General features: G+C 46.7%; 20 non-coding genes and 103 pseudogenes across 20 annotated transcripts; 119 read left to right on the forward strand and 4 right to left on the reverse strand.

Annotated features, from left to right (window-relative positions):
- Window positions 1-72906: 72906 nt before the first annotated feature.
- Window positions 72907-73025, reverse strand: LOC134893917 (5S ribosomal RNA; annotated as a pseudogene).
- Window positions 73026-73132: 107 nt separating this feature from the next.
- On the reverse strand, window positions 73133-73251 carry LOC134897718 (5S ribosomal RNA; annotated as a pseudogene).
- Window positions 73252-73358: 107 nt separating this feature from the next.
- Window positions 73359-73477, reverse strand: LOC134890672 (5S ribosomal RNA; annotated as a pseudogene).
- Window positions 73478-73584: 107 nt separating this feature from the next.
- LOC134894981 (5S ribosomal RNA) lies at window positions 73585-73703 on the reverse strand (annotated as a pseudogene).
- Window positions 73704-74374: 671 nt separating this feature from the next.
- Window positions 74375-74492, forward strand: LOC134894055 (5S ribosomal RNA; annotated as a pseudogene).
- A 107-nt stretch (window positions 74493-74599) lies between these two features.
- On the forward strand, window positions 74600-74718 carry LOC134890201 (5S ribosomal RNA; annotated as a pseudogene).
- A 107-nt stretch (window positions 74719-74825) lies between these two features.
- Window positions 74826-74944, forward strand: LOC134896601 (5S ribosomal RNA; annotated as a pseudogene).
- A 107-nt stretch (window positions 74945-75051) lies between these two features.
- Window positions 75052-75170, forward strand: LOC135067946 (5S ribosomal RNA). Its single transcript, XR_010254154.1, has one exon. It is a non-coding gene; the product is annotated as a 5S ribosomal RNA (ribosomal RNA).
- A 107-nt stretch (window positions 75171-75277) lies between these two features.
- On the forward strand, window positions 75278-75396 carry LOC134885784 (5S ribosomal RNA). The gene has a single exon (XR_010169889.1). It is a non-coding gene; the product is annotated as a 5S ribosomal RNA (ribosomal RNA).
- A 107-nt stretch (window positions 75397-75503) lies between these two features.
- On the forward strand, window positions 75504-75622 carry LOC134891428 (5S ribosomal RNA; annotated as a pseudogene).
- Window positions 75623-75729: 107 nt separating this feature from the next.
- On the forward strand, window positions 75730-75848 carry LOC134896413 (5S ribosomal RNA; annotated as a pseudogene).
- A 107-nt stretch (window positions 75849-75955) lies between these two features.
- LOC134897065 (5S ribosomal RNA) lies at window positions 75956-76074 on the forward strand (annotated as a pseudogene).
- Window positions 76075-76181: 107 nt separating this feature from the next.
- On the forward strand, window positions 76182-76300 carry LOC135067672 (5S ribosomal RNA). Its single transcript, XR_010253883.1, has one exon. It is a non-coding gene; the product is annotated as a 5S ribosomal RNA (ribosomal RNA).
- A 107-nt stretch (window positions 76301-76407) lies between these two features.
- LOC134894431 (5S ribosomal RNA) lies at window positions 76408-76526 on the forward strand (annotated as a pseudogene).
- A 107-nt stretch (window positions 76527-76633) lies between these two features.
- Window positions 76634-76752, forward strand: LOC134893611 (5S ribosomal RNA; annotated as a pseudogene).
- Window positions 76753-76859: 107 nt separating this feature from the next.
- LOC134892853 (5S ribosomal RNA) lies at window positions 76860-76978 on the forward strand (annotated as a pseudogene).
- A 107-nt stretch (window positions 76979-77085) lies between these two features.
- LOC134890088 (5S ribosomal RNA) lies at window positions 77086-77204 on the forward strand (annotated as a pseudogene).
- Window positions 77205-77311: 107 nt separating this feature from the next.
- LOC134893250 (5S ribosomal RNA) lies at window positions 77312-77430 on the forward strand (annotated as a pseudogene).
- Window positions 77431-77537: 107 nt separating this feature from the next.
- On the forward strand, window positions 77538-77656 carry LOC135065297 (5S ribosomal RNA). The gene has a single exon (XR_010251579.1). It is a non-coding gene; the product is annotated as a 5S ribosomal RNA (ribosomal RNA).
- A 107-nt stretch (window positions 77657-77763) lies between these two features.
- LOC134894489 (5S ribosomal RNA) lies at window positions 77764-77882 on the forward strand (annotated as a pseudogene).
- Window positions 77883-77989: 107 nt separating this feature from the next.
- On the forward strand, window positions 77990-78108 carry LOC134892804 (5S ribosomal RNA; annotated as a pseudogene).
- A 107-nt stretch (window positions 78109-78215) lies between these two features.
- On the forward strand, window positions 78216-78334 carry LOC134894556 (5S ribosomal RNA; annotated as a pseudogene).
- Window positions 78335-78441: 107 nt separating this feature from the next.
- Window positions 78442-78559, forward strand: LOC134898386 (5S ribosomal RNA; annotated as a pseudogene).
- A 107-nt stretch (window positions 78560-78666) lies between these two features.
- On the forward strand, window positions 78667-78785 carry LOC134895950 (5S ribosomal RNA; annotated as a pseudogene).
- A 107-nt stretch (window positions 78786-78892) lies between these two features.
- Window positions 78893-79011, forward strand: LOC135067839 (5S ribosomal RNA). The gene has a single exon (XR_010254048.1). It is a non-coding gene; the product is annotated as a 5S ribosomal RNA (ribosomal RNA).
- A 107-nt stretch (window positions 79012-79118) lies between these two features.
- Window positions 79119-79237, forward strand: LOC134892325 (5S ribosomal RNA; annotated as a pseudogene).
- Window positions 79238-79344: 107 nt separating this feature from the next.
- LOC134896414 (5S ribosomal RNA) lies at window positions 79345-79463 on the forward strand (annotated as a pseudogene).
- Window positions 79464-79570: 107 nt separating this feature from the next.
- LOC134892776 (5S ribosomal RNA) lies at window positions 79571-79689 on the forward strand (annotated as a pseudogene).
- Window positions 79690-79796: 107 nt separating this feature from the next.
- LOC134891625 (5S ribosomal RNA) lies at window positions 79797-79915 on the forward strand (annotated as a pseudogene).
- Window positions 79916-80022: 107 nt separating this feature from the next.
- On the forward strand, window positions 80023-80141 carry LOC134892854 (5S ribosomal RNA; annotated as a pseudogene).
- Window positions 80142-80248: 107 nt separating this feature from the next.
- LOC134890089 (5S ribosomal RNA) lies at window positions 80249-80367 on the forward strand (annotated as a pseudogene).
- Window positions 80368-80474: 107 nt separating this feature from the next.
- On the forward strand, window positions 80475-80593 carry LOC135068779 (5S ribosomal RNA). Its single transcript, XR_010254971.1, has one exon. It is a non-coding gene; the product is annotated as a 5S ribosomal RNA (ribosomal RNA).
- A 107-nt stretch (window positions 80594-80700) lies between these two features.
- On the forward strand, window positions 80701-80819 carry LOC134892374 (5S ribosomal RNA; annotated as a pseudogene).
- A 107-nt stretch (window positions 80820-80926) lies between these two features.
- On the forward strand, window positions 80927-81045 carry LOC134894986 (5S ribosomal RNA; annotated as a pseudogene).
- A 107-nt stretch (window positions 81046-81152) lies between these two features.
- Window positions 81153-81271, forward strand: LOC135068780 (5S ribosomal RNA). Its single transcript, XR_010254972.1, has one exon. It is a non-coding gene; the product is annotated as a 5S ribosomal RNA (ribosomal RNA).
- Window positions 81272-81378: 107 nt separating this feature from the next.
- Window positions 81379-81497, forward strand: LOC134892375 (5S ribosomal RNA; annotated as a pseudogene).
- Window positions 81498-81604: 107 nt separating this feature from the next.
- Window positions 81605-81723, forward strand: LOC134891417 (5S ribosomal RNA; annotated as a pseudogene).
- Window positions 81724-81831: 108 nt separating this feature from the next.
- LOC134894557 (5S ribosomal RNA) lies at window positions 81832-81950 on the forward strand (annotated as a pseudogene).
- A 332-nt stretch (window positions 81951-82282) lies between these two features.
- On the forward strand, window positions 82283-82401 carry LOC134895951 (5S ribosomal RNA; annotated as a pseudogene).
- A 107-nt stretch (window positions 82402-82508) lies between these two features.
- Window positions 82509-82627, forward strand: LOC134886957 (5S ribosomal RNA; annotated as a pseudogene).
- Window positions 82628-82734: 107 nt separating this feature from the next.
- On the forward strand, window positions 82735-82852 carry LOC134897459 (5S ribosomal RNA; annotated as a pseudogene).
- A 107-nt stretch (window positions 82853-82959) lies between these two features.
- Window positions 82960-83078, forward strand: LOC134895961 (5S ribosomal RNA; annotated as a pseudogene).
- Window positions 83079-83185: 107 nt separating this feature from the next.
- Window positions 83186-83304, forward strand: LOC134898107 (5S ribosomal RNA; annotated as a pseudogene).
- A 107-nt stretch (window positions 83305-83411) lies between these two features.
- On the forward strand, window positions 83412-83530 carry LOC134896208 (5S ribosomal RNA; annotated as a pseudogene).
- A 107-nt stretch (window positions 83531-83637) lies between these two features.
- On the forward strand, window positions 83638-83756 carry LOC135070896 (5S ribosomal RNA). Its single transcript, XR_010257046.1, has one exon. It is a non-coding gene; the product is annotated as a 5S ribosomal RNA (ribosomal RNA).
- A 107-nt stretch (window positions 83757-83863) lies between these two features.
- On the forward strand, window positions 83864-83982 carry LOC134889631 (5S ribosomal RNA; annotated as a pseudogene).
- Window positions 83983-84083: 101 nt separating this feature from the next.
- LOC134895024 (5S ribosomal RNA) lies at window positions 84084-84202 on the forward strand (annotated as a pseudogene).
- Window positions 84203-84309: 107 nt separating this feature from the next.
- On the forward strand, window positions 84310-84428 carry LOC135064159 (5S ribosomal RNA). Its single transcript, XR_010250471.1, has one exon. It is a non-coding gene; the product is annotated as a 5S ribosomal RNA (ribosomal RNA).
- Window positions 84429-84546: 118 nt separating this feature from the next.
- LOC134887878 (5S ribosomal RNA) lies at window positions 84547-84665 on the forward strand (annotated as a pseudogene).
- A 107-nt stretch (window positions 84666-84772) lies between these two features.
- LOC134897096 (5S ribosomal RNA) lies at window positions 84773-84891 on the forward strand (annotated as a pseudogene).
- Window positions 84892-84998: 107 nt separating this feature from the next.
- Window positions 84999-85117, forward strand: LOC134889312 (5S ribosomal RNA; annotated as a pseudogene).
- Window positions 85118-85224: 107 nt separating this feature from the next.
- LOC134886396 (5S ribosomal RNA) lies at window positions 85225-85343 on the forward strand. Its single transcript, XR_010170480.1, has one exon. It is a non-coding gene; the product is annotated as a 5S ribosomal RNA (ribosomal RNA).
- Window positions 85344-85450: 107 nt separating this feature from the next.
- On the forward strand, window positions 85451-85569 carry LOC134893554 (5S ribosomal RNA; annotated as a pseudogene).
- Window positions 85570-85676: 107 nt separating this feature from the next.
- LOC134893641 (5S ribosomal RNA) lies at window positions 85677-85795 on the forward strand (annotated as a pseudogene).
- Window positions 85796-85902: 107 nt separating this feature from the next.
- Window positions 85903-86021, forward strand: LOC134890366 (5S ribosomal RNA; annotated as a pseudogene).
- A 107-nt stretch (window positions 86022-86128) lies between these two features.
- Window positions 86129-86247, forward strand: LOC134890598 (5S ribosomal RNA; annotated as a pseudogene).
- A 107-nt stretch (window positions 86248-86354) lies between these two features.
- On the forward strand, window positions 86355-86473 carry LOC134895355 (5S ribosomal RNA; annotated as a pseudogene).
- A 107-nt stretch (window positions 86474-86580) lies between these two features.
- On the forward strand, window positions 86581-86699 carry LOC135068782 (5S ribosomal RNA). Its single transcript, XR_010254974.1, has one exon. It is a non-coding gene; the product is annotated as a 5S ribosomal RNA (ribosomal RNA).
- A 107-nt stretch (window positions 86700-86806) lies between these two features.
- On the forward strand, window positions 86807-86925 carry LOC134892376 (5S ribosomal RNA; annotated as a pseudogene).
- Window positions 86926-87032: 107 nt separating this feature from the next.
- Window positions 87033-87151, forward strand: LOC134894558 (5S ribosomal RNA; annotated as a pseudogene).
- A 107-nt stretch (window positions 87152-87258) lies between these two features.
- LOC134898480 (5S ribosomal RNA) lies at window positions 87259-87376 on the forward strand (annotated as a pseudogene).
- A 107-nt stretch (window positions 87377-87483) lies between these two features.
- Window positions 87484-87602, forward strand: LOC134895953 (5S ribosomal RNA; annotated as a pseudogene).
- A 107-nt stretch (window positions 87603-87709) lies between these two features.
- Window positions 87710-87828, forward strand: LOC134886958 (5S ribosomal RNA; annotated as a pseudogene).
- A 107-nt stretch (window positions 87829-87935) lies between these two features.
- Window positions 87936-88053, forward strand: LOC134897460 (5S ribosomal RNA; annotated as a pseudogene).
- A 107-nt stretch (window positions 88054-88160) lies between these two features.
- Window positions 88161-88279, forward strand: LOC134893114 (5S ribosomal RNA; annotated as a pseudogene).
- A 107-nt stretch (window positions 88280-88386) lies between these two features.
- On the forward strand, window positions 88387-88505 carry LOC134898108 (5S ribosomal RNA; annotated as a pseudogene).
- Window positions 88506-88612: 107 nt separating this feature from the next.
- Window positions 88613-88731, forward strand: LOC134896210 (5S ribosomal RNA; annotated as a pseudogene).
- A 107-nt stretch (window positions 88732-88838) lies between these two features.
- Window positions 88839-88957, forward strand: LOC135070897 (5S ribosomal RNA). The gene has a single exon (XR_010257047.1). It is a non-coding gene; the product is annotated as a 5S ribosomal RNA (ribosomal RNA).
- Window positions 88958-89064: 107 nt separating this feature from the next.
- LOC134889632 (5S ribosomal RNA) lies at window positions 89065-89183 on the forward strand (annotated as a pseudogene).
- Window positions 89184-89290: 107 nt separating this feature from the next.
- LOC134892991 (5S ribosomal RNA) lies at window positions 89291-89409 on the forward strand (annotated as a pseudogene).
- Window positions 89410-89516: 107 nt separating this feature from the next.
- LOC134890367 (5S ribosomal RNA) lies at window positions 89517-89635 on the forward strand (annotated as a pseudogene).
- Window positions 89636-89742: 107 nt separating this feature from the next.
- Window positions 89743-89861, forward strand: LOC134890599 (5S ribosomal RNA; annotated as a pseudogene).
- A 107-nt stretch (window positions 89862-89968) lies between these two features.
- LOC134895356 (5S ribosomal RNA) lies at window positions 89969-90087 on the forward strand (annotated as a pseudogene).
- A 107-nt stretch (window positions 90088-90194) lies between these two features.
- LOC135068783 (5S ribosomal RNA) lies at window positions 90195-90313 on the forward strand. The gene has a single exon (XR_010254975.1). It is a non-coding gene; the product is annotated as a 5S ribosomal RNA (ribosomal RNA).
- A 107-nt stretch (window positions 90314-90420) lies between these two features.
- Window positions 90421-90539, forward strand: LOC134892377 (5S ribosomal RNA; annotated as a pseudogene).
- A 107-nt stretch (window positions 90540-90646) lies between these two features.
- On the forward strand, window positions 90647-90765 carry LOC134894559 (5S ribosomal RNA; annotated as a pseudogene).
- Window positions 90766-90872: 107 nt separating this feature from the next.
- On the forward strand, window positions 90873-90990 carry LOC134898481 (5S ribosomal RNA; annotated as a pseudogene).
- Window positions 90991-91097: 107 nt separating this feature from the next.
- Window positions 91098-91216, forward strand: LOC134895955 (5S ribosomal RNA; annotated as a pseudogene).
- A 107-nt stretch (window positions 91217-91323) lies between these two features.
- Window positions 91324-91442, forward strand: LOC134886960 (5S ribosomal RNA; annotated as a pseudogene).
- A 107-nt stretch (window positions 91443-91549) lies between these two features.
- Window positions 91550-91667, forward strand: LOC134897461 (5S ribosomal RNA; annotated as a pseudogene).
- A 107-nt stretch (window positions 91668-91774) lies between these two features.
- LOC134893115 (5S ribosomal RNA) lies at window positions 91775-91893 on the forward strand (annotated as a pseudogene).
- A 107-nt stretch (window positions 91894-92000) lies between these two features.
- LOC134898109 (5S ribosomal RNA) lies at window positions 92001-92119 on the forward strand (annotated as a pseudogene).
- Window positions 92120-92226: 107 nt separating this feature from the next.
- LOC134896211 (5S ribosomal RNA) lies at window positions 92227-92345 on the forward strand (annotated as a pseudogene).
- A 107-nt stretch (window positions 92346-92452) lies between these two features.
- Window positions 92453-92571, forward strand: LOC135070898 (5S ribosomal RNA). The gene has a single exon (XR_010257048.1). It is a non-coding gene; the product is annotated as a 5S ribosomal RNA (ribosomal RNA).
- A 107-nt stretch (window positions 92572-92678) lies between these two features.
- Window positions 92679-92797, forward strand: LOC134889633 (5S ribosomal RNA; annotated as a pseudogene).
- Window positions 92798-92904: 107 nt separating this feature from the next.
- LOC134892992 (5S ribosomal RNA) lies at window positions 92905-93023 on the forward strand (annotated as a pseudogene).
- A 107-nt stretch (window positions 93024-93130) lies between these two features.
- On the forward strand, window positions 93131-93249 carry LOC135064160 (5S ribosomal RNA). The gene has a single exon (XR_010250472.1). It is a non-coding gene; the product is annotated as a 5S ribosomal RNA (ribosomal RNA).
- Window positions 93250-93367: 118 nt separating this feature from the next.
- Window positions 93368-93486, forward strand: LOC134887879 (5S ribosomal RNA; annotated as a pseudogene).
- Window positions 93487-93593: 107 nt separating this feature from the next.
- LOC134896403 (5S ribosomal RNA) lies at window positions 93594-93712 on the forward strand (annotated as a pseudogene).
- A 107-nt stretch (window positions 93713-93819) lies between these two features.
- Window positions 93820-93938, forward strand: LOC134889314 (5S ribosomal RNA; annotated as a pseudogene).
- Window positions 93939-94045: 107 nt separating this feature from the next.
- LOC134886397 (5S ribosomal RNA) lies at window positions 94046-94164 on the forward strand. The gene has a single exon (XR_010170481.1). It is a non-coding gene; the product is annotated as a 5S ribosomal RNA (ribosomal RNA).
- A 107-nt stretch (window positions 94165-94271) lies between these two features.
- LOC134894047 (5S ribosomal RNA) lies at window positions 94272-94390 on the forward strand (annotated as a pseudogene).
- A 107-nt stretch (window positions 94391-94497) lies between these two features.
- On the forward strand, window positions 94498-94616 carry LOC134893918 (5S ribosomal RNA; annotated as a pseudogene).
- Window positions 94617-94723: 107 nt separating this feature from the next.
- On the forward strand, window positions 94724-94842 carry LOC134889782 (5S ribosomal RNA; annotated as a pseudogene).
- A 107-nt stretch (window positions 94843-94949) lies between these two features.
- Window positions 94950-95068, forward strand: LOC134890600 (5S ribosomal RNA; annotated as a pseudogene).
- Window positions 95069-95175: 107 nt separating this feature from the next.
- LOC134895357 (5S ribosomal RNA) lies at window positions 95176-95294 on the forward strand (annotated as a pseudogene).
- Window positions 95295-95401: 107 nt separating this feature from the next.
- On the forward strand, window positions 95402-95520 carry LOC134892566 (5S ribosomal RNA; annotated as a pseudogene).
- Window positions 95521-95842: 322 nt separating this feature from the next.
- LOC134894789 (5S ribosomal RNA) lies at window positions 95843-95961 on the forward strand (annotated as a pseudogene).
- Window positions 95962-96068: 107 nt separating this feature from the next.
- On the forward strand, window positions 96069-96187 carry LOC134888304 (5S ribosomal RNA; annotated as a pseudogene).
- A 107-nt stretch (window positions 96188-96294) lies between these two features.
- LOC134891249 (5S ribosomal RNA) lies at window positions 96295-96413 on the forward strand (annotated as a pseudogene).
- A 106-nt stretch (window positions 96414-96519) lies between these two features.
- LOC134895422 (5S ribosomal RNA) lies at window positions 96520-96638 on the forward strand (annotated as a pseudogene).
- Window positions 96639-96745: 107 nt separating this feature from the next.
- Window positions 96746-96863, forward strand: LOC134895379 (5S ribosomal RNA; annotated as a pseudogene).
- A 107-nt stretch (window positions 96864-96970) lies between these two features.
- LOC134895781 (5S ribosomal RNA) lies at window positions 96971-97089 on the forward strand (annotated as a pseudogene).
- Window positions 97090-99448: 2359 nt separating this feature from the next.
- On the forward strand, window positions 99449-99567 carry LOC134894253 (5S ribosomal RNA; annotated as a pseudogene).
- A 107-nt stretch (window positions 99568-99674) lies between these two features.
- On the forward strand, window positions 99675-99793 carry LOC134889315 (5S ribosomal RNA; annotated as a pseudogene).
- Window positions 99794-99900: 107 nt separating this feature from the next.
- On the forward strand, window positions 99901-100019 carry LOC134886398 (5S ribosomal RNA). The gene has a single exon (XR_010170482.1). It is a non-coding gene; the product is annotated as a 5S ribosomal RNA (ribosomal RNA).
- Window positions 100020-100126: 107 nt separating this feature from the next.
- LOC134893555 (5S ribosomal RNA) lies at window positions 100127-100245 on the forward strand (annotated as a pseudogene).
- A 107-nt stretch (window positions 100246-100352) lies between these two features.
- Window positions 100353-100471, forward strand: LOC134892382 (5S ribosomal RNA; annotated as a pseudogene).
- A 107-nt stretch (window positions 100472-100578) lies between these two features.
- On the forward strand, window positions 100579-100697 carry LOC134889783 (5S ribosomal RNA; annotated as a pseudogene).
- A 107-nt stretch (window positions 100698-100804) lies between these two features.
- On the forward strand, window positions 100805-100923 carry LOC134890602 (5S ribosomal RNA; annotated as a pseudogene).
- A 107-nt stretch (window positions 100924-101030) lies between these two features.
- On the forward strand, window positions 101031-101149 carry LOC134895358 (5S ribosomal RNA; annotated as a pseudogene).
- Window positions 101150-101256: 107 nt separating this feature from the next.
- Window positions 101257-101375, forward strand: LOC134891836 (5S ribosomal RNA; annotated as a pseudogene).
- A 322-nt stretch (window positions 101376-101697) lies between these two features.
- Window positions 101698-101816, forward strand: LOC134893111 (5S ribosomal RNA; annotated as a pseudogene).
- Window positions 101817-101923: 107 nt separating this feature from the next.
- Window positions 101924-102042, forward strand: LOC134888305 (5S ribosomal RNA; annotated as a pseudogene).
- Window positions 102043-102149: 107 nt separating this feature from the next.
- On the forward strand, window positions 102150-102268 carry LOC134886314 (5S ribosomal RNA). The gene has a single exon (XR_010170401.1). It is a non-coding gene; the product is annotated as a 5S ribosomal RNA (ribosomal RNA).
- Window positions 102269-102374: 106 nt separating this feature from the next.
- LOC134889873 (5S ribosomal RNA) lies at window positions 102375-102493 on the forward strand (annotated as a pseudogene).
- A 107-nt stretch (window positions 102494-102600) lies between these two features.
- On the forward strand, window positions 102601-102718 carry LOC134895380 (5S ribosomal RNA; annotated as a pseudogene).
- A 107-nt stretch (window positions 102719-102825) lies between these two features.
- Window positions 102826-102944, forward strand: LOC134895782 (5S ribosomal RNA; annotated as a pseudogene).
- Window positions 102945-103051: 107 nt separating this feature from the next.
- Window positions 103052-103170, forward strand: LOC135068042 (5S ribosomal RNA). Its single transcript, XR_010254251.1, has one exon. It is a non-coding gene; the product is annotated as a 5S ribosomal RNA (ribosomal RNA).
- Window positions 103171-103277: 107 nt separating this feature from the next.
- LOC134887925 (5S ribosomal RNA) lies at window positions 103278-103396 on the forward strand (annotated as a pseudogene).
- A 931-nt stretch (window positions 103397-104327) lies between these two features.
- LOC134891759 (5S ribosomal RNA) lies at window positions 104328-104446 on the forward strand (annotated as a pseudogene).
- Window positions 104447-107033: 2587 nt separating this feature from the next.
- LOC134889843 (5S ribosomal RNA) lies at window positions 107034-107152 on the forward strand (annotated as a pseudogene).
- Window positions 107153-107259: 107 nt separating this feature from the next.
- On the forward strand, window positions 107260-107378 carry LOC134885337 (5S ribosomal RNA). The gene has a single exon (XR_010169453.1). It is a non-coding gene; the product is annotated as a 5S ribosomal RNA (ribosomal RNA).
- The last annotated feature ends 25690 nt before the right edge of the window (window positions 107379-133068 follow it).

Raw genomic sequence — 133068 nt, forward strand, 5'->3', positions numbered from 1 at the left:
GGTCCCTTTCGACCTCTACGTATAGTGCCCAGTCTAACTAACAACATGCCTGAGTACGAAACTGGTGCCAGGGGGTCACCTGCGTCTCCTATGTCTAGTGCCCAGTCTAACAATCAACAGGCCGGAGCCTGAAACTGGTTCCAAGGGGTCACCTGTTACCCCTGCGTCTAAAGCCCAGTCTAACAAACAACAGGCCATAGACTGAAACTGGTGCCAGGGGGTCCCTTGTGACCCCTACGTCTAGTGCCGAGTCTAAGAAATAATAGGCCGGAGCCCGAAACTGGTGCCAGGGGGTCACCCAGGGCCCCTACAACTAGTGCCCAGTCTAACAAACAACAGGCCGGAGCCTTAAACTGGTGCCAGGAGGTCCCTTGCAACACCTACGTCCAGTGCCCAGTCTAAGAAACACCAGGCCTGAGCAGGAAATTGGTTCCAGGGGGTCACCTGCGACCCTGGTGGCTAGTGCCCAATCTAACAAACAAAAGGCCGGAGCCTGAAACGGGTGCCAGGGGGTACCTTTCGACCTCTACATCTAGTGCCCAGTCTAACTAACAACTGTCCTGAGTACAAAACTGGTGCCAGGAGGTCACCTGCGACTCCCACGTCTAGTGCCCAGTCAAGAAAACAAAAGGCCGGAGCCTGAAACTGGTGCCAGGGGGTCCCTTTTGGCCCATACGTCTAGTGCCCAGTCAAAGAAATAATAGGCCGGAGCCTGGAGCTGGTGCCAGGGGGTCACCTGCAACCCCTATGTCTAGTGCCCAGTCTAAGAAACAACAGGTCGGAGCCCGAAACTGGTGCCAGGGGGTCACCTGCGGCCACTACAACTAGTGCCCAGTCTAATAAACAACAGGCCAGAGCCTAAAACTGGTTCCAAGGGGTCACCTGTTACCCCTGCGTCAAAAGCCCAGTCTAACAAACAACAGGCCGGAGCCTGAAACTGGTGCCAGGGGGTCACATTAGGCCCCTACTTCTAGTGTCCAGTATAACAAACAACAGGCCTGAGCAGGAATTTGGTGCCAGGGGGTCACATGCGACCCTGATCTCTAGTGCCCAATCTAACAAACAAAAGGCCAGAGCCTGAAACTGGTGCCAGGGGGTCCCTTTCGACCTCTACGTATAGTGCCCAGTCTAACTAACAACATGCCTGAGTACGAATCTGGTGCCATGGGGCCACCTGCGACCCCTATGTCTAGTGCCCAGTCTAACAAACAAAAGGCTGGTGCCCGAAACTGGTGCCAGGGGGTCCGTTGTGGCCCCTACGTCTAGTGCCCAGTCTAACAAATAATAGGTCGGAGCCTGAAATTGGTGCAGGGGCTCACCTGTGACCCCTGTGTCTAGTGCCTAGTCTAAGAAACAACAGGCCGGAGCCCGAAACTGGTGCCAGGAGGTCCCTTTCGACCTCTACGTAAAGTGCCCAGTCTAACTAATCACATGCCTGAGTACGAAACTGGTGCCAGGGGGTCACCTGCGACCCCTATGTCTAATGCCCAGTCTAAAAAACAAAAGGCTGGAGACCGAAACTGGTGCCAGGGGGTTACTTGTGGCCCCTACAACTAGTGCCCAGTCTAACAAACAACAGGCCGGAGCCTGAAACTGGTTCCAGGGGGTCCCTTGTGACCCCTACGTCTAGTGCCCAGTCTAACAAATAATAGGCCGGAGTCTGAAAGTGGTGCAAGGGGGTCACCTGTGACCCCTGTGTCTAGTGCCCAGTCTAAGAATCAACAGGTCAGGCCCAAATCTGGTGCCAGGGGGTCACCTGCGACCCTGATGTCTAGTGCCCAATCTAACAAACAAAAGGCCGGAGCCTGAAACTGGTGCCAGGGGGTCCCTTTCGACCTCTACATCTAGTGCCCAGTCTAACTAACAACTGGCCTGAGTACGAAACTGGTGCCAGGGGGTCACCTGAGACCCCTAAGTCTAGTGCCCGGTCTAAAAAACAAAAGGATGGAGACCGAAACTGGTGCCAGGGGGTCCCTTGTGGCCCCTACGTCTAGTGCCCAGTCCAACAAATAATAGGCCGGAGCCTGAAAATGGTGCCAGGGGGTCACCTGCGACCCCTATGTCTAGTGCCCAGTCTAACAAACAACAGGCCGGAGCCTGAAACTGGTTCCAAGGGGTCACCTGTTACCCCTGCGTCTAAAGCTCAGTCTAACAAACAACAGGCCGGAGACTGAAACTGGTGCCAGGGGGTCCTTTGTGGCCCCTACGTCTAGTGCACATTCTAAGAAATAATAGGCCGGAGCCTGAAACTGGTGCAATGGGGTCACCTGCCACCCCTGTGTCTAGTGCCCAGTCTAAGAAACAACAGGCCGGAGTCCGAAACTGGTGCCAGGGGGTCACCTGCGGCCCCTACAAGTAGTGCCCAGTCTAACAAACAACAGGACGGAGCATGAAACTGGTGCCAGGAGGTCCCCTGCGACACCTACGTCCAGTGCCCAGTCTAAGAAACGCAAGGCCGGAGCTCGTAACTGGTGCCAGGGGGTCACCTGTGGCCCTTACATCTAGTGCCTAGTCTAACAAACAACAGGCCTGAGCAGGAAATTGGTTCCAGGGGGTCACCTGCGACCCTAATGTCTAGTGCCCAATCTAACAAACATAAGGCCGGAGCCTGAAACTGGTGCCTGGGGGTCCCTTTCGACCTCCACATCTAGTGCCCAGTCTAACTAACAACATGCCTGAGTACGAAACTGGTGCCAGGGGGTCACCTGCGTCTCCTATGTCTAGTGCCCAGTCTAACAATCAACAGGCCGGAGCCTGAAACTGGTTCCAAGGGGTCACCTGTTACCCCTGCGTCTAAAGCCCAGTCTAACAAACAACAGGCCATAGACTGAAACTGGTGCCAGGGGGTCCCTTGTGACCCCTACGTCTAGTGCCGAGTCTAAGAAATAATAGGCCGGAGCCCGAAACTGGTGCCATGGGGTCACCCAGGGCCCCTACAACTAGTGCCCAGTCTAACAAACAACAGGCCGGAGCCTTAAACTGGTGCCAGGAGGTCCCTTGCAACACCTACGTCCAGTGCCCAGTCTAAGAAACACCAGGCCTGAGCAGGAAATTGGTTCCAGGGGGTCACCTGCGACCCTGGTGGCTAGTGCCCAATCTAACAAACAAAAGGCCGGAGCCTGAAACGGGTGCCAGGGGGTACCTTTCGACCTCTACATCTAGTGCCCAGTCTAACTAACAACTGTCCTGAGTACAAAACTGGTGCCAGGAGGTCACCTGCGACTCCCACGTCTAGTGCCCAGTCAAGAAAACAAAAGGCCGGAGCCTGAAACTGGTGCCAGGGGGTCCCTTTTGGCCCATACGTCTAGTGCCCAGTCAAAGAAATAATAGGCCGGAGCCTGGAGCTGGTGCCAGGGGGTCACCTGCAACCCCTATGTCTAGTGCCCAGTCTAAGAAACAACAGGTCGGAGCCCGAAACTGGTGCCAGGGGGTCACCTGCGGCCACTACAACTAGTGCCCAGTCTAATAAACAACAGGCCAGAGCCTAAAACTGGTTCCAAGGGGTCACCTGTTACCCCTGCGTCAAAAGCCCAGTCTAACAAACAACAGGCCGGAGCCTGAAACTGGTGCCAGGGGGTCACATTAGGCCCCTACTTCTAGTGTCCAGTATAACAAACAACAGGCCTGAGCAGGAATTTGGTGCCAGGGGGTCACATGCGACCCTGATCTCTAGTGCCCAATCTAACAAACAAAAGGCCAGAGCCTGAAACTGGTGCCAGGGGGTCCCTTTCGACCTCTACGTATAGTGCCCAGTCTAACTAACAACATGCCTGAGTACGAATCTGGTGCCATGGGGCCACCTGCGACCCCTATGTCTAGTGCCCAGTCTAACAAACAAAAGGCTGGTGCCCGAAACTGGTGCCAGGGGGTCCGTTGTGGCCCCTACGTCTAGTGCCCAGTCTAACAAATAATAGGTCGGAGCCTGAAATTGGTGCAGGGGCTCACCTGTGACCCCTGTGTCTAGTGCCTAGTCTAAGAAACAACAGGCCGGAGCCCGAAACTGGTGCCAGGAGGTCCCTTTCGACCTCTACGTAAAGTGCCCAGTCTAACTAATCACATGCCTGAGTACGAAACTGGTGCCAGGGGGTCACCTGCGACCCCTATGTCTAATGCCCAGTCTAAAAAACAAAAGGCTGGAGACCGAAACTGGTGCCAGGGGGTTACTTGTGGCCCCTACAACTAGTGCCCAGTCTAACAAACAACAGGCCGGAGCCTGAAACTGGTTCCAGGGGGTCCCTTGTGACCCCTACGTCTAGTGCCCAGTCTAACAAATAATAGGCCGGAGTCTGAAAGTGGTGCAAGGGGGTCACCTGTGACCCCTGTGTCTAGTGCCCAGTCTAAGAATCAACAGGTCAGGCCCAAATCTGGTGCCAGGGGGTCACCTGCGACCCTGATGTCTAGTGCCCAATCTAACAAACAAAAGGCCGGAGCCTGAAACTGGTGCCAGGGGGTCCCTTTCGACCTCTACATCTAGTGCCCAGTCTAACTAACAACTGGCCTGAGTACGAAACTGGTGCCAGGGGGTCACCTGAGACCCCTAAGTCTAGTGCCCGGTCTAAAAAACAAAAGGATGGAGACCGAAACTGGTGCCAGGGGGTCCCTTGTGGCCCCTACGTCTAGTGCCCAGTCCAACAAATAATAGGCCGGAGCCTGAAAATGGTGCCAGGGGGTCACCTGCGACCCCTATGTCTAGTGCCCAGTCTAACAAACAACAGGCCGGAGCCTGAAACTGGTTCCAAGGGGTCACCTGTTACCCCTGCGTCTAAAGCTCAGTCTAACAAACAACAGGCCGGAGACTGAAACTGGTGCCAGGGGGTCCTTTGTGGCCCCTACGTCTAGTGCACATTCTAAGAAATAATAGGCCGGAGCCTGAAACTGGTGCAATGGGGTCACCTGCCACCCCTGTGTCTAGTGCCCAGTCTAAGAAACAACAGGCCGGAGTCCGAAACTGGTGCCAGGGGGTCACCTGCGGCCCCTACAAGTAGTGCCCAGTCTAACAAACAACAGGACGGAGCATGAAACTGGTGCCAGGAGGTCCCCTGCGACACCTACGTCCAGTGCCCAGTCTAAGAAACGCAAGGCCGGAGCTCGTAACTGGTGCCAGGGGGTCACCTGTGGCCCTTACATCTAGTGCCTAGTCTAACAAACAACAGGCCTGAGCAGGAAATTGGTTCCAGGGGGTCACCTGCGACCCTAATGTCTAGTGCCCAATCTAACAAACATAAGGCCGGAGCCTGAAACTGGTGCCTGGGGGTCCCTTTCGACCTCCACATCTAGTGCCCAGTCTAACTAACAACTGGCCTGAGTACGAAACTGGTGCCAGGGGGTCACCTGAGACCCCTATGTCTAGTGCCCAGTCTAAAAAACAAAAGGATGGAGACCGAAACTGGTGCCAGGGGGTCCCTTGTGGCCCCTACGTCTATTGCCCAGTCGAACAAATAATAGGCCGGAGCCTGAAACTGGTGCCATTGGGTCACCCGCGACCCCTATGTCTAGTGCCCAGTCTAAGAAACAACAGATCGGAGCCCGAAACTGGTGCCAGGGGTCAACTTGCGGCCCCTACAACTAGTGCCCAGTCTAACAAACAAAAGGCCGGATCCTAAAACTGGTTCCAAGGGGTCACCTGTTACCCCTGCGTTTAAAGCCCATTCTAACAAACAACAGGCCGGAGCCTGAAACTGGTGCCAGGGGGTCCCTTGTTACCTCTGCGTCTAGTGCCCAGTCTAACAAATAATAGGCCGGAGCCTGAAACTGGTGCAAGGGGGTCACCTGCGACCCCTGTCTCTAGTGCCCAGTCTAAGAAACACCAGGCTGGGGCTCGGAATTGGTGCCCGGGGGCCACCTGTGACCACTACATCTAGTGCCTAGTCCACCAAACAACAGGCTGGACCTAGAAACTGGTGCAAGGAGGTCCCTTGCGACCCCAACATATAGTTCCCAGTCTAACAAACAACAGGCCTGAGCAGGAAATTGGTGCCAGTGGGACACCTCCGACCCTGATGTCTAGTGCCTAATCTAACAAAAAAAGGTGGAGCCTGAAACTGGTGCCAGGGGTTCCCTTTCGACCTCTACGTATAGTGCCCAGTCTAATTAACAACATGCCTAAGTACGAAACTGGTGCCAGGGGGTCCATTTCGACCTTTACGTATAGTGCCCAGTCTAACTAATCACATGCCTGAGTACGAAACTGGTGCCAGGAGGTCACCTGCGACCCCTATGTCTAATGCCCAGTCTAAAAAACAAAAGGTCAGAGTTGATCGTTGCAGGAAATTTTTTAGCAGTTGGGCAAAACCATGTGCACTGCAGGGGAGGCATATATAACATGTGCAGAGAGAGTTAGATTTGGGTGGGTTATTTTGTTTCTCAGCACACCATCACCTCCCCCTGCATCATCTCTCAGCACACCATCACCTCTCCCTGCGCCGTCATTCAGCACACCATCACCTCCCCCTGCATCATCATTCAGCAGACCATCACCTCCCCCTGCATCATCATTCAGCAGACCATCACCTCCCCCTGCATCATCATTCAGCAGACCATCACCTCTCCCTGCGTCATCATTCAGCACACCATTACCTCCTCCAGCGTCGTCATTCAGCACACCATCACCTCCCCCTGCGTCGTCATTCAGCACATGCCATCGCACTCTATGTCTCTGTGTGTGCCCCATGCTCTGGGAGCCCATGCTGCTGCTGTCAGGGAGACTACACTGCACTTGAGCGCCCCATGCTGGCATTCTGACAGAAAGAATGGGACGTATTATAATACATTACCGCCCCTTGCCGCCTACCGCATCGATGCTAATCACATATGTACTAACATCGCAATGCGGTAGACAAGCCCCCCTGCGATGTTGAATAGAGATAAACTGCTGGTGGGGGGTGGGGGCATGGAGACACACTGGTGGTGGGGGATGTGGGGCATAGAGAGACACACTGGAGGTGGAGGGGGGCATGGATTTACACACTGCTGGTGGGGGCATGGAGACACACTGGTGGTGGGGGATGTGGGGCATAGAGACACACACTGGAGGGGGAGGGGGCATGGATTCACACACTGCTGGTGGGGGCATGGAGACACACTGGTGGTGGGGGATGTGGGGCATAAAGACACACACTGGAGGGGGAGGGGGCATGGATTCACACACTGCTGGTGGGGGCATGGAGACACACTGGCAGAGGGAGGTGAACAGGAAGACACACACACACACACACACACACACACACACACACACACACTGCTGGTGGGGGCATGGAGACACACTGGCAGAGGGAGGGGAACATGAAGACACACACACACACACTGCTGATGGGGGGTTGGGGGGCATGTAGACACACTGGTGTGGGGAGAGGGACATGGAGACACACACTGCTGATGAGGGTAGGGGAGCATGGAGACACACTGGGGTGGGGAGGGGGACATGAAGATACACACTGCTGATGTGGAGGAGGGGGACATGGAGACACACACAGTGCCGGATTTCTCACTAGGCATGTGAGGCACGTGCCTACGGGCGGCAGGTCCCTGGGGGCCCAACAATAGGCTACTTGAGCTGACGCCACATGCATGCCGCTCGGTCCCCTCTCCTACACCTTGTACTGTATGTTGTGCTGCGCTGCGTATGGCATGACACAGGAGCCGATAACTTCAAGACTGAAGGCAGTGAGAGAGAGGTGTGCCCAGAAGATTTATATGGTGAGGTGCGGAGGTGCGCACTGCGCGGGTTGCTGTGGTAGCAGCAGCGGCAACGGGTGATGTGCACCAGGGTAGCGGTGAGGGAGGGCCAAGAGGATGACCAAGCTGAAACTTGACCAGGCCGCCGCTCCCTCCCTCCCCTGCTGCTGCTCACCGCGCCGCTGCTGCATGAGGGGAGGAGAGCGCAGCCTGCGCCTCTCCTGCCCTTCGGTGTTTTCCTTCAATTTGGCGCCAGCCTGTGAGCCAATCAGATCTTGTGGACCTTCAGCCAAGGCTCCTGATTGGCTGCCGTACCGCAAGCTTTGAATGTCTCACGGATCGGCACCTTATTCAAGGCAGACACTGAGCAGCAGGAGAAGTGCACGCTGTGCTCTCCTCCCCTCACACACAGGAAGCAGTAATGAGGTAAGCAGCAGGGGAAGGGGGGGAGGGGGTGCATGTGTACCTGGTACTGGAGGCATATCTGGCACTGCAGGGACACATATATCTGGCACTGGGGGCATCTTTGTATCTGGCACTGGGGGGGGGGGCATTTCTGTATCTGGCACTGGGGGCATATCTGGCACTGGAGGCATCTCTGTATCTGGCACTGGGGGGGCATTTCTGTATCTGGCACTGGGGGCATATCTGGCACTGGAGGCATCTCTGTATCTGGCACTGGGGGGGCATTTCTGTATCTGGCACTAGGGGCATCTCTGTATCTGGCACTGGGGGCATATCTGGCACTGGGGGAACATGTGAATCTGGCACTGGGGGCATATCTGGCACTGCAGGGACATGTGTATCTGGCACTGGGGGCATATCTGGCACTGGGGGAACATGTGTATCTGGCACTGGGGGCATATCTGGCACTGCAGGGACATGTGTATCTGGCACTGGGGGCATATCTGGCACTGGGGGAACATGTGTATCTGGCACTGGGGGCATATCTGGCACTGCAGGGACATGTGTATCTGGCACTGGGGGCATATCTGGCATATACATTATACAGCAGTATCACTGGAATTATATGGCAGTACCACTGGACTTATACGTCAGTACCACTGGACTGGATTTATATGGTGGAATCACTGTATTATACGCCAGTACCATTGGAATTATACGCCCTTATCAATGGAATTATACGGCAGTACCACTGGAATTATACGGTAGTACCACTGGACATATATGGCAGTATTACTGTACATATATGGCAGTATCACTGTACTGAATTTATATGCCAGTACCACTGGATTTATACGGCAGTACCACTAAACATATATGGCAGTATCACTGGAATTATATGGCAGTACCACTGGACATATACGGCAGTATCACTGGAATTATATGGCAGTACCACTGGACATATACGGCAGTATCATGGACATATACGGCAGTATCACTGGACATATACAGCAGTACCACTGGACATATACAGCAGCTCAGGGACACCACCACTGGACTGATGCAGGACAACACAGCACCACTGCAATGGACTGGACTTACACAGCAGCACTGGACATATGGCAGCAGAGGACACCACCACTGTGACTGAACTGATGCAGCATAATACAACACCATTGAACTGATGCAGTACAACACAGCACCACTGGACTGATCTTATACAGCAGCACTGGACATATGGCAGCAGAGGACACCACCACTGTGACTGGACTGATGCAGCACAAGACACTACCACTGTACTGATGCAGGACACTGAGGACGGAGACACATCCTCTCGCTACACTCTCCAATGCTGGAGTGAAAATGGCGGCGACGCGTAGCTCCTTATATGGAATCCAAACCCTGCGAAAGTCCGACAGCGAGATGATGATATTTTGCCTCGTTCTGGTTTCCGAGTCAGGCAGGAAAACCCGAGCCGGGCTCGGATCCGGGCTCAGGTAGTGAAGTTCGGTAGGGTTCTGTTCTCTGATTCCAGTCCATATTCCTTCAAGAATGCATGCAACAAGTATGATGACAGTCAGAGCCGGCCCTAACCAATATGATGCCCTAGGCAAGATTTTGGCTGGTGCCCCCTAGCACCACCGCTGGTTCCGCCTCTGACCTTGCACTTCTTTCCCAGCACCATCGCCCCTCATCCATAGCAGTCCTTATTTTGGTGTTTGTACCCCCTATATTTTAAATAGGAACAATTTGCACATTTGGCGCACAGCCCATTAAGGGGTGTGGTTTTGCTGGCAAGGGGCATGGCCACACAATAGTAACCCCAATTCCAATTACACCACACAGTACTGCACTTTATTCACATTTGATTATGCAATAGTTTCCATAATTCATATTACATCCCACAGTAGTATCACTTTACCTTATAAACGTTACTCCTCACAGTAGAGCCCCTTATTCGCATTACATCACACTGAATTGCTCCTTATTCACATTACACCACACCCTATTGCTCTTTATTCACATTAGACGACACAGTAGTGCCCTTTCTATATGCAACGCCACATAGTAGAGCACTTTAAACACATAATGCCACACAGTAATGCCCCTAACACATATGAGACACATTATTAATGTCCTTATAAATATAATGTGCCTTACAAATTATGACAACCTTTATTAATGCCCTTTTACACATAATGTCCCTTACACATATGCCGCACATTATTAATGCCCTTATACACATAATGACACACATAGTGCCCCTTACACATATGTTGCACATTATTAATGCATTTTACATAACACACATAATGATCCTTACACATATTCCGAACACTACTGCACAACCAACCCACTCACATGCACACAGCACTCACTCTGCCACTAACACTGTGACCTCTGCCTCTGCTTGGATATAGATTTGTCCTCATAAATCTTGCCTCAATGCAAACGTCAGGCACATTTTTTTTATAAAAATGCATTTTATTTGCATCGCTATGTGGCTGGGATGCACACGCAGCTTCTGCTGATTAAAATGATATGCAGCATGCCTATATACTGTGCGAGACTGTGGCTGTATCTGCATATGAAATGCTACACACAGAATATAGGCATGCTGCATATCATTTTAATCAGCAGAAGCTGCTGATGCCCCTAGGCATATCAAATGCCCTAGGCAATTGCCTAGTTTGCCTATGCCTATGGCCGGCTCTGATGACAGTCCTTTTGCAACATGTCTGCAAGATTTTTTCACTTGCAACACATTCCACACTGATGGACTTACTTTCCACTAGTTCACGGATTAAGTGATGTCTTATAGCAATTAGAGATGAGCGGGTTCGGTTTCTCTGAATCCGAACCCGCACGAACTTCATGTTTTTTTCACGGGTCCGAGCAGACTCGGATCCTCCCGCCTTGCTCGGTTAACCCGAGCGCGCCCGAACGTCATCATGACGCTGTCGGATTCTCGCGAGACTCGGATTCTATATAAGGAGCCGCGCGTCGCCGCCATTTTCACACGTGCATTGAGATTGATAGGGAGAGGACGTGGCTGGCGTCCTCTCCATTTAGATTAGGGTTGAGAGAGAGAGAGAGAGATTGACCTGAGGCTGTGATACTGTAGAAGAGAGTGCAGAGTTTAGTGACTGACGACCACAGTGACCACCAGACAGTGCAGTTGTTTGTTTTATTTAATATATCCGTTCTCTGCCTGAAAAAAACGATACACACAGTGACTCAGTCACATACCATATCTGTGTGCACTGCTCAGCCCAGTGTGCTGCATCAATGTATATATATATCTGACTGTGCTCAGCTCACACAGCTTATAATTGTGGGGGAGACTGGGGAGCACTGCAGTGCCAGTTATAGGTTATAGCAGGAGCCAGGAGTACATAATATTATATTAAAATTAAACAGTGCACACTTTTGCTGCAGGAGTGCCACTGCCAGTGTGACTAGTGACCAGTGACCTGACCACCAGTATATATAATATTAGTAGTATACTATCTCTTTATCAACCAGTCTATATTAGCAGCAGACACAGTACAGTGCGGTAGTTCACGGCTGTGGCTACCTCTGTGTCGGCACTCGGCAGCCCGTCCATAATTGTATATACCACCTAACCGTGGTTTTTTTTTCTTTCTTTATAGTCATACTAGTTACGAGTATACTATCTCTTTATCAACCAGTCTATATTAGCAGCAGACACAGTACAGTGCGGTAGTTCACGGCTGTGGCTACCTCTGTGTCGGCACTCGGCAGCCCGTCCATAATTGTATATACCACCTAACCGTGGTTTTTTTTTCTTTCTTTATACATACATACTAGTTACGAGTATACTATCTCTTTATCAACCAGTCTATATTAGCAGCAGACACAGTACAGTGCGGTAGTTCACGGCTGTGGCTACCTCTGTGTCGGCACTCGGCAGCCCGTCCATAATTGTATATACCACCTAACCGTGTTTTTTTTTTCTTTCTTTATACATACATACTAGTTACGAGTATACTATCTCTTTATCAACCAGTCTATATATTAGCAGCAGACACAGTACAGTGCGGTAGTTCACGGCTGTGGCTACCTCTGTGTCGGCACTCGGCAGCCCGTCCATAATTGTATATACCACCTAACCGTGGTTTTTGTTTTCTTTCTTTATACATACATACTAGTTACGAGTATACTATCTCTTTATCAACCAGTCTATATATTAGCAGCAGACACAGTACAGTGCGGTAGTTCACGGCTGTGGCTACCTCTGTGTCGGCACTCGGCAGCCCGTCCATAATTGTATATACCACCTAACCGTGGTTTTTTTTCTTTCTTTATACATACATACTAGTTACGAGTATACTATCTCTTTATCAACCAGTCTATATTAGCAGCAGACACAGTACAGTGCGGTAGTTCACGGCTGTGGCTACCTCTGTGTCGGCACTCGGCAGCCCGTCCATAATTGTATATACCACCTAACCGTGGTTTTTTTTTCTTTCTTTATACATACATACTAGTTACGAGTATACTATCTCTTTATCAACCAGTCTATATATTAGCAGCAGACACAGTACAGTGCGGTAGTTCACGGCTGTGGCTACCTCTGTGTCGGCACTCGGCAGCCCGTCCATAATTGTATATACCACCTAACCGTGGTTTTTTTTTCTTTCTTTATACATACATACTAGTTACGAGTATACTATCTCTTTATCAACCAGTCTATATATTAGCAGCAGACACAGTACAGTGCGGTAGTTCACGGCTGTGGCTACCTCTGTGTCGGCACTCGGCAGCCCGTCCATAATTGTATATACCACCTAACCGTGGTTTTTTTTTCTTTCTTTATACATACATACTAGTTACGAGTATACTATCTCTTTATCAACCAGTCTATATTAGCAGCAGACACAGTACAGTGCGGTAGTTCACGGCTGTGGCTACCTCTGTGTCGGCACTCGGCAGCCCGTCCATAATTGTATATACCACCTAACCGTGGTTTTTTTTTCTTTCTTTATACATACATACTAGTTACGAGTATACTATCTCTTTATCAACCAGTCTATATATTAGCAGCAGACACAGTACAGTGCGGTAGTTCACGGCTGTGGCTACCTCTGTGTCGGCACTCGGCAGCCCGTCCATAATTGTATATACCACCTAACCGTGGTTTTTTTTTCTTTCTTTATAGTCATACTAGTTACGAGTATACTATCTCTTTATCAACCAGTCTATATTAGCAGCAGACACAGTACAGTGCGGTAGTTCACGGCTGTGGCTACCTCTGTGTCGGCACTCGGCAGCCCGTCCATAATTGTATATACCACCTAACCGTGGTTTTTTTTTCTTTCTTTATACATACATACTAGTTACGAGTATACTATCTCTTTATCAACCAGTCTATATTAGCAGCAGACACAGTACAGTGCGGTAGTTCACGGCTGTGGCTACCTCTGTGTCGGCACTCGGCAGCCCGTCCATAATTGTATATACCACCTAACCGTGGTTTTTTTTTCTTTCTTTATACATACATACTAGTTACGAGTATACTATCTCTTTATCAACCAGTCTATATATTAGCAGCAGACACAGTACAGTGCGGTAGTTCACGGCTGTGGCTACCTCTGTGTCGGCACTCGGCAGCCCGTCCATAATTGTATATACCACCTAACCGTGGTTTTTTTTTCTTCTTTATACATACATACTACTACGACATCTCTTTATCAACCAGTCTATATTAGCAGCAGACACAGTACAGTACGGTAGTTCACGGCTGTGGCTACCTCTGTGTCTGCACTCGGCAGGCAGTCCGTCCATAATTGTATACCACCTAACCGTGGTTTTTTTTTCTTTCTTCTTTATACATACATAGTTACATAGACATCTCTTTATCAACCAGTCTATATTAGCAGCAGACACAGTACAGTACGGTAGTTCACGGCTGTGGCTACCTCTGTGTCTGCACTCGGCAGGCAGTCCGTCCATAATTGTATACCACCTAACCGTGGTTTTTTTTTCTTTCTTCTTTATACATACATAGTTACATAGACATCTCTTTATCAACCAGTCTATATTAGCAGCAGACACAGTACAGTACGGTAGTTCACGGCTGTGGCTACCTCTGTGTCTGCACTCGGCAGGCAGTCCATAATTGTATACTAGTATCCATCTCCATTGTTTACCTGAGGTGCCTTTTAGTTGTGCCTATTAAAATATGGAGAACAAAAATGTTGAGGTTCCAAAATTAGGGAAAGATCAAGATCCACTTCCACCTCGTGCTGAAGCTGCTGCCACTAGTCATGGCCGAGACGATGAAATGCCAGCAACGTCGTCTGCCAAGGCCGATGCCCAATGTCATAGTACAGAGCATGTCAAATCCAAAACACCAAATATCAGAAAAAAAAGGACTCCAAAACCTAAAATAAAATTGTCGGAGGAGAAGCGTAAACTTGCCAATATGCCATTTACGACACGGAGTGGCAAGGAACGGCTGAGGCCCTGGCCTATGTTCATGGCTAGTGGTTCAGCTTCACATGAGGATGGAAGCACTCAGCCTCTCGCTAGAAAAATGAAAAGACTCAAGCTGGCAAAAGCAGCACAGCAAAGAACTGTGCATTCTTCGAAATCCCAAATCCACAAGGAGAGTCCAATTGTGTCGGTTGCGATGCCTGACCTTCCCAACACTGGACGTGAAGAGCATGCGCCTTCCACCATTTGCACGCCCCCTGCAAGTGCTGGAAGGAGCACCCGCAGTCCAGTTCCTGATAGTCAGATTGAAGATGTCAGTGTTGAAGTACACCAGGATGAGGAGGATATGGGTGTTGCTGGCGCTGGGGAGGAAATTGACCAGGAGGATTCTGATGGTGAGGTGGTTTGTTTAAGTCAGGCACCCGGGGAGACACCTGTTGTCCGTGGGAGGAATATGGCCGTTGACATGCCAGGTGAAAATACCAAAAAAATCAGCTCTTCGGTGTGGAGGTTTTTCACCAGAAATGCGGACAACAGGTGTCAAGCCGTGTGTTCCCTTTGTCAAGCTGTAATAAGTAGGGGTAAGGACGTTAACCACCTCGGAACATCCTCCCTTATACGTCACCTGCAGCGCATTCATAATAAGTCAGTGACAAGTTCAAAAACTTTGGGTGACAGCGGAAGCAGTCCACTGACCAGTAAATCCCTTCCTCTTGTAACCAAGCTCACGCAAACCACCCCACCAACTCCCTCAGTGTCAATTTCCTCCTTCCCCAGGAATGCCAATAGTCCTGCAGGCCATGTCACTGGCAATTCTGACGATTCCTCTCCTGCCTGGGATTCCTCCGATGCATCCTTGCGTGTAACGCCTACTGCTGCTGGCGCTGCTGTTGTTGCTGCTGGGAGTCGATGGTCATCCCAGAGGGGAAGTCGTAAGCCCACTTGTACTACTTCCAGTAAGCAATTGACTGTTCAACAGTCCTTTGCGAGGAAGATGAAATATCACAGCAGTCATCCTGCTGCAAAGCGGATAACTGAGGCCTTGACAACTATGTTGGTGTTAGACGTGCGTCCGGTATTCGCCGTTAGTTCACAGGGAACTAGACAATTTATTGAGGCAGTGTGCCCCCGTTACCAAATACCATCTAGGTTCCACTTCTCTAGGCAGGCGATACCGAGAATGTACACGGACGTCAGAAAAAGACTCACCAGTGTCCTAAAAAATGCAGTTGTACCCAATGTCCACTTAACCACGGACATGTGGACAAGTGGAGCAGGGCAGGGTCAGGACTATATGACTGTGACAGCCCACTGGGTAGATGTATGGACTCCCGCCGCAAGAACAGCAGCGGCGGCACCAGTAGCAGCATCTCGCAAACGCCAACTCTTTCCTAGGCAGGCTACGCTTTGTATCACCGCTTTCCAGAATACGCACACAGCTGAAAACCTCTTACGGCATCTGAGGAAGATCATCGCGGAATGGCTTACCCCAATTGGACTCTCCTGTGGATTTGTGGCATCGGACAACGCCAGCAATATTGTGTGTGCATTAAATATGGGCAAATTCCAGCACGTCCCATGTTTTGCACATACCTTGAATTTGGTGGTGCAGAATTTTTTAAAAAACGACAGGGGCGTGCAAGAGATGCTGTCGGTGGCCAGAAGAATTGCGGGACACTTTCGGCGTACAGGCACCACGTACAGAAGACTGGAGCACCACCAAAAACTACTGAACCTGCCCTGCCATCATCTGAAGCAAGAAGTGGTAACGAGGTGGAATTCAACCCTCTATATGCTTCAGAGGTTGGAGGAGCAGCAAAAGGCCATTCAAGCCTATACAATTGAGCACGATATAGTAGGTGGAATGCACCTGTCTCAGGCGCAGTGGAGAATGATTTCAACGTTGTGCAAGGTTCTGATGCCCTTTGAACTTGCCACACGTGAAGTCAGTTCAGACACTGCCAGCCTGAGTCAGGTCATTCCCCTCATCAGGCTTTTGCAGAAGAAGCTGGAGACATTGAAGGAGGAGCTAACACGGAGCGATTCCGCTAGGCATGTGGGACTTGTGGATGGAGCCCTTCATTCGCTTAACAAGGATTCACGGGTGGTCAATCTGTTGAAATCAGAGCACTACATTTTGGCCACCGTGCTCGATCCTAGATTTAAAGCTTACCTTGGATCTCTCTTTCCGGCAGACACAAGTCTGCTGGGGTTGAAAGACCTGCTGGTGACAAAATTGTCAAGTCAAGCGGAACGCGACCTGTCAACATCTCCTCCTTCACATTCTCCCGCAACTGGGGGTGCGAGGAAAAGGCTCAGAATTCCGAGCCCACCCGCTGGCGGTGATGCAGGGCAGTCTGGAGCGACTGCTGATGCTGACATCTGGTCCGGACTGAAGGACCTGACAACGATTACGGACATGTCGTCTACTGTCACTGCATATGATTCTCTCAACATTGATAGAATGGTGGAGGATTATATGAGTGACCGCATCCAAGTAGGCACGTCACACAGTCCGTACTTATACTGGCAGGAAAAAGAGGCAATTTGGAGGCCCTTGCACAAACTGGCTTTATTCTACCTAAGTTGCCCTCCCACAAGTGTGTACTCCGAAAGAGTGTTTAGTGCCGCCGCTCACCTTGTCAGCAATCGGCGTACGAGGTTACATCCAGAAAATGTGGAGAAGATGATGTTCGTTAAAATGAATTATAATCAATTCCTCCGCGGAGACATTGACCAGCAGCAATTGCCTCCACAAAGTACACAGGGAGCTGAGATGGTGGATTCCAGTGGGGACGAATTGATAATCTGTGAGGAGGGGGATGTACACGGTGATATATCGGAGGGTGATGATGAGGTGGACATCTTGCCTCTGTAGAGCCAGTTTGTGCAAGGAGAGATTAATTGCTTCTTTTTTGGGGGGGGTCCAAACCAACCCGTCATATCAGTCACAGTCGTGTGGCAGACCCTGTCACTGAAATGATGGGTTGGTTAAAGTGTGCATGTCCTGTTTTGTTTATACAACATAAGGGTGGGTGGGAGGGCCCAAGGACAATTCCATCTTGCACCTCTTTTTTCTTTTCTTTTTCTTTGCATCATGTGCTGATTGGAGAGGGTTTTTTGGAAGGGACATCCTGCGTGACACTGCAGTGCCACTCCTAAATGGGCCCGGTGTTTGTGTCGGCCACTAGGGTCGCTAATCTTACTCACACAGTCAGCTACCTCATTGCGCCTCTTTTTTTCTTTGCGTCATGTGCTGTTTGGGGAGGGTTTTTTGGAAGGGACATCCTGCGTGACACTGCAGTGCCACTCATAGATGGGCCCGGTGTTTGTGTCGGCCACTAGGGTCGCTAATCTTACTCACACAGCTACCTCATTGCGCCTCTTTTTTTCTTTGCGTCATGTGCTGTTTGGGGAGGGTTTTTTGGAAGGGACATCCTGCGTGACACTGCAGTGCCACTCCTAGATGGGCCCGGTGTTTGTGTCGGCCACTAGGGTCGCTAATCTTACTCACACAGCTACCTCATTGCGCCTCTTTTTTTCTTTGCGTCATGTGCTGTTTGGGGAGGGTTTTTTGGAAGGGCCATCCTGCGTGACACTGCAGTGCCACTCCTAGATGGGCCCGGTGTTTGTGTCGGCCACTAGGGTCGCTAATCTTACTCACACAGCTACCTCATTGCGCCTCTTTTTTTCTTTGCGTCATGTGCTGTTTGGGGAGGGTTTTTTGGAAGGGACATCCTGCGTGACACTGCAGTGCCACTCCTAGATGGGCCCGGTGTTTGTGTCGGCCACTAGGGTCGCTTATCTTACTCACACAGCGACCTCGGTGCAAATTTTAGGACTAAAAATAATATTGTGAGGTGTGAGGTATTCAGAATAGACTGAAAATGAGTGTAAATTATGGTTTTTGAGGTTAATAATACTTTGGGATCAAAATGACCCCCAAATTCTATGATTTAAGCTGTTTTTTAGTGTTTTTTGAAAAAAACACCCGAATCCAAAACACACCCGAATCCGACAAAAAAAATTCGGTGAGGTTTTGCCAAAACGCGTTCGAACCCAAAACACGGCCGCGGAACCAAACCCAAAACCAAAACACAAAACCCGAAAAATTTCAGGCGCTCATCTCTAATAGCAATGTGCTTAGACCGTCCATGAAGCTTTGTGCTACAAGAAAGATCTAATGCTCCCTTGATATCACATTGTACTGTATGTTGATGATCTCACTGTGATAAAGAAGACCTAACTCACATACAATCTCTTTCATCCAAAGTAGAGATGTGCGGCTGGCACTTTTCGTGTTTTGCTTTTGGTTCTAATTCCACTTTCGTGTTTTGGTTTTGGATCTGGATGATTTAAAAAAAAAGACACAGCTAAAATCACAGAATTTGGGGGTAATTTTGCTCCTACTGTATTATTAACCTCAATAACATTAATTTCCACTCATTTCCAGTCTATTCTGAACACCTCACACCTCTCAATATTGTTTTTAGGCTTAAAAGTTGCACCGAGGTGGCTGTATGACTAGTGATGTGCACCGGACATTTTTCGGGTTTTGTGTTTTGGTTTTGGGTTCGGTTCCGCGGCCGTGTTTTGGATTCGGACGCGTTTTGGCAAAACCTCACCGAAAATTTTTTGTCGGATTCGGGTGTGTTTTGGATTCAGGTGTTTTTTTCAAAAAACCCTTAGAAACAGCTTAAATCATATAATTGGGGGGTCATCTTGATCCCAAAGTATTATTAACCTCAATAACCATAATTTCCACTCATTTTCAGTCTATTCTGAACATTTCACACCTCACAATATTATTTTTAGTCCTAAAATTTGCACCGAGGTAGCTGTGTGACTAAGCTAAGTGACCCAAGTGGCCGACACAAACACCTGGCCCATCTAGGAGTGGCACTGCAGTGTCAGACAGGATGGCACTTGAAAAAAATACTCCCCAAACAGCACATGACGCAAAGAAAAAAAGAGGCGCAATGAGGTAGCTGTGTGACTAAGATAAGCGACCCAAGTGGCCGACACAAACACCTGGCCCATCTAGGAGTGGCACTGCAGTGTCACGCAGGATGGCCCTTCAATAAAATACTCCCCAAACAGCACATGACGCAAAGAAAAAAAGAGGCGCAATGAGGTAGCTGTGTGACTAAGATAAGCGACCCAAGTGGCCGACACAAACACCTGGCCCATCTAGGAGTGGCACTGCAGTGTCACGCAGGATGGCCCTTCAAAAAAATACTCCCCAAACAGCACATGACGCAAAGAAAAAAAGAGGCGCAATGAGGTAGCTGTGTGACTAAGATAAGCGACCCAAGTGGCCGACACAAACACCTGGCCCATCTAGGAGTGGCACTGCAGTGTCACGCAGGATGGCCCTTCAAAAAAATACTCCCCAAACAGCACATGACGCAAAGAAAAAAAGAGGCGCAATGAGGTAGCTGTGTGACTAAGATAAGCGACCCAAGTGGCCGACACAAACACCTGGCCCATCTAGGAGTGGCACTGCAGTGTCACGCAGGATGGCCCTTCAAAAAAATACTCCCCAAACAGCACATGACGCAAAGAAAAAAAGAGGCGCAATGAGGTAGCTGTGTGACTAAGATAAGCGACCCAAGTGGCCGACACAAACACCTGGCCCATCTAGGAGTGGCACTGCAGTGTCACGCAGGATGGCCCTTCAAAAAAATACTCCCCAAACAGCACATGACGCAAAGAAAAAAAGAGGCGCAATGAGGTAGCTGTGTGACTAAGATAAGCGACCCAAGTGGCCGACACAAACACCTGGCCCATCTAGGAGTGGCACTGCAGTGGCACGCAGGATGGCCCTTCAAAAAAATACTCCCCAAACAGCACATGACGCAAAGAAAAAAAGAGGCGCAATGAGGTAGCTGTGTGACTAAGATAAGCGACCCAAGTGGCCGACACAAACACCTGGCCCATCTAGGAGTGGCACTGCAGTGTCACGCAGGATGGCCCTTCAAAAAAATACTCCCCAAACAGCACATGACGCAAAGAAAAAAAGAGGCGCAATGAGGTAGCTGTGTGACTAAGATAAGCGACCCAAGTGGCCGACACAAACACCTGGCCCATCTAGGAGTGGCACTGCAGTGTCACGCAGGATGGCCCTTCAAAAAAATACTCCCCAAACAGCACATGATGCAAAGAAAAAAAGAGGCGCAATGAGGTAGCTGTGTGACTAAGCTAAGCGACCCAAGTGGCCGACACAAACACCTGGCCCATCTAGGAGTGTCACTGCAGTGTCACGCAGGATGGCCCTTCAAAAAAATACTCCCCAAACAGCACATGACGCAAAGAAAAATGAAAGAAAAAAGAGGTGCAAGATGGAATTGTCCTTGGGCCCTCCCTCCCACCCTTATGTTGTATAAACAGGACATGCACACTTTAACGAACCCATCATTTCAGCGACAGGGTCTGCCACACGACTGTGACTGAAATGACTGGTTGGTTTGGACCCCCACCAAAAAAGAAGCAATCAATCTCTCCTTGCACAAACTGGCTCTACAGAGGCAAGATGTCCACCTCATCATCATCGTCCGATTCATCACCCCTTTCACTGTGTACATCCCCCTCCTCACAGATTATTAATTCGTCCCTTCTGGAGGCAATTGCTGCTGGTGAATGTCTCCACGGAGGAATTGATTATAATTCATTTTAATGAACATCATCTTCTCCACATTTTCTGGAAGTAAGCTCGTACGCCGATTGCTGACAAGGTGAGCGGCGGCACTAAACACTCTTTCGGAGTACACACTGGAGTGAGGGCAACTTAGGTAGAATAAAGCCAGTTTCTGCAAGGGCCTCCAAATTGCCTCTTTTTCCTGCCAGTATACGTACGGACTGTCTGACGTGCCTACTTGGATGCGGTCACTCATATAATCCTCCACCATTCTTTCAATGGTGAGAGAATTTTATGCAGTGACAGTAGACGACATGTCAGTAATCGTTGGCAGGTCCTTCCGTCCGGACCAGATGTCAGCACTCGCTCCAGACTGCCCTGCATCACCGCCAGCGGGTGGGCTCGGAATTCGTAGCCTTTTCCTCGCACCCACAGTTGCGGGAGAATGTAAAGGAGGAGATGTTGACGGGTCACGTTCCGCTTGACTTGACAATTTTCTCACCAGCAGGTCTTTGAACCTCTGCAGACTTGTGTCTGCCGGAAAGAGAGATACAACGTAGGTTTTAAATCTAGGATCGAGCACGGTGGCCAAAATGTAGTGCTCTGATTTCAACAGATTGACCACCCGTGAATCCTGGTTAAGCGAATGAAGGGCTCCATCCACAAGTCCCACATGCCTAGCGGAATCGCTCTGTTTTAGCTCCTCCTTTAATGTCTCCAGCTTCTTCTGCAAAAGCCTGATGATGGGAATGACCTGACTCAGGCTGGCAGTGTCTGAACTGACTTCACGTGTGGCAAGTTCAAAAGGTTGCAGAACCTTGCACAACGTTGAAATCATTCTCCACTGCGCTTGAGTCAGGTGCATTCCACCTCCTTTGCCTATATCATTGCCAGATGTATAGGCTTGAATGGCCTTTTGCTGCTCCTCCATCCTCTGAAGCATATAGAGGGTTGAATTCCACCTCGTTACCACCTCTTGCTTCAGATGATGGCAGGGCAGGTTCAGGTGTTTTTGGTGGTGCTTCAGTCTTCTGTACGCGGTGCCTGTACGCCGAAAGTGGCCCGCAATTCTTCTGGCCACCGACAGCATCTCTTGCATGCCCCTGTCGTTTTTTAAATAATTCTGCACCACCAAATTCAAGGTATGTGCAAAACATGGGACGTGCTGGAATTTGCCCAGATGTAATGCACACACAATATTGTGGGCGTTGTCCGATGCCACAAATCCCCAGGAGAGTCCAATTGGGGTAAGCCATTCTGCGATGATCTTCCTCAGTTGCCGTAAGAGGTTTTCAGCTGTGTGCGTATTCTGGAAAGCGGTGATACAAAGCGTAGCCTGCCTAGGAAAGAGTTGGCGTTTGCGAGATGCTGCTACTGGTGCCGCCGCTGCTGTTCTTGCAGCGGGAGGCAATACATCTACCCAGTGGGCTGTCACAGTCATGTAGTCCTGAGTCTGCCCTGCTCCACTTGTCCACATGTCCGTGGTTAAGTGGACATTGGGTACAACTGCATTTTTTAGGACACTGGTGACTCTTTTTCTGAGGTCTGTGTACATTTTCGGTATCGCCTGCCTAGAGAAATGGAACCTAGATGGTATTTGGTACCGGGGACACAGTACCTCAATCAAGTCTATAGTTGGCTCTGAAGTAACGATGGATACCGGAACCACGTTTCTCACCACCCAGGCTGCCAAGGCCTCAGTTATCCGCTTTGCAGCAGGATGACTGCTGTGATATTTCATCTTCCTCGCAAAGGACTGTTGGACAGTCAATTGCTTACTGGAAGTAGTACAAGTGGTCTTCCGACTTCCCCTCTGGGATGCCGATCGACTCCCAGCAGCAACAACAGCAGCGCCAGCAGCAGTAGGCGTTACACTCAAGGATGCATCGGAGGAATCCCAGGCAGGAGAGGACTCGTCAGACTTGCCAGTGACATGGCCTGCAGGACTATTGGCTTTCCTGGGTAAGGAGGAAATTGACACTGAGGGAGTTGGTGGGGTGGTTTGCGGGAGCTTGGTTACAAGAGGAAGGGATTTACTGGTCAGTGGACTGCTTCCGCTGTCGCCCAAAGTTTTTGAACTTGTCACTGACTTATGATGAATGCGCTGCAGGTGACGTATAAGGGAGGATGTTCCGAGGTGGTTAACGTCCTTACCCCTACTTATTACAGCTTGACAAAGGCAACACACGGCTTGACACCTGTTGTCCGCATTTGTGTTGAAATAATTCCACACCAAAGAGCTGGGTTTTTTTGTATTTTGACCAGGCATGTCAATGGCCATATTCCTCCCACGGACAACAGGTGTCTCCCCGGGTGCCTGACTTAAACAAACCACCTCACCATCAGAATCCTCCTTGTCAATTTCCTCCCCAGCGCCAGCAACACCCATATCCTCATCCTGGTGTACTTCAACACTGACATCTTCAATTTGACTATCAGGAACTGGACTGCGGGTGCTCCTTCCAGCACTTGCAGGGGGCGTGCAAATGGTGGAAGGCGCAAGCTCTTCCCGTCCAGTGTTGGGAAGGTCAGGCATCGCAACCGACACAATTGGACTCTCCTTGGGGATTTGTGATTTTGAAGAACGCACAGTTCTTTGCTGTGCTTTTGCCAGCTTAAGTCTTTTCTTTTTTCTAGCGAGAGGATGAGTGCTTCCATCCTCATGTGAAGCTGAACCACTAGCCATGAACATAGGCCAGGGCCTCAGCCGTTCCTTGCCACTCCGTGTCATAAATGGCATATTGGCAAGTTTACGCTTCTCCTCAGACGCTTTTAATTTTGATTTTTGCGTAATTTTACTGATCTTTTGTGTTTTGGATTTTACATGCTCTGTACTATGACATTGGGCATCGGCCTTGGCAGACGACGTTGATGGCATTTCATCGTCTCGGCCATGACTAGTGGCAGCAGCTTCAGCACGAGGTGGAAGTGGATCTTGATCTTTCCCTATTTTTTTAACCTCCACATTTTTGTTCTCCATATTTTAATGCGCACAACTAAAAGGCACCACAGGTATACAATGTAGTTGGATTGATACTATAGTATACTTATGGACGACGAGTGACGACACAGAGGTAGGTACAGGAGTGGCCTACCGTACTGCTATATACAGTATAATGGACCTGGTGGACACTGTTAGCAGACTGCGTTTATAGTATAAAAAAAAAGACACCACAGGTATACAATGTAGATGGATGGATACTATAGTATACTTATAGACGACGAGTGACGACACAGAGGTAGGTACAGCAGTGGCCTACCGTACTGCTATATACAGTATAATGGACCTGGTGGACACTGTCAGCAGACTGCGTTTATAGTATAAAAAAAAAGACACCACAGGTATACAATGTAGTTGGATGGATACTATAGTATACTTATGGACAACGAGTGACGACACAGAGGTAGGTACAGCAGTGGCCTACCGTACTGCTATATACAGTATAATGGACCTGGTGGACACTGTCAGCAGACTGCGTTTATAGTATAAAAAAAAGACACCACAGGTATACAATGTAGATGGATGGATACTATAGTATACTTATGGACGACGAGTGACGACACAGAGGTAGGTACAGCAGTGGCCTACCGTACTGCTATATACAGTATAATGGACCTGGTGGACACTGTCAGCAGACTGCGTTTATAGTATTAAAAAAAAGACACCACAGGTATACAATGTAGATGGATGGATACTATAGTATACTTATGGACGACGAGTGACGACACAGAGGTAGGTACAGCAGTGGCCTACCGTACTGCTATATACAGTATAATAGACCGGGTAGACACTGTCAGCAGACTGCGTTTATAGTTATATAGTATAAAAAAAAAGACACCACAGGTATACAATGTAGATGGATGGATAGTATACTTATGGACGACGAGTGACGACACAGAGGTAGGTACAGCAGTGGCCTACCGTACTGCTATATACAGTACAATGGACCTGGGGGACACTGTCAGCAGACTGCTAAACTAGTATAAAAAAAGCCACCACAGGAGTGTTTTTCAGGCAGACAAACGTATACTGGTGGTCACTGTCAGCAAAACTGTGCACTGTACTCCTGCTATAACTGCTCCCCAGTCCCCACAATTAGGCAGTGTGAGCACTCAGCACAGATATATATCATGCAGCACACTGAGCACAGATATGGTATGGAGCGTTTTTTTTCAGGCAGAGAACGGATAAAAAACTAGCAAAACTCTGCTCTGTACTCCTCCTAACAGCTGCTCCCCAATCCTCCCCACAATAAGCTAAGCAATCAGATCAACTTTGTAGTATTAATAAGTATAAACGGAGAGGACGCCAGCCACGTCCTCTCCCTATCAATCTCAATGCACGTGTGAAAATGGCAGTGACGCGCGGCTGCTTATATAGAATCCGAATCTCGCGAGAATCCGACAGCGGGATGATGACGTTCGGGCGCGCTCGGGTTAACCGAGCCATACGGGAGAATCCGAGTATGGCTCGGACCCGTGTAAAAAGGCTGAAGTTCGGGGGGGTTCGGTTTCTCAGAAACCGAACCCGCTCATCACTATGTATGACTAAGCTAAGCGACACAAGTGTGCGGCACAAACACCTGGCCAATCTAGGAGTGCAGTTGCAGACAAGATGGCACTATTCAAAAACTAGTCCCCAAACAGCACATGATGCAAAGAAAAAAAAAAGGTGCACCGAGGTTGCTGTTTGACTAAGCTAAGCAACACAAACACCTGGCCTATCTAGTAGTGTCACGCAGTGGATGAATGTCGAGAGTGGGACGCAATTGTTTGGTCCACTGACAGCATCTCCAGCACGACATTGTCATCTTTTAAAAATTCTGCATTTGGTGGACTTATACTGCGGTACCCCAGGACTAATACAGCAGTACCCCTGGACTCACACGGCAGTGTCAGACAGGATGGCATTTTTCAAAAACTAGTCCCCAAACAGCACCTCATGCAAAGATGTCCAAGAGGTGCAATGAGGTAGCTGTATGAATAAGCCAAGCAACACAAACAATTCCCACTGGAATAATACGTCCAAATCACTGGAATGAAATGGCAAAATCACTGGAATTATATGTCCAAATCACTGGAATTATATGTCCAAATCACTGGAATTAAATGGCAAAATCACCGGAATTATACGTCCAAATCCCTTGAATTAAATGGCAAAATCACTGGAATTATACATCCAAATCACTGGAATTAAATGGCAGTACCACTGGACATATATGGAAGTGTCAGACAGGATGGCACTTTAAAAAAATAGTCCCCAAACAGCACATGATGATAAGAAGAAAAAGTGGTGCAAGATGGAATTGTCCTTGGGCCCTCCCACCCACCCATATGTTGTATAAACAGGATATGCACACTTTAAACCAATCATTTCAGCGACAGGGTCTGCTACACGACTGTTGCTGAAATGACTGGTTTGTTTGGTTCCCCACCAAAAAAAGAAGCAATCAATCTCTCCTTGCACAAACTGGCTCTACAGAGGCAAGATGTCGACCTCATCCTCATCCTCTGATTCCTCACCACTTTCACTGTGTACATCCTCCTCCTCCTCACAGAGTATTAATTCGTCCCCACTGGAATCCACCAACACAGGTCCCTCTATACTATCTGGAGGCAATTGCTGGTAAAGGTCTTCATGGAGGAATTTATAATTCATTTTGATGAACATCATCTTCTCCACATTTAGTGGAAGCAACCTCCTACGCCAATTTCTGACAAGGTTACCAGCTGCACTAAACACTCTTTCAGAGTAGACACTGGAGGAGGGGCAACTTAGGTAAAATAAAGCCAGTTTGTGCAAGGGCATCCAAATTGCCTCTTTTTCCTGCCAGTATACATACGGACTGTCTGACATGCCTACTTGGATGCTGTCACTCATACAATCCTCCACCATTCTTTCAATGGTGACAGAATCATATGTAGTGACAGTAGACATGTCAGTAATTGTTGGCAGGTCCTTCAGTCTGGACCAGATGCCAGCTTTTGCTCCTGACTGCCCTGCATCACTGCCAGCGGGTAGGCTCGGAAATCTTATCCTTTTCCTCGCAGCCCCAGTGGCAGGAGAAATTGAAGGAGTAGCTGTTGACAGATCACGTTCTGCTTGAGTTGACAATTTACTCACCAGCAGGTCTTTGCACCTCTGCACACTTGTGTCTGCCGGAAAGAGAGATACAACATAGGCTTTAATCCTAGGATCGAGCACGGTGGCCAAAATGTAGTGCTCTGATTTCAACAGATCGACCACCCTTGAATCCTGGCAAAGCGAATGAAGGGCTACATCCACAAGTCCCACATAGTTTATGGAATCGCTCCGTCTTAGCTCCTCCTTCAATTTCTCCAGCTGCTTCTGCAAAAGCCTGATGAGGGGAATGACCTGACTCAAGCTGGCAGTGTCTGAACTGACTTCACGTGTGGCAAGTTCGAAGGGTTTGGAGAACCTTGCACAAGACAGAAATCATTCTCCACTGTGCTTGAGCCAGGTGCATAACCCCTCCTTTGCCTATATCATAGGTGAATGTATAGGCTTTAATGGCCTTTTGCTGCTCCTCCATCCTCTGAAGCATATAGAGTGTTGAATTCCACCTCGTTACCACCTCTTGCTTCAGTTGATGGCAGGGCAGGTTCAGGAGTGTTTGCTGTCGCTCCAGTCTTCGGCACGCGGTGGCAGAAAGTCGAAAGTGGCCCGCAATTTTTCAGGCTACTGACTGTCATTTTTAAAAGCATTCTGCACCACCAAATTAATTGTATGTGCAAAACATGGGACGTACTGGAATTTTCCCAGATGTAATGCACGCACAATATTGGTGGCGTTGTCCAATATCACAAATCCCCAGGAGAGTCCAATTTGGGTAAGCCATTCTGCGATGATGTTCCTCAGTTTCTGTAAGAGGTTGTCAGCTGTGTGCCTCTTACGGAAAGTTGTGATACATAGCGTAGCATCTCTAGGAACGAGTTAGCGTTTGCGAGATGCTGCTTCTGTTGCCGCTGTTGTTGTTGCTGCGGGAGGCCATACATCTAATTAACACAGAAATTTGTTAAAAACCAGCGCTCCTCAAAGGTAAGGAAAACCAAGAGTATAGAGACTTCATCCTGATCAGCAGTCAGGTGTTCTCACACTTATGGAAAAACACTCACTTTAGTATTCAATCTCACTTTCCCATAAAGGTATCTTTAGTGGAAAAACTGCTGGCTGCTCGTCAGGAATGTTAAGCTTACAAAGTGAAATTTACATTAAAGTTCTGTCTCGAGTTCGTTGAGTGGTATCTTTAAGCCTCCCACACTTGCAGATATGTAGAGGACAGACAGGAGTCAGGAGTTTTTTTCACAAAATGAGATGATTTAATATTCCAATAAAAACGATACAAATTCACTTTAAAACGGATTTAGGCCCATATCCTCAGAACGGCAGGTGACACAGCCAAAGTCCTGTATAATCTCCTATTCAGGTAAGATTTAAAGGTGTCGTCACACACGTCCTGTAATGGGTACGGAGTCCATCACTTGGTTAGCTTCAACTTGTTTCGGGGTTCGCTCACCCCTTCTTGATAAAGGGTACTCACTGGGTACGCAGCAGTCACTACAGAAGTGGACTGTGGTACTTTCCAGCGGAGAAGGAGTTGGTGAAAGAACTCGGAGAACTTTCATCGTTTGCTTGCATTGTCCATTTGGTGTTTGTGTTTAAAAAGTCCACAATGGGAGCCAAATGCACAAGTGAGAAACGTTCGGCAGCCAGGGTTCAGGCTGAAAGTCAAGGGCCAAAAGGGTCCGCTGGTTACATAATGTGTGGGAAATATGGTCCATACACAGAGGCTTTTTGAGATGAATGGGTACGAATGATTGCTGAAGATAGGGCATCATTTCCAAAGGTTGGTAGTTTTGAACCAGAGGTGCTGCAGAATGTTAGAAATAGGATATGTCTGATCAAATCCAAGAAACAAAGGATCAGACATAACGACTGTTTAAACATATGGCAACATGAGGGAGAAATGCAAAGGGAACTTGCTCGTATAGCAACGTCCAAACCAGACAGGAATGTGAATGCGAGTGCACCACCACCGCCATATGTCGATGGAGAGAAGGCTGCTACAACCAATAGCATACCAGGAAATGATAGGAATGCACTTAGTAATTGTATTAACCCTAACCCATGCAAACTGTACCCTGTCCAAAGTTCTCCCAAGGATTATGGTTCAGCGGAGGACGACGAGCCCAGCATGATCTCAGCCCTCTCTCAGGCAACCACCATGCAGGAAACTCAGGTGGGCACAGCCCAACCGGTAAGAGCAGTGGCTATGTATTCCACTGGAGGGATGGGTGAGATCATAGCCACCGGTAAGTATGCAGAGACAATAGCTCCCCACACTGAGACAAACAAGAGTAAAGTGGTTGGGTTAAACCCTGTCCGGGTAATAGCAGTTCCCAATGGGAGAACTGATAACCAGGGAGCAACCCCCATCAGGAATATTGCCATGTATTACCTGTGGTCCAGGTCTGAACTGCGGTCAATCATGTCAGAATTCCCCGATCCCAGGAGAGATTTAATCGGATGCCAGAAGTTTTTAAAGACCTAGGAAATGCCCATGAACCCACAAACAAAGATTGGCGGACAGTGTTAAGAGCGTGCCTACCCCCTAATATTGACACCAAAAAATTCATAACAGATTGTAAGATAGAGACAGACAGTCCTCTGACTGATGAATACAATCAGTACAATGTGAGACAGATTAATACACAACTAGTATTGTATTTTCCCACAGTTGCAAAGTGGAATAAGATTTTCACAATTAAAAAGAAAGAAAGTGAACTGGCATCTGAATATTTCCATAGAGCGTTACAAGATATGGCTAAATACACTGGGACAGAGGATATAAAAAATGATGCAAACCACCGGGAGGTGGCTGTCTCTGTTTTAATGGATGGGCTCAAAGAGGCATTGAAAGTCAGAGTACAGACTTCTATGCCTAATTGGAGGGGGATTACGGTAGATTCTCTGAGAGAATCCCTTATTAAACATGGAATATCATCAAACACAAAGAATCGCAAGGGGAAAGGTTGATGGTGGTAAGTATACAGGCACTTGGAGGGATGACCAACCAACCGAAACCCCAGACCTTTGAAGAGAACTGGAGAAGGTCAATAAAATGTTACATTTGCCAGATGGAGGGACATTTTGCTAGAGATTGTAGGAACACAGGGACACATAGTAAGTATTGACCCCCTAGACAAGAACATGAGCCACATTATCAGTCACATAGGCGGGATCAAGGAACATATAGAAGGAATTACGAACCACACAGAGGGGAAACAAGGAGGAACCCACCAAGGAAGGACTGGCAGACCTCCGAAACCTCACACATATCTGCCTCACACATAGTAGCTGCCAATGCTTTGCTGGAAAGCCCAAATCCAAAACAGAGGTCAGGTCACACCTGTATTCTGCAGCCAGTGAAACTGACTGCTGGCCTTGGAGATGAACCTGAGGTCATGGTCAATGTAGCTGGCACACCACAACCTTTTCTTCTAGATACAGGGGTGGCCAGATCTGTATTAAACTCTTCAATAGGTATAATGACCACGGGCAAAACGATTTTGGCAATGGGAGTAACGGGAAAAGTGCAGCAGTATCCTTTGACTAACCCTGCAGAGGTTACGATAAGGTCCTTGCATACCAAACATTCTTTCTTGTTGGCTGCATCGGCTCCGACTAATCTACTTGGCAGAGATTTATTATGTAATATGCGGTGTGTCATATATTGTACCCCTGAGGGTGTGTTTTTAGATATCCCTGAGAACCATGCGCAGGAAGTACAAGATATGTTAGACACCCCTCAAAGGCTAATGTTGCACTCTACCATTCTAGATACATGTCTATAACAGGTAAAGGAAATTATCTCACAAATACCGGGTTCCCTTTGGACCAAAGATGAACAGGACACTGGATTGAGGGCAAATGTAGCCCCAGTAGTAGTGCAAATTAAAAATGGCAGGATAGCTCCAAAAATCCCCCAGTACCCTCTGAAACCAGAGCTGGAATTAGGAGTATACCCTGTCATAGAACGGCTGCTACAGCAGGGCATCCTAGTCAGGATGTCCAGCACAGCCAATAGTCCCATCTTTCCTGTGAAAAAGAGTGGGGGAGGAGTTACAGGCTAGTGCAGGATTTAAGGGGAATAAACAAAACAGTCATCATCCAATTCCCCGTAGTGCCCAATCCAGCTGTCATCCTCATGCAGATTCCCTCCACCTCTAAGTACTTCACTGTGATTGACCCCTGCTCTGCTTTCTTTTCTGTTCCTTTTCACCCTGACAGCCAGTACCTTTTTGCTTTCACCCACAGGGGAGTACAGTACACCTGGACCCGTATCCCCCAAGGTTTCATTGACAGCCCAAGTATTTTCTCCCAGGCTCTACAAGACTGTTTGCAATCCTTTCAACCTGAGAATGTGTCAGTGCTGATACAATATGTGGATGACTTGTTGTTATGCTCTGATTCATTTGAGTCATCCTTGGCAGACACTAAACAACTTCTGTTTCACCTCTCCCAGACAGGACACAAGGATTCTAAGGATAAATACAGTTGTGCCGGACAAGGGTTAAATACGTGGGACACTGCTTGACACAAGAACTAAAACACCTGACCACAGACAGGATATAGGCCATCCGTGACATGACTCTACCGCAGACTCAGCAACAAATTTGCAAATTTCTAGGAATGTGTGGGTATTGTTGGAATTGGATTCCGGGGTTCTCTATTCTGGCACTGCAACTGCAAGAAATGGTCTCTTCAAGCAAACCAGAACGGGTCTCTCATACTGAGGAGTTCGAACTGGCATTTGAGAGACTAAAAGAGTGCTTGTCTCAAGCACCAGCATTGGGGATGCCAGATTATGAGAAACCTTTTGAGTTATATGGTACCGAAAGTGCTGGGTGCATGGCAGGGGTCCTAACACAGAAACATGGTGATGCCATCAGGCTGGTAGCCTACTACAGTGCACAGCTGGACACTGTAGCATGGTCTCTCCCCACTTGCCTACGAAGTTTGTTGGTAAGTAAGAGTGAAGACGTAGTGCTAGGACATGACCTGACAATCCATACACCTCACGCAGTATCAGCCTTGCTAAACTCCGCCCAAACCAGACATGTCTCATCCGCTCGGTTTACAAAATGGGAACTATCACTGATGGCCCTTGTAAACATCACCATAAAAAGGTGTAGCACACTAAGGGGGTAATTCCAAGTTGATCGTAGCAGGAAATTTTTTAGCAGTTGGGCAAAACCATGTGCACTGCAGGGGAGGCAGATATAACATGTGCAGAGAGAGTTAGATTTGGGTGGGTTATTTTGTTTCTGTGCAGGGTACATACTGGCTGCTTTATTTTTACACTGCAATTTAGATTGCAGATTGAACTCACCACACCCAAATCTATCTCTCTCTGCACATGTTATATCTGCCCCCCCTGCAGTGCACATGGTTTTGCCCAACTGCTAAAAAAATTCCTGCTCCGATCAACTTGGAATTACCCCCTAAATCCTGCAATTTATTAGTCAAGTGTGCCTTGTCATGCACAAAGGGTGGAGGATGAGAATAATGGTGAAGGAGGACTTAGTACAGACACTGATATGCATGATTGTATGGAATACTTGAACCAAACCTTCACTGCGAGTCCTGACATCAGTGACAACCCACTAGAAGACGTAGACTTTACCTTCTACACGGATGGTAGTTGTCACAGACAGATGGACCCAGGAGACCTGTGCACTGGATATGCAGATGTAGACGACGAAGGTATCATAGAAGCTGGACCCCTTGGTCCACCTCACTCAGCACAAGTCGCTGAGCTGGTAGCACTGACCAGAGCATGTGAGTTGGCAAAGGGTAAGTCAGCTAATGTATACATGGACTCTAGATATGCTTTTGTAGTGCATCATTTTGGGGCCCTGTGGCGCCTCAGAAATTTCATGACGGCAGCTGGCACACCTGTGGCACATGCGTCACACATCAAAAGACTGCTGATGGCCATACAGGAACCTGACAGAGTGGCTGTTATCAAGTGTAAGACACACACCTACAACCAAGACCCAATTTCACTTGGTAACAGCCGGGCGGACGAAGCTGCTAAATCAGCAGCAAGCACCACCACACAACTGATGACATTCAACACAATAAATACACAACAGTCAATTGAAATGCAAGATTTGTGTTCCCTACAGGAGAAGGCAGTCTGGAAGGCGAAGGGATATTGTCAGGAGTCCTCAGGACTCTGGAGAGATGGACAAGGTGAGCCAGTGGCTCCCAGGGTGTATCTCCCAAGCCTAGCTGAGGCAGCACATGGTCTGACTCATCTGGGCAAGGATGGTATGTGCAAATTGGTAAGAGTTTACTGGAGTGCACCAGGGTTCTCTTCTCATGCCAGCAAGAAAGCAATGACATGTCTTACTTGCTTGAGGAAGAATATTGGTAAGACAATACCGATGGAGCCATCCCATATCCCTCCTACAGACGGACCTTTCCAGGTAATACAAATCAACTTTATACAGCTACCACCCTGTAGGAATTTGAAATATGTACTGGTATGCACTGATGTCTTCTCAAACTGGGTAGAGGCATTCCCTGCCACCACAAATACTGCTGTGTTTACAGCAAATAAAATTGTGCAGGAATTTGTGTGTAGGTATGGTATCCCTAAGATTATTGAGGTGAGGTCTTTCAGGTCATGTGCAAACTTATGGGTATTAATAGTAAGCTACATACTCCCTACCGGCCACAGGCCAGTGCAAAGGTGGAGAGAATGAATAGCACTATTAAGAACAAGCTGAGCAAAGTAATGGCTGAAACTGGACTGTTGTGGCCGGAGGCACTGCCACTAGTATTGTACAGCATCAGAACCACTCCCAGGTCACTGCTTAACCTATCACCCTTTGAAATTCGGTCTTAAACCAAACAGAATGCTGGGTCTGCTCACAAGTACCTCAAGGACAGAGTAAATCGGGATTAGTGCCATACCCATTAACAGTAAATGAGGTACTCGAATTGCATGGGGGGAGACCGGTGGACAGAAAATACAATATATCTAGACCCCCTAGCCTAAAGCTCCACCAGTACCACGTAGATAGATCACTACTGTGTTTCAACATAACCAATTTCCGGAAACCAGGAAATTGCGAAGTGACTTAGAACAATCAGTCAATGTCCTTCTCTCTCTGAACTAGTACGTGGCATAGCTGCAAGTGGGAGGTACTTCCAATGCAAGTATACACGTGGGATTAAAACCATGTGGGCTGGAAAAGTGTCACAGGGATATTGGGGGTCATTCCGAGTTGTTCGCTCGTTATTTTTTTTCGCAACGGAGCGATTAGTCGCTACTGCGCATGCGCAATGTCCGCAGTGCGACTGCGCCAAGTAAATTTGCTATGCCGTTAGGAATTTTACTCACGGCATTACGAGGTTTTTTCTTCGTTCTGGTGTTCGTAATGTGATTGACAGGAAGTGGGTGTTTCTGGGCGGAAACTGGCCGTTTTATGGGTGTGTGCGAAAAAACGCTACCGTTTCTGGGAAAAACGCGGGAGTGGCTGGAGAAACGGAGGAGTGTCTGGGCGAACGCTGGGTGTGTTTGTGACGTCAAACCAGGAACGACAAGCACTGAACTGATCGCACTGGCAGAGTAAGTCTCGAGCTACTCAGAAACTGCACAGAGAAGTATTTTCGCAATATTGCGAATCTTTCGTTCGCAATTTTGATAAGCTAAGATTCACTCCCAGTAGGCGGCGGCTTAGCATGTGCAATGCTGCTAAAAGCAGCTTGCGAGCGAACAACTCGGAATGACCCCCATTGTGCACACATCATCCAGCCAGATACTTGTGTCAAACAGATGGAAAAACTTTGGACAGGTTTCTTTGTAAGGATTATCTGTGATATGATACTGATGCATTTTGTCCCCTATGTTCTCCCAGATGATGCTTATTTCATATATGGAAGGAAGGCGTACAAGTGGCTTACTCCGAACTCTGAAGGGTTGTGTTACATAGGCAGAGTACCACCAGAACTCCAGAAGTCATGACCATTGCACATGACAAAATGAAAGACATTCACCGCAGCGCTCTGCCTCCTTATACTCACACCCACTACGAACACATTTTCAAGAGACACCTCATAGACAGGAGAGAGCTCGCAGCCTCCAATTTGATTCATGAATCCACCGGGATTCAGATTCTTCTTGCATTAGATATCACCCATACTGCCAGAGGAATCATAAATTATAGGTATATCCATGCGCTAGAGAACTTGATAGATAATATCACTGAGATGTATGACGACACCTTCAGGTATACGGAACTACAGGCCAACAAGAAGGAACTGGTCCAACACTGGATGGTCTTAAATTACATCACAGCCATAATAGGTGAATATTGTGTTACCTTAGCAACTCAATATGGTGTGAAGTGCTGCACGTATATTGCGAACAGTACTGAGGACCCAACGGAGATCATTGATCAAAAGATGGACGAGATCTTGCAGTTGAAATGGGAGTTTAGAAGGGGACACAATCTCACTTTAGCGGCTGTGAGTAATGAATTGACTGGATGGGCCTCATGGTTGAACCCACTCAAATGGATCTCTGGGTAAGGAGAGTGGGCACAAGGAATGGTTGCAAATGTGGGGAAGTTTCTCCTCTGTATCCTGGGTGTTGTCATAATTATCGGCCTGATATTTAGATTGTTTGGATTTTGACGCGGCGAAAAAGGCATAATACAAATTTGATGAGTCTAAGGAGCGTTGTAAATGTGATAAAGATACCTTTATAAGTGGAACTTATCTTCATAGATTGTGAGTTTGGTGCGCACTAATGTGTAGATTCCGGACATAGATGAGCATATCCACAATTTTTTATGGGACATATTACACTATGATTTTGTATCTTCTGTTTTTTTCTCATATATAAATGGTGACCCAATTGGGAGGAACAAGATATACATCACTGTTGAGAAAAACAGAAGATTTCATCATTCAAGAATAATATGGACATATGTATCAAATATTGTAATTTTTTTGAGTGAATCCACATTCAGCGCCTGACTTTGGGAATTTGTTGTTTTCGTACTCTATAGGTTGAATGTCATCCCACACCCAACCAGTGGTCCCTTGACCAGTGAGTGCATATAGAGGTTGTCTCATCCTCCTCCCTGTCTTCCCCAACCATAGTCAATGTCTGATTTGTGAAATAAGTACATACGTGTGTCTAGGTTACCAATTATGTGTTTTGAAATATTTTCTTTTGTTAGTAATTTATGACAGTTATTGTTTACTGTCAAAGGGTGGACTGTCGAAGTCGAAAATATTACACACACACTCCACGTGCAAACACCATACAGAGTGGCCTCTGTGCGTGCACGTTCTCACCGTGCGTATGCATACACGCACGCTACGTACATTGGTTCACGAGCCTTGCGTATTGGTGCGTGGTATGAGTATATATGGTAGCATATGCATTCGCACAGAAAAGCTACAAAGACATATTCAATATTCAATTCATATAGTGCACAATTTACACCTAGGGGTATATTTACAAAGATTCGTGTTTTGGCCGTTTTGAAAGGTGTTTGAACTCGAATGGTATCGGGTGCATTTTACTGCAACTTTTTGAATCCTGATATGGTCATTCACTAAGCTGCCGACTTTTCACAATTCGTATTTTCCGATGTCGATGTGATTCGTAATATCAGGCAGTGTTTTACGGGAGTGAGGAGTAAAACACTGCCTGACAAAACACAAGGAATCCCGGCCGGATCTGTGAGATACGTGCAGGGCTTCATTGTGTACCTTAAAAAGGTTTTTAAAGTGTTTAAAAATCTGAAAAAAAATTGCGTGGGGTCCCCCCTCCTAAGCATAACCAGACTCGGGCTCTTTGAGCCGGTCCTGGTTGAAAAAATATGGGGAAAAAATTGACAGGGGTTCCCCCATATTTGATCAACCAGCACCGGGCTCTGCGCCTGGTCCTTGTGCAAAAAATACGGGGGACAAAAAGCGTAGGGGTCCCCCATATTTTTTGAACCAGCACCGGGGTCCACTAGTCAGAGAGATAATGCCACAGCCGGGGGACACTTTTATATAGGTCCCTGCAGCCCTGGCATTAAATCACTAACTAGTCACCCCTGGCCGGGGTACCCTGGAGGAGTGGGAACCCCTTAAATCTAGGGGTCCCCCCCTCCAGACACCCAAGGGCCAGGGGTGAAGCCCGTGGCTGTCCCCCCCATCCATGGGCTGCGGATGGGGGGCTGATAGCCAAGTGTAAAATAAAAGAATATTGTTTTTTGCACAAGAACTACAAGTCCCTGCAAGCCTCCCCCGCAAGCTGGTACTTGGAGAACCACAAGTACCAGCATGCGGGGGATAAATGGACCCGCTGGTACCTATAGTTCTTCTGCAAAAAAAATACCCAAATAAAAACAGGACACACACACCTTGAAAGTACAACTTTATTGCATACATTCTGACACACACATACTTACATTATGTTCAGATGCCGACTCGGCCCACATCTCGACGTCGATTCCAGGGTACCTGAAAATAAAATGATACTCACCTAAATCCAGTGTGTCGTGTCCTTTTTTAATAATCCACGTACTTGGCAAAAAAACAAACCACATACCCGATCCACACACTGAAAGGGGTCCCATGTTTACACATGGGACCCCTTTCCCCAACTGCCAGGACCCCCCCTGACTCCTGTCAAAGAGGGTCCCTTCAGCCAATCAGGGAGCGCCACTTCGTGCCACTCTCCTGATTGGCTGTGTGCTCCTGTAGTGTCTGTGAGGCAGCACACGGCAGAGATACAATGTAGCGCCTATGCGCTCCATTGTAGCCAATGGTGGGAACTTTGCGGTCAGCGGTGAGGTTACTTTCGGTCAACCGCTGGCATCCTAGCATGTGCATCCTAGCCACATATAATAATAAGATACATTTTCACAAAAAATATGCACCTTCCGTTAGCAGAGTTGCCAGCTGACTCACGCCAGGCATCTCCTGCTGCATGGCGCACTGAGGCAAGATTTATGAGGACACATCTGTATCCAAGCAGAGGCAGAGGTCACAGTGTTAGTGGCCATGTGAGTGCTGTGTTTGTGTGAGTGGGTTGGTTGTGTAATAGTGTTCGGCATATGTGTAGGGGCAATAAGTGTGTCATGTGTATAAATGCATTAATAATGTGTGGCATATGTGTAAGGGGCACTATGTGTGTCTTTATGTGTATAAAGGCATTAATAATGTGTGGCATATGTGTAAGGGACATTATATGTATAAGGGCATTAATAAAGGTTGGCATAATGTGTAAGGGGCATTACTGTGTAGTATTATGTGTATAAATGCATTACTAATGTGTGGCATTATGTGTATTTGATGCTCTACTGTGTGGTGTAACATATAGAAATGGCACTACTGTGTGGTCTAATAATTGGAATTGGGGAAACTATTGTGTTGCTATGCCCCTTGCCAGCAAAAACACACCCCTTTTTGGGCTGTGCGCCAAATGTGCGCACTGTTCCTGTTTAAAATATAGGGATTGGGAACTCCAAAATAAGGACTGCTATGGGTGAGGGGTGATGGTGCTGGGAAACGGGTGCAGGGTTAGAGGTGGAACTAGCGGTGATGCTAGGGGGCACCAGCCAAAATCTTGCCTAGGGCATCATATTGGTTAAGGCCAGCTCTGTGTGCTGGCACGTTTCTTATCCAGTGCAGACCTCACTAACAGGCCCATTTATCATTGTATATTTGCGGCTTAATCCCAGAACAAAAAAAAGTATTTCTCTTACGTCCCAGAGGATGCTGGGGATGACATCAAGACCATGGGGTATAGAAGGGATCCGCAGGAGACATGAGCACTCTAAAGACTTTTCACTGGGTGTGAACTGGCTCCTCCCTCTATGCCCCTCCTCCAGACCTCAGTTTTAGAAATGTGCCCAGGTCGACTGGATGCACTCTGAGGAGTGCTACTGAGTTTCTCTGAAAAGACTTGTGTTAGGTTTTTTATTTTCAGGGAGATCTGGCATCAGACTCCCTGCTTCATGGGACTGAGGGGGCAGAAGCAGAACCAACTTCCTCAGAGTTTCATGGCTCTGTTTCTGGCTGACAGGACACAATTAGCTCCTGAAGGTAACTGAATGCTAGCCGTGTCTAGATGCTCACTCCCACAGCACGCCGTCACCCCCCTCACAGAGCCAGAAGTCAGAAGAAAGGTGAGTATGACAAGAATGATCTTCAATCAAGTAAGTGACGGCTGAGGTGCGGCGCGGCTGGCAGGAGCACAGCGCGCCATTGCTGCCCACACACACAGGCACTGCAGGGTGCAGGGCGCGGGGCGCCCTGGGCAGCAAGAAAAAGACCTCAAACTGGCTAAAATGGGGCATAAAATGCCGCTGGCACAGCCCTACCCCTGCCAGTATAAATAATAAGTCAATATACTGAGTGCAAGGACGCGCCATTGTGGGGGCGGAGCTTCTTCCTCAGGCAGCCAGCACACTACTCAGCGCCATTTTCTCTCTCTCCTCAGGCTACAGAGAACATGCTGGTCCTCTCCTCCACTTCTGACAAGTACAGGGTGCTATAAAGGGGGGGCACAAAGCGATTGTGGTGCATTTGATAGTGTATATTACTATTTAAAAGCGCTTTTGGGCTGTGGACATACTGTGTTCACAGGCAATACTGGCGCTGGGTTTGTGAACTGGCTGCTCCTATCCTGTGTCCCTCTGACAGATTTTACTGTGGGTCTGTCCCCAAAATAAGTTCCAGTGTGTCTGTGAGTGTGGTGTACACGTGTGAGGCATGTCTGAGGTAGGGAGTTCCACCCCAGAGGAAGCCATTTTAGGGACACAGAGTTGTAATGTGGTGGTGCTACCGGCACACCAAGAGCCTGCATGGGTGAAAGAGCTACGTGACAGTATGCATCTGATTAACCGTAGATTGGATAAGTCTGAATCTAAGGCTGCATGCTGGAGAAAATCTGTGGAAGATGTGATTTTTCAGGATGCTGTTATTCCTTATGCGGGCGGCCCCTCTGGGTCACATAAGAGACCATTTGCAAATGTTGTAAACACTGATACCGACACAGATTCTGATTCTTGTGTCGACAGTAATGAATCCAGAGAGATAGATCATAAATTGGCAAAAAGAATACAATATATGATTGTGGCTATAAGGGAAGTGTTGAAGGTTACATAAAGCACTCCTGTACCTCAGGAGAAGGCTTATTTATGTAAGGAAAAGAAATCCAAAGTCACGTTCCCTCCTTCACACAAACTAAATGCTCTGTTTGAAGGGATGTGGGTGAATCCTGATAAAAAAAAATTGTATTCCCAAAAGAATTCACATAGCTTATCCTTTCCCGGTTGAAGACAGGAAAAAATGGGAGTCACCCCCTGTGTTAGACAGTGCACTTTCCAGGTTGACAAAGAAGGTAATTCTCCCTGCTCCTGGCATGGCTTCTCTTAAAGAGCCGGCAGACCGCAAAATGGAAACGACATTGAAATCCATTTATGTTGCCAATGGTACACTGCTCAGGCCCACTATTTCCTGCGCATGGCTGAGTCGCGCTATTGAAAAATGGTCAGAAAGCGTGTCATCAGAAATTGACACGATTGATAAAGATGAGATACTCCTTAAGTTAGGGAATATCAAGGAAGCTGCCGCCTACATGCTGGAAGCAATGAAGGATATTGGACTCTTGAGTTCACAAGCCGCTACCATGGCAGTATCGGCTAGGCGGGCGTTATGGATTCGCCAGTGGAACGCGGATGAAGATTCCAAAAGAAACATGGAGGCTCTCCCATATAAAGGTGAGGCCTTATTTGGCGATGGTCTGGATGCGTTAGTCTCGGCGGCTACCGCAGGTAAGTCAACATTTTTGCCCTCCGCTCCTGCACCGGTAAAAAAGACCTATCACCCGCAAATGCAGTCCTTTCGGCCCAATAAACACAAAAATATGAGAGGTTTCTTTGCAGGTAGGGGAAGGGGAAAGAAGCCCACACCGGCTCCAGGTTCCCAAGAGCAAAAGTCTACCCCTAATTTTGACAAATCCCCAGCATGACGCTGGAACTCCCTTGCACGATGCCGCTCCGGTGGGCGCACGTCTCAAACTCTTCAGCCAGGATTGGATTCTGTCTGGCCTGGACCCCTGGGTGTTGCAAATAGTATCCCAAGGATACAAACTAGAGTTTCAAGACGTTCCCCCATGCCGATTTTTCAAATCGACCTTGCCGGCTTCTCTGGCAGAGAGAGAAGCAGTAACAGCGGCAATCCAAAAATTATGTCAAGACCAGGTCATAGTCCTGGTACCATTGTCACAACAAGGGCGGGGTTTTTAGTCAAGCCTCTTTGTTGTTCCGAAGCCGGACGGCTCGGTCAGACCGATCCTAAATCTAAATATCTGAATTTCTTCCTGAAGAGGTTCAAGTTCAAGATGGAATCACTTCGGGCGTTGATTGCCAGTCTGGAGGAGGGGGACTACTTGGTGTCGGTGGACATGAAGGATGCTTACCTGCATGTTCCCATTTATCCTCCTCACCAGGCTTATCTGAGATTCGTGATTCAGGATTGCTATTACCAATTCCAGACGTTACCTTTCGGTCTCTTCACGGCGCCGAGGGTATTCACCAAGGTGATGGCGGAGATGATGGTCCTCCTTCATCAGAAAGGAGTCAATATAATCCCTTATCTGGACGACCTCCTGATAAAAGCGAGATCCAGGGAGCAGTTATTACAAAACATATCCCTCTCCCTGTCAATACTCCAACAACACAGGTGGATCATAAATTACCCAAAGTCACGGTTGGAACCGACGACAAGGTTGTCTTTCCTCAGGATGATTCTGGACACAGAAGTTCAGAGAGTATTTCTTCCGCTGGAAAAGGCTCTGGAAATCCAGAAAATGGTAAAACAGATATTGAAACCATCAAGTGTGTCGATCCATCAGTGCATTCGGTTGTTGGGGAAGATGGTGGCGGCCTACGAGGCCATACAGTTTGGCAGGTTCCATGCCAGAGTATTCCAGTGGGACCTGTTGGACAAGTGGTCGGGGTCACACCTACACATGCACAGAAAGATAATCCTGTCGTCAAAAACAAGGATTTCGCTCCTCTGGTGGTTGCACAGCTCTCACCTGCTAAAGGGACGCAGGTTTGGGATTCAGGACTGGGTCCTAGTAACCACGGATGCAAGTCTCCGAGGCTGGGGAGCAGTCTCTCTGTAAAGATGTGCCCTGTGGGCACATCCGTGTTGCTGTCCCTAGCTGGGGGCAGCGCTGGGGCAGCTTGTCTGTCCCCAGCGCTGAGTGTGCGGCGGCGGGTGTCTGGTGCAGGGATCGGATGTTTCCCTGCACCAGGCTGTCGGCGGCGGGGAGCGGCGCGGCGGCGCTTTAAACTTGGCGCCGCTCGGGCCGCCAATCAGAAGCGCCGCCTGCGGCTTTTTGAATCCGGCGCCTCCAGCGAGCCAATCGCGGCTCGCGGGGTGCCGGCCAATCACAGAGGGGCGCGGCGAGCCAATCGGTGCTCGCCGTGTCATAGGCCCCGCCCCCGGCGTCTGACGTCAGACGCCGGGCGGGAGCCTGAAGAAAAGACCGCGCGCGGGGGCGCGAAGGCAGAAGAGGTCGCCGGGCGGGAAGAGAAAGAAGACACCGCCGGGAGGAGACGCCGCGCCGCGCCGAAAAAAGGTGAGGAGGTCCTGAGGCCGCGGAAGAGGCCAGAAGACGTCGGCCTGCAGGAAGGAGATGTCCAGCGGCGGCTGGACGCAGAAGAGCGGAGGCGGCGCCGCTGGCCAGGACGGGTCAGTGGCAGAAGAGGACGTTGGAGATCCCTGGAGCAGGTGAGGCCTCAGTGAGGCAACTTCACCCCCTCCCTTTTCCTCCCTCGACCATCAGGGACGGGCATTAGGCCCGAGGGCACAATTCAGGCACTAGGCCTGTGGCGCAGCTAGGAGTTTGGGGGCCAATATTTGATTAGGTGGTTTGGGCATTAAGCCCAAGCCACCCTACCCCTGTGGCACCAGTTAGGCGGGCACTAGGCCCGGGGGCAAATCAGGCAATAGGCCTGCGGGGCATTAGAGGGCGTTAGGCCCTAGTGTATTTTTGGCAATTAGGGAATATTAAGGTGACCCTGGGCACAAGGCCCAGATCACCCAACGGGCAATAAGTTAGGCGGGCGCTAGGCCCGTGGGTGAAGTCAGGCCCCGGCCTGGGCGCAGTCAGGGGGCGCTAGGCCCAGCGAGTAAGTACCCCCCCCAAGGTGAATAAAGGTGGCACTGGGCGCTAGGCCCAGGCCACCCTGAGGTATTTAGGCAGTCAGGCCTGAGGCCCACATAAGGGAAGGCACAGGAGGTGGGTAGGCCGTGCGGTGCCCACCCCCTTCCAACGGCAGGTAGGGATTAAAAAGGGACAGCACCGTTTTATGTTGTATTTCCGATGTGTGTGTTGTTACCGTGCAGGGCAAAATGTTGTTATAGAGTTTGTGCATAGTTGTGTTGCACCACTTACACTTAGGCCAGTTTGAGGGCTTTGTTATGCAGTTAGTGTAGCGGACGCACACTAGATTAGAGTTAGGCCCTGCACGGCTGTTTCTCTCCTTGCCTCCTTACAGGGACCTGTAAGTGGAGAAGATCGGAGTACAAGACGTAGGACGGTGAGTAACATCTGTCTGTGTGTTCCTTCTGTGTGTCCCTATCTATCTCCCTTCCTTCAGGGCATCGGTGAGCCTTGCACGCCGATGCAAGGTAGAATTTCCACCTGGCGCGAGAGTGCCAATAGGTGAAATTCGGGCTCTGAGGCAGACGCCTGGGATGACCCTCACCTAGCCCGAAAGCACTATTTTTCTTTAGGTCGGAGGGCGTTTCGGTCCACAGTCCGGAGGACAGTACTCAGAAATCTCCTTCCTCCTAGGTCGTCGTGTCCGGGTCCGACGGAAGAGTTGCCAGGTCCGTTGAAGGTTCCGGTACCTGAAGGTGAGAGAGAGCGGCGCCTGGTGAGTACCGAGTCTACACCTGCACAGCAGCAGGCACCACACGCACCGCAGCCGCACCTCTCACACTTGGCGTAGTCGGCAGGATCAAAGAGACCGGATCACGGACACGATGTGGAACGCCACCAAGAAGACCTCCCTGCGGACGGCTCCGGAGAAGACTCACCCCCGGATGTGTGCGGACCAGAGCGACTGGGTGACGGTGTCTGGGGCAGACATCCTGAAGATGGTGCAGCGGTCGATCCAGCGTGGAAAAGAAGAGCGCCGGGAGAAGGGGCGCAAGAAGGCCGCTGTGACGCCCTGCAAGAAATGTCGGCAAACAGGGCACTTTTCCAGCGAGTGTACTTGGCGAGAGACGTCCCCAAAGAAGATGGTCCAGGAAGCGGACCGAAGACGTCAGAAGGGCCAAGCGAAGGAGTCCTGGTGTTTGCTCTGCGGAAACGGGCATGAGCACAACAGTTGTCCCTGGGACGAAGAGTTGAGCCAAGACGAGGTTGATTCCTGGTGTGAAAACTGTGGAGATCCCCGACATCGGCTCCTGGAATGTCCATGGACAGAAGACAGGACGGACTACGAGGCCACGGTGAAGCAGATGACGGAGTCTCGTCAGCAACTTTGGGACCGGGTGGCTGCAGAGCCTGTGTGTGCGCTCTGCGAGGCGAGAGGACATGCGCTTCCCGATTGTCCGTGGAATGAAGACCGGATGATTGCGGATGGTCGCGCCCAGAGATGGGAGGAGGAAATCAGGGAAATGGAGCGGAAGACCCTGCTTGAAGTTAGTTCGCAGGTGCCCATTTCCTCTGAGCCGGAACCAACGGGTGAAGATTCCCCAGTAAAGGAGGTGGACCAGGAACCCGTCTTGGAGAAGGTGGCAGTGGCCCTCCCTTGTTGGAAGTGTCGGCGACCAGGACATGCGGCCAGTGAGTGCCCCTGGGAAGATGCCGCGGACCTACTCTGTCCCAAGAAAGTGACCCCAGTAAGGCAGAATCCTTTCCCGCATGAGGCGGAGGTGGACGACTGGGAGGTGAAGAGACCACGCTGCGAAGAAAAGCGTGAAGACCCAGTGACGGAGACGTCCGGAATCTCCCCGCGATGGAACCGGCCACGTCCAGGACGTGCGGAACGGGAGTGTCCTGGGTACCAAAAGATGCCAGCGGAAGCGAAGGAGTACGCTGAGGAAGTCACAATGCCAGCGGAAGCGAAGGAGTACGCTGAGGAAGCAGAGGTGCCAGCGGAAGCGAAGGAGTACGCTGAGGAAGTAAAGATGCCAGCGGAAGCGAAGGAGTACGCTGAGGAAGCAGAGGTACCAGCGGAAGAGACTAAGTACGCTGAGGAGGAAAACGATACCCCAGTACAGATATTGGAGGAGGACTCGGACTACGGTGAGCTGTCCGCCGACGAATCTCTCCCAGGACAGATGGAGGACGACTCTGGCATCGGAAGCGCCGACGAGAGTGACTGGCAGGATTGGGTGGAGTCGTGCTCCCAGTTGAATGCCCTCCATGAAGAGGAGGGGATAGTCCTGGAGCAATACCTGCCAGAAGTACCGAGTTGGACGGACGTACGGGGAGAGGATCGTGATGCCGTGGGGGGACCCGTTCCGGAGGAAGACAAGGGACCTTTGGAGATGCCCCACGAGGAGATGCGACAGATGGTGGTTGTTGCCCGGGAGGAAACGGATGCCCCGGAGGATTCCGCTGTTATAGTGTGTTATATAGGATAAATATTAGGCTTTATCAGGCCCCTACAACTAGTGCCCAGTCTAACAAACAACAGGCCGGAGCCTGAAACTGGTTCCAAGGGGTCACCTGTTACCCCTGTGTCTAAAGCCCAGTCTAACAAACAACAGGCCGGAGCCTGAAACTGGTGCCAGGAGGTCCCTTGAGACCCCTGCGTCTAAAGCCCAGTCTATCAAACAACAGGCCGGATCCTGAAACTGGTGCCAGGGGGTCCCTTGCGACCCCTACATCTAGTGCCCAGTCTAACAAACAACAGGCCTGAGCAGGAAATTGGTGCCAGGGGGTCACATGCGACCCTGATCTCTAGTGCCCAATCTAACAAACAAAAGGCCGGAGCCTGAAACTGGTGCCAGGGGGTCACCCACGGCCCCTACAACTAGTGCCCAGTCTAACAAACAACAGGCCGGAGCCTGAAACTGGTGCCAGAAGGTCCCTTGCGACACCTACATCCAGTGCCCAGTCTAAGAAACACCAGGCCGGAGCTCGGAACTGGTGCCAGGGGGTCACCTGCGGCCCCTACATCTAGTGCCCAGTCTATCAAACAACAGGCCGGAGCAGGAAACTGGTGCCAGGGGGCCACCTGCGGCTCCTACAACTAGTGCCCAGTCTATAAAACAACAGGCCGGAGCCTGAAACTGGTTCCAAGGGGTCACCTATTACCCCTGCGTCTAAAGCCCAGTCTAACAAACAACAGGCCGGAGCCTGAAACTGGTGCCAGTGGGTCCCTTGCGACCCCTACATCTAGTTCACAGTCTAGCAAACAACAGGCCTGAGCAGGAAATTGGTGCCAGTGGGAACCTGCGACCCTGATGTCTAGTGCCCAATCTAACAAACAAAAGGTGTAGTTTGAAACTGGTGCCAGTGGGTCAATTTTGACCTCTACGTATAGTGCCCAGTCTAACTAATCACATGCCTGAGTACGAAACTGGTGCCAGGGGGTCCCTTTCGACCTCTACGTATAGTGCCCAGTCTAACTAATCACATGCCTGAGTACGAAACTGGTGCCAGGGGGTCACCTGCGATCCCTATGTCCAATGCCCAGTATAAAAAACATAAGGCTGGAGACCTAAACTGGTGCCAGGGGGTCCCTTGTGGACCCTACAACTAGTGCCCAGTCTAACAAACAACAGGCCGGAGCCTGAAACTGGTTCCAAGGGGTCACCTGTTACCCCTGTGTCTAAAGCCCAGTCTAACAAACAACAGGCCGGAGCCTGAAACTGGTGCCAGGAGGTCCCTTGCGACCCCTGCGTCTAAAGCCCAGTCTAACAAACAACAGGCCGGAGCCTGAAACTGGTGCCAGGGGGTCCCTTGCGACCCCTACATATAGTGCCCAGTCTAACAAACAACAGGCCTGAGCAGGAAATTGGTGCCAGTGGGACACCTGCGACCCTGATCTCTAGTGCCCAATCTGACAAACAAAAGACGTAGCTTGAAACTGGTCCCAGGGGGTCAATTTTGACCTCTACGTATAGTGCCCAGTCTAACTAACAACATGCCTGAGTACGAAACTGGTACAAGGGGGTCCCTTTCGACCTCTACGTATAGTGCCCAGTCTAACTAATCACATGCCTGAGTACGAAACTGGTGCCAGGGGGTCACCTGCGACACCTATGTCTAGTGCCCAGCATAAAAAACAAAAGGCTGGAGACCGAAACTGGTGCCAGGGGGTCCCTTGTGGCCCCTACAACTAGTGCCCAGTCTAACAAACAATAGGCCGGAGCCTGAAACTGGTTCCAAGGGGTCACCTGTTACCCCTGTGTCTAAAGCCCAGTCTAACAAACAACAGGCCGACCCGGAAACTGGTTCCAGGGGGTCACCTGCGACCCCTGCGTCTAGAGCTTAATCTAACAAATAATAGGCCGGAGCCTGAAACTGGTGCCAGGATGTCCCTTGCGACACCTAAATCCAGTGCCCAGTCTAAGAAACACCAGGCCGGGGTTTGGAACTGCTGCCAGGGGGTCACCTTAGGCCCCTACATCTAGTGCCCAGTCTAACAAACAACAGGCCTGAGCAGGAAATTGGTGCCAGGGGGTCACATGCAACCCTGATCTCTAGTGCCCAATCTAACAAACAAAAGGCCGGAGCCTGAAACTGGTGCCAGGGGGTCCCTTTCGACCTCTACGTATAGTGCCCAGTCAAACTAATCACATGCCTGAGTACGAAACTGGTGCCAGGGGGTCACCTGCGACCCCTATGTCTAATGCCCAGTCTAAAAAACAAAAGGCTGGACACCGAAACTGGTGCCAGGAGGTCCCTTGTGGCCCCTACAACTAGTGCCCAGTCAAACAACAGGCCGGAGCCTGAAACTGGTTCCAAGGGGTCACCTGTTACCCCTGTGTCTAATGCCCAGTCTAACAAACAACAGGCCGGAGCCTGAAACAGGTGCCAGGGGGTCCTCTGTGGCCCCTACGTCTAGTGCCCAGTCTAACAAATAATAGGCCGGAGCCTGAAACTGGTGCAAGGGGGTCACCTGTGACCTCTGTGTCTAGTGCCCAGTCTAACAAACAACAGGTCGGGCCCAAAACTGGTGCCAGGGGGTCACTTGCGACCCCTGCGTCTAGAGCCCAGTTTAACAAACAACAGGCCGGAGCCTGAAACTGGTGCCAGGAGGTCCCTTGTGACCCCTACGTCCAGTGCCCAGTCTAAGAAACAGCAGGCCGGGGTTTGGAACTGGTGCCAGGGGGTAACCTTAGGCCCCTACATCTAGTGCACAGTCTAACAAACAACAGGCCTGAGCAGGAAATTGGTGCCAGGGGATCACATGCGACCCTGATCTCTAGTGCCCAATCTAACAAACAAAAGTCCGGATCCTGAAACTGGTGCCAGGGGGTCCCTTTCGACCTCTATGTATAGTGCCCAGTCTAACTATTCACATGCCTGAGTACGAAACTGGTGCCAGGGGGTCACCTGCGACACCTATGTCTAATGCCCAGTCTAAAAAACAAAAGGCTGGAGACCGAAACTGTTGCCAGGGGGTCCCTTGTGGCCCCTACAACTAGTGCCCAGTCAAACAACAGGCCGGAGCCTGGGGGTCCCTTTCGACCTCTACGTGTAGTGCCCAGTCTAACTAACAACATGCCTGAGTACGAAACTGGTGCCAGGGGGTCACCTGCGGCCCCTATGTCTAGTGCCCAGTCTAACAAACAACAGTCCGGAGCCTGAAACTGGTTCCAAGGGGTCACCTGTTACCCCTGCGTCTAAAGCCCAGTCTAACAAACAACAGGCCGGAGCCTGAAACAGGTGCCAGGGGGTCCTCTGTGGCCCCTACGTCTAGTGCCCAGTCTAACAAATTATAGGCCGGAGCCTGAAACTGGTTCCAAGGGGTCACCTGTTACCCCTGCGTCTAAAGCCCAGTCTAACAAACAACAGGCCAGAGACTGAAACTGGTGCCAGGGGGTCCCTTGTGGCCCCTACGTCTAGTGCCCAGTCTAACAAACAACAGGCCTGAGCAGGAAATTGGTGCCAGGGGATCACATGCGACCCTGATCTCTAGTGCCCAATCTAACAAACAAAAGGCCGGAGCCTGAAACTGGTGCCAGGGGGTCCCTTTCGACCTCTACTTGTAGTGCCCAGTCTAACTAACAACATACCTGAGTACGAAACTGGTGCCAGGGGGTCACCTGCGGCCCCTATGTCTAGTGCCCAGTCTAACAAACAACAGGCCGGAGCCTGAAACTGGTTCCAAAGGGTCACCTGTTACCCCTGCGTCTAAAGCCTAGTCTAACAAACAACAGGCCGGAGACTGAAACTGGTGCCAGGGGGTCCCTTGTGGCCCCTACGTCTAGTGCCCAGTCTAACAAATAATAGGCCAGAGCACGAAACTGGTGCCAGGAGGTCACCTGCGACCCCTGTGTCTAGTGACCTGTCAAAGTCAGAAAAATATCACGCTGCACATTGCCATATATGCACCTCATGCGTATGCCTGCTGCACGAGCATGAGCTCTCCCGTGCGTGCGTATACTCGCAGTCGCGTGCACTCGCAGGCGCACGGTATGCGCATTTACGGTAGAGTTTGAGAGCGTCTAGCGGGCGACTCAATCGTAACATATTTTAGTCATATAATGTATTTTGTAGATTATGGTCCCTTTGATAGAATCTGAAAGTTTAGTTAATATAGCATGTTCGGGGACAGAGAGATTCCTCTTTGTTTGATACGAAGGGTCAGACAGGGGTTACACAGTGGTGTTTAGTATCCATCGGAAGAGAATATAATTAGCAATATTCCGGTGTTGGTTTGAAGCGGATTATTCGCTCGTGCGTATAGTTATGGACATAAGAAGTTTATGGACATTTACTATATTTGCACTTTATTACCCATGCGGCGGGAAACCCAGTTTCCCTCCCACCTGAGCAGTTTGAAATAGTCACAGTCCACCTGTATGAACCAACCTATGACCTTTTGTTATAATGCAGAGACGAATTCCTGTGTCCAATGAACAGGAACCATTGTACTGTATTGTGTGTAGTGTATAAAAGACAAGCCGATCTGGGCCAGCTCTCTACTCTACACAACGGTTCTCATCACTGATAATCGGGAGCTGGATATCCAGAAAGGCGCTTGCGATTGTTCCCCTTGTGCGTAAGTTCTCTGCAACCATATTTATCTCCTATTTTGTTGTAAGCCATTCTCTCTCTCCTTCCCCCTTAAATGTAATTGTGTCTTTGTTGTATTTTAACGTGTAGTAACTCGGTTAGGTATTTTATGTTAGTTTGGTAGTGTATAACTTGTATTGTGTATTCTTTTGCGATTGAACGTTCATTCTCTCCCTTAAAAGGTGTTAGACCCTTAGACCGGTATTTGAGTGTTTATTATATTGCTAAAGGGTTCTCAGAGCGTAAGAGTCGCTCATACAGCTTTTAAACTAACAAGGTTACACTGTGTTGCATTTACACCTTATCACTGCACAAAGGTTTACAATTTAAGTACATTGTTTATGATATTGTTACAAAGGTTTAACTCTGTGAGCGTCAGCGCCGCTCGTGATCTCCTCGTGGTCTCGAGCGTCCGCTACGCTGATAGCGTATTATTACGTTAGTCGGCAGCCTATAGCGTGCTTGCCTTTACGTTTTAAGCCGTGAGCGAACGTGCCGCTCGTGCGTCTCGTCCACGGCTAAGCGTTTGTTACGCTACGTCCGTACTCTTACGTTATTCCATACGCCAATTGCGTACTGTGTTCATTAACCTTTTAGAGTGTTTTAAATAGGATAAATTATAGGCTTTATCAATTGGGGACTCGCCCGCTCTTCACATATCTGCACTAGGTAATTTCAGCAGACATTATCGGTCAGCAAAGGGCGGGAGGTAATATTCCTCGTAGTGCTGACCAGATAAGCGTCTGCTTCGCTTAGTAAGGAGTGCTGAAGGAATCCGGAACCGGAAGGTAAGAACAGTACGTTATTGTCTTTTAAAACCTGTTTAGTTTCTGTTTTGCGAACGTACGCATAAGCACACACACCTGTATTCCTTGTTTAGTATTATTTGTCCGTACCTCATTCTCCTGATTGCCACACACTAGTGATAAACGTGCTGAGACATTTGTTGTTATTAATAGTTAAAAGATTAAAAAAAAGTAATATTTAAGGGAATAATTGTAAAAGGCACGCACACAATCTCGCCTAGAATACAAGGGAGATTTGAGTGGTGTTCAGTGAAGGATTACTGTTAAAGATCATTCACATTGATAAACGTGTAGTGTGTTACTGTGGACGTACTTGGTCTGCGTACACGTGTCCTTACAAGGGCAGGGCGTACGCAACGCAAGGGTCGACGCACGGAGCGTATATCACGCAACGGAGCATACGGATACGCCCACATAATACAAACCGCACGATAGTATTGTTTTAATAGGCGGTAAGGAAGTAACGCGAAAATAACACAAATCTATCTCAAATCCAAAAGTTTAAAGTTAAAAGAAAAAGACTTTCTCTGTTGCAATTCTTCTGGGTTAGACTATTACTGAATGAAAGGAATTCTGTACAGAAATAAGAGTGTTCGAATGTAAGAGTGTGTATATATAAGATTTCTCTTTTATTACGGAAGTGGGAACCATAGGCCAGTAGAAAGAGGTACACCAGCGAGAGTGATATCGTGGGGTGGCTTGGGAGGCGTCCCTTGTTAGTCTCGACATATTAATGAGCAGTAGAGTCTGCTGTACATAACAGACCACGAGGTCACAGACCAGGAGGTCACAGACCAGGAGGTTCAGGTACAGCAGACTAGAAGTAGAGAGCACAACCGAAGAGGGTTGGTGCGAGACCCATATAGGCCAAAGAAGCTCATTGCTGAAGGAATTTGCAGCAGAAATTTTCAATTCCACTGATCGTTCCGCACATAAGATTAGTTGCGCATTATACGATTGTACCGCATGTGATTGTGTGCATTAGCGTGTCTTTAATATTCATAAGAACGCTACTTGCACATTGTTAACATGATTTGTGTAATTTTTTTATTTTAAGGGAAGTAGCCTGATCACTCAGGGACATTCCAGCGACTGACACTTGCTGGGGAGGGTAAGACACTCCCACACGCCCGAGCAAGTAGACGTACTTAGGTGCCCTAGGTTGGGTACGGAACCTCTGGGAACTTTGGTCGCCGTATTGGCCAGCGTGGGCGGAGTTAAGTGGGCGGACCTCGTTGCAAAACCCCCACCGCAGCCTTACCCCGGATATCTTGGTTTCTGTAAGGGTTGCCGAAGACCCTGATTTGAAGTCAGAGGTAGTGAAAGCAGCACCTGCAGAGATGGGGGCCAGTTGTTCAGGTAAGGGGCGATCAACCGAGGTTCAGGTTGATTTGGTAAACCGACCAATCGGGTCGGCAAGGTATATCATGTGTGAGAAATATGGTCATCACACAGAAATGTTGTGCAATGAATGGGAAAGGATGACTGTGCATGACGGGGAAAAGTTTCCCCGGGTAGGTAGTTTTAACCCAGAAGTATTACAGAATTTAAGGAGAAGAGTTTGCCTGATTAAATCTTCAAAAAGGCGTATTAGACATTATGATTATTTAACATTGTGGCAACAGGAAGGTGAAATACAAAGGGGGTTGGCGCAAGCCACTGGATCTAACCCTATCAGGAAACTGATAGCCACTGCACCCCCACCACCGTACATACCTGGAGAGAAATTGGTTGCAGAGAATGGCACTCAGGGTTATGTTAAATGTGTAGAAGTTAAGGATAATGTAACCAAAGTAATTAATGCTAACACTAATCCGTGCAAGTTGTACCCTGTTTTGAACTTTCCCCAGGATTGTGACCAAGAGGATGAGCCCACAACAATATCAGCACTCTCCCTAGCAGCCACCATATCAGAAACAGCAGTAGGCACGACCCAACCCGTAAGATTAGTATCAAAGGCCCCTAGCAGAGGGACAGGTGAGGTCGTATCGACTGGTAAGTACGGCACCATACACTATGCTGAAACCATTTCACCACATGTTGTAGAATCTACTCAGAATGATGTTGTTGGACTTAATCCTGTTAGGGTAATAGCAGTGCCAAATGGGAAAACTAACACTTCAGGAGCAACTCCTGCCAGGAACATCACCATGCACTGTCCCTTTTCCCGAGCAGAATTAAGATCAATGATGTCTGAATTACCTGATCCTAGGAAAGACTTAGTTGCATGTCAAAAGTATATTAGGGAGCTAGGAAATTCTGCAGAGCCAAATAACAAAGATTGGAGGACAGTTTTGAGGGCATGTTTACCCCCCAGTGTTGATCTGTTAAAGTTTATCGCTGATTGCAAGTTAGATGAGGAAGTACCACTAACAGACGAGTATAATCAGGATAATGTAAAGAGAATCAACTTACAGTTAGGGGTATATTTTCCTGCAGTAGTAAAGTGGAATAAAATCTTTACAATAAAACAAAAAGAAGGTGAATCCACACCAGAGTATTTTCACCGGGCTCTGCAGGATATGGCTAGGTACACTGGTATAGATGACATTAAAACTAATGTACACCACAGGGAAGTAGCTGTTTCGGTATTAATGGACGGTCTAAAAGAGGTTTTAAGGAATAGAATACAAACCACTAGGCCTGATTGGAGAGGTATGTCGGTGGATGCATTGGGAGAGGCTGCTGCTGGGCATGATCGGAATATCATCAGACACAGGGAGTCACAGAGTGATAAATTAATGACTGTAAGCATACAGGCTCTTACTACTGGGCCACCACTTCAGCCCAGAACTGTGACCCCTGTGGGTAAGTCAAGAGGTATAAAATGTTATAGTTGTCACAGAGAGGGACACATGTCACGTGATTGTAAAACAAAACAAAGGCAAAATTCATATCAATCCCCTAGACGACGACCTGATACGAGACATTGGGATCAAGGACCGCAGAGGTGGAACTATGAGCCACATGCAGGGGAAACAAAAAGGTATCCCCCAAGAAGAGACTGGCAAATCTCTGATAGTTCCCATCTACCCCCACCACAAGTAATTGCTGCCAGCGCGATTCAGGGAGGTCACCATACCCAATAGGGGTGTGGCCACACCTGTAATCTGCAGCCAGTGAAATTGATTGCAAGTCTTGGAAGTGAACCCGAGGTCACAATTGATGTAGCTGGTAAATCATTAAATTTCCTTGTAGATACGGGGGCGGCCAAATCAGTGATAAATTCGACAGTGGGCATGAGAACCACTGGTAAAACAATTCCAGCCATGGGAGTAACAGGAGTAGTACAGCACTACCCTGTTAGCAAACCAGCAGAGATTACAATAGGGCCCTTGCATACCAAGCATTCCTTTTTGCTGGCTGCATCGGCACCGATTAATCTCCTGGGAAGAGATTTATTGTGTAAAATGGGGTGCGTCATTTATTGTACTCCTGAAGGTGTATTCTTAGACATACCTGAGAATCACGCTCAGGAAGTACGAGACATGCTAGACTCCCCATCAAAATTAATGTCACATACCATTATGATAAATAGGAGTTCATCCCAGGTAGAAGAAATGACATCCCAAATACCAGAGTCACTTTGGACTAAAGATGGACAAGACACTGGATTAATGGCAAACGTAGCTCCAGTAGTTGTGCAAGTAAAAGATGGTAGGATAGCTCCAAAAATCCCACAATACCCTCTGAAGCCAGAGGTGGAGTTAGGAGTATACCTCGTAATAGAGCGCTTGCTACAACAGGGCATTCTGGTAAGAACATCCAGCACTGCCAATAGTCCCATCTTCCCTGTGAAAAAGAGTGGGGGGAGGGGTTACAGGCTAGTGCAGGATCTAAGGGGGATTAACAAAATAGTTGAGAGTCAGTTCCCCGTAGTGCCAAATCCAGCTGTCATCCTTATGCAGATCCCTCCCACTGCGAAATTTTTCACTGTTATTGACCTTTGCTCCGCCTTCTTCTCGGTACCTCTGCACCCTGACAGCCAATATTTGTTTGCATTCACATACAGAGGAGTCCAATACACATGGACTCGATTACCACAAGGTTTCATAGACAGTCCAAGTATATTTTCACAGGCTTTGCATGATTGTTTACAGTCTTTCCAACCAGAGAGTGGATCAATATTGATACAATATGTGGATGATTTACTACTATGTTCAGATTCACTGGAAGCGTCCCTGAAAGATACGAAACAGCTCCTGTTTCATCTTTTCAGACACAGGACACAAGGTCTCCAAAGACAAGTTGCAATTATGCCAGACTAAAGTAAAATATTTGGGACACTGTCTGACACAAGGACTGAGACACCTGACCGCTGATAGAATTCAAGCAATTCGAGACATGACTCTGCCACAAACTCAGCAACAGATCAGAACGTTTTTAGGAATGTGTGGGTATTACCGTAACTGGATCCCAGGTTTTTCCATTCTAGCATTACCTTTGCAGGAGATGGCCTCATCAAACAAACCTGATCGGATTTCGCATACAGACGAATCCGAGATGGCATTTGAGAGACTTAAACAGTGCCTAACGCAGGCACCAGCATTAGGTATGCCAGACTATGGGAAACCCTTTGAGCTGTACGGAACAGAAAGTGCTGGTTGCGCGGCAGGCGTCCTAACCCAAAAGCACGGTGATGCCAGCAGGCCGGTAGCATACTACAGCGCTCAGTTAGATACGGTAGCGCGATCCCTCCCCACATGCTTGCGAAGTGTCGCTGCGATAGCATTGCTAGTAACGAAAAGCGAAGATGTAGTGCTAGGACACAACCTCACAATCCATACACCACATGCAGTGTCAGCCTAGCTGAATTCAGCTCAAACTAGACACGTCTCATCAGCACGGTTTACAAGATGGGAATTGGCATTAATGGCCCCCGTAAACATCACCATAAAGAGACGCAGTGCATTAAATCCGGCAACGTATCTCCCAGGTGTGCCTGGACAGGCACAAAGGGTGGAGGATGAGAGTAATAGTGAAGGAGGTGTTAGGGTCTCCTGCCCTGTGCTGCCACGTCATCATGGCAACCGGGAGACAAGTGCTAGCGGAGTGGCCTGAGCGCAGCTGATACTCCGGTTCGGGTCTTTTGCTGTGCAGTGGTTACAGGCTTTGTGCACGGCAGGGGATCCGGTGCTGGTTTTTGTGCTCACAGTCTGTGAGGTCTGAGTGGGGCGTGGACAGCACCTGCTATATAAGGCCTCTTCTCAGGTTAAGCAGATGCTGCTGAATCTTTGTTGGTTAGTCAGTTCCTGAAAGTTAGCCAGTACTGTGTAGCTTTGTATTTGTTGTTGCTTACTGCAAATAGGCCTTGGGGTTTGGTACTACACTTGCTGGGGTTCTTTTGCTACTCTGTGAACTTAGCAAGTTTGCGGCTGTATTCTCAGACTTGCCTGCCTAAATCCTTTCTCACTGTGCAAAGGTGTTCAGGTGTCAGTTTAGTGGCAGTAAGCTGAACCTGTGCACTGCAGGTGAGGATTAGGATTGTGGAGACTCTCCTTGTGTTTATCATTCCATCTCTGACCAAGGAGTTTACTGCCACACCCGTTGATAACCCTTTACGGTTTTGCTGTTGCCCTTAGCAACAGCATTTCGGGTTCTCTACGTATTAAAACACAACATCTTGCTTTTTCCATCTGAGCATTCCTAATACTAGGGAGACACCCAGTTTCTTAGCCTCTGGGCTTATCTGTTCACTTTGTGTTTATTTTGTTACCCTATCACCTTCTGTGTACGTAATGTCATATTCCCCAGTCTGTCTGTGAGTTCATTTGTTTTGCATCCCTATCCGTTCAGACACCAGTACATTCCTGCAGGCACTGGTGTGCATAACAGTTCAGACACCAGTACATTCCTGCAGGCACTGGTGTGCATAACAGTTCAGACACCAGTACATTCCTGCAGGCACTGGTGTGCATAACATATTCAGCAGCCCAATACTCCTGTTGAAATTTTGTGGGAATATGGAGCATACCCCTCAAAATACGTTGCAACAGGTGGTCGATCAGGTGCAGGTCCTGACTCGACAATTTAATGATTTATCCATTAAAATGCACACCTCCCAGGCCGCTGGCGGAGCTCCCGCAGCAGCAGCACCTTCAGGGGTTAAGGAGCCGAAAGTAAATCTCCCGGATCGTTTTTCTGGAGATCGTTTGCAGTTCTTTTGTTTCAAGGAGAGCTGCAAGCTATACTTTCGGCTTAGGCCTCAGTCTTCTGGGTCGGAGATTCAGCGGGTGGGCTTAGTGATTTCCTTGCTACAAGGAGACCCACAGGTCTGGGCATATGGGTTGCAGCCTGACTGTCCGTCGCTTAAAAGTGTTGATGCTTTTTTTACGGCACTGGGCATGTTGTATGATGACCCTGACAAGACGGCCTCAGCCGAGGCTCAGATTTCGATCCTTAAGCAAGGGCGAAGGCCAGTTGAGGTTTACTGTACGGAGTTTCGGAGGTTGGCCCATGATACCCAGTGGAATGACCCAGCCCTGAGACACCAGTACCGAAGAGGTCTTTCTAACCAGATAAAAGACCAACTGGTACAATATTCCTTGCCTGATAGCTTGGATCAGCTCATGCAGTTATCCATCCGGGTGGATAGACGGCTGAGAGAGCGTAGGCTTGAAAGGGAGACCGAGGTTTCCTTCTTTCCCAAGGGAACCTCAGACTCTGAGGAATTTTCCGAGGAGCCTATGCAGATTGGGGCTACCCGCCTCTCCTCGCGTGAGAAGACGCGGAGGAGACCGCAGGGGTTGTGTTTGTACTGTGGGAATAAAGGTCATGTGGTAGTATCATGCCCAGAAAAGCCGGAAAACTACAGGGCCTGAGGGTGATGGGAAATATCCTGTCAGGCCAGAAGTCAGAATTTCCCAAGAAGACTTTTATCATTCCGGTGACCTTGAAGATCCTCGGTCAAACTGTCAAGACTGAGGCCTTTGTGGACAGTGGGGCCGACGGGGTTTTTATGGACCGCCAATTTGCCCTGAAACACTCCGTTCCCTTAGTACCCTTGGCATTGGAAATTGAGATTTGTGGGTTAAACGGGGAACCATTATCCCAAGGTAAAATTACCTCTTGCACTAGCCAGATTTCTTTGTTTATTGGAGCCACACACTCTGAAAAATTGTCCTTTTATGTGACTGTCTGTACTTTTGCCCCATTGGTGTTGGGGTTACCCTGGTTAAGGGCCCACAATCCTCAATTTGACTGGGTCTCTGGGGAGATTCTTAGTTGCGGTACTGATTGTTTCAGGAGTTGCTTGAGCCTTCCAGTCAGGCTCTCGCAGCTAAGTTTGCCAGGATTGCCAGGGTGTTATGCAGATTTTGCGGACGTGTTCTCCAAAAAAGTTGCAGAGGTACTACCTCCCCATCGCCCCTATGACTGTGCCATTGATTTGTTGCCGAATGCTAAGCTTCCCAAGAGCAGGTTGTACTCCCTGTCACGTCCTGAGACTCAGGCTATGGCAGAGTACATTCAGGAGAACTTGGCTAAGGGATTTATCAGACCTTCACAGTCTCCAGTTGGGTCGGGGTTCTTCTTCGTGGGTAAAAAGGACGGTTCGTTGCGACCCTGCATCGACTTCAGGGAATTGAACCGTATCACGATTAAAAACTCATACCCACTGGCTCTCATTTCGGTCTTGTTTGACCAGCTTCGTACTGCCACCATTTTTTCTAAGATTGACCTACGCGGTGCGTACAATCTAATCCGAATAAGAGACGGGGATGAATGGAAGACTGCCTTTAATACCCACTCAGGGCATTATGAATATTTGGTGATGCCTTTTGGGCTCTGTAATGCCCCGGCAGTCTTCCAGGATTTCATGAACGATGTACTCAGGGAATATTTGGATAGATTCTTAGTTGTTTACTTAGATGACATCCTAATCTTCTCCCATTCCCTGGAGGAACATCGGAAGCATGTACGCTTAGTCCTCCAGAAACTCAGAGACCACCGGCTTGGGGCGAAGCTGGAGAAGTGCGAATTTGAAGTTCAGCAAATCGCATTTCTAGGATATATTATCTCCCCAGAAGGTTTCCAAATGGAGGGTTCCAAGGTACAGGCAGTCCTGGATTGGGTGCAGCCCACTAGTTTGAAGGCGCTTCAGCGTTTCCTGGGCTTTGCGAATTTTTATAGACGATTTATCGCTGGATTTTCGTCTATAGTGGCGCCCTTGGTGGCACTCACTAAGAAAGGGGCGGATGTTGCTCACTGGTCTTGTGAGGCTAAAGCGGCTTTTGCCCGTCTCAAAAGGGCATTTGTCTCGGCCAAGGTGCTGCGACACCCAGATCCAGAGCGTCCTTTTGTGGTGGAGGTGGATGCCTCTGAGATGGGTATTGGGGCAGTGCTCTCTCAGATGGGAGTGTCTGATAATCGCCTTCATCCTTGTGCTTACTTTTCCCGTAAATTTTCCCCTGCCGAGATGAATTATGACGTGGGTAACCGGGAATTGTTGGCTATTAAGGATGCACTCATGGAGTGGAGACACTGGCTTGAGGGGGCTAAGTTTGTGGTCTCAATTCTCACCGACCATAAGAATCTGGCATATTTAGAGTCAGCAGCAGTGGGAACTTTCTGCTCAGCGGTGACGTCACTTTAGGTCAACCGCAGGGCAGAAAGTTCCCACCATTGGTTACAATTGAGCGCATAGGCGCTACATTGTAACACTGCCGTGTGCCGCCTGTCACTCAGTACAGAAGCACACAGCCGATCAGGAGAGTGCTACAACGTAGCGCTCCCTGATTGGCTGAAGAAACCCACTTAGACATCAGTCAGAGTGGGTTTCTGGCATTCGGGGAAAGGAGTCCCATGTAAAAACATGGGGCCCCTTTCAGTTCGTGGCTCGGCTTTCCGTTTTCTTATTTTATGCAAGTACGTGGATTACAAATGGATGCCCCGAGGACCCTGGGACCCGCGATCTGGTGAGTAGAATTTATTCAACAGGTACCCCTTGGATTCTACTGGAGAAGAGGACCGACCTGCGTGTGAACATCAGGTAAGTATGTATGTATGTTTGTGTGCATGTATGTAATAAATCTTTACTTTCACGGTGTGTGTGTCTTGTCTTTTTTTAGGTATTTTTTTAGTAGTAGTACTACAGGTACCAGCGGGCCCGTTTTTCCGTCGCATGCTGGTACTTGTGGTTCTCCAAGTACCAGCATGCGGGGGAGGCTTGCTGGGCCTTGTAGTACTGCTACTAAAAACAATATCTTTTCATTATCACAAAAGGCTATCAGCCTCCCCATCCGCAGCCCATTGGATGGGGGGGGACAGCCTCGGGCTTCACCCCTGGCCCTTGGGTAGCTGGGGGGGGGACCCCTTGATTGAAGGGGTCCCCACTCCCCCAGGGTACCCCGGCCAGGGGTGACTAGTTGGATTTTTGATGCCACGGCCGCAGGGCACTATATCAAAGTGACCCCCGGCTGTGGCATTATCTGTCCAGCTAGTGGAGCCCGGTGCTGGTTTTAAAAATACGGGGGACCCCTACTCTTTTTGTCCCCCGTATTTTTGGAACCAGGACCAGGCGCAGAGCCCGATGCTGGTTGCTTAAATATGGGGGAACCCCTGTCAATTTTTTCCCCATATTTCTGCAACCAGGATCGGCTCAAAGAGCCCGAGGCTGGTTATGCTTAGGAGAGGGGACCCCACGCAATTTTTTTTTGGGATTTTACAGTGTTTAATTTAAAAAAAAAAAAAAATGAACCCCAGCACGGATCACACAGATCCGGCCGAGATTCATTGTAAAAAAGTCGGCAGTGTTTTGCTAATCACTGCCGTAAAAAACTGAAAAAAAAAAACGAATGACATCGACATCGGAAAACCCGAAAAGGCAAAATACGGCAGCTTAGTAAATCCATCGTAACAAATTCAAAAAGTTGCAGTTTTACACTTTCGATGTCATTCGTGATTATTCTCCCACCAAATCGGGAGAATTACGAATCTTAGTAAATTTACCCCCCAGTTTCTTAGCCTCTGGGCTTATCTGTTCACTTTGTGTTTATTTTGTTACCCTATCACCTTCTGTGTACGTAATGTCATATTCCCCAGTCTGTCTGTGAGTTCATTTGTTTTGCATCCCTATCCGTTCAGACACCAGTACATTCCTGCAGGCACTGGTGTGCATAACAGTTCAGACACCAGTACATTCCTGCAGGCACTGGTGTGCATAACAGTTCAGACACCAGTACATTCCTGCAGGCACTGATGTGCATAACAGGAGGATTTAAGACAGGGGATGACACGCATGATTGTATGGAATATTTGACCCAAAATTTCACGGCAAGGCCTGACATCAGTGACAACCCACTAGAAGATGTAGATCTTACTTTCTACACTGACGGTAGTTGTCACAGACAGACGGACTCGGGAGACTTGTGTACTGGATACGCAGTCGTAGATGACCAAGGCACCATAGAAGCAGAACCCCTAGGCCCACCTCACTCAGCCCAGGTTGCTGAACTGGTTGCCCTAACCAGAGCATGTGAATTGGCTAAGGGCAAATCAGCCAATATCTATACCGATTCTAGATACGCATTCGGAGTAGTCCATGATTTCGGAGCCCTATGGCGCCTCAGAAATTTCATGACGGCATCTGGTACACCGGTAGCGCATGCAGCCCACATCAAAAGGCTTCTAACAGCGATACAGGAACCCGACAGAGTGGCTGTTATCAAGTGTAAAGCACATACATATAGCCAAGACCCGGTATCACTTGGTAACAGCCGAGCAGACGAAGCTGCTACCCCAGACAAACAGACACCACACAACTGATGGTATTTAATACCGTCAACACACAGAAATTGTGTGAAATGCAAAATTTGTGTTCCACACAGGAAAAGGCAGTTTGGAGGGCAAAAGGATATGGCCAGGAGTCCTCAGGACTCTGGACAGATGGGCAGGGTAAACCAGTGGCACCCAGAGCATACCTTCGAAGTTTAGCGGAAGCAGCACATGGGCTGACTCATCTAGGCAAGGAAGGGATGTGCAAGTTGGTAAGAGCATATTGGTAGCCCCAGGATTTTCTTCCCATGCGGGAAAAAGGGCAATGACATGCCTCACCTGCTTGAGGAAGAATATCGGAAAGGCAATACTAACAGAACCATCTCATATCCCACCTACAGGCGGCCCTTTTCAGGTGATACAAATTGATTTCATACAATTACCCCCTTGTCGAAATTTGAAGTATGTACTAGTTTGTATAGATGTGTTTTCAAATTGGGTCGAAGCATTTCCTGCGGCCACAAACACCGCTATGTTTACTGCTAAGAAAATTGTGCAGGAATTTGTGTGTAGATACGGTATCCCTAGAATAATTGAAAGTGATAGGGGTACCCATTTTACAGGTGATGTCTTTCAAGGAATGTGTAAGTTGATGGGAATTGATAGTAAGCTGCACACTCCGTACCGCCCCAAGGCGAGTGCGAAAGTAGAAAGAGTGAACAGCACTATTAAAAATAAATTGAGCAAAGTTATGGCGGAAACAGGATTGACATGGCCAGAAGCTTTGCCCATTGTATTATACAGCATCAGAACCACTCCCAGGTCCCCTCTTAATCTGTCCCCTTTTGAAATTCTGTTCGGTCGACAACCGCATGTTATGATTAACCCTCAGGATGATTTGAAGTGTAACAATGAAGTGACTGTAAAGTATTTGGTTAAGATGAGTAAACAGCTAAGGAATCAGAATTATAATTTGAAGTTGGTGATTCCTGATCTGCCAGATAGTAATTGTCATGACATTGAACCTGGGGATTATGTAATGATACGGAATTTTCTACGCTCAGGTTGCCTTATTGACAGATGGGAAGGACCATACCAAGTCTTATTGATTAGCACGACAGCATTGAAGGTTGCCGAGAGAGAGACTTGGGTTCATTCGTCCCATTGTAAGAAGGTTGCTGATCCAGAGAGGTCCCGTGATAAAGAACAGACGGTAGAGGAAGTTGTATCACTGGAGTGTCTGTTTCAGGAGGACTGAGACGGCACCTGAGCATTGAGAATAATAAGATCGGAGGCAGTTGTCGATTCCCTGTTCCCATTTATTGTTTTTCTCCACTTCCCATCCCATCTCCCTCAATTATTTCTCTCCCCCTTCTCATTCTTCTCCATTTCCTCCTATAAGATGGACTTGCCCCAAGAGACGGTGATCCGGATTTTCCTGTTGACCATGATGTTGACCAGAGCAGTCTGTTCCGGCGAGAGTACCATGGAGGTCGAGAGAGGTTCTGGAATGGGTTCTGATGACAAAGTTGGAGGCGTAGATTTCCAAGAACAACATAATCATCAAGCAAAGGCGAGTATCAGAAAACGATCCGATAGCATTGACAATAGGAGGAATTGTGAAGGATTGTTAGCTGAAGAGAACTGTATCTGTAGACTCTGTGACAGTGTAGTTGAGGATGGGTGCATCAAGAAATGTCAGTCCAGTTTTAATATCCACATGGACCGGCATCCATTGAGTGACTATCACTCCTTAGTGGGTAAAGTGTTAAATCAGACAGATTGTTGGGTATGCTCTCAAGTACCTCAAGGCCATAGCAAATCAGGATTAGTGCCATTCCCTTTAACTATAGGGGAGGTACTTGAGCTAAGTGGTGGGAGGCCGGTGGACAGGAGGTTTAATATCTCCAGTCCTCCTAGTTTGAAGCTCCACCAATATCATGTGGATAGATCCCTAGTATGTTTTAACATTTCCAATCCCCGAAAGCCGGGAAATTGGGAAGTGTCATGGAATAACCAAACCATGACCTTTTCATACAGAGCCGATAGAATGCCTACAGATACAGAACTTATACGCCACATAGCCGGTAGTGGAAAATATTTCCGATATAGGTATACCCTAGGAAGTAGGATCATGAGAGTTGGAGAAGTATCACCAGGATACTGTGCACATATCGTACAAACAGATACGTGTACTAAACAGATGGGAGAATTAGGGTTAGGAGATTTCATATGGAAAATGTGTAATATGGTTATGTCCTACTCCGTCCCATATGTTCTCCCCGATGATGCATATTTCATATGCGGGAGTAAGGCGTATAAGTGGCTTGCCCCAAACTCAGAAGGGTTATGTTATATTGGAAAAGTACTGCCTGAGGTAATGACCGTATCCCACACTAAAATGAAGGATATTCACCGCAGTGCCCAAGCTCCTTATACTCACACTCATTACGAGCACATCGTTAAACGGCACCTGATAGAAAGAACAGAGCATCCGGCCTCTGACCTGATCCATGAATCCACCGGGATTCAATTCCTAATCGCGTTAGATATCACTCGTACCGCCAGAGGAGTGATAAATTATAAATATATATCTGCGCTTGCAAATTTATTAGACAATATCACTGAAATGTATGATGACACATTCAGGTATACCGGAAGGGAGCTCCAAGCTTATAAAACAGAACTGGTTCAGCATAGGATGGTTCTTAATTATCTCACAGCAGTGACGGGTGGATATTGTGTCACACTGGCAACGCAGTACGGCGTAAAATGCTGCACTTATATTACGAATAGCACCGAGGACCCGGTCGAGGTCATAGACCAAAAGATGGACGACATTCTCCAATTAAAGTGGGAGTTCCGCAGGAGACACAATCTCACCGTCGCTGCTGTGGGTAATGAGCTGACCGGTTGGGTGTTATGGTTGAACCCGCGAAATTGGTTCTCTGGTTTAGGAGAATGGGCTCAAAGAATTATCATGGATGTAGCGAAATTTCTTTTGTGTATTCTGGGTGTCATCATATTGGTCGGTCTGATATTTAGATGCGTATGGGTTTTAACAAAGTGTAAACGTAGCGCCCGAGTGATGAGTTTAAGAAGTGAAGATACTGTAATAACAACGACTGATTTGGTTTATGACCCAACGATAGAGACAATGTTGTGATGAAAATGTGATTCCACGGTCCGTTTCTTTCACCCGTTTCTCCTTTGTTTTCCTCCAAGGTAAAAAGACATCCGCTTGGAAGAAGAATTTGACAACCTTTTACACAGACAACTGATGGACTATGCCATAGACCCCCCATATCCCTAGTAACTTTAATTTTACGCTAGCCCAACACTTTTTGTAAGTCTATGGACATTGAGAAAGCTTTTGCTCGCATTTTGGCAAAAGCCCAAAGAGACTACAGTCAACATGTACATCAAGACAAGACACCAGACAAGACTTCAATCAACAAATGTATATTAAACTCACATAGTTTATGACTGCATTTACCATAATTGCTCCTTATCTTCATCTCTACAACCTTCAGGTAATAACACACATAGTCGATAGGGAATATAGGCACAGATATCAGCACTCACATATCCCCCCATTCATGTATCATCAACTAAAATGTGCTCCCCCATTTTGTTGCAACCAAAAGCCGAAAAGAGCTCGGTAAAGTTTGACAGCCCATCCACAGACCCGTACCACGGGATAAGAAGGAATTCAAATGTATACTTCACAATACCTCGAAGCTTGATTTAAAACACGTACGGCACTGTCACGATCCGGGTATCTGGACGCCATTTCTTACCCATCAGATGCCTCCTAAGGCTGGCTCAGCGCTCCAGGACCGGATCCCATCTGTTATCCTAATGTTCACATTCCTGCATCCTCTCCTGTCTCTCTGAGACGCTGTCACAGTAACGCCTTATTACATCTGGCATGGCGTCTCCCGCGGCCTCCGCCGCCGTCCCTGAGCTTCTGCATGCAGAGTGTCAGAGTGGCGATTACGTCAGCCGCGGCCTCCGCTGTGTCCGCGTGGTTGGATGTGCACTTGTCAGCCTGGCGTCTCCTGTCTCCAGTGGCCGGCGCCGCCATTACTGTTTTCATTACCACATGGATTACAAACCAAACTTCCCTCCAAGTGTCTGCATGGGCGCAGCCATCTTGGATTCTGTCAGCTGATCATTTCCTCCAATCTGTTGTCAGTATTGTTAATCTGCATAATTGCCTAGCCAATCCCTTCCTTGCTGCAGGTATAAATACACTGTGCCTGAGCAAGGAAGGCGTCAGTGCTTTGGTTGTCAAACCTAGTTCCTGTTTGTCTCTCTCCTGTGATTGTCTTCCAGGTTCCAGCTCCTGTCTCAAGACTTCCACCATAGAGACCCGCACCAGCATTCCACCTGCGGTGTAGCCTGACTCTCCAATCCATTGTGGATTCATCTGTTTCCAGCTACAACATTACCTGCTTCCAGCTCAGCTTCCAGCAGAGTACAGCTTCCCTTAAAGGGCCGGTGTCCTTTCTACACTTTACCACTCTCCACCGGTATTATTATTTCTCCGCTCTCAAGTTCTACATTTCAGTTCATATTTCATCGCTCCCAAGTTCATTTATTATTTAACTGGTTCCAGCCAGTATCCACTCCGTGCTAACCACAGTCTGGTTCCAGCCAGTATCCACAGCAGCTGTTTTACCTTCAGCAACCCAGCTGTTCCTGGAACACCAGCTGGCACAATCCTGGGTTATCTCCATTGCTACAGTCGGGCCTGGTAAGGACTTTCCATCTAGAAGATCATAACAACTATCTCACACTACCAGTGCCCTGTGGCTCCTGCCATCCTGTAGTACCCAGGAACTGTATTTATTATTTGCTGACTTTTACGTTTTCTTTTACTGCTGCTGTGTTGCGGAGTTGTCATAATAAACATCATTGACTTTTATCCAAGTTGTCGTGGTCACGCCTTCGGGCAGTTATTATTCATGTTACTTACATGTCCAGGGGTCTGATATAACCTCCCAGGTTCCGGTACATCTCAGCCCCTACAACTGAGGCTGCCTCCCGTCAGCTCAGGCCCTCAGTTGTGATAGTAAGCACTGACCTAATGAATCCAGCCGGAGACCAGGATCAAGCGGCCAGGCCGAGGCAAGAACTGGCAGCCCGACTAGAACATCAGGAGGCTGCACAGGGCCACATCATCCGCTGTCTCCAGGATCTCTCTACTCGGCTGGATGGGATTCAGACAACTCTCCGTGGATCAGGCGCATCTGGTGCGTCAACCACAGTGACTCCAGCTATAACCCCACCCACCTTACCCATTTCTGCTCCACGTCTTCATCTTCCAACGCCAGCAAAATTTGACGGATCTCCAAGATTCTGCAGGGGATTTCTCAACCAGTGTGAGATTCAGTTTGAGCTACAACCTGGCAATTTTCCCAGTGACCGTACAAAAATTGCCTACATCATCTCTCTTCTCAGTGGCTCCGCCCTTGACTGGGCATCACCGTTATGGGAGAGGTCCGACACCCTGCTATCTTCTTACACTGCATTCGTGTCAACATTCAGGCGCATCTTCGACGAGCCAGGCCGGGTAACCTCAGCTTCATCCGAGATTCTCCGTTTACGCCAGGGGTCACGTACTGTAGGACAATATCTGATACAGTTCCAGATCCTGGCATCCGAACTGGCATGGAACGACGAGGCCCTGTATGCTGCATTCTGGCATGGCTTATCTGAGCTTATTAAAGATGAGTTAGCTACCAGAGACTTACCTTCTAAGTTAGATGAGCTAATCTCACTCTGCACGAAAGTTGATTTACGTTTCAGAGAGAGAGCAACTGAGCGTGGAAGATCATCTGCTCCAAAATCTTCTGCTCCTCCTCCTCGTCAACTGTCACCATCTAAAGATGAGCCCATGCAAATTGGCCGTTCCCGTTTAACTCCTGCTGAGCGCCGAAGACGTCTCTCTGAGTCTCTTTGTCTTTACTGTGCAGCTCCGTCTCACACCATCAATGCCTGTCCCGAACGTCCGGGAAAACTCCAAACCCTAGCTCGCCCAGGAGAGGGCCGGCTAGGAGTAATGATCTCCTCTCCATCTCCTCATGATTGTAATCTCCCAGTCTCGCTTCAAGTTGCTCAACGTTATCGGAACATCATTGCTCTCCTTGATTCCGGAGCAGCTGGGAACTTTATTACTGAAGCCTATGTTAAACGGTGGTCCCTACCCACCGAGAGACTTCCTTCCTCCTTTTCCTTAACTGCCGTGGATGGCAGTAAAATTTTTGATACTGTTATTGCTCTAAGGACTCTACCAGTTCGTCTGAGAGTGGGAGTTCTTCATTCCGAACTTATTTCACTTTTAGTGATTCCAAGAGCCACACATCCTGTGGTCCTGGGCCTTCCATGGCTCCGTCTTCACAATCCTACAATTGATTGGACGACTACGCAAATCCTGGCATGGGGTTCCTCCTGTGCAGAGACATGTTTGTTTAAAGTATTGCCTGTCTGTTCTTCCTCCCCCAGGTCGTCTGATGTTCCACCTCCTCCATATCAAGATTTCACGGATGTGTTCAGTAAAGCTTCTGCTGATATCCTTCCTCCTCATAGAGAATGGGACTGCCCGATTGATCTCGTTCCAGGGAAGGTTCCACCTCGAGGCCGAACTTATCCGTTGTCTCTGCCTGAGACGCATTCTATGGAGGAATACATTAAAGAGAACCTAGCAAAGGGGTTCATTCGACCTTCTTCTTCCCCAGCCGGCGCAGGCTTCTTTTTTGTAAAAAAGAAAGATGGTGGTCTGCGGCCGTGCATCGACTACAGAGGTTTGAACGACATTACCATCAAGAACCGTTATCCTTTACCCCTGATTACTGAGCTCTTTGACAGAGTTAGCGGAGCTACCATCTTTACAAAGCTGGACTTGCGAGGTGCATACAATCTCATCCGGATCCGTGAGGGTGACGAGTGGAAGACCGCCTTTAACACCCGTGACGGACATTATGAGTACCTCGTCATGCCCTTCGGATTGAGCAATGCTCCAGCTGTCTTCCAGCATTTTGTCAATGAGATTTTCAGAGACATTCTATACCGTCATGTCGTGGTCTATCTAGACGATATCCTCATTTTTGCCAACGATTTAGAGGAACATCGTTTTTGGGTTAAAGAGGTTCTGTCCCGTCTCCGTGTCAATCATCTCTATTGCAAATTAGAAAAATGCGTCTTTGAAGTCAAGTCCATTCCGTTTCTAGGGTACATTGTGTCCGGTTCCGGACTAGAGATGGATCCTGAGAAACTACAAGCAATTCAGAATTGGCCGGTACCCTTAACCCTCAAAGGGGTCCAGAGGTTCTTAGGGTTCGCCAATTATTACCGAAAGTTTATACGAGACTTTTCCACCATTGTGGCGCCTATTACTGCTTTCACCAAGAAGGGTGCTAACCCGTCCAAGTGGTCTGAAGAAGCCATGCAAGCTTTTCATCTTTTAAAACAGAGGTTCATCTCTGCGCCTGTCCTGAAACAGCCTGACATCGACTCTCCTTTCATCCTAGAGGTGGATGCCTCCTCCGTTGGAGTAGGAGCGGTGTTATCTCAGAGGGCTAAAGATGGCCATTTACATCCTTGCAGTTTCTTCTCCCGGAAGTTCTCCCCAGCTGAGCGCAACTATGCCATTGGCGACCAGGAGTTGCTAGCCATCAAGCTCGCTCTAGAAGAGTTGAGGTATCTGTTGGAGGGAGCTTCTCATTTAATCACCATACTTACAGACCACAAGAACCTTTTATACCTGAAGGGCGCACAATGTCTCAACCCTCGTCAGGCCAGATGGGCACTTTTCTTTTCCAGGTTCGACTTTAAACTCCAGTTCTGTCCGGGCTCTCAGAATCGCAAGGCCGATGCCCTTTCCCGCTCATGGGAGCAAGAAAATGAGTCAGAGTCTTCAGACAAGCATCCTATTATAAATCCGTTGGCATTCTCCACGGTAGGGATGGACTCTACGCCCCCATCAGGGAAAAGTTTTGTGAAGCCGATGCTAAGGAAGAAGCTCATGCATTGGGCCCATGCTTCCCGTTTTGCCGGACATACAGGTATCCAAAAAACCCTGGAGTTTATCTCTAGGTCCTATTGGTGGCCAACTCTGAAAAAGGACGTCTTGGAGTTTATTGCATCTTGCCCAAAGTGTGCCCAACATAAAGTATCCCGCCAGTCGCCTGCGGGGCAACTGGTTCCACTATCCGTTCCCCGTCGACCATGGACCCACTTGTCGATGGATTTCATTACAGACTTACCCATGTGCAACAAGTTCAATACCATCTGGGTGGTAGTTGACCGGTTCACCAAGATGGCACACTTCATTCCTCTCACCGGTCTTCCGTCAGCTTCCAAGTTGGCTCAAGTATTCATACAAGAGATCTTCCGACTCCACGGTCTTCCTGAAGAAATTATCTCAGATCGAGGAGTTCAATTCACAGCCAAATTCTGGCGAAGTTTATGTCAAGTCCTCCAAGTCAAGCTAAAGTTTTCCACGGCTTACCATCCTCAGACCAATGGTCAAACCGAGAGGGTGAATCAGGACTTGGAGGCCTTCCTCCGCATCTATGTGTCCTCCTCTCAAGATGACTGGGTTCAATTACTTCCCTGGGCCGAGTTCTGTCATAACAACCAGTATCATTCTTCATCTGCTTCAACACCATTCTTCACTAACTTTGGATTCCACCCTAAAGTTCCTGAGTTCCAACCGCTTCCAGCAACTTCTGTTCCCGCAGTGGATATCACCTTGCATCAGTTTGCCAATATCTGGAAGAGCGTACGATCAGCTCTGCTCAAGGCATCGTTCAGGTACAAGAAGTTTGCGGATAAGAAGCGTCGAGCAGTTCCTGCTCTCAAGGTGGGTGATCGGGTATGGTTATCCATGAAGAATTTGAGGTTAAGAGTTCCCAGTATGAAGTTTGCACCTCGCTATATCGGTCCTTTCAAGATTGAACAAGTCATCAATCCTGTTGCTTACAGACTCCAGTTGCCTCCCTTCTTAAAAATACCCAGGACATTCCATGTTTCCCTGTTGAAACCGCTGATCTTGAATCGGTTTCATTCCTCACTTCCTCCAACTCCGAAAGTCCAAACTCAACGAGGCGTTGAGTATGAAGTGGCCAAGATCCTGGACTCACGTCACCGTTACGGTCAACTACAATATCTTATTGACTGGAAGGGTTATGGTCCTGAGGAACGTTCATGGACCAATGCTTCTGATGTCCATGCTCCTGCCTTGGTCCGGAGATTCCATTCCAAGTTTCCTCAAAAGCCAAAGAAGTGTCCTGGGGCCACTCCTAAAGGGGGGGGTGCTGTCACGATCCGGGTATCTGGACGCCATTTCTTACCCATCAGATGCCTCCTAAGGCTGGCTCAGCGCTCCAGGACCGGATCCCATCTGTTATCCTAATGTTCACATTCCTGCATCCTCTCCTGTCTCTCTGAGACGCTGTCACAGTAACGCCTTATTACATCTGGCATGGCGTCTCCCGCGGCCTCCGCCGCCGTCCCTGAGCTTCTGCATGCAGAGTGTCAGAGTGGCGATTACGTCAGCCGCGGCCTCCGCTGTGTCCGCGTGGTTGGATGTGCACTTGTCAGCCTGGCGTCTCCTGTCTCCAGTGGCCGGCGCCGCCATTACTGTTTTCATTACCACATGGATTACAAACCAAACTTCCCTCCAAGTGTCTGCATGGGCGCCTCCATCTTGGATTCTGTCAGCTGATCATTTCCTCCAATCTGTTGTCAGTATTGTTAATCTGCATAATTGCCTAGCCAATCCCTTCCTTGCTGCAGGTATAAATACACTGTGCCTGAGCAAGGAAGGCGTCAGTGCTTTGGTTGTCAAACCTAGTTCCTGTTTGTCTCTCTCCTGTGATTGTCTTCCAGGTTCCAGCTCCTGTCTCAAGACTTCCACCATAGAGACCCGCACCAGCATTCCACCTGCGGTGTAGCCTGACTCTCCAATCCATTGTGGATTCATCTGTTTCCAGCTACAACATTACCTGCTTCCAGCTCAGCTTCCAGCAGAGTACAGCTTCCCTTAAAGGGCCGGTGTCCTTTCTACACTTTACCACTCTCCACCGGTATTATTATTTCTCCGCTCTCAAGTTCTACATTTCAGTTCATATTTCATCGCTCCCAAGTTCATTTATTATTTAACTGGTTCCAGCCAGTATCCACTCCGTGCTAACAACAGTCTGGTTCCAGCCAGTATCCACAGCAGCTGTTTTACCTTCAGCAACCCAGCTGTTCCTGGAACACCAGCTGGCACAATCCTGGGTTATCTCCATTGCTACAGTCGGGCCTGGTAAGGACTTTCCATCTAGAAGATCATAAGAACTATCTCACACTACCAGTGCCCTGTGGCTCCTGCCATCCTGTAGTACCCAGGAACTGTATTTATTATTTGCTGACTTTTACGTTTTCTTTTACTGCTGCTGTGTTGCGGAGTTGTCATAATAAACATCATTGACTTTTATCCAAGTTGTCGTGGTCACGCCTTCGGGCAGTTATTATTCATGTTACTTACATGTCCAGGGGTCTGATATAACCTCCCAGGTTCCGGTACATCTCAGCCCCTACAACTGAGGCTGCCTCCCGTCAGCTCAGGCCCTCAGTTGTGACAGGCACGATGATACATGACCCCTCAAACATGGACTCATACATACATACATGCTTCCACTATCTCACTAGATCAGTGTTTTTCAACCACTGTGCCGTGGCACACTAGTGTGCCCTGAGCAGTCTCCAGGTGTGCCGCCATAGAAGCACAGCCAGGCCCGTAGAACTTTTCTACTTCTAACTAATGGTACTTAAATGAATAAGTTTGAAAATAGAATGCATCAACAGAACGGTGTTGGCAGTATAAAAATACTTACAGCACCTTGTATTCCCAGGTGGTTTCCCATCCAAGTACTAACCAGGCCCAACACTGCTCAGCTTCTAAGATCAGATGAGATTGGGCGTATCCAGTGTGGTGTGGCTGTAGATGAGCTTTGTGGTTTCTGTTAGAACTTTTCTACTTCTTACTACTGGTACATAAATGTATAAGTTTGAAAATAGAATGCATCAACAGAACGGTGTTGGCAGTATAAAAATACCTAGAGCACCTTGTATTCCTATGCGGTCTCCCATCCAAGTATTAACCAAACCCAACACGGCTTAGCTTCCAAGATCTGATGAGATTGGGCGTATCCAGTATGGTGTGGCTGTAGACAAGCTTTGGGGTTTCTGTTAGAACTTTTCTACTTCTAACTACTGGTACATAAATGAATAAGTTTGAAAATGGAATGCATCAACAGAACGGTGCTGGCAGTATAAAAATACCTACAGCACCTTGTATTCCCAGGTGGTCTACCATCCAAATACTAAACAGGCCCAACACTGCTTAGCTTCCAAGATCAGATGAGATTGGGCGTTTCCTGTGTGGTGTGACTGTAGATGAGCTCTGTGGTTTCTGTTAGAACTTTTCTACTTCTAACTACTGGTAAATAAATGAAAAAGTTTGAAAATGGAATGCATCAGCAGAACGGTGTTGGCAGTATAAAAATATCTACAGCACCTTGTATTCCAAGGTGGTTCCCCATCCAAGTACTAACCAGGCCCAGTACTGCTTAGTTTCCAAGATCCGATGAGATTGGGCGTATCCAGTGTGGTGTGGCTGTAAATGAGCTTCATAGGATCACGGAGGTGTGATAGATCTTTTGTTCTTTCCATTATGGTTACGTGTCACATGGACCGGTCACGTGACTACGCGAGCTCAAACGGCTCAATGTTCAGACTGTTCGCTTCTCTCCGGCCACACGAACACGTCACCACTTTGGGATCACATGGTTTTGTTTACTTTCTCTTAAACACACAGTAACATCACTGTAGAATTATATGTTAAAGTTTTTTCATTATTATTATTATTATTTTCTCTTGTTTTTCAACAGATCATTTACGTTGTTACTCCTTCTAAAAAATTAATTAATACATAAAATAAAATTCTATTTTGCAACATAGATAGAGACTGGCTATAAGAGGCTTTTTAATATATGGTTTTAAATGTGTACAACTATCCATGATTACATGTCTAGTATCATTAAATAAATGTGATTCATTTTATGGAAAAACACCTGTGTTTAGTTAACTTGTTAGCGCTATCTTATCTTTTTTTCTTGTGGTAGTATCAGTTTTATGAGAGATTGACTGTCTCTCACTGTGGTAGCAGCTTAGAGAACCAGCACAAGTCCCAGCGCCAGAACTTGTATTAAGCAATTAATACTAATTTCTCATCCTTATTCATTTATGTACCAGTAGTTAGAAGTAGAAAAGTTCTAACAGAAACCACAAAACTCGTCTACAGCCACACCACACTGGATACGCCTAATCTCATCTGATCTTGGAAGCCAAGCAGTGTTGGGCTTGGTTAGTACTTGGATGGAGACCACCTGGGAATACAAGGTGCTGTAGGTATTTTTATACTGCCAACACCGTTCTCCTGATGCATTCCATTTTCAAACTTATTCATTTATGTACCAGTAGTTAGAAGTAGAAAAGTTCTAACAGAAACCACAAAGCTCGTCTACAGCCACACCACACTGGATACGCCCAATCTCATCAGATCTTGGAAGCTAAGCAGTGTTGGGCTTGGTTAGTACTTGGATGGGAGACCGCCTAGAAATACAAGGTGCTGTAGGTGTTTTTATACTGCCAACACCGTTCTGTTGATGCATTCCATTTTCAAACTTATTCATTTATGTACCAGTATTTAGAAGTAGAAAAGTTCTAACAGAAAGCACAAAGCTCGTCTACAGCCACACCACACTGGATACGCCCAATCTTATCTGATCTTGGAAGCTAAGCAGTGTTGGGCTTGGTTAGTGCTTTGATTGAAGACCACCTGGGAATACAAGGTGCTGTAGGTATTTTTATACTGCCAACACCGTTCTCCTGATGCATTCCATTTTCAAACTTATTCATTTATTTACCAGTAGTTAGAAGTAGAAAAGTTCTAACAGAAACCACAAAGCTCATCTACAGCCACACCACACTGGATACACCAAATCTCATCTGATCTTAGAAGCTAAGCAGTGTTGGGCCTGGTTAGTACTTGGATGGGAAACCACCTGGGAATACAAGGTGCTGTAGGTATTTTTATACTGCCAACACCGTTCTGTTGATGCATTCCATTTTCAAACTTATTCATTTATGTACCAGTAGTTAGAAGTAGAAAAGTTCAAACAGAAACCACAAAGCTTATCTACAGCCACACCACACTGGATACGCCCAATCTCATCTGATCTTGGAAACTAAGCAGTGCTGGGCCTGGTTAGTACTTGGATGGGAGATCACCTGGGAATACAAGGTGCTGTAGATATTTTTATACTGCCAACACCGTTCTGCTGATGCATTCCATTTTCAAACTTTTTCATTTATTTACCAGTAGCTAAAAGTAGAAAAGTTCTAACAGAAACCACAAAACTCTTCTACAGCCACACCACACTGGATACGCCCAATCTCATCTGATCTTGGAAGCTAAACAGTGTTGGGCTTGGTTAGTACTTGGAAGGAAGACCACCTGGGAATACAAGGTGCTGTAGGTATTTTTATAGTGCCAACACCGTTCTGTTGATGCATTCCATTTTCAAATTTATTCATTTATGTACCAGTAGTTAGAAGTAGAAAAGTTCTAACAGAAAACACAAAACTCGTCTACAGCCACACCACACTGGATACGCCCAGTCTCATCTGATCTTGGAAGCTAAGCAGTGTTCTGTTTGGTTAGTACTTGGATGGGAGACCACCTGGGAATACAAGGTGCTGTAGGTATTTTTAAACTGCCAACACCGTTCTGTTGATGCATTCCATTTTCAAACTTATTCATTTATGTACCAGTAGTTAGAAGTAGAAAAGTTCTAACAGAAACCACAAAGCTCATCTACAGCAACACCACACTAGATATTCCCAATTTCATCTGATTTTGGAAGCTAAGCAGTGTTGGGCCTGGTTAGTACTTGGATGGGAAACCACCTGGGAATACAAGTTGCTGAAGATATTTTTATACTGCCAACACCAATCTGCTGATGCATTCAATTTTCAAACTTTTTCATTTATTTACCAGTTGTTAGAAGTAGAAAAGTTCTAACAGAAACCGCAAAGCTCATCTACAGCCACACCACACTGGATATTCCCAATCTCATCTGATCTTGGAAGCTAAGCAGTGTTGGACCTGTTTAGTACTTGGATGGGTGACCACCTGGGAATACAAGGTGCTGTAGGTATTTTTATACTGCCAACACCGTTCTGTTGATGCATTCCATTTTCAAACTTATTCATTTATGTACCAGTAGTTAGAAGTAGAAAAGTTCTAACAGAAACCACAAAACTTGTCTACAGCCACACCGCACTGGATAAGCCCAATCTCATCTGATCTCGGAAGCTAAGCAGTGTTGGGCTTGGTTAGTACTTGGATGGGAGACCACCTGGGAACACAAGGTGATGTAGGTATTTTTATACTGCCAACACTGTTCTGTTGATGCATTCCATTTTCAAACTTATTCATTTATGTACCAGTAGTTAGAAGTAGAAAAGTTCTAACAGAAACCACAAAACTTGTCTACAGCCACACCACACTGGATACGCCCAATCTCATCTGATCTCGAAAGCTAAGCAGTGTTGGGCTTGGTTAGTACTTGGATGGGAGACCACCTGGGAACACAAGGTGATGTAGGTATTTTTATACTGCCAACACCGTTCTTCTGATGCATTCCATTTTCAAACTTATTCATTTATGTACCAGTAGTTAGAAGTAGAAAAGTTCTATCAGAAACCACAAAGCTCGTCTACAGCCACACCACACTGGATACGCCCAATCTCATCTGATCTTAGAAGCTAAGCAGTGTTGGGCCTGGTTAGTACTTTGATGGGAAACCACCTGGGAATACAAGGTGCTGAAGGTATTTTTATACTGCCAACACCGTTCTGTTGATGCATTCCATTTTCAAACTTATTCATTTATGTACCAGTAGTTAGAAGTAGAAAAGTTCTATCAGAAACCACAAAGCTCATCTACAGCCACACCAACCTGTATATGCCCAATCTCATCTGATCTTGGAAACTAAGCAGTGCTGGGCCTGGTTAGTACTTGGATGGGAGACCACCTGGGAATACAAGGTGCTGTAGATATTTTTATACTGCCAACACCGTTCTGCTGACGCATTCCATTTTCAAACTTTTTCATTTATTTACCAGTAGTTAGAAGTAGAAAAGTTATAACAGAAACCACAAAACTCGTCTACAGCCACACCACACTGGATACGCCCAATCTCATCTGATCTTGGAAACTAAGCAGTGCTGGGCCTGGTTAGTACTTGGATTGGAAACCACCTGGGAATACAAGGTGCTGTAGATATTTTTATACTGCCAACACCGTTCTGCTGATGCATTCCATTTTCAAACTTTTTCATTTATTTACCAGTTGTTAGAAGTAGAAAAGTTCTAACAGAAACCACAAAACTTATCTACAGCCACACCTCACTGGATACGTCCAATCTCATCTGATCTTGGAAGCTAAGCAGTGTTGGGCCGTTTTAGTACTTGGATGGGAGACCACCTGGGAATACAAGGTGCTGTAGGTATTTTTATACTGCCAACACCGTTCTGTTGATGCATTCAATTTTCAAATTTATTCATTTATGTACCAGTAGTTAGAAGTAGAAAAGTTCTAACAGAAACCACAAAACTCGTATACAGCTACACCACACTGGATACGCCCAATCTCATCTGATCTTGAAAGCTAAGCAGTGCTGGGCTTGGTTAGTACTTGGAAGGGAGACCACCTGGGAATACATGGTGCTGTAGGTATTTTAATAGTGCCAACACCGTTCTCCTGATGTATTCCATTTTCAAACTTATTCATTTATGTACCAGTAGTTAGAAGTAGAAAAGTTCTAACAAAAAACACAAAGCTCGTCTACAGCTACACCACACTGTATACATCCAATCTCATCTGATCTTGGAAGCTAAGCAGTGTTGTGCTTGGTTAGTACTTGGATGGGAGACCACCTGGGAATACAAGGTGCTGTAGGTATTTTTATACAACCAATACCGTTCTGTTGATGCATTCCATTTTCAAACTTATTCATTTATGTACCAGTAGTTAGAAGTAGAAAAGTTCTAACAGAAAACACAAAGCTCATCTACAGCCACACCACACTAGATACGCCCAATCTCATCTGATCTTGGAAACTAAGCAGTACTGGGCCTGGTTAGTACTTGGATGGTAGACCACCTGGGAATACAAGGTGCTGTAGGTATTTTTATACTGCCAACACCGTTCTGTTGATGCATTCCATTTTCAAACTTATTCATTTATGTACCAGTAGTTAGAAGTAGAAAAGTTCTAACAGAAACCTCAAAGCTTGTCTACAGCCACACCACACTGGATACGCCCAACTCATCAGATCTTGGAAGCTAAGCAGTGTTGGGTTTGGTTAATACTTGGATGGGAGACCGCATAGGAATACAAGGTGCTCTAGGTATTTTTATACTGCCAACACCGTTCTGTTGATGCATTCTATTTTCAAACTTGTTCATTTATGTACCAGTAGTAAGAAGTAGAAAAGTTCTAACAGAAACCACAAAGCTCATCTACAGCCACACCACACAGGATACGCCCAATCTCATCTGATCTTAGAAGCTGAGCAGTGTTGGTCCTGGTTAGTACTTGGATGGGAAACCACATGGGAATACAAGGTGCTGTAGGTATTTTTATACTGCCAACACCGTTCTGTTGATGCATTCCATTTTCAAACTTATTCATTTATGTACCAGTAGTTAGAAGTAGAAAAGTTCAAACAGAAACCACAAAGCTTATCTACAGCCACACCACACTGGATATGCCCAATCTCATCTGATCTTGGAAACTAAGCAGTGCTGGGCCTGGTTAGTACTTGGATGGGAGATCACCTGGGAATACAAGGTGCTGTAGATATTTTTATACTGCCAACACCGTTCTGCTGATGCATTCCATTTTCAAACTTTTTCATTTATTTACCAGTAGTTAAAAGTAGAAAAGTTCTAACAGAAACCACAAAACTCCTCTACAGCCACACCACACTGGATACGCCCAATCTCATCTGATCTTGGAAGCTAAACAGTGTTGGGCTTGGTTAGTACTTGGAAGGAAGACCACCTGGGAATACAAGGTGCTGTAGGTATTTTTATAGTGCCAACACCGTTCTGTTGATGCATTCCATTTTCAAATTTATTCATTTATGTACCAGTAGTTAGAAGTAGAAAAGTTCTAACAGAAAACACAAAACTCGTCTACAGCCACACCACACTGGATACGCCCAGTCTCATCTGATCTTGGAAGCTAAGCAGTGTTCTGTTTGGTTAGTACTTGGATGGGAGACCACCTGGGAATACAAGGTGCTGTAGGTATTTTTAAACTGCCAACACCGTTCAGTTGATGCATTCCATTTTCAAATTTATTCATTTATGTACCAGTAGTTAGAAGTAGAAAAGTTCTAACAGAAACCACAAAGCTCATCTACAGCCACACCACACTAGATATTCCCAATTTCATCTGATTTTGGAAGCTAAGCAGTGTTGGGCCTGGTTAGTACTTGGATGGGAAACCACCTGGGAATACAAGGTGCTGTAGATATTTTTATACTGCCAACACCGTTCTGCTGATGCATTCAATTTTCAAACTTTTTCATTTATTTACCAGTTGTTAGAAGCAGAAAAGTTCTAACAGAAACCACAAAGCACATCTACAGCCACACCACACTGGATACGCCCAATCTCATCTGATCTCGGAAGCTAAGCAGTGTTGGGCTTGGTTAGTACTTGGATGGGAGACCACCTGGGAACATAAGGTGATGTAGGTATTTTTATACTGCCAACACCGTTCTTCTGATGCATTCCATTTTCAAACTTATTCATTTATGTACCAGTAGTTAGAAGTAGAAAAGTTCTATCAGAAACCACAAAGCTCGTCTACAGCCACACCACACTGGATACGCCCAATCTCATCTGATCTTAGAAGCTAAGCAGTGTTGGGCCTGGTTAGTACTTTGATGGGAAACCACCTGGGAATACAAGGTGCTGAAGGTATTTTTATACTGCCAACACCGTTCTGTTGATGCATTCCATTTTCAAACTTATTCATTTATGTACCAGTAGTTAGAAGTAGAAAAGTTCTAACAGAAACCACAAAGCTCATCTACAGCCACACCAACCTGTATATGCCCAATCTCATCTGATCTTGGAAACTAAGCAGTGCTGGGCCTGGTTAGTACTTGGATGGGAGACCACCTGGGAATACAAGGTGCTGTAGATATTTTTATACTGCCAACACCGTTCTGCTGACGCATTCCATTTTCAAACTTTTTCATTTATTTACCAGTTGTTAAAAGTAGAAAAGTTCTAACAGAAACCACAAAACTTATCTACAGCCACACCTCACTGGATACGTCCAATCTCATCTGATCTTGGAAGCTAAGCAGTGATGGGCCGTTTTAGTACTTGGATGGGAGACCACCTGGGAATACAAGGTGCTGTAGGTATTTTTATACTGCCAACACCGTTCTGTTGATGCATTCCATTTTCAAACTTATTCATTTATGTACCAGTAGTTAGAAGTAGAAAAGTTCTAACAGAAACCACAAAACTCGTCTACAGCTACACCACACTGGATACGCCCAATCTCATCTGATCTTGAAAGCTAAGCAGTGCTGGGCTTGGTTAGTACTTGGAAGGGAGACCACCTGGGAATACATGGTGCTGTAGGTATTTTAATAGTGCCAACACCGTTCTCCTGATGTATTCCATTTTCAAACTTATTCATTTATGTACCAGTAGTTAGAAGTAGAAAAGTTCTAACAAAAAACACAAAGCTCGTCTACAGCTACACCACACTGTATACATTCAATCTCATCTGATCTTGGAAGCTAAACAGTGTTGTGCTTGGTTAGTACTTGGATGGGAGACCACCTGGGAATACAAGGTGCTGTAGGTATTTTTATACTGCCAATACCGTTCTGTTGATGCATTCCATTTTCAAACTTATTCATTTATGTACCAGTAGTTAGAAGTAGAAAAGTTCTAACAGAAACCACAAAACTTATCTACAGCCACACCTCACTGGATACGTCCAATCTCATCTGATCTTGGAAGCTAAGCAGTGATGGGCCGTTTTAGTACTTGGATGGGAGACCACCTGGGAATACAAGGTGCTGTAGGTATTTTTATACTGCCAACACCGTTCTGTTGATGCATTCCATTTTCAAACTTATTCATTTATGTACCAGTAGTTAGAAGTAGAAAAGTTCTAACAGAAACCACAAAACTCGTCTACAGCTACACCACACTGGATACGCCCAATCTCATCTGATCTTGAAAGCTAAGCAGTGCTGGGCTTGGTTAGTACTTGGAAGGGAGACCACCTGGGAATACATGGTGCTGTAGGTATTTTAATAGTGCCAACACCGTTCTCCTGATGTATTCCATTTTCAAACTTATTCATTTATGTACCAGTAGTTAGAAGTAGAAAAGTTCTAACAAAAAACACAAAGCTCATCTACAGCTACACCACACTGTATACATCCAATCTCATCTGATCTTGGAAGCTAAGCAGTGTTGTGCTTGGTTAGTACTTGGATGGGAGACCACCTGGGAATACAAGGTGCTGTAGGTATTTTTATACTGCCAATACCGTTCTGTTGATGCATTCCATTTTCAAACTTATTCATTTATGTACCAGTAGTTAGAAGTAGAAAAGTTCTAACAGAAAACAAAAAAGCTCATCTACAGCCACACCACACTAGATACGCCCAATCTCATCTGATCTTGGAAACTAAGCAGTACTGGGCCTGGTTAGTACTTGGATGGTAGACCACCTGGGAATACAAGGTGCTGTAGGTATTTTTATACTGCCAACACCGTTCTGTTGATGCATTCCATCTTCAAACTTATTCATTTATGTACCAGTAGTTAGAAGTAGAAAAGTTCTAACAGAAACCTCAAAGCTTGTCTACAGCCACACCACACTGGATACGCCCAACTCATCAGATCTTGGAAGGTAAGCAGTGTTGGGTTTGGTTAATACTTGGATGGGAGACCGCATAGGAATACAAGGTGCTCTAGGTATTTTTATACTGCCAACACCGTTCTGTTGATGCATTCTATTTTCAAACTTATTCATTTATGTACCAGTAGTAAGAAGTAGAAAAGTTCTAACAGAAACCACAAAGCTCATCTACAGCCACACCACACAGGATACGCCCAATCTCATCTGATCTTAGAAGCTGAGCAGTGTTGGTCCTGGTTAGTACTTGGATGGGAAACCACATGGGAATACAAGGTGCTGTAGGTATTTTTATACTGCCAATACCGTTCTGTTGATGCATTCCATTTTCAAACTTTTTCATTTATTTACCAGTAGTTAGAAGCAGAAAAGTTCTAACAGAAACCACAAAGCTAATCTACAGCCACACCACACTGGAAACGCCCAATCTCATCTGATCTTGGAAGCTAAGCAGTGTTGGGCCTGTTTAGTACTTGGATGGTAAACCACCTGGGAATACAAGATGCTGTAGGTATTTTTATACTGCCAACACCGTTCTGTTGATGCATTCCATTTTCAAACTTATTCATTTATGTACCAGTAGTTAGAAGTAGAAAATTTCTAACAGAAACCACAAAACTCGTCTACAGCCACACCACACTGGATACGCCTAATCTCATCTGATCTTGGAAGCCAAGCAGTGTTCGGCTTGGTTAGTACTTGGATGGAGACCACCTGGGAATAAAAGGTGCTGTAGGTATTTTTATACTGCCAACACCGTTCTCCTGATGCGTTCCATTTTCAAACTTATTCATTTATGTACCAGTAGTTAGAAGTAGAAAAGTTCTAACAGAAACCACAAAGCTCGTCTACAGCCACACCACACTGGATAAGCCCAATCTCATCAGGTCTTGGAAGCTAAGCAGTGTTGGGCTTGGTTAGTACTTGGATGGGAGAACGCCTAGGAATACAAGGTGCTGTAGGTGTTTTTATACTGCCAACACCGTTCTGTTGATGCATTCCATTTTCAAACTTATTCAATTATGTACCAGTAGTTAGAAGTAGAAAAGTTCTAACAAAAAGCACAAAGCTCGTCTACAGCCACACCAAACTGGATATGCCCAATCTTATCTGATCTTGGAAGCTAAGCAGTGTTGGGCTTGGTTAGTGCTTTGATTGAAGACCACCTGGGAATACAAGGTGCTGTAGGTATTTTTATACTGCCAACACCGTTCTGTTGATGCATTCTATTTTCAAACTTATTCATTTATGTACCAGTAGTTAAAAGTAGAAAATTTCTAACAGAAACCACAAAGCTCATTTATATACACACCACACTGGATGCGCCCAATTTCATCTGATCTTGGAAGCTAAGCAGTGTTGGGCCTGTTTAGTACTTGGATGGGAGACCACCTGGGAGTACAAGGTGCAGTAGGTATTTTTATACTGCCAACACCGTTCTGTTGATGCATTCCATTTTCAAACTTATTCATTCATGTACCAGTAGATGGAAGTAGAAAAGTTCTAACAGAAACCACAAAGCTCATCTACAGCCACACCACACTGGATGCGCCCAATCTCATCTGATCTTGGAAACTAAGCAGTGTTGGGCCAGGTTAGTACTTGGACGGGAGACCACCTGGGAATACAAGGTGCTGTAGGTATTTTTATACTGCAAACACCGTTCTGTTGATGCATTCCATTTTCAAACTTATTCATTTATGTACCAGTAGTTAGAAGTAGAAAAGTTCTAACAGAAACCACAAAAAATGTCTACAGCAACACCACACTGGATATGCCCAATCTCATCTGATCTTGGAAGCTAAGCAGTGTTGGGCTTGGTTAGTACTTGGATGGGAGACCACCAGGGAATACAAGGTGCTGTAGGTATTTTTATACTGCCAACACCGTTCTCCTGATGCATTCCATTTTCAAACTTATTCATTTATTTACCAGTAGTTAGAAGTAGAAAAGTTCTAACAGAAACCACAAAGCTCAGCTACACCACACTGGATACACCAAATCTCATCTGATCTTAGAAGCTAAGCAGTGTTGGGCCTGGTTAGTACTTGGATGGGAAACCACCTGGGAATACAAGGTGCTGAAGGTATTTTTATACTGCCAACACCGTTCTGTTGATGCATTCCATTTTCAAACTTATTCATTTATGTACCAGTAGTTAGAAGTAGAAAAGTTCTAACAGAAACCACAAAGCTCATCTACAGCCACACCACACTGGATATGCCCAATCTCATCTGATCTTGGAAACTAAGCAGTGCTGGGCCGGGTTAGTACTTGGATGAGAGATCACCTGGGAATACAAGGTGCTGTAGATATTTTTATACTGCCAACACCGTTCTGCTGATGCATTCAGATGCATTCAATTTTCAAACTTTTTCATTTATTTACCAGCAGTTAGAAGTAGAAAAAGTTCTAACAGAAACCACAAAACTTGTCTACAGCCACACCACACTGGATACGCCCAATCTCATCTGATCTTGGAAGCTAAGCAGTGTTGGGCTTGGTTAGTACTTGGAAGGGAGACCACCAGGGAATACAAGGTGCTGTAGGTATTTTTATAGTGCCAACACAGTTCTCCTGATGCATTCCATTTTCAAACTTATTCATTTATGTACCAGTAGTTAGAAGTAGAAAAGTTCTAACAGAAAACACAAAACTCGTTAACAGCCACACCACACTGGATACGCTCAATCTCATCTGATCTTGGAAGCTAAGAAGTGTTGTGCTTGGTTAGTACTTGGATGGAAGACCACTTGGGAATACAAGGTGCTGTAGGTATTTTTATACTGCCAACACCGTTCTGTTGATGCATTCCATTTTCAAACTTATTCATTTATGTACCAGTAGTTAGAAGTAGAAAAGTTCTAACAGAAGCCACAAAGCTCATCTGCAGCCACACCACACTAGATATGCCCAATCTCATCTGATCTTGGAAGCTAAGCAGTGTTGGGCCTGGTTAGTACTTGGATGGGAAACCACCTGGGAATACAAGGTGCTGTAGGTATTTTTATACTGCCAACACCGTTCTGTTGATGCATTCCATTTTCAAACTTATTCATTTATGTACCAGTAGTTAGAAGTAGAAAAGTTCTAACAGAAACCACAAAAAATGTCTACAGCCACACCACACTGGATATGCCCAATCTCATCTGATCTTGGAAGCTAAGCAGTGTTGGGCTTGGTTAGTACTTGGATGGGAGACCACCAGGGAATACAAGGTGCTGTAGGTATTTTTATACTGCCAACACCGTTCTCCTGATGCATTCCATTTTCAAACTTACTCATTTATTTACCAGTAGTTAGAAGTAGAAAAGTTCTAACAGAAACCACAAAGCTCATCTACAGCCACACCACACTGGATACATCAAATCTCATCTGATCTTAGAAGCTAAGCAGTGTTGGGCCTGTTTAGTACTTGGATGGTAGACCACCTTGGAATACGAGTTGCTGTAGGTATTTTTATACTGCCAACACTGTTCTGTTGATGCATTCCATTTTCAAACTTATTCATTTATGTACCAGTAGTTAGAAGTAGAAAAGTTCTAACAGAGACAGCAAAACTCGTCTGCAGCCACACCACGCTGGATACGCCTAATCTCATCTGATCTTGGAAGCTAAGCAGTGTTGGGCTTGGTTAGTACTTGGATGGGAGACCACCTGGGAATAAAAGGTGCTGTGGGTATTTTTATACTGCCAACACCGTTCTGTTGATGCATTCCATTTTCAAACTTATTCATTTATGTACCAGTAGTAAGAAGTAGAAAAGTTCTAACAGAAACCACAAAGCTCATCTACAGCCACACCACACTGGATACGCCCAATCTCATCTGATCTTAGAAGCTAAGCAGTGTTGGGCTTGGTTAGTACTTGGATGGGGGACCACCTGGGAATAGAAGGTGCTGTAGGTATTTTTATACTGCCAACACCGTTCTGTTGATGCATTCCATTTTCATACTTATTCATTTATGTACCAGTAGTTAGAAGTAGAAAACTTCTAACAGAAACCACAAAGCTCATCTACAGCCACACCACACTGGATAAGCCCAATCTCATCTGATCTTTGAAACTAAGCAGTGCTGGGCCTGGTTAGTACTTGGATGGGAGACCACCTGGGAATACAAGGTGCTGTAGGTATTTTTATACTGCCAACACCGTTCTGCTGATGCATTCCATTTTCAAACTTATTCATTTATTTACCAGTAGTTAGAAGTAGAAAAGTTCTAACAGAAACCACAAAGCTCATCTACAGCCACACCATACTGGGTACGCCAAATCTCATCTGATATTGGAAGCTAAGCAGTGTTGGGCTTGGTTAGTACTTGGAAGGGAGACCACCTGGGAATACAAGGTGCTGTAGGTATTTTTATACTGCCAATACCGTTCTGTTGATGCATTCCATTTTCAAACTTATTCATTTATGTACCAGTAGTTAGAAGTAGAAAAGTTCTAACAGAAACCACAAAACTTATCTACAGCCACACCTCACTGGATACGTCCAATCTCATCTGATCTTGGAAGCTAAGCAGTGATGGGCCGTTTTAGTACTTGGATGGGAGACCACCTGGGAATACAAGGTGCTGTAGGTATTTTTATACTGCCAACACCGTTCTGTTGATGCATTCCATTTTCAAACTTATTCATTTATGTACCAGTAGTTAGAAGTAGAAAAGTTCTAACAGAAACCACAAAACTCGTCTACAGCTACACCACACTGGATACGCCCAATCTCATCTGATCTTGAAAGCTAAGCAGTGCTGGGCTTGGTTAGTACTTGGAAGGGAGACCACCTGGGAATACATGGTGCTGTAGGTATTTTAATAGTGCCAACACCGTTCTCCTGATGTATTCCATTTTCAAACTTATTCATTTATGTACCAGTAGTTAGAAGTAGAAAAGTTCTAACAGAAAACACAAAGCTCATCTACAGCCACACCACACTAGATACGCCCAATCTCATCTGATCTTGGAAACTAAGCAGTACTGGGCCTGGTTAGTACTTGGATGGTAGACCACCTGGGAATACAAGGTGCTGTAGGTATTTTTATACTGCCAACACCGTTCTGTTGATGCATTCCATCTTCAAACTTATTCATTTATGTACCAGTAGTTAGAAGTAGAAAAGTTCTAACAGAAACCTCAAAGCTTGTCTACAGCCACACCACACTGGATACGCCCAACTCATCAGATCTTGGAAGGTAAGCAGTGTTGGGTTTGGTTAATACTTGGATGGGAGACCGCATAGGAATACAAAGTGCTCTAGGTATTTTTATACTGCCAACACCGTTCTGTTGATGCATTCTATTTTCAAACTTATTAATTTATGTACCAGTAGTAAGAAGTAGAAAAGTTCTAACAGAAACCACAAAGCTCATCTACAGCCACACCACACAGGATACGCCCAATCTCATCTGATCTTAGAAGCTGAGCAGTGTTGGTCCTGGTTAGTACTTGGATGGGAAACCACATGGGAATACAAGGTGCTGTAGGTATTTTTATACTGCCAATACCGTTCTGTTGATGCATTCCATTTTCAAACTTTTTCATTTATTTACCAGTAGTTAGAAGCAGAAAAGTTCTAACAGAAACCACAAAGCTAATCTACAGCCACACCACACTGGAAACGCCCAATCTCATCTGATCTTGGAAGCTAAGCAGTGTTGGGCCTGTTTAGTACTTGGATGGTAAACCACCTGGGAATACAAGATGCTGTAGGTATTTTTATACTGCCAACACCGTTCTGTTGATGCATTCCATTTTCAAACTTATTCATTTATGTACCAGTAGTTAGAAGTAGAAAATTTCTAACAGAAACCACAAAACTCGTCTACAGCCACACCACACTGGATACGCCTAATCTCATCTGATCTTGGAAGCCAAGCAGTGTTCGGCTTGGTTAGTACTTGGATGGAGACCACCTGGGAATAAAAGGTGCTGTAGGTATTTTTATACTGCCAACACCGTTCTCCTGATGCGTTCCATTTTCAAACTTATTCATTTATGTACCAGTAGTAAGAAGTAGAAAAGTTCTAACAGAAACCACAAAGCTCGTCTACAGCCACACCACACTGGATAAGCCCAATCTCATCAGGTCTTGGAAGCTAAGCAGTGTTGGGCTTGGTTAGTACTTGGATGGGAGACCGCCTAGGAATACAAGGTGCTGTAGGTGTTTTTATACTGCCAACACCGTTCTGTTGATGCATTCCATTTTCAAACTTATTCATTTATGTACCAGTAGTTAGAAGTAGAAAAGTTCTAACAAAAAGCACAAAGCTCGTCTACAGCCACACCAAACTGGATATGCCCAATCTTATCTGATCTTGGAAGCTAAGCAGTGTTGGGCTTGGTTAGTGCTTTGATTGAAGACCACCTGGGAATACAAGGTGCTGTAGGTATTTTTATACTGCCAACACCGTTCTGTTGATGCATTCTATTTTCAAACTTATTCATTTATGTACCAGTAGTTAAAAGTAGAAAATTTCTAACAGAAACCACAAAGCTCATTTATATACACACCACACTGGATGCGCCCAATTTCATCTGATCTTGGAAGCTAAGCAGTGTTGGGCCTGTTTAGTACTTGGATGGGAGACCACCTGGGAGTACAAGGTGCAGTAGGTATTTTTATACTGCCAACACCGTTCTGTTGATGCATTCCATTTTCAAACTTATTCATTCATGTACCAGTAGATGGAAGTAGAAAAGTTCTAACAGAAACCACAAAGCTCATCTACAGCCACACCACACTGGATGCGCCCAATCTCATCTGATCTTGGAAACTAAGCAGTGTTGGGCCAGGTTAGTACTTGGACGGGAGACCACCTGGGAATACAAGGTGCTGTAGGTATTTTTATACTGCAAACACCGTTCTGTTGATGCATTCCATTTTCAAACTTATTCATTTATGTACCAGTAGTTAGAAGTAGAAAAGTTCTAACAGAAACCACAAAAAATGTCTACAGCAACACCACACTGGATATGCCCAATCTCATCTGATCTTGGAAGCTAAGCAGTGTTGGGCTTGGTTAGTACTTGGATGGGAGACCACCAGGGAATACAAGGTGCTGTAGGTATTTTTATACTGCCAACACCGTTCTCCTGATGCATTCCATTTTCAAACTTATTCATTTATTTACCAGTAGTTAGAAGTAGAAAAGTTCTAACAGAAACCACAAAGCTCATCTACAGCTACACTACACTGGATACACCAAATCTCATCTGATCTTAGAAGCTAAGCAGTGTTGGGCCTGGTTAGTACTTGGATGGGAAACCACCTGGGAATACAAGGTGCTGAAGGTATTTTTATACTGCCAACACCGTTCTGTTGATGCATTCCATTTTCAAACTTATTCATTTATGTACCAGTAGTAAGAAGTAGAAAAGTTCTAACAGAAACCACAAAGCTCATCTACAGCCACACCACACTGGATACGCCCAATCTCATCTGATCTTAGAAGCTAAGCAGTGTTGGGCTTGGTTAGTACTTGGATGGGGGACCACCTGGGAATAGAAGGTGCTGTAGGTATTTTTATACTGCCAACACCGTTCTGTTGATGCATTCCATTTTCATACTTATTCATTTATGTACCAGTAGTTAGAAGTAGAAAACTTCTAACAGAAACCACAAAGCTCATCTACAGCCACACCACACTGGATAAGCCCAATCTCATCTGATCTTTGAAACTAAGCAGTGCTGGGCCTGGTTAGTACTTGGATGGGAGACCACCTGGGAATACAAGGTGCTGTAGGTATTTTTATACTGCCAACACCGTTCTGCTGATGCATTCCATTTTCAAACTTATTCATTTATTTACCAGTAGTTAGAAGTAGAAAAGTTCTAACAGAAACCACAAAGCTCATCTACAGCCACACCATACTGGGTACGCCAAATCTCATCTGATATTGGAAGCTAAGCAGTGTTGGGCTTGGTTAGTACTTGGAAGGGAGACCACCTGGGAATACAAGGTGCTGTAGGTATTTTTATACTGCCAATACCGTTCTGTTGATGCATTCCATTTTCAAACTTATTCATTTATGTACCAGTAGTTAGAAGTAGAAAAGTTCTAACAGAAACCACAAAACTTATCTACAGCCACACCTCACTGGATACGTCCAATCTCATCTGATCTTGGAAGCTAAGCAGTGATGGGCCGTTTTAGTACTTGGATGGGAGACCACCTGGGAATACAAGGTGCTGTAGGTATTTTTATACTGCCAACACCGTTCTGTTGATGCATTCCATTTTCAAACTTATTCATTTATGTACCAGTAGTTAGAAGTAGAAAAGTTCTAACAGAAACCACAAAACTCGTCTACAGCTACACCACACTGGATACGCCCAATCTCATCTGATCTTGAAAGCTAAGCAGTGCTGGGCTTGGTTAGTACTTGGAAGGGAGACCACCTGGGAATACATGGTGCTGTAGGTATTTTAATAGTGCCAACACCGTTCTCCTGATGTATTCCATTTTCAAACTTATTCATTTATGTACCAGTAGTTAGAAGTAGAAAAGTTCTAACAGAAAACACAAAGCTCATCTACAGCCACACCACACTAGATACGCCCAATCTCATCTGATCTTGGAAACTAAGCAGTACTGGGCCTGGTTAGTACTTGGATGGTAGACCACCTGGGAATACAAGGTGCTGTAGGTATTTTTATACTGCCAACACCGTTCTGTTGATGCATTCCATCTTCAAACTTATTCATTTATGTACCAGTAGTTAGAAGTAGAAAAGTTCTAACAGAAACCTCAAAGCTTGTCTACAGCCACACCACACTGGATACGCCCAACTCATCAGATCTTGGAAGGTAAGCAGTGTTGGGTTTGGTTAATACTTGGATGGGAGACCGCATAGGAATACAAAGTGCTCTAGGTATTTTTATACTGCCAACACCGTTCTGTTGATGCATTCTATTTTCAAACTTATTAATTTATGTACCAGTAGTAAGAAGTAGAAAAGTTCTAACAGAAACCACAAAGCTCATCTACAGCCACACCACACAGGATACGCCCAATCTCATCTGATCTTAGAAGCTGAGCAGTGTTGGTCCTGGTTAGTACTTGGATGGGAAACCACATGGGAATACAAGGTGCTGTAGGTATTTTTATACTGCCAATACCGTTCTGTTGATGCATTCCATTTTCAAACTTTTTCATTTATTTACCAGTAGTTAGAAGCAGAAAAGTTCTAACAGAAACCACAAAGCTAATCTACAGCCACACCACACTGGAAACGCCCAATCTCATCTGATCTTGGAAGCTAAGCAGTGTTGGGCCTGTTTAGTACTTGGATGGTAAACCACCTGGGAATACAAGATGCTGTAGGTATTTTTATACTGCCAACACCGTTCTGTTGATGCATTCCATTTTCAAACTTATTCATTTATGTACCAGTAGTTAGAAGTAGAAAATTTCTAACAGAAACCACAAAACTCGTCTACAGCCACACCACACTGGATACGCCTAATCTCATCTGATCTTGGAAGCCAAGCAGTGTTCGGCTTGGTTAGTACTTGGATGGAGACCACCTGGGAATAAAAGGTGCTGTAGGTATTTTTATACTGCCAACACCGTTCTCCTGATGCGTTCCATTTTCAAACTTATTCATTTATGTACCAGTAGTTAGAAGTAGAAAAGTTCTAACAGAAACCACAAAGCTCGTCTACAGCCACACCACACTGGATAAGCCCAATCTCATCAGGTCTTGGAAGCTAAGCAGTGTTGGGCTTGGTTAGTACTTGGATGGGAGACCGCCTAGGAATACAAGGTGCTGTAGGTGTTTTTATACTGCCAACACCGTTCTGTTGATGCATTCCATTTTCAAACTTATTCATTTATGTACCAGTAGTTAGAAGTAGAAAAGTTCTAACAAAAAGCACAAAGCTCGTCTACAGCCACACCAAACTGGATATGCCCAATCTTATCTGATCTTGGAAGCTAAGCAGTGTTGGGCTTGGTTAGTGCTTTGATTGAAGACCACCTGGGAATACAAGGTGCTGTAGGTATTTTTATACTGCCAACACCGTTCTGTTGATGCATTCTATTTTCAAACTTATTCATTTATGTACCAGTAGTTAAAAGTAGAAAATTTCTAACAGAAACCACAAAGCTCATTTATATACACACCACACTGGATGCGCCCAATTTCATCTGATCTTGGAAGCTAAGCAGTGTTGGGCCTGTTTAGTACTTGGATGGGAGACCACCTGGGAGTACAAGGTGCAGTAGGTATTTTTATACTGCCAACACCGTTCTGTTGATGCATTCCATTTTCAAACTTATTCATTCATGTACCAGTAGATGGAAGTAGAAAAGTTCTAACAGAAACCACAAAGCTCATCTACAGCCACACCACACTGGATGCGCCCAATCTCATCTGATCTTGGAAACTAAGCAGTGTTGGGCCAGGTTAGTACTTGGACGGGAGACCACCTGGGAATACAAGGTGCTGTAGGTATTTTTATACTGCAAACACCGTTCTGTTGATGCATTCCATTTTCAAACTTATTCATTTATGTACCAGTAGTTAGAAGTAGAAAAGTTCTAACAGAAACCACAAAAAATGTCTACAGCAACACCACACTGGATATGCCCAATCTCATCTGATCTTGGAAGCTAAGCAGTGTTGGGCTTGGTTAGTACTTGGATGGGAGACCACCAGGGAATACAAGGTGCTGTAGGTATTTTTATACTGCCAACACCGTTCTCCTGATGCATTCCATTTTCAAACTTATTCATTTATTTACCAGTAGTTAGAAGTAGAAAAGTTCTAACAGAAACCACAAAGCTCATCTACAGCTACACTACACTGGATACACCAAATCTCATCTGATCTTAGAAGCTAAGCAGTGTTGGGCCTGGTTAGTACTTGGATGGGAAACCACCTGGGAATACAAGGTGCTGAAGGTATTTTTATACTGCCAACACCGTTCTGTTGATGCATTCCATTTTCAAACTTATTCATTTATGTACCAGTAGTTAGAAGTAGAAAAGTTCTAACAGAAACCACAAAGCTCATCTACAGCCACACCACACTGGATATGCCCAATCTCATCTGATCTTGGAAACTAAGCAGTGCTGGGCCGGGTTAGTACTTGGATGAGAGATCACCTGGGAATACAAGGTGCTGTAGATATTTTTATACTGCCAACACCGTTCTGCTGATGCATTCAGATGCATTCAATTTTCAAACTTTTTCATTTATTTACCAGCAGTTAGAAGTAGAAAAAGTTCTAACAGAAACCACAAAACTTGTCTACAGCCACACCACACTGGATACGCCCAATCTCATCTGATCTTGGAAGCTAAGCAGTGTTGGGCTTGGTTAGTACTTGGAAGGGAGACCACCAGGGAATACAAGGTGCTGTAGGTATTTTTATAGTGCCAACACAGTTCTCCTGATGCATTCCATTTTCAAACTTATTCATTTATGTACCAGTAGTTAGAAGTAGAAAAGTTCTAACAGAAAACACAAAACTCGTTAACAGCCACACCACACTGGATACGCCCAATCTCATCTGATCTTGGAAGCTAAGAAGTGTTGTGCTTGGTTAGTACTTGGATGGAAGACCACTTGGGAATACAAGGTGCTGTAGGTATTTTTATACTGCCAACACCGTTCTGTTGATGCATTCCATTTTCAAACTTATTCATTTATGTACCAGTAGTTAGAAGTAGAAAAGTTCTAACAGAAGCCACAAAGCTCATCTGCAGCCACACCACACTAGATATGCCCAATCTCATCTGATCTTGGAAGCTAAGCAGTGTTGGGCCTGGTTAGTACTTGGATGGGAAACCACCTGGGAATACAAGGTGCTGTAGGTATTTTTATACTGCCAACACCGTTCTGTTGATGCATTCCATTTTCAAACTTATTCATTTATGTACCAGTAGTTAGAAGTAGAAAAGTTCTAACAGAAACCACAAAAAATGTCTACAGCCACACCACACTGGATATGCCCAATCTCATCTGATCTTGGAAGCTAAGCAGTGTTGGGCTTGGTTAGTACTTGGATGGGAGACCACCAGGGAATACAAGGTGCTGTAGGTATTTTTATACTGCCAACACCGTTCTCCTGATGCATTCCATTTTCAAACTTACTCATTTATTTACCAGTAGTTAGAAGTAGAAAAGTTCTAACAGAAACCACAAAGCTCATCTACAGCCACACCACACTGGATACATCAAATCTCATCTGATCTTAGAAGCTAAGCAGTGTTGGGCCTGTTTAGTACTTGGATGGTAGACCACTTTGGAATACGAGTTGCTGTAGGTATTTTTATACTGCCAACACTGTTCTGTTGATGCATTCCATTTTCAAACTTATTCATTTATGTACCAGTAGTTAGAAGTAGAAAAGTTCTAACAGAGACAGCAAAACTCGTCTACAGCCACACCATGCTGGATACGCCTAATCTCATCTGATCTTGGAAGCTAAGCAGTGTTGGGCTTGGTTAGTACTTGGATGGGAGACCACCTGGGAATAAAAGGTGCTGTGGGTATTTTTATACTGCCAACACCGTTCTGTTGATGCATTCCATTTTCAAACTTATTCATTTATGTACCAGTAGTAAGAAGTAGAAAAGTTCTAACAGAAACCACAAAGCTCATCTACAGCCACACCACACTGGATACGCCCAATCTCATCTGATCTTAGAAGCTAAGCAGTGTTGGGCTTGGTTAGTACTTGGATGGGAGACCACCTGGGAATAGAAGGTGCTGTAGGTATTTTTATACTGCCAACACCGTTCTGTTGATGCATTCCATTTTCATACTTATTCATTTATGTACCAGTAGTTAGAAGTAGAAAACTTCTAACAGAAACCACAAAGCTCATCTACAGCCACACCACACTGGATAAGCCCAATCTCATCTGATCTTTGAAACTAAGCAGTGCTGGGCCTGGTTAGTACTTGGATGGGAGACCACCTGGGAATACAAGGTGCTGTAGGTATTTTTATACTGCCAACACCGTTCTGCTGATGCATTCCATTTTCAAACTTATTCATTTATTTACCAGTAGTTAGAAGTAGAAAAGTTCTAACAGAAACCACAAAGCTCATCTACAGCCACACCATACTGGGTACGCCAAATCTCATCTGATATTGGAAGCTAAGCAGTGTTGGGCTTGGTTAGTACTTGGAAGGGAGACCACCTGGGAATACAAGGTGCTGTAGGTATTTTTATAGTGCCAACACCGTTCTCCTGATGCATTCCATTTTCAAACTTGTTAATTTATGTACTAGTAGTTAGAAGTAGAAAAGTTCTAACAGAAACCACAAAACTCGTCTACAGCAACACCACACTGGATAAGCCCAATCTCATCTGATCTTGGAAGCTAAGCAGTGTTGGGCTTGGTTAGTACTTGGAAGGGAGACCACCTGGGAATACAAGGTGCTGTAGGTATTTTTATACTGCCAACACCGTTCTCCTGATGCATTCCATTTTCAAACTTATTCATTTATGTACCAGTAGTTAGAAGTAGAAAAGTTCTAACAGAAAACACAAAGCTCGTCTACAGCCACACCACACTGGATACACCAAATCTCATCTGATCTTGGAAGTTAAGCAGTGTTGTACTTGGATGGGAGACCACCTGGGAATACAAGGTGCTGTAGGTATTTTTATACTGCCAACACCGTTCTGTTGATGCATTCCATTTTCAAACTTGTTCATTTATGTACCAGTAGTTAGAAGTAGAAAAGTTCTAACAGAAACCACAAAAAATGTCTACAGCCACACCACACTGGATATGCCCAATCTCATCTGATCTTGGAAGCTAAGCAGTGCTGTGCTTGGTTAGTACTTGGGTGGGAGACCACCTGGGAATACAAGGTGCAGTAGGTATTTTTATACTGCCAACACCGTTCTGTTGATGTATTCCATTTTCAAACTTATTCATTTATGTACCAGTAGTTAGAAGTAGAAAAGTTCTAACAGAAACCACAAAGCTCATCTACAGCCACACCACACTATATACGCCCAATCTCATCTGATCTTGGAAACTAAGCAGTGCTGGGCCTGGTTAGTACTTGGATGGGAGACCACCTGGGAATACAAGGTGCTGTAGATATTTTTATACTGCCAACACCGTTCTGTTGATGCATTCCATTTTCAAACTTCTTAATTTATTTACCAGTTGTTAGAAGTAGATAAGTTCTAACAGAAACCACAAAGCTCATCTACAGCCACACCATACTGGATATGCCCAATCTCATCTGATCTTGGAAGCTAAGCAGTGTTGGGCTTGTTTGGTATTTGGGTGGGAGACCACCTGGGAATACAAGGTGCTGTAGGTATTTTTATACTGCCAACACCGTTCTGTTGATGCATTCCATTTTCAAACTTATTCATTTATGTACCAGTAGTTAGAAGTAGAATAGTTCTAACAGAAACCACAAAATCTTCTACAGCCACACCACACTGGATACGCCCAATCTCATCTAATTTTGGAAGCTAAGCAGTGTTGGGCTTGTTTAGTACTTGGATTGGAGACCACCTGGGAACACAAGGTGCTGTAGGTATTTTTATACTGCCAACAAAGTTCTCCTGATGCATTCCATTTTCAAACTTATTCATTTATTTACCAGTAGTTAGAAGTAGAAAAGTTCTAACAGAAACCACAAAGCTCGTCTGCAGCCACACCACACTGGATACGCCCAACTCATCTGATCTTGGAAGCTAAGCAGTGTTGGGCTTGGTTAGTACTTGGATGGGAGACCACCTAGGAATACAAGGTGCTGTAGGTATTTTTATACTGCCAACACCGTTCTGTTGATGCATTCCATTTTCAAACTTATTCATTTATGTACCAGTAGTTAGAAGTAGAAAAGTTCTAACAGAAACCACAAAGCTCATCTACAGCCACACTACACTGGATATGCCCAATCTCATTTGATCTTAGAAGCTAAGCAGTGTTGGGCCTGGTTAGTACGTGGAAGGGAAACCACCTGGGAATACAAGGTGCTGTAGGTATTTTTATACTGCCAACACCGTTCTGTTGATGCATTCCATTTTCAAACTTATTCATTTATGTACCAGTAGTTAGAAGCAGGGGTGTATCTTCCTATTGGCCAGGATGGCACTTGCCAGGGGCGCTGGCCAAGAGGGGGGCGCCGCCCGGCAGTGCCACCTGCGCCAGGGGATAGATTGACATAGTAGTTCTCACCGAGTACATCCCTTAGCAGTGCTCATCCACTGCCCGACTCTCAGAAGCGTATTGCACTCTGACACTCTCTGTGACTACAGTCATAATGATGGTGAATATAGCCGGGGAGCGGGGTACTTCCAGGTATGGGGAGGGGCAAAGCACCTCCTCTTCCTCATCCGCTCCCCTTCTCATTGGTCCCACGCAGTCTTTCACCAAACACCAGCCACTACATTCAGCACCAGTCAGCAGTGCAGCATGAGCATACCTGTACATTTTCTGCTGTACCGTAGCTAAACTGCATGGTCTAGGGGTGCACAAGCAGGTGGGGGGACACCTGGGGGTTGGGGGCGGGTCACCCGTGGCAAGAAATGTTAAAGGTCCTTGCAGGCTGCTGGACATCACGCCAGGTTCAATGTTGAATGTCCCCCGGAATTTCTGTATGGAATACTCCATTTCTGCTCAGATGGGAGGGGCTGGGTAGATGCTACAGAGCCAATAAGAGCAGGATAGGGAGGGGATCCAGCGTCAGTGGGTGGGCTGGATGTCGGAGGCCAGCGTTATAGGTTTAGTCACTATGTAGTTGGCGGGGCTTGACTGTGTGACAAGCAAGCAGACCAAACTTTGCTCACAGTCTACACTGATAAGCAGAGCCCACGGGGGGTACTATCCATTGTCGGCTTGAGGGCTATTCGACCAGTGTGGTCAAACTGCGGCGCCACTCCATATGGGCCTCAGTGAGGCTGCTGCCGATGGGACCAATCTTTCCTGGCAGCACCTATTAAATATCTTTTGACCCCATGACCCTCAGAGTGTAGCGCGTGTGGCATGCTGCTGGCCCATCTTCAACCCATTTATTGCAGCTGCTGCCTCTGCAGAAGCAACCGCGCCAGTGTGCTTGCTGCTTGCAATGTACCCCGCTGTCCCCACTCCCCTGCAGTTCCCTTTCTGCAATGCAGCCAGGCTGCAAGGTTAGGCATACAGTGGGCGGGGAATGAGACAATATAAAGTTTTATCCCACCCTGAGTGAATAAGCGCCTTATCCCACCCCACAGTCACCGTGACCCACTCATCCAGCCAGCCAGAGAGATGATCAGTCCTTGGCCAGTCTGGTGCAAGGTGTGTTGCTTCCCTTTAAATTGTGCAGGTGAGTGCCATTTCAAGTGACCGGCTGCCAGTAGAGAGATGAAGAGCAGAGCTGGGTTTACACCATTCCATCTGGCCTCTCCCTACCACTGTTAGCCCTGTGCCTACACCTACTGCCCATTATCCTCATGATGCCACCTGCGGATTGCTACTTGGGTGAGCGAGTACAGGACCTTTATAAAACATAACCTTATCCTTGTCATCTTGTATAGCTCATAAGGAAATTAATACATATGATATGCGTTTGGGATGCCGGCTGTCAAAATATAGACAGCGACATCCCGGTGATAAATTCCCTACGCTTACTAATTAAGCTAAACCTGATTCCTTACGACCCTATAACTCCCCCTCAGTATCCCTGCCCTCACCCACCCTATAATTCCCCCTCAGTGTCCCTGCCCTCACCCTCTCCTGTAACCCCCCCCTCCTCAGTGTCCCTGGCCTCACTCTCCCTATAACTCCCCCTCAGCCCTCACCCACCCTATAATTCCCCCTCAGTGTCCCTGCCCTCATCCTCTCCTGTAACTCCCCCTCAGTGTCCCTGCCCTCCCCCTCTCTTGTAACTCCCCCTCAGTATCCCTGGCCTCACTCTCCCTATAACTCCCCCTCAGCCCTCACCAACCCTATAATTCCCCCTCAGTGTCCCTGCCCTCATCCTCTCCTGTAACTCCCCCTCAGTGTCCCTGCCCTCCCCCTCTCTTGTAACTCCCCCTCAGAATCCCTGGCCTCACTCTCCCTATAACTCCCCTCAGTGTCCCTGCCCTCACCTGTAACTCCCCCTCAGTGTCCCTGCCCTCACCCTCACCTGTAACTCCCCCTCAGTGTCCCTGCCCTCACCCTCACCTGTAACTCCCCCTCAGTGCCCCTGCACTCACCCTATCCTGTAACTCCCCCTCAGTATACCTGCCCACCCCTGTAACTTCGCCTCTGTGTCCCGGGGGGGTGGGGGAGCGCCAGTCGCTTAATTTGCTATGGGCGCTTGGGCCCCTAGATACACCCCTGGTTAGAAGTAGAAAAGTTCTAACAGAAACCGCAAAGCTCATCTACAGCCACACCACACTGGATACGCCCAATCTCATCTGATCTTGGAAGCTAAGAAGTGTTGTGCTTGGTTAGTACTTGGATGGAAGACCACTTGGGAATACAAGGTGCTGTAGGTATTTTTATACTGCCAACGCCGTTCTGTTGATGCATTCCATTTTCAAACTTATTCATTTATGTACCAGTAGTTAGAAGTAGAAAAGTTCTAACAGAAGCCACAAAGCTCATCTGCAGCCACACCACACTAGATATGCCCAATCTCATCTGATCTTGGAAGCTAAGCAGTGTTGGGCCTGGTTAGTACTTGGATGGGAAACCACCTGGGAATACAAGGTGCTGTAGGTATTTTTATACTGCCAACACCGTTCTGTTGATGCATTCCATTTTCAAACTTATTCATTTATGTACCAGTAGTTAGAAGTAGAAAAGTTCTAACAGAAACCACAAAAAATGTCTACAGCCACACCACACTGGATATGCCCAATCTCATCTGATCTTGGAAGCTAAGCAGTGTTGGGCTTGGTTAGTACTTGGATGGGAGACCACCAGGGAATACAAGGTGCTGTAGGTATTTTTATACTGCCAACACCGTTCTCCTGATGCATTCCATTTTCAAACTTACTCATTTATTTACCAGTAGTTAGAAGTAGAAAAGTTCTAACAGAAACCACAAAGCTCATCTACAGCCACACCACACTGGATACATCAAATCTCATCTGATCTTAGAAGCTAAGCAGTGTTGGGCCTGTTTAGTACTTGGATGGTAGACCACCTTGGAATACGAGTTGCTGTAGGTATTTTTATACTGCCAACACTGTTCTGTTGATGCATTCCATTTTCAAACTTATTCATTTATGTACCAGTAGTTAGAAGTAAAAAAGTTCTAACAGAAACCGCAAAACTCGTCTACAGCCACACCACGCTGGATACGCCTAATCTCATCTGATCTTGGAAGCTAAGCAGTGTTGGGCTTGGTTAGTACTTGGATGGGAGACCACCTGGGAATAAAAGGTGCTGTGGGTATTTTTATACTGCCAACACCGTTCTGTTGATGCATTCCATTTTCAAACTTATTCATTTATGTACCAGTAGTAAGAAGTAGAAAAGTTCTAACAGAAACCACAAAGCTCATCTACAGCCACACCACACTGGATACGCCCAATCTCATCTGATCTTAGAAGCTAAGCAGTGTTGGGCTTGGTTAGTACTTGGATGGGAGACCACCTGGGAATAGAAGGTGCTGTAGGTATTTTTATACTGCCAACACCGTTCTGTTGATGCATTCCATTTTCATACTTATTCATTTATGTACCAGTAGTTAGAAGTAGAAAACTTCTAACAGAAACCACAAAGCTCATCTACAGCCACACCACACTGGATAAGCCCAATCTCATCTGATCTTTGAAACTAAGCAGTGCTGGGCCTGGTTAGTACTTGGATGGGAGACCACCTGGGAATACAAGGTGCTGTAGGTATTTTTATACTGCCAACACCGTTCTGCTGATGCATTCCATTTTCAAACTTATTCATTTATTTACCAGTAGTTAGAAGTAGAAAAGTTCTAACAGAAACCACAAAGCTCATCTACAGCCACACCATACTGGGTACGCCAAATCTCATCTGATATTGGAAGCTAAGCAGTGTTGGGCTTGGTTAGTACTTGGAAGGGAGACCACCTGGGAATACAAGGTGCTGTAGGTATTTTTATAGTGCCAACACCGTTCTCCTGATGCATTCCATTTTCAAACTTGTTAATTTATGTACTAGTAGTTAGAAGTAGAAAAGTTCTAACAGAAACCACAAAACTCGTCTACAACAACACCACACTGGATACGCCCAATCTCATCTGATCTTGGAAGCTAAGCAGTGTTGGGCTTGGTTAGTACTTGGAAGGGAGACCACCTGGGAATACAAGGTGCTGTAGGTATTTTTATACTGCCAACACCGTTCTCCTGATGCATTCCATTTTCAAACTTATTCATTTATGTACCAGTAGTTAGAAGTAGAAAAGTTCTAACAGAAAACACAAAGCTCGTCTACAGCCACACCACACTGGATACACCAAATCTCATCTGATCTTGGAAGTTAAGCAGTGTTGTACTTGGATGGGAGACCACCTGGGAATACAAGGTGCTGTAGGTATTTTTATACTGCCAACACCGTTCTGTTGATGCATTCCATTTTCAAACTTATTCATTTATGTACCAGTAGTTAGAAGTAGAAAAGTTCTAACAGAAACCACAAAAAATGTCTACAGCCACACCACACTGGATATGCCCAATCTCATCTGATCTTGGAAGCTAAGCAGTGTTGTGCTTGGTTAGTACTTGGGTGGGAGACCACCTGGGAATACAAGGTGCAGTAGGCATTTTTATACTGCCAACACCGTTCTGTTGATGTATTCCATTTTCAAACTTATTCATTTATGTACCAGTAGTTAGAAGTAGAAAAGTTCTAACAGAAACCACAAAGCTCATCTACAGCCACACCACACTATATACGCCCAATCTCATCTGATCTTGGAAACTAAGCAGTGCTGGGCCTGGTTAGTACTTGGATGGGAGACCACCTGGGAATACAAGGTGCTGTAGATATTTTTATACTGCCAACACCGTTCTGTTGATGCATTCCATTTTCAAACTTCTTCATTTATTTACCAGTTGTTAGAAGTAGATAAGTTCTAACAGAAACCACAAAGCTCATCTACAGCCACACCATACTGGATACACCCAATCTCATCTGATCTTGGAAGCTAAGCAGTGTTGGGCTTGTTTGGTATTTGGGTGGGAGACCACCTGGGAATACAAGGTGCTGTAGGTATTTTTATACTGCCAACACCGTTCTCCTGATGCATTCCATTTTCAAACTTATTCATTTATGTACCAGTAGTTAGAAGTAGAATAGTTCTAACAGAAACCACAAAATCTTCTACAGCCACACCACACTGGATACACCCAATCTCATCTAATTTTGGAAGCTAAGCAGTGTTGGGCTTGTTTAGTACTTGGATGGGAGACCACCTGGGAACACAAGGTGCTGTAGGTATTTTTATACTGCCAACAAAGTTCTCCTGATGCATTCCATTTTCAAACTTATTCATTTATTTACCAGTAGTTAGAAGTAGAAAAGTTCTAACAGAAACCACAAAGCTCGTCTGCAGCCACACCACACTGGATACGCCCAACTCATCTGATCTTGGAAGCTAAGCAGTGTTGGGCTTGGTTAGTACTTGGATGGGAGACCACCTAGGAATACAAGGTGCTGTAGGTATTTTTATACTGCCAACACCGTTCTGTTGATGCATTCCATTTTCAAACTTATTCATTTATGTACCAGTAGTTAGAAGTAGAAAAGTTCTAACAGAAACCACAAAGCTCATCTACAGCCACACTACACTGGATATGCCCAATCTCATTTGATCTTAGAAGCTAAGCAGTGTTGGGCCTGGTTAGTACGTGGAAGGGAAACCACCTGGGAATACAAGGTGCTGTAGGTATTTTTATACTGCCAACACCGTTCTGTTGATGCATTCCATTTTCAAACTTATTCATTTATGTACCAGTAGTTAGAAGTAGAAAAGTTCTAACAGAAACCACAAAACTCATCTACAGCCACACCACACTGGATACGCCCAATCTCGTCTGATCTTGGAAACTAAGCAGTGCTGGGCCTGGTTAGTACTTGGATGGGAGACCACCTGGGAATACAAGGTGCTGTAGATTTTTTTATACTGCCAACACCGTTCTGCTGATGCATTCCATTTTCAAACTTTTTCATTTATTTACCAGTAGTTAGAAGTAGAAAAGTTCTAACAGAAACCACAAAGCTCATCTACAGCCACACCATACTGGATACGCCCAATCTCATCTGATCTTGGAAGCTAAGCAGTGTTGGGCCTGTTTAGTACTTTAACGGGAGACCACCTGGGAATACAAGGTGCTGTAGGTATTTTTATACTGCCAACACTGTTCTGTTGACACTACAAGAATGTTAAGCCCTTCCTACACACTCAGCGCAACAACCAAATTTATATACACATGTCCCTTTGTTCTCTTTCTTGGACGTTGATGACTCCTTTTTTCAAGTCTTCTGACGGCTTGATCTCTATTCCGTGTACTCCAAAATGTGAAAACAAAAATAACAACCACCAATGTGTAGTATTTTCTTGTTTACAAATAGTCTCTATATCAATTGTCTTTATATTGTAGTTTTAACTCCAGCGTACCAAGACTCACACAGAATAAGGTTAATATGTGCTCATAAAGGTATCTTTATCCTTTTTACTTTCAGTCATCCAGTGTCCAATTCACCATAAAATGTGGTGATAATATGAAATCTTAAAGTGAAGAATAGTCTGATTGGGAGCATACCCTCAGACTCACATAAAAAAATGCAAACTGCACACACATCTAGGTTTCTTTGGGGTGTAGCGCACTGCGTACCCGAACTCACACTGCACGAAGTAGGATGACTCTCATAAAGGTATCTTTCAGAAATTATGATCCGTCAGTCCTTTCTCTTCCCAGAAGTCTTGTGTATTCAGTGTTAGCGTGAAAAAAAATATATACAATAGTGTGTAGTATGTTCTTGTAGAACAGTATAAATTCAACAAGAACAATACGGACCTATTCGTACCTAAACACTAGACATAACATGTGCCAAAAAAAGAATTAATTGGTGCCCTTCCTCTTAACTCCTCTGTGTATTGAGACTACACCACAACGTGTAGAAAAAGACAGTGGAAGAGAGATTTGTAGAAAAAGAGAGTCATATGGGATGCGTACCCCAAAACTCATGTTGATGCATTCCATTTTCAAATTTATTCATTTATGTACCAGTAGTTAGAAGTAGAAAAGTTCTAACAGAAACCACAAAACTCGTCTGCAGCCACACCACACTGGATACGCCCAATCTCATCTGATCTTGGAAGCTAAGCAGTGTTGGGCTTGGTTAGTACTTGGAAGGGAGACCACCTGGAAATACAAGGTGCTGTAGGTATTTTTATAGTGCCAACACCGTTCTCCTGATGCATTCCATTTTCAAACTTATTCATTTATGTACCAGTAGTTAGAAGTATAAAAGTTCTAACAGAAAACACAAAGCTCGTCTACAGCCACACCACACTGAATATATGCCCAATCTTATCTGATCTTTGAAGCTAAGCAGTGTTGTGCTTGGTTAGTACTTGGATGGGAGACCAATTGGTAATAAAAGGTGCTGTAGGTATTTTTATACTGCCAACACCGTTCTGTTGATGCATTCCATTTTCAAACTTATTAATTTATGTACCAGTAGTAAGAAGCAGGGGTGTATCTTCCTATTGGCCAGGATGGCACTTGCCAGGGGCGCTGGCCAAGAGGGGGGCGCCGCCCGGCAGTGCCACCTGCGCCAGGGGATAGATTGACATAGTAGTTCTCACCGAGTACATCCCTTAGCAGTGCTCATCCACTGCCCGACTCTCAGAAGCGTATTGCACTCTGACACTCTCTGTGACTACAGTCATAATGATGGTGAATATAGCCGGGGAGCGGGGTACTTCCAGGTATGGGGAGGGGCAAAGCACCTCCTCTTCCTCATCCGCTCCCCTTCTCATTGGTCCCACGCAGTCTTTCACCAAACACCAGCCACTACATTCAGCACCAGTCAGCAGTGCAGCATGAGCATACCTGTACATTTTCTGCTGTACCGTAGCTAAACTGCATGGTCTAGGGGTGCACAAGCAGGTGGGGGGACACCTGGGGGTTGGGGGCGGGTCACCCGTGGCAAGAAATGTTAAAGGTCCTTGCAGGCTGCTGGACATCACGCCAGGTTCAATGTTGAATGTCCCCCGGAATTTCTGTATGGAATACTCCATTTCTGCTCAGATGGGAGGGGCTGGGTAGATGCTACAGAGCCAATAAGAGCAGGATAGGGAGGGGATCCAGCGTCAGTGGGTGGGCTGGATGTCGGAGGCCAGCGTTATAGGTTTAGTCACTATGTAGTTGGCGGGGCTTGACTGTGTGACAAGCGAGCAGACCAAACTTTGCTCACAGTCTACACTGATAAGCAGAGCCCACGGGGGGTACTATCCATTGTCGGCTTGAGGGCTATTCGACCAGTGTGGTCAAACTGCGGCGCCACCCCATATGGGCCTCAGTGAGGCTGCTGCCGATGGGACCAATCTTTCCTGGCAGCACCTATTAAATATCTTTTGACCCCATGACCCTCAGAGTGTAGCGCGTGTGGCATGCTGCTGGCCCATCTTCAACCCATTTATTGCAGCTGCTGCCTCTGCAGAAGCAACCGCGCCAGTGTGCTTGCTGCTTGCAATGTACCCCGCTGTCCCCACTCCCCTGCAGTTCCCTTTCTGCAATGCAGCCAGGCTGCAAGGTTAGGCATACAGTGGGCGGGGAATGAGACAATATAAAGTTTTATCCCACCCTGAGTGAATAAGCGCCTTATCCCACCCCACAGTCACCGTGACCCACTCATCCAGCCAGCCAGAGAGATGATCAGTCCTTGGCCAGTCTGGTGCAAGGTGTGTTGCTTCCCTTTAAATTGTGCAGGTGAGTGCCATTTCAAGTGACCGGCTGCCAGTAGAGAGATGAAGAGCAGAGCTGGGTTTACACCATTCCATCTGGCCTCTCCCTACCACTGTTAGCCCTGTGCCTACACCTACTGCCCATTATCCTCATGATGCCACCTGCGGATTGCTACTTGGGTGAGTGAGTACAGGACCTTTATAAAACATAACCTTATCCTTGTCATCTTGTATAGCTCATAAGGAAATTAATACATGTGATATGCGTTTGGGATGCCGGCTGTCAAAATACAGACAGCGACATCCCGGTGATAAATTCCCTACGCTTACTAATTAAGCTAAACCTGATTCCTTACGACCCTATAACTCCCCCTCAGTATCCCTGCCCTCACCCACCCTATAATTCCCCCTCAGTGTCCCTGCCCTCACCCTCTCCTGTAACCCCCCCCTCCTCAGTGTCCCTGGCCTCACTCTCCCTATAACTCCCCCTCAGCCCTCACCCACCCTATAATTCCCCCTCAGTGTCCCTGCCCTCATCCTCTCCTGTAACTCCCCCTCAGTGTCCCTGCCCTCCCCCTCTCTTGTAACTCCCCCTCAGTATCCCTGGCCTCACTCTCCCTATAACTCCCCCTCAGCCCTCACCCACCCTATAATTCCCCCTCAGTGTCCCTGCCCTCATCCTCTCCTGTAACTCCCCCTCAGTGTCCCTGCCCTCCCCCTCTCTTGTAACTCCCCCTCAGAATCCCTGACCTCACTCTCCCTATAACTCCCCTCAGTGTCCCTGCCCTCACCTGTAACTCCCCCTCAGTGTCCCTGCCCTCACCCTCACCTGTAACTCCCCCTCAGTGTCCCTGCCCTCACCCTCACCTGTAACTCCCCCTCAGTGCCCCTGCACTCACCCTATCCTGTAACTCCCCCTCAGTATACCTGCCCACCCCTGTAACTTCGCCTCTGTGTCCCGGGGGGGTGGGGGAGCGCCAGTCGCTTAATTTGCTATGGGCGCTTGGGCCCCTAGATACACCCCTGGTTAGAAGTAGAAAAGTTCTAACAGAAACCGCAAAGCTCATCTACAGCCACACCACACTAGATACGCCCAATCTCATCTGATCTTAGAAGCTAAGCAGTGTTGGGCCTGGTTAGTACTTGGATGGGAAACCACCTGGGAATACAAGGTGCTGTAGGTATTTTTATACTGCCAACACCGTTCTGTTGATGCATTCCATTTTCAAACTTTTTCATTTATGTACCAGTAGTTAGAAGTAGAAAAGTTCTAACAGAAACCGCAAAGCTCATCTACAGCCACACCACACTAGATACGCCCAATCTCATCTGATCTTAGAAGCTAAGCAGTGTTGGGCCTGGTTAGTACTTGGATGGGAGACCACCTGGGAATACAAGGTGCTGTAGATATTTTTATACTGTCAACACCGTTCTGCTGATGCATTCCATTTTCAAACTTTTTCATTTATTTACCAGTTGTTAGAAGTAGAAAAGTTCTAACAGAAACCTTTGGATTTCAGTATCAGCTGTATACGGATGATACTGAAATCTACCTATCCTCCCCTAATTTGTCACCAGCATTATTGGTCCGCGTCACTGAATGTCTTTCTGCCATTTCCATTTCCAACTCAAACAGAATATTTTCCAAAAATATTTCCCACATTCAATTGGTCTGTAAATATTGCTACATGCATGCTAAAGAACATATCCAAAATGCGACCATACCTTACACAAGACACTGCAAAAACTGTAATCCATGTATCATTATCTCCCACATTGATTAATGCAATAGTCTTCTTACTGGTCTTACCAAAATATAACTCTCACCACTACGATCCATTTTAAGTGCAGCTGTGAGGCTAATCTACCTCACTAGATGTTCATCGTTGCAGATCCACTCTGTCAGTCCCTACATTGGTTACCTGTATTCTACCATATTCAATATAAAATAGTTTTACTCGCACACAAGGCCATTAACCAAATTACACTAATGTACATCTCTATGCTTATCTCAAAATATCTCCAAACCTAACCTCTTCGGAGAGGGGTTGCAGAATCACTCTTTGGCAAGGCTGTCCCATTGAAAGTAACAGGCTAACGCCATCTTGCAGTCCATGTATGCAAGATCCAAAAAGCTAAGCATTTCAGATCTTGTTAAATACTGTCCCCATAGAAATCTATGAAGCTGGAAGCTGTGATGATTGGTAGCCAGAAAGCAGGAGATATCTCCGATATCTCTGATATATCCTGCTTTCTAACATCTTATAGCAACACTTAATTCTGCACTTTAAACACGAGGAAACAATAGATTATTCATATTTTAAAGGCAGATGTATATAAATAGAAAATACATACAATATACCGATGTCCGGGATCCTGGATTTCATGATCCCGACAGCGGGATCCCGGCCACCAATATGCCGACAGCGGGGTGAACGCTAGAAAGTCCCTTGTGGGCTCGCTGCGCTTACCACACTGAGGGCACAGTGGCTCGCTGCTCTCACCATATGCTATATTTTCCCTCTATGGGTATCGTGGATACCCATAGAGGGAGAAAAGCCTGTGGCGTGGGAATTCCGGCGTCGGTATTTCACCGCATTTCGGTATTCCGTCTACGGCACTGTGACTGCCAAGGTCCCGGCAGGCGGTCTTGTGATTGCCTCCCATAAATAGGCCCCTACATGCGCAGAAGCTTTAGTTAACGTTGCCGCGATCGTGGCTGTGGCTGGCGGCAGCGGCCTGCATAGGGGGTGTTGACGACCAGCCAATGAGGGGCAACAAGCAACATTACTGACAGCCCCACAGGTCAGTGCTGCTACTGCAGCATATGGGTTGATAGTGATAGAGTCAGTTATCTACCTTTTAACATTAGCTATATACTAATACAGTGTAGCCGTAATGGCCGCTAAACCACGTGCATGTGATACGCACTCCGTACGCTATTTGCGTATGAAGGCCTCGCACGTGGTACGCAAATTACGTACACACGCTACGCTGGGTGTACGGAATACACACAGCGAGCGTACACACAGACAGTAACCTTTATAAACTTTAAACACAGAATATGTTCACACTGTATACCTTGGTACTGTAACACTGTAATAATGTACTGCTTATAGACCTTCTTAACCTTGTTAATATAAAAGCTGCTTGAGCGATTGAGACGCTCCAAATACCCTCAGCAATGTAATAAACACACAATACCTTGCTAAGGTTCCAAAACCTTTACTAACGAGATTTAGTTATGTAAAAAGGGAAAATACAGTTAACATCATATACACTACAGCACAGGTTCTCAAACTCGGTCCTCAGGACCCCACACAGTGCATCTATTGCAGGTCTCCTCACAGAATCACAAGTGAAATAATGAACTCCACCTGTGGACCTGTTAAAATGTGTTTGTGAGTAATTAATACACCTGTGCACCTGCTGGGTTACCTGCAAAACATGCACTGTGTGGGGTCCTGAGGACCGAGTTTGAGAACCACTGCACTACAGGCTAACATCAATATCTAACAGAATAACTACACATAAATATACAATAGCGTCACAATCCTAACACTAACAGAGAGAGAGAGAACGTGGCAAAATACAGTCAGAGAATAAGGTGGTCACAGAGAGAACTTACACACTGGGGAATGATCGCTGCGCAGTCCTGGTCACCAGCTCCCTAGTTAGTCAATGATGAAAACCTTTTGTGGAGAGTAGACTGAGCTGGTCCAGTTTGGCTGTTCCTTATATACACTGCATACAGTACACTACAAAGGGACCTATATCTCATTGTTCATTGGACACAGGAATCTGTCTTCACATTACAACAAAAGGTCATAGGTTTGTTTGAACAGGTGGGCTGTGACTATTCCAGACTGCTCAGGTGGGAGGGAATCTCAGGATTCCCACCACATGGACAATGAACCGCAAATACAGTAAATGTCAAGAAACTATTTATAGACATAACTATACGCAGGTGCAATTAATCTCTACCTAACCAGCACCGGATTGTTTCTAATAAAATACTCTTCGGTTAGGTACCAAACACCATCGCTCAGACCCTATCTGATCCTTCGTATCATGAAAAGAGGAATTCCTTTGTTCATGAACCAGTTATACTAAACAAACTTACAGTTATTATTAAGGGGACCATTACCTTTAAAACATACTATTCGGATTAACTATGTAACGATCGAGTCGCCCACCAGATGCACACAAACTCTACCGTAAATGCACATACCACGCGCCTGAGCGCACGACCGTGGAGGCGCCGTCACGCAACTGCGAATATGCGCACGCACGGGAGAGAATGTGCACGTGCAGCGGGCAAGCACATGGGGTTAATATATGGCAACGTGCAGCATGATATTTTTCGACTTTGACAGTCCACCCTTTGGCAGTCATCAATAACTGCCACTTCCTAAAACAGTTCAAACAGAAAAATATATGTCATCATGTAAATACCTTTTTATGATTGAGTAAAGGGAGGAGAGGAGAAGGTGGGAAAAATATGACCTAGTGAGATAGTAGAAGCGTGTGTGTATGAATCCATGTTTGAGGGGTCATGTATCATCGTGCCGTACATGTTTTAAATCAAGTTTCGAGGTATTGCGAAGTATACATTTGAATCCTTCTTATCCCGTATTAAGGGTCTGTGGATGGGCTGTCAAACTTTACAGAGCTCTTTTCGGCTTTTGGTTGCAACAAATGGGGGAGCACATTTAGTTGATGATACATGAATGGGGGGAACATGTGAATGCTGATATATGTGTCTATATTCCCTGTCGACTATGTGTGTCATTACCTGAAGGTTGTAGAAATGAGGATAAGAAGCAATTATTATAAATGCAGTCATAAACTATGTGAGTTTAGTATGCATTCGCCGATTGAGGTCTTGTCTGGTGTCTTGTCTTGATGTACATGTTGTCTGATGTCTCTCGATGCTTTTGCTATATATGGCGACAAAAGCTTTCTCCAATGTCCATAAAATTACAGTCTCTAAAGTATTTGGGCTTTCGTAAAAATTTAAAGTCACTAGGGATATTGGGGGGGGGGGGGGGGGGGTCGGTGACATAGTTCATCAATGGTCTGTATAAAAGAGGTTGTCAAATTCTTCTTCCAAGCGGATGTCTTTGTACCTTGGAGGAAAACAAAGGAGAAACGGGTGAAAGAAACGGACCGTGGAATCACATTTTCATCACAACATTGTCTCAATCGTTGGGTCATAAATCAAATTTGTTGTTGTTATTACAGTGTCCTCGCTCCTCAGACTCATCACTCTGGTATTACCTTTACACTTCGTTAAAATCCGAACGCATCTAAATATCAGGCCAACCAATATGACGACTCCCAGAATACACAAGAGAAATTTCCCTACATCCATAATAATACCTTGGGCCCATTCTCCTAAACCAGAGAACCAATTTCGTGGGTTCAACCATGACACCCAACCGGTCAGCTCATTACTCACAGCAGCGAGAGTGAGATTATGTCTCCTTCGGAACTCCCACTTTAATTGTAAAATGTCATCCATCTTTTGGTCTATGACCTCGGCTGGGTCCTCCGTGCTGTTTGTAATGTACGTGCAGCACTTTATTCCATATTGAGTTGCTAGGGTAACACAATACCCGCCTGTCACAGCTGTGAGGTAATTGAGAATCATCCTATGCTGAACCAGTTCTGTTTTGTAGGCTTGTAACTCTCTCCCAGTATACCTGAATGTGTCGTCATACATTTCGGTGATATTGTCTAACAAATTTGCTAGCGCAGATATATATCTATAGTTTAACACTCCTCTGGCGGTACGAGTGATATCTAACGCGAGTAGGACTTGAATCCCGGTGGATTCATGGATCAGGTCAGAGGCCGGATGCTCTGTTCTTTCTATCAGGTGCCGTTTAACGACGTGCTCGTAATGAGTGTGAGTATAAGGAGCTTGGGCACTGCGGTGAATGTCTTTTATTTTACTATGGGATACAGTCATTACTTCAGGCAGTACTTTTCCAATGTAACACAATCCCTCTGAGTTTGGGGCAAGCCACTTATACGCCTTCCTCCCGCATATGAAATATGCATCATCGGGGAGAACATATGGGACGGAGTATGACATTACCATATTACAAATTTTCCATGTGAAATCTCCTAACCCTAATTCTCCCATCTGTTTAGTACACGTATCTGTTTGTACGATATGTGCACAGTATCCTGGTGATACTTCTCCAACTCGCATGGTCCTACTTCCTATAGTGTACCTATACCGGAAAAATCTTCCATGGTCGGCTATCTGGCGTATAAGTTCTGTGTCTATGGGCATTCTGTCGGCTCTATGTGAAAATGTCATGGTTTGATTACTCCATGACACTTCCCAATTCCCTTCTTTCGGGGATTGGAAATATTAAAGCATACTAAGGACCTATCCACATGATATTGGTGGAGCTTCAGACTAGGAGGACTAGAGATATTAAACCTCTTGTCCACCGGCCTCCCACCACTTAGCTCAAGTACCTCTCCTACAGTTAAAGGGAATGGTACTAGTCCTGATTTGCTATGACCTTGAGGTACTTGAGAGCATACCTACCAGTCTGTCTGGTTTAACACTTTACCCACTAAGGCAGGGGTGGGCAATTATTTCAGCTGGGGGGCCGCTTAACACTTCCAACGAATATTCGAGGGCCACACACAAAATACTCAAAAAGAGTCCCCTTTTTACACATTACGGCAGATAGCGTCCCCTTTTTACACATTACGGCAGACATCGTCCCCCTTTTTACACATTACGGCAGACATCGTCCCCCTTTTTACACATTACAGCAGACAGCGCCCCCGTTTTTACACATTACGGCAGACATTGTTCCCCTTTTTACACATTACGACAGACTGCGTCCACTTTTTACACATTACAGCAGACAGCGCCCCCGTTTTTACACATTACGGCAGACATTGTTCCCCTTTTTACACATTACAGCAGACTGCGTCCACTTTTTACACATTACGGCAGACATCATCCCCCTTTTTACACATTACAGCAGACAGCGGCCCCGTTTTTACACATTACGGCAGACATTGTCCCCCTTTTTACACATTACGGCAGACTGCGTCCACTTTTTACACATTACGGCAGACTGCGTCCCCTTTTTACACATTACGGCAGACATCGTCCCCCTTTTTACACATTACAGCAGACAGTGCCTCCGTTTTTACACATTATGGCAGACATCATCCCCCTTTTTACACATTACGGCAGACAGCATCACCCTTTTTTACACATTACGGCAGACAGTCCCTACCCCCCTATCCCCTCCCTCCCCTAAACCCATATTGTAGTTTTTAACTCAGCTGCCTCCCCACCCCTAAACCTATACGGCAGCTTAAGCAGTGATCCAGGGGCTGGCAGGACAGGGGGTTTACCTGTTCGTCACAGTGGCAGACGATCCCCGCTGTCCGATGATGCCGCCTGGAGTCACTGCTGATGTGGCCTCTTGCTCCCGCTCGCTGGCCGCTGCTTCTTCTCCTCACTCAGCCGCCAAGCGCAGTGCCCGCCCCCCGTGCCGCCCAGCGCGCTTGGTAACAGAGGAAATCCCGGTCAGCTGACCTTGTGACGTGACCGGGATTTCCTCAGCGGCGCCTCGTCTGAGAACAGTGCAATGACAAGCGGCCTGTCGGGCCGCTTGTCATTGCACTCTAATGGGGCACAGCGGGCCAGGCACGATCGGTCCGCGGGCCGCATCCAGCCCGCGGGCCGCCTGTTGCCCACCCTTACACTAAGGAGTGATAGTCACTCAATGGATGCCGGTCCATGTGGATATTAAAACTGGACTGACATTTCTTGATGCACCCATCCTCAACTATATTGTCACAGTGCCTACAGATGCAGTTCTCTTCAGCTAACAATCCTTCACAATTCCTTCTATTGTCAATGCTATCAGATCGTTTTCTGATACTCGCCTTTACTCGGTGATTGTGCTGGTCTTGGAAATCTACGCCTCCATCCTGGTCATCAGAACCCATTCCAGATCCTTTCTCGACCTCCATGGTACTCTCACCGAAACAGACTGCTCTGGTCAACAACAGGGTCAACAGGAAAATCCGGATCACAGTCTCTTGGGGCGAGTCCATCTTACAGGAGGAGAAAGAGAAATTTGTAATGGGGGTACAAAAAAATTATTTGAGGGGAAAGAAAAATGTTACGATGCTTTTGTCCTCTAGTCTTGTTGTTCTTCTTGCTCTGTTGTCATCTCAAAGGTGCTGTCTCTCAGTCTTCCAAACGAACATTCTGGTGATACAATATTCCTTCCAAATCTGCGATCTTTCTGTAAGGAGCAAAAATCTTGCATTACCATTTGTCTAACTGATGTGTGACATACCATCTGTAAAGCATGAGAACATGAGAGAGAAGAGGGAAAAATAAACAAACGAGAGAGAGAACAATTCATATATATGTTACATAAAACAACAAACAAACAAAAAAACATTGTCAGATCTTCCGTTCACCATCAGGCTGTCACACCAACACATCCATTGGTATCTTTGCGCAGTCTCCCCCACCAGTATTTCCACACTGCACCCTTTTGTGCCTGGCCAGGACACACCGATGTCGGTAGGTCACACTGGGGTTAGGTAGACTTCTGCAAAGATCAAGTAGCAATGTGATGTTTGAGTTCTGCCGATGAACGTCAGAGATGGGGGAAAAAAGAAACATTTACAAATAAATTACAAAGTTTACCCGGCCGTCCCTGTGTCTTCAAGGAATGACCTCCCAATTACATTAACTGTAACCTCAGGCTTACTGTCAAGGTTAAATGACCAACTTTCCTGATCATAAATTATAGTTGTAGGTCAAAATTTTACATATGTGGTACCTGATTACAATTTCATTTTTCATGTCGTTGTCTAGGGGGTTTATATAACTTTTGTCTACTTCTTGATCTACAATCTCTTGCAAAATGTCCCTCTTTGTGACAATGGTAACAAACCACCACATTTGAATTTCTCACAGGGGTTTGGGTCTTAAGCTGGTGTGGCTTCGTTGTCAGGGCTTGTCTACTGATGGTCATTTGCTTACTGCCCTGTGACTCCAGGTGTCTTTTGATGTTCCATTTATGGTCAATAGCAGACTCTCTCAAAACAGCCACCGAGATACCTCTCCAGTTAGGTAGAGAGGTTTGTACCCTGATTCTTAGTGTGTCTTTTAAGCCGTCCATTAATATGGACACAGCTACTTCTCTATGATTCACATTTTTCTCAATGTCCGTGATCCCAGTGTCTCTAGCCATTACTTGCAGTGCTCGATTGAAATAATTAGAAGTACTTCCCCCTTCTTTTTGTCTTATGGAGAAGATTTTTTTTCCACTCGACAACGGCAGGGAAATATACTCCTAACTGTCGGTTGATCTGCTTAATACATTCATGATTGTGTTCCTCCGTTTGAGGTACTTCTGTGGCTAATTTACAATCAGTAATAAATTTCACAGGGTCAACACTGGAGGACAAACATGCCCTCAGCACTGTCCACCAACCTTTGTTGGTGGGTTCTGTGGAGTTTCCTAGTTCTTTAATAAACCTCTGACATGCAACTAGATCTTTCCTAGGATCAGGGAATTCAGACATAATTGCTCTCAATTCCATCCGGGACCAGGGACGGCGCATTGCACTGTCCCTGACGGGAATGATTCCCTGAGCGTCAGTCTTCCCATTGGGGACTGTGATCACCCTGACAGAATTAAATTCAACTACATCATCTTGTGTTGGCTCTACAATATGAGGTACATTTGTTTGTGCGTGATATATAACACCGTACGTACCTGTGGACACGACCTCACCTGACCCTCCGTTAGGGGGTTTGATTACTGCCTTTACCGATTTGGTCGCATCCACCTGGATGTCTTGTATGATGGCTGCTGGAAAAGGTGCCGACATCGTGCTGGGCTCACTTTCTTGCTGGTAATCCTGAGGGAAGTTTAACATGGGGTGCAACTTGCATGGGTTAACAGTTGTACATTTAACATTGTTACATTCGTTACAATTATTCTTATCATCAATAATACAGTTGCTAAGTGCATGTTTATCATACACCAGTGTGCCACTCTCTGTAACCACCTTCTCTCTTGTTGCCATATTTTTCTTACCAAAATGTGAGAGTCAGCTGTGTAAGCTAATCCTCCTTGTATTTCACCTTCCTGTTGCCATAACTGTAAACAATCATAATGTCGGATTCGTTTCTTTGCAGATTTAATGAGACATATCCTTCTCCTTAGATTTTGTGACACCTTGGGGCTAAAACTGCCTACTCGTGGGAACTTTTCCCCGTCATGCACAGTCATTCTTTCCCATTCATTGAATAATACCTTTGCTTGTGATACATTTCGGACCTCCTGGTCTGTAGTACACGTTATCCTTGCCGACCTTATGGGCCGGTTTACTAAATCAACCGGAACCAAGGTTGATCGCCCCCTACCTGAACAACTGGCCCCCATCTTTGCAGGTGTTGCTTTCACTACCTCTGACCTTCAAATCAGGGTCTTCAGCGAACCCTTACAAAAACCAAGATGTCCGGGGTAGGCTGACGGTGAAAGTTTACCGAGTACCTTCACACACTCGCCCACGTCGACCAATACGCCCACACGCTGCCCTAGCGCTGGCGTACTCAACCCAGGGCCCCTGCGACCTGAACCTCTATTTACTGGAACATGTGGGTGTGATCCGAAGAGCACTTACCCTTCCCAGTAACTATTGGTTGTTAGAGAATTCCCGAGTGACCATCGAATCTCCCTTAAAATAAAAAAATTACACAAATCACGTTAGAATGTACAAATAGCGTTTATGACCCCTCTAGCGTACACAAACGGTACTGGGTCAAATTACAAACTAATGCACACAATTACATGCGGTACAATCGTACTGCACACAAGCAACTAATCTTATGTGCGGAACGACCAGCGGAATCGAAAATTGTGGCTGCGAATTCCTTCAGCCAGAGCTTGATGGCCTATATGGGTACTGCACCAACCCTCCTGTGGTTGTGCTTCTTGACTCTATCTATAGCGGACTACCTAGTCTGCTGTACCTGGACCTCCTGGTCCGTGACCTCCTGGTCTGTGTCTACAGTAGACCTCCTGGTCTGCTATACTCTAATGCTCTAATTTCAATATTTAACAAGGGATGCCTCCCAAGCCACCACGCGCCGTCACTTTCGCGGCTGTCCTCACGAGAACTCGACTTCTACGTTCCAACCAAAAATGAGAAAATACTTATATTTACACACTCTTTCACCTCATATACTCTTTACTTTCGTTTCTGTACAGAAATCCCTTTCATTCAGTATCGCAGTCTAGTCCCAGAGGAGTTGCAACTAGAGAAGGATCTATTAGATTAAAATTTTGGACACTGAGATTGACTTGCGCTATTATCGCGTTGCCTCCGTATCGCCTACTAAAACAATACTATCGTGTGATTTGTATTACGTGGGCGTACCCAGACGCTCCGTTGCGTAATATACGCTCCGTGCGTCGGCCCTTGCGTCGCGTACGCTAGTTCTGCCCTTTGTTAGAGACACGTGTACGCAGGTCAGATATATCCACAGAAATACAACTAACACGTTTATATCAATGTAAATGATCTTTAACTGTAATCATCTACCGAGCACCACACAGATCTTTCCTTGTATCTTTAGGCAAAGCCGTGTGCGTGTTTTACAAATTACTCCTTAACGTATTATTTTTACTTTAACTACCAATAGCAACAAATCTTTCTCAGCACGTTATCAATTATAAATGGCAAACAGGAAAGTGAATATGTGAAAATACACAGATGAAAATGCAATTCTAAATTCATCTAATAACATACATTGATGTAAGCACGCACATATAGATATTACATATATGTACTAATCACTATTACATATATGAGTCCTTATTCAGTGCTTCTAATTTGCATATGAATGTGCTTTTTAACTATCTGTGAAGGCGATTTCTTTCACTGCTGGGAGAGAAAAAAAACAAAACCCAGTTACACAGGTTCATTTGCATTTCAATGGCCCATCTCACAAGTAGCAGAGTTAAACAGGCTCTTGAAGGGAGAAAGAGAAAAAAAAAACCACAACTTTGTTTTATTTGTGTATTTCCTAAATCAAATATTCATCTTACTATTAACTTATATTAAACTCTATCTGAACCACTTATGATTGACTATGATATGGATTAAATAAATGCATTAAAAACTCATTAAATGATGATTTCTTTTTGACAATGGATGGCTGATTATTTCCCGAGTCAACTGAAAATCAGCCATTCAGAAAAAAAAATCTGACCTTCCCAAAATGGCCGCTGCTCCTCCCCCCTTCCACATCCATGAGGTTTACACAAAATGGAGGACAGACCATGCGGCTTCTTTTGTCACAAAGAAAATCATCATTTCAGCCCCTACAGTTATTCTAGGCCTGAGCTAAAAATAAAACTATCAAGCCATGCAGAGCGACCAAAAATACTTTTAAACCTATTTAAACAGACAAGCAATCCAATCTGCGTGTGCAGTTGGCACCAAATAGAAATAAAAAACAGATTTAAAAAGACAATAGCTTAATGTTCCTACCTTCTTTGGATTCCACCAGCATCCCTACAAACCAAAAGAATCAGACGCAGACTCTCATCTGATCAGCACTACAAGATACTACCTTTCCTCCCTTTGCTGATCGATAAAGTCTGTGCGTTTTCGCCTGACTGCGGATATGAGGTGGACCGGACTTGCCCCCAATTGATAGAGTCAGTTATCTACCTTTTAACATTAGCTATATACTAATACCGTGTAGCCGTAATGGCCGCTAAACCACGTGCATGTGATACGCACTCCGTACGCTATTTGCGTATGAAGGCCTCGCACGTGGTATGCAAATTACGTACACACGCTACGCTGGGTGTACGGAATACACACAGCGAGCGTACACATAGACAGTAACCTTTATAAACTTTAAACACAGAATATGTTCACACTGTATACCTTGGTACTGTAACACTGTAATAATGTACTGCTTATAGACCTTCTTAACCTTGTTAATATAAAAGCTGCTTGAGCGATTGAGACGCTCCAAATACCCTCAGCAATGTAATAAACACACAATACCTTGCTAAGGTTCCAAAACCTTTACTAACGAGATTTAGTTATGTAAAAAGGGAAAATACAGTTAACATCTTATACACTACAGGCTAACATCAATATCTAACAGAATAACTACACATAAATATACAATAGCGTCACAATCCTAACACTAAAGCTAGCCATACATCAGACCAACTTTTCTCCAACACTCCAAACTTCCAACCATCCAACTTGTCTGTTCAACTAAAACAGTGCCCCATACATCTCACCAACTTTTTACCAGTGCTCCACACATCTAACCAACTTTTCATCAGACCAACCAACCTTCCAACTTCTGTCCAACTTGTGATGTCACCGAAGTAGGCGGACAGTGCCTTCCTACAGTTCTTCAGTTTTGTTTTGTTTTTTTCATTTCAAAACATGCAGAATTGTCTTTTTTTCAGTGAAACTGGGCTTTTCTTTCACCACCATACATTTATTAGATTTACTTATTTTTATACTGAACTATGGATACCAGCATGGTTGGGCTGCCAAGGCAAATTATATATATATATATATATATATATATATATATATATATATATATACCAGATGTAGATATTCGGCACTCCCAATGTAGTAAAATGTACAGCTTGCCTGGTGCCCTCCTGAGCTTCAAAAAGCAAACATATCACAAATGAGAGGCGGCACTCTAGGACTTTTCAAAAATCAAGAACATACGTGACCCTGTTCTGACAGCTTAACGTTTCAGTTTCGGTCATTTTCAATCCGCCACACTTTGCTGGCGGAATCTAATAAAAATTAAAAAAAAACATGTTTTTTTGGTGTTTTTTTTGGGGGGTAATAGCATATCTATTTATATTAGAAGGGATTAGGTACTTGGTTTGTCTTTTTTGGAGGCACAAGTATTATTTGTATATTTTGAAAAAGATTATTATTATTATTATTATTTTTTTAAATGGAATGGGAAAAACCCGGAAAAAAATTGCGTGGGGTACCCCCTCCAAAGCATAACCAGCCTCGGGCTCTTCGAGCTGGTCCTGGTTCTAAAAATCCGTGGGAAAAACGGACAGGGGATCCCCCATATTTTTAAAACCAGCACCGGGCTCTGCGCCTGGTGCTGGTGCAAAAAATACGGGGGACAAAAAGAGTAGGGGTCCCCGTATTTTTTACACCAGCATCGGGCTCCACTAGCTGGACAGATAATGCCACAGCCGGGGGTCACTTTTATACAGTGCCCTGCGGCCGTGGCATTAAATATCCAACTAGTCACCCCTGGCCGGGGTACCCTGGGGGAGTGGGGACCCCTTCAATCAAGGGGTCCTTCCCCCCAGCCACCCAAGGGCCAGGGGTGAAGCCCGAGGCTGTCCCCCCCATCCAAAGGCTGCAGATGGGGGGCTGATAGCCTTGAGAAAATTGAAAGAATATTGTTTTTTCCAGTAGTACTACAAGTCCCAGCAAGCCTCCCCCGCAAGCTGGTACTTGGAGAACCACAAGTACCAGCATGCGGGAGAAAAACGGGCCTGCTGGTACCTGTAGTTCTAATGGAAAAAAAATACCCAAATACAAACAGGAGACACACACCGTGACAGTAAAAATTTATTTCACACATGTCGACACACACATACTTACCTATGTTGACACGAAGCAGTCGGTCCTCTTCTCCAAGTAGAATCCACGGGTACCTGAAAATAAAAGATAATTATACTCACCTGATCCAGGGTCCAGATTATAATCCACGTACTTGGCAAAACAACAAACCGAACACCCGGACCAAACGGACTGAAAGGGGTCCCATGTTTACACATGGGACCCCTTTCCACGAATGCAGAGACACCCTGGCGGGCGGGCGGGGTGGGGGGGGGGCTGAATTACCGGTGCGGGCTGGAGCTGGCCCTGGTGGTGGTGAGCGGTAAGGGGTGCTGCGATCTTGGGGGGCAGTGACTGCAGGAGGGGAGCAAGAGGTCCCGCGATTGCGGGTGATATGAGTGGGTGCCACAATTGCGGGTGATATGCGGGGGGTGCCGCGATCGCGGGTAAGCTGCGGGGGTTGACGCGATTGCGGGTAAACTGCGGGGGTGCCGCGATCGCGGGTGGGGTGCGGGGGGTGCCGCGATCGCGGGTGGGGTGCCGCAACCGCAGGTGGGGTGCCAGTGATCGGGGGTGGCGTGCGGGGGTGCAGCAATCATGGGTGGGGTGCGGGGGGCGCCGCGATCATGGGGTATCGCGGGAAGGGTGCCGCTGCTGGGTGTCCTCCGCTACCACTGCCTGTGGTCTGTTGTGACAGGGGCAGCCCGGCAGCAGCGATGTACTGCCGTAGCTGCCCCTGGTCCTCCTCCCGCTCCGCCGCCGCTGCTGAGGGTCCCGTTGCGACAGGGGCAGCCCGGCAGCAGTGATGTACTGCCGTAGCTGCCCCTGGTCCTCCTCCCGCTCCGCCGCCGCTGCTGAGGGTCCCGTTGTGACAGGGGCAGCCCGGCAGCAGCGATGTACTGCCGTAGCTGCCCCTGGTCCTCCTCCCGCTCCGCCGCCGCTGCTGAGGGTCCCGTTGTGACAGGGGCAGCCCGGCAGCAGCGATGTACTGCCGCAGCTGCCCCTGAACCTCCGCCCGGCTCATGGTCCACAGTGCTGCCCAGCAGGCAGTGATGGTGACAGAAGTAGGTGGACACTGCTGGCCAGTGTCCGCCTACTTATCGTTCAGTTCTCCCTACACCTGAACGATTAGTTGGGAAAATCAAACAAGTTTGATTTTCCCAACTAGTTGGACAGACCGTTTCTGGCCGTTTTCTAGGGTGTGGGAGCAAACGGCTGATCATCGTTTGCTCCCACACACTGCCAGATTATCGTTCCAACCAGCCAACTAGTTGGCTGGTTGGAACGATATCTTCCTGATGTATGGCTAGCATAACAGAGAGAGAGAGAGAACGTGGCAAAATACAGTCAGAGAATAAGGTGGTCACAGAGAGAACTTACACACTGGGGAATGATCGCTGCGCAGTCCTGGTCACCAGCTCCCTAGTTAGTCAATGATGAAAACCTTTTGTGGAGAGTAGACTGAGCTGGTCCAGTCTGGCTGTTCCTTATATACACTGCATACAGTACACTACAAAGGGACCTATATCTCATTGTTCATTGGACACAGGAATCTGTCTTCACATTACAACAAAAGGTCATAGGTTTGTTTGAACAGGTGGGCTGTGACTATTCCAGACTGCTCAGGTGGGAGGGAATCTCAGGATTCCCACCACATGGACAATGAACCGCAAATACAGTAAATGTCCAGAAACTATTTATAGACATAACTATACGCAGGAGCAATTAATCTCTACCTAACCAGCACCGGATTGTTTCTAATAAAATACTCTTCGGTTAGGTACCAAACACCATCGCTCAGACCCTATCTGACCCTTCGTATCATGCAAAGAGGAATTCCTTTGTTCATGAACCAGTTATACTAAACAAACTTACAGTTATTATTAAGGGGACCATTACCTATAAAACATACTATTCGGATTAACTATGTAACGATCGAGTCGCCCACCAGACTCACACAAACTCTACTGTAAATGCACATACCACGCGCCTGAGCGCACGACCGTGGAGGCGCCATCACGCAACTGCGAATATGCGCACGCACGGGAGAGAATGTGCACGTGCAGCGGGCAAGCGCATGGGGTTAATATATGGAAACGTGCAGCATGATATTTTTAGACTTTGACAATAGGGAGGGAGGGTGAGGCAGTGACAGGGCACTACTGTGTGGCACAGTGGCAGCGCTGATAAATGTGCATGGGATGTTACTACTGTGTGTACAATATACTGTATTTAAAAGGCATTATTACTACTGTGTGTGCAATTTAGTCTAGTCCCTTATCCTAACCCTCCCCACCCACAGCCTAACACTCCCCCTGCAGGCTAACCCTAACCTCCACCCCTCAGCCTAACCCTAACCTCCCCCCACAGCCTAACCCTAAGCTCCCCCCCCTCAGCCTAACCCTAACCTTCCCTCTTGCAGCCTAACACTAACCTCCCCCTCTCACAGCCTAACCCTAACCTCACCCCCCTCAGCCTAACCCTAACCTCCCCCCGCAGCCTAACCCTGACCCTTCCTGGAGCCTAACCTTCACCCTGCAACATCAGATAAAATGCCTGTCAGCCTGTGCAGCGGCAGATTGCCAATGTGTATAACATGCTCTGCCTGGTGCAATATGTATAATGTGCTTTACCTGGTGCAATGCTCTATCTGGTGCAATATGTATAATGTGCTTTACCTGGTGCAATGCTCTATCTGGTGCAATGTGTATAATGTGCTTTACCTGCTGCAATGTGTATAATGTGCTTTACCTGGTGCAATGTGTATAATGTGCTCTGCCTGGCACAAAGTGTATAATGTGCTTTACCTGGTGCAATGTGTATAATGTAGAGATGAGCGGGTTCGGTTTTACTCGGTTTTACTCGGTTCTCAAAACGGCATCTAATTGGCTCACGGATGTCACGTGTTTTGGATAGCCAATAAGATTCGGTTTTGAGAACCGAGTAAAACCGAGTAAAACCGAATCCGCTCATCTCTAGTATAATGTGCTTTACCTGCTGCAATGTGTATAATGTGCTTTACCTGGTGCAATGTGTATAATGTGCTCTGCCTGGCACAAAGTGTATAATGTGCTTTACCTGGTGCAATGTGTATAATGTGCTCTGCCTGGCGCAAAGTGTATACCATGCTCTACCTGGCACAAAGTGTAGACGTGCTCTATCTGGCACAATTTGTATAACATGCTCTACCTGGCACAGTGTGTATAGGAGGATCTACCTGGTGAAATGTGTAAAAGCAGCACTACTGTGTGGTGTGGTGTAATGTGAATTGGCACCAGTATGTGGCCATGCCCCTTCCCCCACAAAGCCACACCCCTAAAATTTAATCAGGCCTTCTGAGCAGTAATCCCACCCACTTGACAGACTCCACCTCCTCAACAGACCCCACTCCTATTAGGGCTGCTTCCATAAATTTCCTGGGCTGCTTTTCGATACCAATCTGCCCCTGGTGCACCCTATACATATTATGCCACCAGAAACACATTATGTCACATTGCAGTGCCCCCGAACAACATTACAACACATTGTAGTGATCCAATCCACATTATGCCACAATGAAAAGCAGAAGTAATTTTTTCAGGGGATTTGGTAAAAGCCCCACCCCGTCACACAACTGTTGCAGAACTGCATGTCACAACAGTTCTGCAGAGCATCACCTGGAATGCCAAAATGTGGCACACATCTCAGCACCAATGGTACCACACTCCTCACAAATCCATTTAAGGACTGAGCCATACCCTCGGTCTTTGGGTCTGCTATTATACTGCTGTGAGCTGGCAGCAGAGCCGGATTTCCCACTAGCCACGTGAGGCACGTGCCTAGGGGCGGCACCTGCTGGGGGCGGCATACTAATCCCCTCCCATTAGAGAAGCTGATGTCCCCAGATTGATGTCCCCCTGTAAACGGCGCGGGCGATCACCGCACGCTCCTCCTCTGTTGTCAATTCGCCACTGCAGTGGTGAATTGACAGCAGAGGAGGAGCGAGTGGCGAGCGCCCATGCCGGTGGCACAGCTTACAGGGGGACATCAGCTTGCAGCCTACAATTGCAAAGTTGCTGCCCACTCTCACCTTGAAGGGTAACTAGGTCTGCAAGGAAAAGCAGCTCCCGAACCATCCTCCTCATGACAGGATCAGAAAGAAATCCCACAGGGCTGTGACCCGCCTGGCGTGAGTGAGAGAGCCCATGAGAGCCGCTGTGCTGCCAGTGAGAGGATCCCAGCTGTAGCGATGGTTCCCTTTACTGGGACTGCGTACACATGCTGCAGCTGGGGTCCTGTCACTGGCAGCGCAGAGGCTCTCACGGGCTCTCACTCGAACCAGGTGGCTCGCATCCTGCGGGACTTCTGTCTGATCCTAGAGCTCCTGCGCAGGCACAGAGAAGGAGGAGGCGGAGGGAGAGTGCACATAGGTGGGGCGGCGCTGAACAGACGGACAGGGGGAAACCTTGGAGTGGCCGGGACTACATAGTGCATCCTCTGGCTGTGAGCAGGGGGGAGGGACTGAGGCATGCAGGTTCTGGTGGTGAAGAGGGTGTCAAAGCGTGGGACTCTGCAGGGCAGGAGGTCACATGTCATTATCCCCATTATTAAGTGGAAGAATGAACCATTACAATACTGCTGCGAATCTCTTCGCAAGCTTGTGAAGATATTTGGGGGCCTCATGTCATCTCTGGATTTCGTATAGTTACACAGGCAAATTCCGTAAAATAAATGCTTTTCCGGAGCTTGTTCAATGAGATGGGGATGGCGGCCTATATATGGGATGAAATGTTACCAGAAGATACTAGTGTAATCAGTAGGGGATTTTCCACTAGGCACGTGAGGCACATATCTATGGGCGGCAATTGCTGGGGGGCGGCACACCTGGCTGATAAGGGCCAGATGATTTTATGTATTTTATTTAGCAAATGATGGGGGTATGACAATGGGCAACAAATTGTGGTCCAGGAGTTGGTAGTAGTGCGAGGTTGGGTCTGCTTTGGTGGTCTCGAGGTCATCCGGACTGGCACCCGAAATGAAGGGGGCAAAGACATGATGGTGGGGGGCGGCCAATAATATGCCTAGGGGTGGCTTGACCCCTAAATTCAGCCCTGGTTGGCAGATGTTGTTTCTCTGCATATTGAAACATGTAGAGCGCCCGAGAACATTCACTACTGGGGACCAAGTGAGGAGCAGAAAGGGGAGGGACAAAGCAACACTGCCTGGGCAAGTGATGAGTGTTATGAGCCACCGCAGTGGCTCATTCTTGTTTTGTATTTTATGTTATACTTCTGTTTCTGTTCCCCGTGGGTGTCATGGGGTGTCCGGAGCCCACCCTTAAGGAGAGGGTACTGTTATGAACCACAGGTAGTGGTTCATTCCTGTTTTCCGTTTATGTATTTTATGTTATAGTTCTCTTGCAGGTCCGGATTTCCCTTTGCTCTGGTTTAGAAGACTCTTGTTTGCTGCCGGTGGTGAGTCTGTGTAATTGCAGCCTGTTTCCATGTGTTTGGCCTCACCTGTCTGTTAATTGCATCTTGTCAGTTTGGAGTCATGCAACAGGGCAGCTGCACAACATAATTAATTAGGGCTCCCTGTTATATTCTGGCTCAGTGCATTTCACAGACGCCGGTGATAGTTTCTGAGCTTCTGTCTAGCTGCTTCCAGCCTTGATCCAGTGTCTGATCCAGTGTCTGACCCAGTGTCTGACCCAGTATCCTGCCTTGAAGCATTCCTGTCCAGAAGTCCTGTGGCTTTGTCTGTGCCTGATCGAGTATCTGGCTTCTTGGTGTCCACCGGTCTGTCGTTTGGGATTCTGCATGTCCTCCGGTTCTGAGAGCCTGTGTCTGCTACATTGGGGGTTCCTGTCTGTTTGCCAGTATTTGTACCGGTTTCGTGAGTAGCGGCTTTGCCGCGTCCGTCGGCCTAGGCCGCTGTATTCTTTTGTTATACTAGTTACTGGTGTTTTGCAGAAGGTTCTGCATATGCTGTCACCGCCGGTACACAACAGTATTGTGTCGGCGTGTGGACAGCATTTCCTTTGTTGCTGTTTATCCTGGCGGCTGTGCCACATATACGTTTAGTTTTAGGTCTCTTAGTAGCCCCTAGCTCTGTGTTTTGTGTAGTTAGCGGTCCCCTTGTTATCATCCCGTCTCGGTTCACGCCTTTTCTCACATTAAGACCTGGGGGCATCGGAGTTGGGCAGACCTAATCCGCCCTTCAAACGCGGCTGCCGGAGGCCCAAGAAACCATAGTCTCGCAAGCGTGAACTGACCACGCGGGTGAAACAACGGAGGTAGGTTGCTAGGGGTTACCATCACTACACACCTGGCCATTACTTCAGCATCACGTTCTGGTGCTTTGGAGTTGCTACACTACACCTCTTTGTTCAGAGCACCAAGAACGTAACAATGAGTGGTGCTTAGAACCGTTAAGAGAGTGCGTTATTTCACATTACTAGTGGAACACCTCATCCCTCTTTGACTCTCCTCCCTCTGCGTTCCCCCCCCCCCGGCCTGCTACGCTGGGCATGCACAAGACCTCGCTACTCATGCAAGATCTCACCTGCAGCCCAGAGTCGGCAGCCTCTGCAGCCAGGGACAGCTCTGTCCCAGCTGTGGTGGATGGGCAACGACACCTGCAGCTGTGGATATCGATTACTGCAGGTGTCAGAATGGTCAGTGCTACATATGCCACATATAGGCATGCTATCTAGTAGATAGCAGGGCCGATAATGACAGGGGCGCATAATGCCACTGTCCCTGGGCACACTTTTCCTTCATACTTGCTGATAACGCTTCATATCCATAATGCCACTTCTTACGTCCACCCCTCTGTTTCTTCCCAGCCTTGTGTATTCAGCACCATCCTCCTGTGTCTCTATTGCTCCAGCTGCCTCTTTCAGGTTCTCTCCTCTTCATGGCTCCTCTGCCATCCTGTGGCGTGATGTGATTATTATCTCACGCCTGCTGCACTGGCAAAAAAAAACACAACTCCTTCTTTTGCACTACTGAATACTGCACAGTGGCGGATTTAGGGGGGGGGGGGCACCAAGGCACGTGCCCCCCCTGTCATTTTTAGTTGATTTTTGTATTTTTATTTTATTTTGTGCGCACGCCGCAGCCCTCGCGGTGGCTTGGGGGCGAGGGGCTGCGGGGGCGCCACTGATTTAGTGCAGACTGACATGCGGACGAGATGTCAGTCTGCGGTCTCGTTTCCTCCGCTGCTGTTAGGAGGGACACGGAGGGCACAGTGCACGCCTCCCTGTGTCCCTCCTGGGTCTCCGGCGGTCGCGGGTCTCATAAAGGAAGTGCCGTTCGTGAGCACTTCCTTTATTAGAGTGACCTGCGGCCGCCGGAGACACAGGAGGGACACAGGGAGGCGTGCACTGTGCCCTCCGTGTCCCTCCTAACAGCAGGGGAGCGGGGGGAGCGGCGGCGGCGGCGGTGGAAGCGGGGGGGGGACGCACTGAGGGGGCATATCTGGCACTGGGGGGGAATATCTGGCACTGGGGGCATATTTGGCAGGGAGGGGGGGGGGGAATATCTGGCACTGGGGACATATATGGCACTGGGGGGAATATCTGGCACTGGGGGCATATATGGCACTGGGGGGAATATCTGGCACTGGGGGCATATATGGCACTGGGGGGGGAATATCTGGCACTGGGGGCATATGTGGCACTGGGGGGGGAATATCTGGCACTGGGGGCATATGTGGCACTGGGGGGGAATATCTGGCACTGGGGCATATGTGGCACTGGGGGCATATATAGCACTGGGGGGGGGATATCTGGCACTGGGGGCATATGTGGCACTGGGGGGGTATATGTGCACCTGGCACATGGGGGGGGCTATATTTGGCACTGGGGGCATGTGAGTACCTGGCACCGTGGGGGAATATCTGGAACCGGGGACATATGTGGCACTGGGAGCACAGCCCTAGCAACAAGGACTACCTCCTAGCAACGAGCATGACACCCAGTGCATGAAACCCCTGGCAACGAGCATGACACCCAGTGCATGAAACCCCTGGCAACGAGCATGACACCCAGTGCATGAAACCCCTGGCAACGAGCATGACACCCTGAGCATGAAAACCCCTGGCACCGTGCATGGAACCAAGAGCATGAAACCCCTGGCAACGAGCATGACACCCAGTGCATGAAACCCCTGACAACGAGCAGGTATTTGAAAAGTAATTAGAAGCCTTACTGTAGGACTTAATGTGTAATGGGCATTACAGTGTGTGGCATAATGTATCACGGACATTGCGGTGTGTGTCATAATGTGTCACAGGCATTACGGTGTATGGTATACTATATCGCTGGCAATGTGATATGTGGTATAATGTCTCAGGGTCATTGCAGTGTGTGGCATAATGTATCACGGACATTGCGGTGTGTGTCATAATGTGTCAGGCATTACGGTGTGCGGTATACTATATCACGGGCATTGTGGTATGTGGTATAATGTCTCAGGGTCATTGCAGTGTGGCATAATATATAACGGGCATTGCGGTGTGTGGCATAGGGTATAACGGGCATTGCGGTATGTGTCACAGGCATTACGGTGTATGGTATACTATATCACGGGCATTGTGGTATAATGTCTCAAGGTCATTGCAGTGTGTGGCATAATGTGTCACAGGCATTGTATGTGCTATAATGTATTGGGCATTGCAGTGTGTGGTATAATGTATCACGGACATTGCAGTGTGTGTCATAATGTGTCACAGACATTGTATGTGCTATAATGTATCAGGGGCAGTGCAGTGTGTAGCATAATGTATAATGGGCATTGCAATTCCTGTCATAATGTGTCACAGGCATTATAGTGTGTGGCATAATGTGTCGGGGGCATTACGGTGTGTGGCATAATGTGTCGGGGGCATTACGGTGTGTGCATACTGTGTCATGTGCATTATTGTGTGTGGCATAATGTCTAAGGGCCATTGCAGTATGTGGCATAATGTATACTGGGCATTACTATAAGGAGGAAAAATGACAAATAATGTAAGGGGCATGAATCAGGATTATTTTTCTTTCCTGTGGTGGCCAACGTCTGGGCGTGCAGTTTGCAAAACTGGGGTATAAGGTAGTCTTTTCCTGCAATACCACGCCCATTCCAACGAAGCCACGCCCATTCCAACGAAGCCACGCCCCTTATGGTGCCCCCCCCCCCCCTGTAATTTTTTTCTGGATCCGCCCCTGATACTGCAGCACCACAGGCAAGGAGGCACATGAATTAGATTCCCAAAATTCCTGATGGGCAGGGGCTCCTCGTGAATCTCAGGGCTCAGTATAAGGGTCACCATTGTACTCCCCTCTCACCAGTCTGAGCCTGGCCCTAATATAGAAATTTCAGTGCCTCTGAGTGGCTTCTTCTCCACTTCTAGTGGCTGCACCCTTGCTTGTATCTCTCCTCCAATTGTCACTCCTGTCCTCCCTCCACCTAATGTCTGAGTTGATGCAATGTATTCTGGGGCATATAGTTTCTGTTAACTGTGGCTTTCTGCAGTCTCAGCCATGGCATCAGAGCTGGCCTTAGCTATAGGCAGGCTAGGCATTTGCCTAGGGCATCCAAGCATGTCTAGGGGCATCCAAGCATGTCCCTGCAGTATCTCATGCTGGGAGGGACAGTCTGTAAACTGACTGTTTCTTTCCAAATGTATTCAATCACTACTTGTATGCACTGCTATTTACATTGGTCAAATAGATTGCACACTGTCCCTAAAAGTTTGTTAAACTCCCCCCGACATGCTTGAATGCCCCTGACTTTTGAGAGGACAGCAGAAGCCTGGTAACTGCAATTCCTGGACATGTGACATTTTCAATGACAATATAAGGTTATTGGTCACACTATCAGCAGCAAGTAGTACTCCTCCTATATGCTCCCCAAAATTTGTGTCTCTCTCTAGTACTAGTCACTCTAAACGGAGAGGACGCCAGCCACGTCCTCTCCCTATCAATCTCAATGCACGTGTGAAAATGGCGGCGACGCGCGGCTCCTTATATAGAATCCGAGTCTCGCGATAGAATCCGAGCCTCGCGAGAATCCGACAGCGGGATGATGACGTTCGGGCGCGCTCGGGTTAACCGAGCAAGGCGGGAAGATCCGAGTCGCTCGGCCCCGTGTAAAAAAAACTGAAGTTCGGGCGGGTTCGGATTCCGAGGAACCGAACCCGCTCATCTCTAGTTATTACTGGATGGCTCCTTATGATACCACATGTATATTATTGAAGACTGCTTCACATAAATCTGACATCACCTATACTGCTTGTGCACATGGGGGAGGGGGACCCTGCTATCCTGTGTCCTTATTCCTGTGAAAACCCTAGGTGTCTGCAGGGACATAACATGGGTATTGTTCTCCCCACACTTTATTTCCTAGTCAGTCCATGCCGTAAAATTCCCCTGCCATCCAGTACTGTAACGTGGTCAGTAAGTTGTGTTGCACTATTTCTATATGAAACATCAGTGCAGCGTGACTTTCGGACATGTCAGACTGGAGGGCAGAGCATACCGCTCCCACAACATAAAATAAAGGGCATGCAGTTGCCAGGAGTAACAGACACCAGCAAACACACTGAACAATGAAGAGAATGGACAGTTGCTACATGTTTGATACTGGTCTTTTTGTATAACCAGCAAGTATGGCAGTATCTGTACATTGCTGCTATCTGCTTCCAACGAGCAAGCAAAAATAAAGGGTGAGGCTTGCAAAGGATGTCATACCCTGTGAGGTCACATCCCTTGTATGGGTGCCCTTTTAACGGGTGCGAGCGCAAGCACGCACCCACCCATCCTGCCACCCCCATCTCACAAAACGCAGTCATAAGTTTTATTAAAAAAAAGCTACTAGCATTACTAAAGTGGGGCATGTGTGTCAGGTGCATTATTGTGTGGAATTATGGGGGTCATTCCGAGTTGTTCGCTCGTTATTTTTTTCTCGCAACGGAGCGATTAGTCGCTAATGCGCATGCGCAATGTCCGCAGTGCGACTGCGCCAAGTAAATTTGCTATGCAGTTAGGTTTTTTACTCACGGCATTACGAGGTTTTTTCTTCGTTCTGGTGATCGTAATGTGATTGACAGGAAGTGGGTGTTTCTGGGCGGAAACTGGCCGTTTTATGGGTGTGTGTGAAAAAACGCTACCGTTTCTGGGAAAAACGCGGGAGTGGCTGGAGAAACGGAGGAGTGTCTGGGCGAACGCTGGGTGTGTTTGTGACGTCAAACCAGGAACGACAAGCACTGAACTGATCGCACTGGCAGAGTAAGTCTCGAGCTACTCAGAAACTGCACAGAGAAGTCTTTTCGCAATATTGCGAATCTTTCGTTCGCAATTTTGATAAGCTAAGATTCACTCCCAGTAGGCGGCGGCTTAGCGTGTGCAAAGCTGCTAAAAGCAGCTTGCGAGCGAACAACTCGGAATGACCCCCTATGTTTATTATGGGCATTATTAATGTGGGTCATATGTGTCAGGTGCATTACTGTGTGGCATTATGTGTATTATGGGCATTACTAATGTGGGGCATATGTGTAAGGTGCATTACTGTGTGGCATTATGTGTATTATTTACCCCATCTGTGTCACCCCTGTCTGTCTACCCCTCCCCTTAGATTGTAAGCTCTCACGAGTAGGGCCTTCTTCCCTCATGTGCTTATCCTTTTCTTACTTTAATAATCCTCAACTGCCCAAATCAAGCAGTTTTTTGGCCACCTGGAACTTCTGTCATTTACTGGTGTAGTTATGCTTAGTTACCCTGTACTTGTCCTAAATTGTCATCAACTGTAAGTCACTGTTTTCCTGTTTTGATTATGTGCATATGTACTCTGTAATTGGGCGCTGCGGAACCCTTGTGGCGCCATATAAATAAAGGATAATAATAATAATAATGGGGGTCATTCCGAGTTGTTCGCTCGTTATTTTTTTGTCGCAACGGAGCGAATAGTCGCTAATGCGCATGCGCAATGTCCGCAGTGCGACTGCGCCAAGTAAATTTGCTATGCAGTTAGGAATTTTACTCACGGCATTACGAGGTTTTTTCTTCGTTCTGGTGATCGTAATGTGATTGACAGGAAGTGGGTGTTTCTGGGCAGAAACTGGCCGTTTTATGGGTGTGTGCGAAAAAACGCTACCGTTTCTGGGAAAAACGCAGGAGTGGCTGGAGAAACGGAGGAGTGTCTGGGAGAACGCTGGGTGTGTTTGTGACGTCAAACCAGGAACGACAAGCACTGAACTGATCGCAGATGCCGAGTAAGTCTGGAGCTACTCAGAAACTGCTAAGAAGTGTCTATTCGCAATTCTGCTAATCTTTTGTTCACAATTTTAATATGCTAAGATTCACTCCCAGTAGGCGGCGGCTTAGCGTGTGCAAAGCTGCTAAAAGCAGCTTGCGAGCGAACAACTCGGAATGACCCCCAATATTATGGGCATTACTAATGTGGGGCAT

This window comes from Pseudophryne corroboree, chromosome 3 (assembly GCF_028390025.1).
Source record: "Pseudophryne corroboree isolate aPseCor3 chromosome 3, aPseCor3.hap2, whole genome shotgun sequence".
Classification (NCBI taxonomy): domain Eukaryota; kingdom Metazoa; phylum Chordata; class Amphibia; order Anura; family Myobatrachidae; genus Pseudophryne; species Pseudophryne corroboree.